Source organism: Carcharodon carcharias, chromosome 7 (genome assembly GCF_017639515.1).
Source record: "Carcharodon carcharias isolate sCarCar2 chromosome 7, sCarCar2.pri, whole genome shotgun sequence".
In the NCBI taxonomy this organism is placed as follows: Eukaryota; Metazoa; Chordata; class Chondrichthyes; order Lamniformes; family Lamnidae; genus Carcharodon; species Carcharodon carcharias.
Window position 1 is genome coordinate 120,446,356 of NC_054473.1, and position 121,896 is coordinate 120,568,251.

Below are 121,896 nucleotides of genomic sequence, written 5' to 3' on the forward strand. Positions count from 1 at the left end.
ACCCTGTCAAGACTCCCCAGGATCTTATATGTTTCAATCAAGAGTCGCCTCTTATCCTTCTAAACTTCAGTGAATACAAGCCTAGCCTGTCCAGCCTTTCCTCATAAGACTACCCGTCCATTCGAAGTTTTAGTCTAGTAAACCCTCTCTAAACTGCTTTCAATGCATTTACATCCTTCCTCAAATAAGGAGGCCAATACTGTACAGAGTACTCAGATGTGGTCTCACCAATGCCCTGTGTTATTGAAGCATAACCTCTCCACTTTTGTATTCAGTTCCCCTTGCAATAAACAATAACATTCTATTAGTTTTCCTAATTACTTGCTGTCCCTGTACCTTTTGTGATTAATGCACTAGGACACCCAGATCCCTCTGAACCTCAGAGCTCTGCATTCTCTCACCATTTAGATAACATGCTTCTTTTTTATTCTTCCTGGCAAAATGGACAAGTTCACATTTTCCCACATTATACTTCATCTTCCAGATCTTTGCTCATTCACTTAACCTATCTATGTCCCTTTTCAGCGTCCTTATGTCCTCTTCACAACTTACTTTTCTACTTATCTTTGTGTCATCAGCAAATTTAGTGACCATACTTTCAGTCCCTTCATCCAAGTCATTTATATACATTGTAAAAAGTTGCGGTGCCAATACTGATCCCTGGGGCACACTGCAGGATACATATCTGCTAGTCAGAACTGCTGTTGTGGTTACAGGACTGCCCTCTAGACTGGAGTAAGAAGGCCCTGCTTCAGAGTGAGAATGCCTCACACAGGGTGAACAACTGTCATGTATTTTAAGAGATTGTCCCTTGTTTTTGACTGTTTTCCCCTGGGCGCTTTTTGTCCCTCCTTTCTATGACATTTTGCTGGAGACTGATCCAGGGAGATTCCAGAGTGAGTTTGCATGATTTTAGCAGGACTGCAAATGAATAATCAGCAGACAGATGATAATGTGATCAAAGAAGATAAGTTATAAATTTTAGTTGATTTTGAAACCCCCTCCCCTGTTATTATGGTCACAAGGCACCCCTTCCCTGCCCGCCCCACTCTCATGGTCACCAGCACGCACCACCACCCTCACCGCCCCGGTCAAAGTGTCCCTTATTTTATTTCAAGGGTTGGTCACCCTGGCCCTACATGAGTTTCAGAATGAGAAAACTCTTGCTGAGAGTTTCAGATCGTGAGGCTCCACATAAGTTTCAGAATAAGAAGGCCCAGTTTCAGAATGAGAAGGTTCCTGCTGGATTTCAGAGTGAGAAGGCCCTGCTATGGGTTTCAGCTGAAGGCCCCTTAAGGCCCTATTATGAGTTTCAGAGTGAAGCTCCCTGCTATAAGGCCCTACTGTAAGTTTTAGAGTGGGAATCTTGCCCTGTATGAGTTTCAGTGGTTCTGCATAAGTTTCAGAGTGGGAGGACCCTTGCTGTGTGTTTCAGAGTGCCAGCCATTTTCCAATTTTTCCCAACACAGCTGAAACTGAATTAGTTAATAGGGGGCAGCAGTCTTTATGAGATCCAACATGTGAACTTCAGTTTTTTTCTACCAATTGCAGTTTGGCTCTAACCCAGAATGAAAAAACAGTAAAAACTGGGAAATAAGAATACTGGTCCAAATGCTGTATACCTTAAAATGGGACACCAGTAAAAACTGGGAAATAAGAGTACTCCTACGATCTGTTTTTTCCTTCTGGGAAGAGCCACGCTACCCTATTTATCTCACCTGCTCCCTGCATGTCCTCAAAGTTTTGGAATCAAAATGATTGCAGTGTTTAAAATGCCAGATCTTCTTACCTCACTTAGTTTTCCTACCTCCTATAAGCTTTTAAAACCTAAAGGTCCTTTAATTTATGTCCTGATTTACCTAATTTTTTACTCTTTTCAGCTCTCCTCGTGGCCTGTACTATGAGCCCTGACCCTCCACCTAGGTTTTACCAGTTTAAAAAAAAGTAATTGGTCATCTGCAGCATTGTTGTACTGTTTGGAATCAACTGTCCTGTTAGGAATATAAGTAGCATAGGGAATGAGTCAATTGATTACCATACTGACGTAGTGCCATGATGAACACACTTGCATTCTCATTCTGAACACCAACATTTGGCCTGATAGAGGACAATCTCTGACAGTCAGACTTGCATTTATATAGTGGCTTTCATGATCACAGATCACCCCAAAGCACGTCACAGCCAATGATTTTGAAGTGTAGTCACTGTTATACTGTAGGAAACGCAGCAGCCAATTTAGGCACAGCAAGCTCCCACAAACAGCCAATACCCACACAATCTGTTTTGGTGATGTTAATGAAGGGATAAATATTGGTTAGGACGGCAGGAATATCTCTCCTGCTATTCTACAAAATAGTGCCACAAGATCTTTCATGTCCATTCAAGGTAAGGTGTACCTCAGTTTCATTTCTCATCTGAAAGATAGTACTCCTGGCAGTACAGCAGTCCCTCAATTTCACACTGGAGTAACAGCCTAGCTTTTCATGCTCAGGCCCTGGAGAGGGTCTTGAACCCACAGCCTTTCAGCTTAGAGATAAGAATGCTACCCAGCTGAGCCATAGCTGACATATTATCACTCAATCAATATCAGCGTACTGGAGATATCCAGTTCATGTGTAAGAGCTGATAAATGCTAAACACAATGAACCGCTTGGAGGGAGGGGCATAAACATTATTCGTAAAAACATTCTCAGTGTGATGATAACACATATATGAGTGGGTGGGTCAAAGGTCTCAAGTGAGGGAACTTCATTGTTTCCATTAGTTGCTAAAGTTCATTGGAGATTAACATCATTACGGTTTTCAATGGTAAACAAGGTAGAAATTTAAAAAACTGAACATTTTATTTGTAATCTGTAAGTAGCAAATCAGCTACATCAATCTGCCAATTAGAGATCTTCCAGTGTTTATCTCCCAATGGGTTCCTTCTGCCTGGCCTGGTAGAGAACAATAACATCTCCTCGTCTGTACATGTGTTTTTTTCTCTATTTCCTCCCCTTCCCCAATCTGCATTATTCAACAGCAAACATACTGCAGATCCCAACTAGTCACGTAATGAAAGGCTGCACTCTAAGTTAGCACATGGCTTGCATTTCTCAAGAACGATCACAATACATATATAGACGGTCAAACTGAGGGAAAATGATGCCCTGGACAGACTTGTATTTTGGCACTCTTTCTTTGAATTGAAGTATGTAGTAGTATTAGCAAATGATTCAGAAATAAAGTTGTAATTTCAAAAGTTTTTTATAATTTACTAAAAGAAATACAAAGAGCAAATTGTACAAAATTCAATTAAATTCAATTTTATTCAAATGGCAAATACAAAAATAAGATTATAAGTGACAATGTAACTAAGCATTCAATTAAACACCAAAGTAATAAATAACAATAACAAATTTAAAAAAACTTTGTTCATCAAGATTCCAAAAATCAGAAGACAACACTGCTGAAAAGTCCAAAATTTCTTGTGACTGATTTATACTTTGACCCACAGCATTCTCAGTAGACAGGATGGCGAGCAAAGATAGTCTATCATTGCCAATGCTTAACCACAAATATGTTTGTATGAGCTTCAAATTTGAGAAGTTCTGTTCGCTGTTCACCATTGATATGGGCAAGGTTAACAGGATTCTGAGTGTTATCCATGTGTTTGGGAAGTTGTCATGAATTTCATTGTCGTAAACGAATTGTAGAACTTTTTGAGGAGTACTACAGTGAGCTGGGAGCAGATAGCCAAGTTCTTCACAGAGGTTGACCCCATTATTGTCAGAACTCTGTGCCAATGCATAATGACGGTCCAGCACGCATCAAATTTTTTTTGTCAGGGTGTCACATCATGTTATATCAAAAGCCTCAAATATTCTCATGTTGATTCATAACTGAAGCTGTTCTTCCATAGCTCTTTCATCATGTCTGAAAGTCAGTTGAAAAATTCAATGTTGAACCTAGATTGTTAACTGTTTCATTTTTGCCGCTGAATTGACCTTTATAATGACAAAATGTGAGATGTGCTTCAACACTAGTTCAATATCAATATTTTCAGCTAATTCCTTAGCTGTGGTCAGAGTTCCTTCGTACCTGACTTCATTGTAGTTTACAATATAGTCACAACGAGCATTTATCAGCTCTGTGGCTGCAACAATATTGACTTTTTCTTGCTTTTCACCTTTTGCTCACCACAATGATGTGCAAAACAGAATATCGTACCACGCCACCATGGAGACAAGAAACTTGAAATTGGTGAGTTGATTTACCAAGATGAACAGGTCATGATGGATAACCCAGCATCTGCTTGCTCCAGTTCAATCAATGTAATGAGAATTTCATGAACTTCAGCTGTTTGGTATCAAACATCTTTAATGCTGTCAATTCTGCACTCAGCATGTTTTGTATACTGACTTCACAGTGACATTGGCATGATCTGTGAGAATCTTCCAATGATGAACAAAGGCAGAGAACAGAATGTAGACTCTTCAAAGAATCCTAAAGAGGGAGATGGATTCCATTGAAGATTGCATCAACTTCCATCATGAGATTGAGCAAGTGGCATCCCTATGGAATGTGAAACACTCAAGTTTAGGTTGATGATTCTGATCTGTCCACCATTGTTTTCCCTGTTCATGTTTTCACATTGTTGTATCCCTAGCCCTGGCAATCTTGGAGATTTACGTCGCATTCCCTCTGAATAGTAATTATATTAGCAGTTAGTCCTTCCCCTGTGGACTCGACCACTGTTTTAAAAACAATAAAGTGTTCATGAATGTTCACTTTCCCATCTGAAGTGTGAAGGATCCTAAAAATGGCAGAAATCTTTTCAGAATGGCTCATATGAACATAAATGTGAACAAGGGGCAGGAATACGCCATTCAGCCTCTTGAGCCTGCTCCGCCATTTAATAAGACCATGGTTGACCTGCATCCCACCTACCCCCGATCACCTATCACCCCATTGCTTATCAATAATCTATCCGCCTCTGCCTTAAAAATATTCAAAGACTCTGCTTCCATCACCTTTTCAGGAAGAGGGCTCCAAAGACTAACGACCCTCTGAGTGAAAAAATTTCGCCTCATCTCTGTTTTAAATGGCCGATCCCTTATTTTTAAACAGTGACCCCTAGTTCTAGATTCTCCCACAAGAGGAAACAGCCTCTCCACATCCACCCTGTCAAGACCCATCAAGATCTTATACATTTCAATCAAGTCACCTCTAACTCTTCTAAATTCCAGCAGATACAACCCTAGTCTGTCCAACCTTTTCTCATAAGACAACCCACCCATTCCAGGTATTAGTCTGGTAAACATTCTCTGACCCGCTTCCAAAGCATTTACATCCTTCCTTAAAAAGGGCGACCACTTCTGTGCACAGTACTCCACATGTGGCCCCACTACCCAGAAGGAGAAAACAGTTCGGACCAGTACTCTTATTTCCCAGTTTTACTGGTTTTCCATTTTAAGGTATACAAGGTCAATTCGGATCAGTATTCTTATTCCCAGTGTTTACAGATTTTCCTTCTGGGTATTTCCCTGTACAACTGAAGCATCCTTACTTCTGAATTCAATTCCCCTCGCAATAAGTGATAACATTATATTAGCTGTTTCAATCAAATCGCCTCTTCCTCTTCTAAACTTCTTACTCTTACAAGTCTAGCCTGTCCAGCCTTTCCTTATAAGACAACCCACCCATTTGAAGTATTGGTCTAGTTAACCTTCTCTAAACTGCTGCCAATGCATTTACATCCTTCCTTAAATAAGAAGGCCAATACTGTACCCAGTATTCCAGATGTGGTCTCACCAATGCCCTGTGTAATTGAAGCATAACCTCTCTACTTTTGTATTTAGTTCCCCTTGCAATAAACAATAACATTCTGTTAGCTTTCCTAATTACTTGCTGTCCCTGTATACTAACCTTTTGCAATTCATGCACTGGGGCACCCAAAACCCTCTGCAATCTCTCACCATTTAGATAATATACTTCTCTTTTATTCTTCCTGGCAAAATGGACAATTTTCCCACATTATACTCCATTTACCAGTTCTTTGCCCACTTGCTTAACCTATATACATCTTTTTGTAGCTTCCATATGTCCCCTTCACAACTTACTTTCCTACCTATCTTTGTGTCATCAGCAAATATAGCAACCATCCCATCCATCCCTTCATCCAAGTCATTTATATAAATCGTAAAAAGTTGAGGTCCCAGTACTGATCCCTGTGACACACCACTCATTACATCTTGCTAACCTGAAAAAGACCCATTTATGCCTACTCTTTGCTTCCTGTTAGCTAGCCAATCTTCTATCCATGCCCGCCTGTTACCCCCTATACCATGAGCTTTTATTTTGTGCAATAACCCTTGATGTGCACTTTATCAAATGCCTTCTGGAAATCTAAGTACTGTACATCCACCAATTCCCCTTTATCCACAGCACGTTACTTTCTCAAAGAACTCCAATAAGTTGGTTAAACATGATTTCCCTTTCAGAAAACCACACCTGGATTTCAGTCCAATGTCGCAGAGTAGTACTTGGCACTCCTCAAGCCTTTTAAGAATGTCTTGGAGCACTTCCTTCACCGATAATTCAATTGTCTCATCCTGCATTGTTTTTTCACTGTAGTAACCTGTTACCTCCCTGGAAAGTATGCTTCACAAGTGTTCCTTCATTACTTTGTTATGCTTTCCTAGTAACTCCAACAAACCCAAGAAGTCCCCATTGTTCGGCATCTCAGGTGCACCTTGGAAAGCCATGTTATTTTTTAGACTGATAAAGAATTAGTGTGGTGAGTCTCTCTAGAACACTCTCCAGAGTTTTGGTCTCTTGTTTACTCACACATTGAAGATCCTTGTTAATACAATTATCCTGTTTCATCCTATGCTCCGCTTCATGGTCAGCAAGAATTGATATGACCACGCAACTTTTCATGACGTACAAGAATTTGAGAAATGTCCTATCATTTGACCCCTCAATGGCTAGGGATGATTTTGGATTCAAGCCATAGAGCTTGCAGAAAAAACAGAAAAACATGTCTTATATGGATTCCTGAAAAAGCAGTCTACTTCAGAACTTTGCTGTTTTCAACCTTTTTGTATAAAAGCGTCATCCAGAGAAAAGCCCATATCTTTTATTTTGCTAGCCCATTCGGCACCAGTAGATCTCGAATTTAAATTGGATCATAAAGTAGAATCATAAATAGCATCAACAAGGCCTATCATGGGATTCATTACAGCTCTATCACGAGTGTCATTTTCACTATCCTGGTCTGGATGAAGAATTTCTGTTTCTTTGCGCATCTTTTGTTCCATCTGTGTTGATTTTGGGAAGTTGAATTGTGGATTATCTATGCATTTTTCATCTGATGTCTCTGCTCGGGCCATTTCATTACCACTGTACAGGTTATTGTTAACAGATTTCAAGTATTTTTCCATCATGTCTGCATCTTCCTTCATTGCGGTCATTAACTGATCATTTGGTTTCATGTTCTGCACCCCAAAACCTTTTTTTGGGAACTCGTGACATTTTGTCTCCTTCCAAGTTACAATAATTTTCTTAAAAATCCAGAGAGAACCCTGACATTACAAGAAGTTTGACACACTAGGTCACACCATGTGATTGGGCAAAAGAAGATCGGACTGTTTGCAACTCATATCTAACCCCGAAATTAACTTCCTACTGCATATCCATGCCATCACCAAGACCCCCTTTTTCCACTGTCCTAACATTGCCTGACTTTATCCCTGCCTCAATTTGTCTCATGCTGATACTCTCATCCATGTCTACATTACCTCTGGATTCAACTATTCCAATGCACTCCTGTCCAGCTTCCCACATTCTACCCTGTATAAAGTTGATGTCATGCAAAGCTCTGCTGCCTGTGTCCTAATCTGCACCAAGTCCCTTTCACCCTTCACCCTGGTACTCACTGACCTACATTGGCTCCTGGTTAAGCTATACCTCAATTTTAAAATTCTCATCTTCATTTTTAAATCTCTCCATGGCCTCTCTACTGCATATCTCTGTAACCTCCTTCAGCCTCACAACTTTCCAAGATATCTGCACTCTTCCAATTTTGGCCTCTTGAGCATCCCTGGTTTTAATCCCTCCACTCTTGTCGAACATGCCTTCAGTAACCTAAACCCTAAGCTGTGGAATTTCCTCACTAAACCTCTCTGTCTCTCTACCTATCTTTCCTCCTTTAAGATGCTCCTTAAAACCCACTTCTCAGCTGCCCTACTATCTCTTTATGTGCTTGGAGATTCATAAAACTCTTGTGGACATTTTATTAATGTTAAGGATGCTATTAAATACAAGTTGTTGCTGTTGTTGTACTGCCTTCAGCGATTCTGACATTCCAGACATGCAATTGACAGAAAATGATTGACAAAATGTAAATACATTTCAAACAAAAAGATTAGTTTCTCAACAGGTTTTTCTCATATTGTATTCACCTCTTTAACTCCATGTACAAATTGCTGTTTTCAGTATCAGCTTCAGCTCAATTGTAATACTCATGCTTTGGAGTCTGTAGGTTCATGTCCCACTCCACTACAATACTGTATGAGTGTTGTGCTGTTGCTTAATGAACTATTAAATTGAGGTGCTCTCAAATGCATGTATAAGATTCCTTGGGGCTATTCTGAAGAAGAGCAGGCTAAGTTTTTCCTAGTGCCTTGGCCAATTCCTCAACTAACGTCACTAAAACAGATCATCTGTTCACAAACATTGTTGTTTGATGGAGCTTTTTTGAGTGAATTGGCTATTGTGGTTCCTGCATTACAACATTGACTTCACTTCAAAAGTAGTTCATTAGCTGTAAAACATCATGGGATGCTCTGCTACCATGATAGACATTATAGAAGTGCATATCTTTTTTCTTGCATTCGGTTAATATGTAATGTTCCCTCAGAAAAAATAAGCCTATTACCTGGCAATGAGGTGGGAATTAGAGGTAGAGGAGGAGCCAGAGGGGTACAGTATTTATCTTTCAAGCTACACATTCATCCACTGTGGCTGTAGCATAAAAGGGTGAACTTTATTTGTGGCTGCTGGTCTGGGGTAGCCAGTGGAAATGTAGATAGCAGCCAGAAACCTTATTTACATTGCCAGGCTGTAACTGCTACTCACATCACCAAGAGAGAGGGAGAGATCTATGTATGTATGGTTAAAAGTTAAATGTTTGGAGGGAGCAGTGCCTAGACATTTAAGTTAACTGCAGATGGGTTGAAGAAGTGTCCCAAGAAGCCTTGATGACCTGTTGGGCAGTTTATAGTCCTTCTTTCAATTTTAAAATTTCAATTTTAAAATTTCAATTAGGTTTTAAAATTCTCATCCTTGTTTTTAACTCTGTCAATGGCCCCATCTGTCTCTATCTCTATGGCTTCCTCCAGCCCTGACAGCCCTCTGAGATCTCTGTACTTCTCCAATTCTGGCATCATGCACATCCCCAATTTTTATCTCTCCACCAATGGTGCCTATGTCTTCAGCTGTCTAGGCCCTAAGCTCTAGACTTCTCTCCCTAAACCTCCCCGTCTCTCTATCTCCACTCCTTTAAGATGCTCCTGAAGACCTACTTCTTTGACCAAGCCTGACCTAAGTTTTTTAATATATTCACTAATGGGATGTCGACGTCGGTGGCTAGGCCAGGATTTATTGTCCCTTCCCTAATTGCCCTTGAGAAGGTGGTGGTGAGCTATCATCTTCAACCGCTACAGCCCATGCGTTGTAGGAACACCCACAGTGCTGTTAGGGAGGGAGCTGCAGGATTTTGACCCAGCGACAGTGAAGGAAGGGTGATACAGTTCCAAGTCAGGATGGTGTGTGACCTGCAGGGGAACTTGCAGGTGGTGGTGTTCCTATGCATCTGCTGCTCTTGCCCTTCTAGGTGGTAGAGGTCGCAGGTGTGGAAGGTGCTGTTGAAGGAGCATTGGCAAGTTGCTGCAGTGCACTTAGTAGATAAGTACACACTACTGCCATTATGTGTTGGTGGTGGAGGAAGTCAATGTTGAAGGTGGTGGATGGGGTGCCAATCAAGCGGGCTGTTTTGTCCTGGATGTGTTAAGCTCCTTGGGTGTTGTTGGAACTGAACTCATCCAGACAAGTGGACAGTATTCCACCACACTCCTGACTTGTGCTTTGTAGATGGTGGACAGGCTTTGGGGAGTCAGGAGATGAGTTACTTTCTGTGGAATTCCCAGCCTCTGACCTGCTCTTGTTGCCATAGTATTTATATGGCTAGTCCAGTTCAGTTTCTGGTCAATGGTAACCCCCAGGATTTTGATAGTGGAGGTTTCAGCGATGGTAATGCCACTGAATGTCAAGGGCGATGGTTACATCTCTCTTGTTGGAGATGGTCATTGCCTGGCACTTGTGTGACGCAAACGTTACTTGCCACTTATCAGCCCAAGCCTGAATATTGTCCAGGTCTTACAGCAGATGAATGTGGATTGCTTCAGTATCTAAGGAGTCATAAATCGTGCTGAACATTGTGAATTCATTGACGAACATCCCCATTTCTGACCCTATGATGGAAGGAAGGTCATTGATGAAACAGCTGAAGATGGTTGGGCCTAGGACACTATCCTGAGGAACTCTTGCAACGATGTCCCGGGGCTGAGATGATTGACCTCCAACAACCGCAACCATCTTCCTTTGTGCTAGGTGTGAATCCAACCAATGGAGAGCTTTCCTCCTGATTCCCATTAACTTCAGTTTTGCGGGGGCTTCTTGGTGCCACACTTTGTTAAATGCTGCCTCGATGTCAAGGGCAGTCACTCTCACCTCATTTCTTGAGTTCAGCTCTTTTGTCCATGTTTGGGCCAAGGCTGTAATGTGGCCAAGGCTGTAATGTGGCCAAGAGCTGAGTAGCTCTGGCGGAACCCAAACTGAGTATCAGTGAGCAAGTTATTGCTGAGTAAGTGTCACTTGATAGCACTGTCAACGCCACATTCCATCATTTTGTTGATGGTCAAGAGCAGACTGATGGGGTGGTAGCTGGCCAGGTTGGATTTGTCCTGCTTTTTACATTCCTGTGAAGTGCCTTGGGATGTTTTACTATGTTAAAGGAGACATATGTTTGCAACTTGTTGATGTTTAACTGGAGTTACATCCCACAAAGCATGAAACCCAAGAGGTGTGAGGCTGCTTTCTCACATAGCTTCTCTCTAGACTGGTTGGCCCCACCTCTGATTTATATAGCTGTGAAGGCGAAATTATGCGTATCAGTGGTGCTAAACTACAATTTAAAGCAGCCATAACTACCGTACTCTGTGACCGCACGATGCTGCGATCTGAGTTCCTAGAGCATCATTTCCAATTTAATCTTTTATAGATTAAAAATGCTGAATCCTTTCTTCTTATTTAAAAATCATTGCATGGCTATTCCTGGGGATAGTGGCTAGTTTCAGTGATGCTGCGAATACAGCTGTGGTATTAAGAATTAGGGATAATCTGGACCCTAGGGATATTTTGTGCTGAGCTGCACTTGCTGACAGCTCAGCACGTTATGCTGTGTGATGGTGGAACTGTTCAGTGAGGTCTCAAAGTTAAGACTGACAGCACTTGAAAACCAAAATGCTGAATGCCCAGTATATGTTTCTTTATTGATGGTTTTAAATCCAACCAAGAAATGTTACTACTAATTAGCAGTTACTGTACAGCTGACACAGTCCTCACAATAAATACTGAACATAATTAAAATAAAACAGAGTTGACAGCCTTTCTTTCTAGCGATTACATTATCAGTGTAGTCTCATGCTGACATTCACTTAAGTATTTAACGCCGTGAATCCCAAGAAGGCTTCTTTTGAGTAAATCTAGTGTGAAATAAACTCTAGGATAATCAAAGACCCCAGTTCTCTGTAAATTCAGAATGCACCCACGCCTTCTGTAAATCTGGAGAGGGGACAGTGTTAAAGAAATACTAACCTACTGTACAAATGTAGAATTCCAATTCACCATAGCAACAGGACCTCAATAGACCCACATGATGTTATGTTTAGACATTTGTACTGTGAATTTTTCTCTGAGGGCTAGATTGCGTCTGTGTCCAGTCATCTTACTTGTGAAATCTTCTAAGTCTTTGAAGAGACCCATGGTATTTGGTTGGAAATATAATGGTCTGAAACTGAATCTTGGCTCACCTCCAATAGCAGATCAACAGGTTGTATATGAACAGTGGCTCAATCCTTCTCTCACATCTACCACCACCAGCACAGTAACAGACAAATAAACTGCTTATGCAATAGACTCAATATACCCCTTGATGATCAATATTGGGTTTGCTAATGATGGAAATCATATTCCCAATTCATTTTTGGATATTCTGCTACTAGCAGCCTCCTATGTCGCAATTCATCTTGTATGCTTTTTTTATTTGTGATTTTGGTCAGCAGTAACAGAAAAATACGATGGATGATTTGTCTAGTTAGCTTTCAATGGGAACTGCTTGTTTATAAAGATAACAGGGTATAAAACTCCATGGTGCCCACTTTCAGCACATGCAAGATGTACATTTTGGGAAATGGTGTGTTCCCAACCTGTAATTTTCATATATTAACTTTAATGGATGGAAACTCTGGGAGTGCACAGTTTCCTACTAGGTAATCCTAGTGTGCACCAGGAGTGGGTGCTGTAGGGTTTCTACCCTTCTGATGTTTGCTTTTTGACCGTGCCGATTGATGTGAGAACACAATGTGGTTATGACTCCAATTGTGTATGTAACAACATAGGCTTTCAGGAACTAGGAATAATGTAGCAGGGCAGAGGAAAGGCCAGTGATTTTACACTGTTGTGGTATCCTTTCATTATGTTCCTTCCTCTTAAGGTTCTGCTCATAGCCCCTAACCATGTGTACTGGAAAGAGAGTACCAACAAAAACAAGTTGCATATATGTAGCATCTTTAACTGGTAAAACATTCCCAGGTGCTTCACGGAAGACAAAATCTGACGCCTTGCTACATATGGAGATATTAGGGCAAATGATGAATGTCTTGGTCAAAGAATTAGGTTTTAAGGAATGACTTAAAGGAGGAAAGAGAGGTGGAAAGTGAGAAAGGTTTAGGGGCGGGATGTGGGATGTTGGAATTCTCAGTGCCAAGGCAGTTCCACCAATATTAGAGGGAAGGAAATTGGGGATATGCAAAAGGCCAGAATTGGAGAAGCACAGAGATCTTAGAGGGGTTGTATGGTTGGAGTGATGAGAGTGGTGATGCCTTGGGGGGCTTTGAAATCAAGGATGAGAATTTTAAAATCTGATTTGAAAGGTGACCAGGTTGATTGCTGGCATTTATCCTGGGGACCACAAGCTGTTAGATCCAGTCTACTCCAGCAGCCAGATCCTGATAATACTGCTAGCATTGAGAGGACAGCCACACAGCAACAGTCTTCACTTAGAAGAAATGTATTTGACTGAAGTAAGTTTTGGAATCAGTGAAAGAGACGAGGATATAAATGTTGCAGTAATGAACCAGGGTAGGAAATTTATTAATGAAACTGTCCCAAACTGTGCAGCTGTCAAAGCGCAGTCTTCACCACACAGCTTGTGTGCCTGCATTTACAAAGGACACAGCAGTAATGAAACAATGCTTCATTCATCATTCAGTACTCATGTATCTTGCTTCGATCAGCTCTGTACTTGCTGCAGATGACCCTGCACATTAAGCAGTGAGGCTCCTTGTATTGGACTCAAAAATGGTGATTTACCATTTCATCAACAGGCAACTATTTCATTTGGCAGCCCTGGCATTGAACATCCTCCATCTCTACCCCATAAACCAGTTAAAGCCCACCTCTGCCTTCATTCCCACCCTTGTTCTATATGAGCATCACACTGCTACTTTATCTGCCTCACTGGAGGATATGTTTTAGTGGTGTCAGTTAAGGTTACTGTGGGAAAAGTTGTGGGATTGGGATTTCCTTTCGATTTTTAAAAATTCATTCATGGGATGTGGTTTCACTGGCTGGGCAAGCATTTATTGCCCATCCCTAGTTGCCCTTGAAAAGGTGGTGGTGAGCTGCCTTCTTGAACCGCTGCAGTCAATGTGCTATAGGCACATCTACAGTGCTGTTAGGAAGGGAGTTCCAGGATTTTGACCCAGCGACAGTGAAGGAATGGCAATATATTTTCAAGTCAGGATGGTGAATGACTTGGAGGTGGTGGTGTTCCCATCTATCTACTGCCCTTTTCCTTCTAGATGGTAGTGGTCATAGGTTTGGAAGATGCTGTCGAAGGAGCCTTTGTGAATTCCTGCAGTGCATCTTGCAACATACTGTTGCTACCCGGCGTCGGTGGTGGAGAGAGTGAATGTTTGTAGATGTGATACCAATCAAGCTAGTTGCTTTGTCCTGCACAAAGTCAAGCTCCTTGAGTGTTGTGGGAGCTGCAATTATCCAGGCAAGTGGGCATATTCCATCATACTCCTGACTTGTGCCTTGCAGATGGTGGACAGGCTTTGGGGAGTCAGGAGGTGAGTTACTCGTCGCATGATTCCTAGTCTCTGACCTGCTCTTGTAGCCATAGTATTTATGTGGCTAGTCCAGTTCAGTTTCTGGTCAATGGTAACCCCCAGGATGTTGATAGTGGGGAACTCAGGGATGGTAATGCCATTGAACATCAAGGAGCCATGGTTGGATTCTCTCTTGTTGGAGATGGTCATTGCCAGACACAGACACTTGTGTGGAGCGAATGTTACTTGCCACTTGTCAGCCCAAGCTTGGATATTGTCCAGGTCTTGCTGCATTTGGACATGGATTGCTTCAGTATCTGAGGAGTCGCAAATGGTGCCAAACATTGTGCAATCATCAGCGAACATGCCCACTCCTGACCTTATGATGGAAGGAAGATCATTGAAGGAAGGTCTTCGATATCACAGGCCTGAAACTTGCGTTCCAGCGTCAGGCACGCGCCCAATCTGAATGCATGTAAAATTGTGCAAAATGACGTCAGGCGTGCAAACAGATGTCATCACATGCATGTGCAATATTGAGAGCAGCAGTTGCATGCGGGAGTCATTAGCAATACCTGACAACAACTAAAGGGCCAATTAAGGCCATTAAAAAGCCTATTGACTGCTATTTTACATTGTCTGTGTGATTTTTTAGCTCATCGCAGAGGCAAAATGGATGGGTGTAAATCACGTTTTAATAATTTCCTCATCCATGGTTGGGAAAAAAGGCCACCGGAGCAGCAGCACTTTCTCTGTCATTGTCAGTTTGTTGCTGTGTGAGTATAGAGTTGTCCCAGAATTTTTTTGCATCTCGTTTCATTGTCAAGCCTGCCTTTCAGCATCTCAGGACCTCATCTTCCTGGAAGGTTCCTTTGAGTATTGCAGCACAGTGTTCCTTCATTTTCAAGGCACTGTCCTTTGCATCCCATCTAATGGGGATTATGTATTCTACTGGTGGAGCCTCCTCTGAAGAGGAAGGGAGGGGCATGAGGGAGAGGAGGACAGGTGAGCACGGGCAGCGTCCCAGGGACAGACTTTTAAGAGGAGAGGCACAGGCTCAGTTGGTGCATGGCCAGCAGAGAGGCCAAGGTGGGAGGGCACGCCAAAGATGCCATTACCCAGCGTCTAGAATGTTCAGGCAATGCTCCAACTACCTCCAGGTGTCTGAGGCCCAGTGCTGCAGGAGGCTCCAACTCTCCAGGGACACAGTGACAGCAATATGTCACATGATAGGTCTGGAAATCACCTCCAACTGCGTTGGCAGACACACCATGTCGGTGGCTTTGAAGGTCGCAGTGGTCCTCAACTTCTATGTGTCCAGTTCTTTTCAGGGCTCATTTGGGGAATCTGTGCGGCATTCCTCAATCAGCTGTACACAGTTGCGTCAAGTCATGACTGATGCTTTCTTTAGATATGTCCGCACGTTCATCCGCTTCCGGACAGGTAAGGCGAGCTAAGCAGAGAGAGTACAGGGCTTCACTGCAATGGCTGGGTTCCCCTGCATCCAGGGTGTAATAAATTGCACTCATTTGGCCATCAAGGTGCCAGCAGGTGAGCTGGGAGCTTTCGTAAACAGGAAAGGGTTCCACTCAATGATCAGATTGTCTGTGACCACAGGACACAGGTCCTCCAGGTTTGTGCCCGTTACCCTGAGAGCTCACACAATGCTTACATCTTGTGGCACTCACAGTATCAAGGCTGTTTGTGGCTCCTACATGAGTGATTGGCTACTCCAGAGTGACAAGGGCTATCGGTTGAAGAAGTGGCTGAAAATTCCCCTTCAAGCCACTCACCACATTGTCTTAGAAATATATCACCATTTTTTCATTGTCGCTGGGTCAAAATCCTGGAACTCCCTCCCTAACAGCACTCTGGGTGTACCTACATCACATGTACTGCACTGGTTTAAGAAGGCAGCTCACCAACATCTTCTCAAGGGCAATTAGGAGTGGACAATAAATACTGGCCTAGCCAGCAATGCTTACATCCCATGAACAAATAAAAAAAAAGATGGAATTACAAGCGCTGAGCAAGTCTCTGGGCTTGAAGCTAATAATGCCACCTGCCACACACAGCACCAGTCAGCAGTGCCAGGCCATCCAGCATTTAACAGGGCCATGTCTGAGCTTTGACCTCAGGGCATGGAGTAATGAAGATTTCAGCGAGCCATCAGGATGGGAATCTGCAAAACTGAATATTGAGTAACTGACACTTGGGGCAGAATTGTCAGTACTCGCTGGCATCGGGTGTGTTCGGTGGCATGAGCAGACAATATGGCAAGAAGGCCAAAAATCAGTGTCACGACATTGTGAAACCAGTTTGCGATCATCCGCTCAGCCCGTTGATGGCGGGCTGCATTTCCAGCCATCAACATCGGGAACCTCATTGCAATTAATTAGCATATTATTATAAGGCTAGCCTGCTGGACTCAGCCCCACTCAAGCAATGCAGCGGCATCAAACTGCCACCAAGCGCTCCAGAGCTTTGCACCCTTTGGGCACAGACTGCAAACTGGTAATTGTTTTAGTGGACTGCAGAACAATTGGATGATGGGGATCGTTGCACCATCTCCTTGCCATGGAGCGGTCACTGGTGGAGGTGCTCACAGGCCTTTGCATGTCATCAACCCGGTTTGGACCAGTTTCATCAATGCTTTAAGCTAACAGTACAGCCTTGCAGCGTGAGTTAGGAGAATGCCTCACCTGAGCTGAGATCATAGCATACAGTCCAATGGGCAAAGCTGCCACCAGTTGGTCAGGTTGTTTTGGGCGGATGAAGATGTGGTTTCAGGCAGCCATGCAGCGCACTAATCTCTGGCCTTCCAGGGGGTGGCCAGCACTCTCCGCAATGCGTTAAGGGGCCTTCAGACTTAACCAAGAGAGATTCTTAGTACACCCGTGCTAACCCACACGTGTCTCACTTTCATCCTGCAGGAGGAATACACCAGGATCATGGAGCTTGATGAACTAGCTGTATTCCTCGTAGCTTGCAGAGAGTGAAGACGATAGAGAAGAGAGCAACGGAGATGCCTGGCTGTGCAGAGGGAGGAGCAGCACCCTCTGGAATAAGAAACAGCTGGGCCTCCAGCACATGCCGCCAAAGAACAGCAGTGAGCTGTCACTGGTCGGCACCTAGCTAAACACAGGGTCTATAGAAGCCGCCTTTCAATTCTGCAGAAGACCAAGAACCAGTGTCACCAAAGACTGCGCATATCTAGAGAACTGATCAGTCATATCTGCCATCTACTGCAGGATTTGGCGCCACGTGGACATGGAGGGCATGTGAAAGTGACAGTGGCACTCAATTTCTATGCCAGTGACTCCTTTCAGGGGTCCACAGGTGACCTCAGTGTGATTTCACAAGCCTCCACCCACAACTGCATCCATGAGGTCATGCATGCCATCTTCGCAAGGGCACACAACTTTGTGCATTTCACCCTGGTCAAGGAGAGCCACGATACAAGAGCAATTGGATTTGCCCAGATCATGGTCTTCCCACAGGTGCAGGGTGCCATTGACTGCACTCACTGCAAGGGATTCCATTCGCTGAATGTGCAGCTGGTGTGCGACCACCACAAACACATACTGCAGGTCTGCGCACGATTTCCAGTGACTGTGATTGACTCCTGCATTCTCAGTCGGTCACAGAACCTTGACGTCTTCCAGGGTCCAGAGAGGCTGCAGAGATGGCTCCTCGGAGACAAGGGAGGCCCGCAAAGGGCGTGGCTGATGACACCCATGTGGCATCCTCAGACTGCAGCAAAGCAAAGATATAACAAGGCTCATGCTGCAACTCGCAACTTGGTGGAGTAAACCACTGGGATGCTGCAAATGAGGTTTTGGTGCCTGGACTAGTCTGATGGAGCCCTGCAATATAGTCCACAGAGGGTATCACACATCGTCGTCACCTGCTGTGCCCTTTACAACCTGGCGCTGCAATGGGGAGAGGAGCTGGCTGAGGATGAGATGCAGGAGCTGGAGGTCTCCTCCAATGAAGAGGATGTCGACAGTGATAAGGGTGAGGAGACATTCAAAGGCAACGATGACGGCAAAGAGGCACTCCCACTGGCCAGATGAGGCAGGCATACTAGGGAGGCTCTCATAGCTGCTAGATTTGTGGAGGATGGTGACGACATGCAGTGAGGAGACACCATAAGATACTCACATTACGCCTATGAATGTTTGACACCAATCTGGCTTATGGCAGCGCATATATCCTCTGTGATAATGCTCCTATCATAGAGATGCAGTGGAGGCCCTAATAGTTGCCCGATTGCAGGAGGACGATGACGACATGCAGTGAGAACACTCCATAGATCTTCATATAGCCTCAGAGAATGTCTGACTCCTGTCTGGCCAAGGGCAGCTCACTTGTGTTCTGTGATCAGGGTCACACCACGGAGTCGCAGTCATGAAACTTTAAAAGCATCTGATCCTTTGTCTGCCTTCAGCACCTGACCCCTTCAGGAGCATTGTGTTACTGGTCACAGATGCTGAAGAAATGGGGGCCAGCCCCACTTTAAAGCTGCTGAGAGCACACAGAGAGAATGGTGCAACGTTGTGACGCCTGCTCACGACATTCTGACAGCAATGACAAGCACTGTCGAGGTGCAGGCATCACTAATGTGTCCAGGGAGTGTGAGGCCGAACCATTACTTTGATCTGAAGGCTGCACAAAGCACAAGGAAGAGACCCTGGACGTTGACACCTGCCTTTATCTTGTGCAGAAAGGTTTCACATCTGAGTGATTCGAACACTGCTCTTCAGTACAAGGAGCCTAAGGCAGGGAGACATTCTTGGTAGTTTATTGACAATAGTGGACATTATGTACAAGTGATTAACACTCATGCTCAGGCTGTGCAACAACATCTTCTTAACCTTCCTAACCCTGCTGCTACATCTCAATGCTCACCGGACATCTGCAGCGGAGGTGGAGGCAGCCGACTGACTTTGATGTCCTTGGCAGGCATCCCCTGGAACGCTGAGACCTGGAGGGCCCTAGCTGGCTTTCGGGGCCCTGCTGTGTGACAGGCACGCTCTTCGGCCTGTGGAGCTGGAGCTGCTGAGGTGACAGGAAGCGGGGATTCAGATGGGCCAGACACTTCCAGAGGCACCTGGATAGGTGGCCCCAGGGGTTACACCTACTAATCATCCTCCTTCTGAGTGCCCAAGGACCTCTGGCTGACTCCTTGAGGAGAAGGGGAAGCTGGAGTGAGATTGGGCTGCCTCACACCCCTCTCAAGTACACACTGTTGGAGGCCAACTATGGCATCAGCGATGGAGTTCAGCCCGCACAGCAGTGAGGAGCGATGTCCTGGACCAGGGTCTCCATGGTGGCCACCATTCTAATGTTGACCTCAGTGCCTTGGTATGCCAGCGCTATCACCTCAGCCTGAAAGTGGATGGACTCCTCCATTGTGCCTTGCAATCTGAGGAATGCAGCAGACATCCCTTTCTGATATTCCTGAACTTGCCTTTGCAGCTCCAGCAACTGTGACATGACCAACTCCAGAGGCTCGTCATTTGACTCAGACTCAGCAAATGTCTGGCCTCTGGCAGTCCTCCAAGTGCTGGACACCTGGGAAGTCCTTGCTGTGGATCAGAAAGTGCAATGTGCTCACCAGATGGTGATCCTGAGGCTACTGTAAAGCTAGGTCCCACTGAGGTGTGTGTGTCTGTGCTGGTGGAGGGTGTGGGTGAGCGCTGTGACGGGACTTCAAAGAGGGTGCCTTCAGATTCCACTTCAGAGGTTTCTTCAGGGCTTGATCGGAGGCTGTGTGTCGTGGGCTCCGTCAGCTGTTTGACAGATGTGCCTGCAAAAGTAAGGAGAGATAATTAGTGCATGGCAGTGGCCTGTAAAAAGGACACATCACTTACAGCATGATTGTCTGATGGATGTTGAACTGCTGGATCCTCAGTTGGTAGAGCACTACTGACCTCACTGTCAGCACAGGAGCAGTCCAGATCCTTGCCAGCCAGCTGAATGGCTGTTTTCAAAGTCCATGAGGACCTTGATTTCAGGCATCTCTCCACCAGCCTGCGACATCTCCCTCTTGTGCACCAGCTTGTCATGCACGAATAGGGATGGAGAGAGCATAAGCAGGATGCCCTACAGGCCACATGATAAGTATACCTGGCATGTGTGGGTGACAAGTTGTCCCTTGGGTGGGATGAGAACAATGAAGATGTGTGTGAAAGAGCGAATGGTGATGTCCCTTGAGCTGGCAGAGAGTGAATGCTCTGTGGATGTGTGATGGGTTTGTGAGCGTGTGAGATGAGAGTGATGAGAAGAGTGACTTCCCTGGTGAAATGAAGGAGATCATTCATCCTCTTGCGGCATTGGGTGGCTGGCCTCTTTTGCAGGGCATTGGCGCTGACCACAGCTGCCATCAAGCGGGACTGGTGATGTTGCTGCCCAAACTGCAGCCAGTGCAGGGATAGAGGACATCACAGTGGGCCTCCACTGTGCCCAAAGGATGCTCAAGGGACGCATCATTGAACCTGAGGGCTGCAGTCTTTTTGCCTTTCGGGCTATGTCTTCTTTGCAGGAGTCTTGGGCTGGAAGCACTGAGAAGTGTGTGCGTGGCTGCACTTTAAATATGGTACCCAGCATGATGAAGCAGCGAGGTGAAGGCGTGGCAGACAAATGAGAGCCCGCCCGCCATGGAAACAACGTGTTTCCCGGGAATGCATAATTAATGCTGTGGGTTTGGGGTGATACAGCATGGAAAAAATGCCATTGCGGCCGGCAGGTGAAACTTTGTATTACCCGCCCACACCTGCACTTAATGCTAATCTGGGATGATTCTACCCTTAGTATAGGACATTGAAGCTGATGAGTTTTTGATAGAAGTTTGCAACACATCTAGTAATAATAAAAAGAAGGCATGTTGCATAATAATGTTGGAAAATAGGGCAGTGCAATAACAATGCAGAACACTGTATTAATACACTAATAATATAGTAGTGCTGCATTGCAATGCAATTGCTAATGATGTAGTGTTTTATATAGTGATATAGTAATTTGGTACACTTTTGATATTTTGATACTCTATTGCATTGAAGTATGATATTGATATAGTAATGCTTTATTATAGTGTGACACACTACTGATAATATACTGGCACAGTAGTGCATTCCAGTACAGTAGTATAATATAGTGGCGATGTATTATAGTGGGTACTTTCTACTCAATGAATGGAGTTTCAACAACACTCAAGAAGCTCAACAACCTAGGACAAAGCAATCCATTTGATTGGTACACCATCCATCATCAGCGTACAGTGGCAGCAGTGTGTGCCATCTACAAGAATTCTGGAGCAACTTGCCAAGGAGCACTGTTATATATAATAGCGCTGTATTACAGTGCTGAACACTAATGATATTATAGCACTGGTGCTGATTACAGTTTGTCAGATTTATAAGAATGGTTCTGGGGATGTGATTCTTCAGTTACATGGATAAGATTGGTGAAATTTGGGCTGTTCAACTTGGAGAAGAGAATGTTTAAAGGAGATTTGATGGAGGTGTTCAAAATCATGAGGGGTCTAGACAGAGTCGATAGGGAGAAACTGTTCCCATTCAGAGAAGGGTTGAGAGCCAAAAGATACTGACTTAAGGTGATTGACAAAAAACCAGACCAGGCACGAAGAAAAAGGTTTTATGCTGTGAATGGTTAGGATCTAAAATGCACTGCCTGAAAGTGTGGTGGTGGCAGATTCAATCATCGCTTTCAGAAGGGAATTGGATAAACGCCCGAAGAGAAAACATTTGCAGGGCTGCATTGAAAACGTGGGGAGTGAGGCTAGCTGAATATCCCTTTCAGAGAGTGGCACAGCATGGCAGGTGAATGGCATTCTTCTATGCTGTAACCATTTTATGGCACTATAGGGTTGTTAGTGGATGAAGTTCTCCTGTCACTGATAGAATATGGATGTCACTGTAAGGACACCCCCAGTTTCCCTAAGAAGATGTTGATGAGCTGTCTTCTTGAACCACTGCCAGCCATCTGATGAATGTACACCCACAGTGCTGTGAGGGAGAGAGTGAATGGAGGAACAACAATATAGTTCCAAGTCAGGGTGGTGTGTGACTTGAGGGAAAATTGCAGGTGCTGGTGTTCCCATGTATCTGCTGCCCTTGCTTTTCTAAGCAATAGAGGTCAGAGGTTTGGAAGGTGATGTCAAAAGAGCCTTGGCAAGTTGCTCCAGTGCAACCTGCAGGTGGTACACACTGCAGCTGATGATGTGGTGCTAATCAAGTGCGTTGCTTTATTATGGGTGCTGTATCTTGAGTTTTGTTAAAATTACACTCATCCAGATGAATGGAAAGTATTCCAATACTTAGATTCTGTCTTTTGTAGACAATTATTGTTCGCCACTTGCATCGCACTTGGTTGCTTATCACTTATGAACCCAAGCCTGAAGGTTGTGCAAGTCATGCTGCATGCGGACATTGACTGCTTCAATATTTGATGATTTACAAGTGGAATTGGACAATGTACAATCATCAGCGACCATCTACACTTCTGACCTTATGATGAAGAATCTAACCATCACTATCACTGAATCCCCCACTGTCAACATCCTGGGGCTTACCATTGACCAGAAACTGAACTGGACTACCCATATAAATACTGTGGCTAGGAATCTTGCGATGAGTAACTCACCTTCTGAACCCCCAAAGCCTGTCCACCATCTACAAGGCACAAGTCAGGAGTGTGATGGAATACTCACCTCTTGCCTGGATGAGTGTAGCTCCCACAGCAGTCAAGAAGCTTGACACCATCCAGGACAAAGCAGCCCACTTGATTGGCATCACATCCACAAACATTCACTCCCTCCACCACCAACACACAGTAGTAGCAGTGTGTACCATCTACAAGATGCACTGCAGGAATTCGCCAAGGCTCCTTAGACAGCACCTTCCAAACCCACAACCAGTACCTAGAAGGACAAGGGTTGCAGATACATGGGAGCACCATCACTTGGAAGTACCCCTCCAAGTGACTCACCATCTTGACTTGGAAATATATCGCCGTTCCTTCACTGTCGCTGGGTCAAAATCCTGGAATTTCCTTCCTAACAGCACTGTGGGTGTACCTGCACAACATGGACTGTAGCGGTTCAAGAAGGCAGCTCACCACCACCTTCACAAGGGCAACTAGTGATGGGCAATAAATGCTTGCTCAGCCAGCAAAACCACATCCAATGAATGAATAAAAAAAAGATCATTGATGAAATGGCTGAAAATGGTTAGGCCTAGCACACTGCTTTGAGGAACTCTTCTAGAGTTGAGATGATTGGCCTTACAACACTCATAACATCTTCTTCTGTATAAAGTACTACTCCAGTCAGTGGAGAGTTTCCCCCGATTTCCACTGACTTCAATTTTGCGAGGGCGCCTTGATGCCACACTTGGTCAAATACTGCCTTGATGTCAAGAACAGTCACTCTCACCTCATCGTGGAATTCAGCTCTTTTGAACATGTTTGTGCCAAGGCTGTAATGAGGTCTGTAGCCAAGTTGTCCTGATCCCAAACTTAGCGTTAGTGAATAAGTTCCATTTGTGAGCACTGGCTCAGATGATTGTTGGTGCCTGATGCTCTTATCTCAAATATGGCAGTGAAAGGCTCAATGTGATTGTAATTTTGACCTGCAGAAAACTGCAGCAGAAGTCAGGAGAATTGCTGCAACACCACTGGCTTTTGGGAAAACAAGGTGCTGATTACCCCTGTTCCCCATCTGACACTGCTATCCATGATCTGAAATTGTTCGATTCTTGTCATGGCATGCAAAAGAGGGAATAGTATTAATAATTTAATATACTTTTAAAAAGCATTATAAGTTCTAAAATATGTTGCCTACATAGAACCCGCTACTGGAGGACTGGATAAATGCAGCTTGTCTTATCTCCAGACCTCTGGAGAATGGGAAAGTGAGCACTCAATGCACCTGTTGTGCATGGAGACAATGGTTAATTGGCATGTTTTAACAAATAGTAACAATTACAGAGCCTACAATGTAAACTCTTGTCAGCACAATGCAAATTCCAGTTCATGCTATCGATAATAATTTTCCTTTTGTTCTTCCTGTAGGTGATTTCCTGCTGCCGTTCTGTGGAAAGATGTATTAAGCTGAACCATTTCCAATGGGCATTGAATGGATCTGCACAGACCAGACCTGTATAGCCTACAATTTTTGAGAAGCAGCCCATTAAGCTTATTAAACGCTGCCCCTTGTATGTCTTTGCTTTCCTTAAAAAGAAAATGATGAAATTGTCTCTGAGATGATTAAATCTAGACTCATTTGAAATAGCTGTCGACTTTCCCAATAGAGTGATGATTCTGGCATGATGTAGGAGTTTGTAAACTGCAACCATCATTCTGTTGCCATGGTTTTGTACACATCTGCTTTTCCAAACTCCTTCCTACAAACTCTTCACTCCCTGGCATGGGCATTTATATTTCCCTGCTATTGGTTGACCGACCGGCTGTTGGTGTCCTTTCTGCCTACCACCTATGAAAAGCACCAAAGGGGAGATGATCCCTGTTACCTGCGGGCACTCTGTCTTACCATCATCATTCCCATCTGCTTGGCATTGCTGATTGCTTCTCTGCCGTTTGCATTGATAGGCTTTGTGATCTGGGCCCCTCTCCAATCTGCCCGGAGACCATATGTTTACTCAAAATTTGAGGAGAAATCCGAAGCCAGCATGGCAACAGGGCCTGGCCATTGGAAAACAGCTGGTGGGAGAAGCTTCTGCTTTGCCACGGCCAATGTCTGCCTGTTGCCCGATTCCTTGGCCCGTTTCACCAACCTCTCCAACACCCAGATTAGATCCTGGGAGGTGGGCAAAAGAATCCGAAACGGGGCCAGCCGACCTCAAATTAAGATTTACATTGACTCCCCGACCAACACATCCATAAGTGCAGCGAGTTGGAGCAGCCTAGCTTGCCCTCAAGGTGGCGAGAATGTCAACCGTGCAATCAGCACAGGCATCAGACGAACTTCATCCATGGACTACAAAGGAGATAACTTCATTGGCAACTGCAGCGAGGAGGGCAAGGACTCCAAGCCTGGAGGGGAGCAGAATGACGGGGACACCAACTCCTGCATTGTTCGCATCGGTGGTGATGAGACAACCCACTTTTCCAGCAAGGAGGTGGACACCTCTGGTGTGCAGGTCACCATAACCGAGCCTGCAGAGCACCTAGGGGAAAACAAAACTGAAGACGAAAAATGCCAGACCCCCAACCATAAACAGAGAGAAGGAGATGGTGTCAGTTTAGATAGCAACACTGCTTCTAGAGAATCTCTGATCAAGTTCAGGATTGCTGATGGTGCAATGGACAGCAGTGGTGCCCCCAACAACAAATTTGTCTACAAGGCCTCAGTCATGAAGAAGGCTTCACTAAAGAAAAAGAGGCACCTGGGTGACACATTTGACCATGAGCTTTCGGCTTTCTTCCCTGCCAACCTGGACTTTCTCTGCCTCCAGGAGGTGTTTGACAAGCGAGCGGCAGAGAAGTTGAAAGCGCAATTAAACCCCTACTTTCAATACATACTATATGATGTGGGGAGGTATGCTTGGCACAGCTGCTGCAGCTTCAAGTTTTTGAACAGTGGGCTATTTTTTGCAAGCCGTTACCCAATTTTAGATGTTGAATTTAAGTGTTATCCTAATGGGAAAGGAGACGATTCGCTGGCAGACAAAGGTGCCCTGTTTGTAAAGGTAGGCCACAATTGTTTGAAATGTTTATTTGTCTTCAAGACAAAAGCAACCATAAAATACAACTAATGCTGAGTAAGACAAGACATGGAGGAATAACTGACAACAATAGTAATTGTATTTATATAGCTCCTTTAACGTTATAAAACATCTCAGGCACTCCACAGGAGCATTATAAAACTAAATTTGACACCCAGCCATATAATGAGATTTTAGTAAAGATTTCCAAAAGTTTGGTCAAAGAGATAGATTTTAAGCTGTATCTTAAAGAAGGATAGAGAGCTATAGAGGTAGACAGAGCTTTAGAGTTAGGAAAAGAATTCCAGAGCTTGGGGCCTAGGCAGCTGAAGACACAGGTACCAATGGTGGAGTGATTAAAATTAAGAATGCTGAAGAGACCAGAATTAGAGGAGCGCAGATATCTCAGAGGGTTGTGGGACTGGAGGAGATTACAGATAAAGTGATTTTTTAAATATATGTATATATTTTAATATTTTGAATGTAAACAAAGCTAGCATTTATGTCCATTCCCAATGTTTATCAGATAATGAAAGCATAGAAATGAACACTTTCACTGGTTATGTAGAATCATAGAATGGTTGCAGCATAGAAGGAAGCCATTTGGCCTTTTTATTCATTCATGAGATATGAGCATCCCTGGCTGGGCCAGCATTTATTGCCCATCCCTAATTGCTCTTGAGAAAGAGGTGGTGAGCTGCCTTCTTGAACCGCTGCAGTCCACATGGTGTAGGTACACTCACAGTGCTGTTAGGGAGTTCCAGGATTTTGACCCAGCGACAGTCAAGGCCTGTTGAGAGCAGTCCAGCAAGTCCCACTCCACCACCCTTTCCCTGTAGCCATGCAGTTTTTTTTTCCCCCCCTCAAGCATTTACCCAATTCCCTTTTGAAAGCCAAAACTGCTCCATCACCCTTTCAGGCAGTGCATTCCAAATCATGACCAATCATTATAAAAAGTTTTTCCTTATGTCACCTTTGCTTCTTGCTATTACAGAGACTTGGTTGAGTTATTGCTATTACAGCGTCTTGGTTGAAGGATGGACAGGATTGGCAGATAAACGTTCCAGGATTTAGATGTTTCAGGCAGGATAGAGAAGATGTAGAAGAGGTGGGGGAGTTGCACTGCTGGTTAAGGGGAATATCACAGCTGTACGACAGGAGGACAGCTCAGTGGGCTCGTGCAGCGAGGCAATATGGGTAGAGCTCTGGAATAGGAAGGATGCAGTCACAATGTTGGGGGTTTACTATAGGCCTCCTAATTGCCGGCGGGAGATTGAGGAACAGTTATGTAGGCAGATTTTGGAAAGATGTAACAGCAATAGCGTTGTTGTGGTGGGTGATTTTAACTTTCTCTATATTGACTGGGAATCACTTAGTGCTAAGGGTTTGGATGATGCAGAATTTGGAAGGTGCATCCAGGAGAGCTTCCTGAGACAATATGTAGATAGTCCAACTAGGGAAGGGGCAATACTGGACCTGGTATTAGGGAATGAACCTGGCTAGGTGGTCGAAGTTTCATTAGGGGAGCATTTCGGGAAAAGTGACCATAATTCAGTAAGTTTCAAGGTACTGGTGGATAAGGATAACAGGAGTCCGCGGGTTAAGATGCTTAATTGGGGGAAGGCTAATTATAACAATATCAGACAGGAACTGAGGAATCTAGACTGGAGGTGGATGTTTGAGGGCAAATGAACAACTGACATGTGGGGGGCTTTCAAATGTCAGTTGATAAGAATTCAGGACCGGCATGTTCCCGCTAGGATGAAGGATAAACATGGCAAGTTTCAGGAACCTTGGATAACGAAGGATATTGTGAGATTAATCAAAAAGAAAAGGGAAGCATTCATAAGGGCTAGAAGGCTGGGAACAGATGAAGCCCCTGGAGAATATAAAGAAAGTAGGAAGAAACTTAAGCAAGGAGTCAGGAGGTCTAAAAGGGGTTATGAAAAGTCACTGGCAACCAGGATTAAGGAAAATTCCAAGGCCTTTTATACATATGCAAAAAGCAAGAGGGTAGTCAGGGAAAGGGTAGGCCCACTCAGGGACAGAGGTGGAAATCTGTGTGTGGAGCCAGAAGAAATGGGAGAGATACTAAATGAGTACTTCTCATCAGTATTCACCAAAGAGAAGGACTTAGCAGTCGATTTGTCTAGGGAAGAGTGTGTAGATAGCTTGGATCATGTTGGGATCAAAAAAGAGGAGGTGTTAGGTGTTTTGAAGAATATTAAGGTGGATAAGTCCCCAGGGCCAGATGGGATCTACCCCAGAGTACTGAGGGAGGCAAGGGAGAAGATTGCTGGGGCTATGTATCCTCACTGGCTACGGGTGAGGTCCCAGTGGACTGGAGAATGGCCAATGTTGTTCCATTGTTTAAGAAGGGTAGCCGGGATAATCCAGGAAATTACAGGCCATTACGTCAGTGGTAGGGAAATTATTGGAGAAAATTATTCGTGACAGGATTTACTACCATTTGGAAGCAAATGGACATATTAGTGAGAGGCAGCATGGTTTTGTGAAGGGGAGGTCGTGTCTCACTAGCTTGATCAAGTTTTTCGGGGAAGTGACAAAGATGATCGACGATGGAAGGGCAGTGGATGTTATCTACATGGATTTCAGTAAGACCTTTGACAAGGTCCCTCATGGCATCCTGGTACAAAAGGTAAAGTCGTACGGGATCAGAGGTGAGCTGGCAAGATGGATACAGAATTGGCTTGGTCATAGAAGACAGAGGGTAGCAGTGGAAGGGTGCTTTTCCGAATGGAGAGCTGTGACTAGTGTAGTTCCGCAGGGATCAGTGCTGGGACCTTTGCTGTTTGTAGTATACATAAATGATTTGGAGGAAAATGTAACCGGGCTAATTAGTAAGTTTGCAGACGACACTAAAGTTGGAGGAGTTGCAGATAGTGAAGAGGATTGTCAAAGGATATAACAGGATATAGATCGGTTGGAGACTTGGGCGGAGAAATGGCAGATGGAGTTTAATCCGGACAAATGCAAGGTAGTGATGCATTTTGGAAGGTCTAATACAGGCAGGAATTATCCAGTAAATGGCAGAACCCTTAAGTGCATCAACAGGCAGAGGGATCTGGGTGTACAGGTCCACAGGTCACTGAAAGTGGCAACACAGGTGGATAAGGTAATCAGGAAGGCATATGGCATGCTTGCCTTCATTGGCAGGGATATTGAGTATAAAAGCTGGGAAGTCATGTTGCAGCTGTATAGAACCTTAGTTAGGCCACACTTGGAATATTGCGTGAAATTCTGGGCGCCACATTACCAGAAGGATATGGAGGCTTTGGAGAGGTGCAGAGGAGATTTACCAAGATGCTGCCTGGTCTGGAGGTTATTAGCTATGAGGAGAGGTTGGAGAAACTAGGATTGTTCTCGCTAGAGCGACGGAGATTGAGGGGCGATTTGATAGAAGTTTACAAAATTATGAGTGGCATGGACAGAGTAGATAGTCAGAAGCTTTTTCCCAGGGTGGAAGAGTCAATTACTAGGGGACATAGACTTAAGGTGAGAGGAGAAAACTATAGAGGAGATGTGCAGGGCAAGTTTTTTACGCAGAGGTAGTGAGTGTCTGGAATTCGCTGCCAGAGGAGCTGGTGGAAGCAGATACAATAGGGGTGTTTAAGAGACAGCTTGACAAATACATGAATAGGATGAGAATAGAGGGATACGGACCCAGGAAGTGCAAAATGTTTTAGTTGACGGGCAATATGATCGGCGCAGGTTTGGGAGGCCAAAGGCCCTGTTACTGTGCTGTACTTTTCTCTGTTCTTTTGCCAATCACCTTAAATCTGTTTCCTCTGGTTTTTAACCCTTCCGCCAATAGGAATCGTATACCCTGTCCAGACTCATAGGGCAAAACTTTTCTTCCCATGGGCAGGCACGCGCCCGACCTGATTGGGAGTAAAATAGTGCGCGATGACGTCAGGCGATTGTCCTAAAGTCATCACGCAGTCGCGCAATATTTCGCTCGGCAGGTGCGCGTGGATGCTGCAGCAGTGTCCGTCATCAATTAAGTGCCACTTAAGGGCCTTAACAGCCCAATTGACTGTGATTTTTCCTTGCTCATGCAATTTTCTGCTTATTGCACGGGAAAAACGGGCAGGTGGGCAGCCAACATTTTCATAAACCTCATCCAAGGGCGGGATGAAAAAGGTCAGCAGCATTGCCAGTGTGGGTATTGAGGAGACCTTCCTTGAACAGAGGCCTGAACAATCACCATCCACCACCACTCTCCTCCGCCTTGCTGAACTTGTTCTCTCACTGAACAATTTCTCCCTAAATTTGTCTCACTTCCTCCAAATAAAAGATGTGACTATGGGTGCCCAGTTATGCCTGTCTCTTTCTGGGGTATGTGGAACATTCCATGTTCCAGCCCGATTCAGGTCCCCTCCCACAACTCTTTTCTCGGTACATTGATGACTGTTTCAGTGCCGCTTCATGCCCTCATCTGGACCTGGAAAAATTTATCAATTTTGCTTCCAATTTCCACCCCTCTATCACCTTCACATGGTCCATCTCCGACACTTCCCTTCCCTTCCTTGACCTCTCTGTCTCCATTTCTGGTGATAGACTGTCCACCAATATTATTTCAAGCCACCAACTCCCACAGCTACCTCGACTACAGCTGCTCACACCCTGCTTCCTGTAAGGACTCCATCCCATTCTCTCAGTTCTTTTGCCTCCGTCGCATCTGTTCTGATGATGCCACTTTCCAAAACGGTGCTTCTGGCACGTCTTCCTTCTTCCTTAACCGAGGATTCCCCCCACTGTGATTGACAGGGCCATCAGCCATGTCCAACCCATCTCCCATGCCTCTGCCCTCACACCTTCCCCTCCCTCCCAGATCCATGACGGGGTCCCCTTGTGCTCACTTTTCACCCCACCAGCTTCCGCATTCAAAGGATCATCCTCCACCATTTCTTGCAACTCCAGCATGATGCCACCACCAAACATATCTTCCCTTCACCCCCCCTGTCAGCATTCCATAGGGACTGTTCCCTCCGGGGAACCCTGGTCTACTCTTCCATCACCCCCAACACCGCATTCCCTTCCCAAGGCACCTTCCCATGCAATTGCAGAAGGTGCCACACCTGCCCCTTTACCTCCTCCCTCCTCACCATCCAAGGGCCCAAACATTCCTTTCAGGTGAAGCAGCACTTCACTTGCACCTCCTTCAATTTGGTCGAGTGCATCCGCTGCTCCCAATGTGGTCTCCTCTACATCAGGGAGACCAAACGCAGACTGGATGACCACTTTGCGGAACACCTCCGGTCTGTCTGCAAGCATGACCCAGGCCTTTCGGTCGCTTGCCACTTCAACACCCCATCCTACTCTCATGTCCACATGTCCATCCTTGGCCTACTGCAGTGTTCTAGTGAAGCCCAACGCAAACTGGAGGAACAGCACCTCATCTTCCAATTAGGTACCTTACAGCCTTCTGGACTTAACATTGAGTTCAACAACTTTAGACCATGAATTCTCTCCTCCATCCTCAACCCCTTTTTTAATCCCTTATCTTCTATATTCATTATTATTTTTTATGCATTTAATTTTATTTTTATTTTTATTCATTTACCTGTGATTTTATCCCATTTTCTATCCTTTTTTTCCCCACCACCGCCTCCTCCCCCTACCCCAGCCCCTACAGGGCCATCTGTCACTTGTTCCATGTTGTTCTTTCACACAATGCTACCCTTGTTCTGCTATAATCACATTTTGCTTTCTGATCTTAATGCCACCATGAGCAACACCTTTAGCCAGTATCACTGTCATTAACACCCCTTTGTCCATTTGTCCATGACATCTTTGTCAATCCCTTCTTTGTCCCCACCTATCGCTGGCCTTCTATCCAGCTTCACCTGCCTCATTCCCACCCCCCTCCCTCCCCCCACTTAAAAAGTATAAATTTCATCACATTTCCCCTTCTCTTCAGCTCTGAAGAAGGGTCATATGGACTCGAAACGTTAACTTTGTTTTTCTCTCTCCACAGATGCTGTCAGACCTGCTAAGTTTTTCCAGCATTTTCTGTTTTTGTTTCAGATTTCCGGCATCCACAGTATTTTGCTTTTATCTGAGTAATGAGGTGTTTTGGAGAAAGTTTGCAGCTCATTGCTTATTGGTACTTGGCAGCTTCATCTCTGTTCGGGGCTTCATTCTTAGCATTCCCAGGCTTCATTTCAGGACTCATTGGTGTTGCCAGGCCCCCTGTATTCAGACCATGTGGACCCTTCCAGTTATCAGACAGCCATCCCTTACCCTGTTAATGCAGATTGTGGTTTCCTCTGGAGGCACCTCCTTTGAGGAGAAAGGGAGGGGCAGAAGGCAAAGGAGGCCACATGTCCCTATGCAGCTTCCAGGGGAGGGACCTGTGGGAGGAGAGATGCAGGCACAAGGGGTGCACGGCCAACAGGTAGTCCAAGGCAGAAGGGGCCACAGAAGACGCCACTATCCTGCTGCCAGGATTTACAGGTGGTGATACAGCTACCTTAATATGTCGTGGTGCAATGACGAAGGAGGCACCGCCTCTCAAGGGAGAGTGTGACCTCCATTTGCCAGATATTTGGGCCTGAGATCAGCTCCAACTGTGTGGGTGGACATCCCATGCCAGTGGATCTGAAGGTCACAGTAGCCCTCAATTTCTATGCCACCAGCTCTTTCCAGGACTCAGTGGAGGATCTATGTGTAGTCTCCCAATCAGCTGCCCATAGTTGCGTCAAGCTGGTGACAGAGGCTCTGTTCAGCTGGATACTGATCTTTATTCTTTATTGTATGGAGGAGGGCAGCTAGGCTGAGCGATCCAGAGGCTTTGCAGTGATTGCCGGGTTTCCCCATGACCAGCACACTGCACACTGCACTGTACAATCAACTGCACACGTGTGGCCATCAAGGTGCTAGCGGGTCAGCCAGGTGCCTTCATCAACAGGAAGGGATTCCACTCCATGAATGTGTGGATAGTGTGTGACCACAGGATGTAGATTCTGCAAGTCTGTGCAGGATACCCTGGCAGCTTCAATGATGCTTACGTTCTGAGACACTCCCAGCTGCTGAGGCTCTTCAGTGATCCAGCCCAACTGGATGGATGGCTGTTGGGTGACAAGGGCTATCCGTTGAAGAGGTGCTCATGACGCCTCTCCACCACCCAAGAACAGAGGCAGAGCAGTGTTACAATACGAGTCATGCCTCCACAAGAGTGATGGTAGAGAGGACCATAGGCCTTCTCAAGGTGCGCTTCCAATACCTGGACTGTTCAGGGGGGGCACTACAATACCCCCCAGAGCAGGTGTCACAGATTGTGTTGCATGCTGCTCCCTCCAGAATCTGGCACTGGCAAGGGGGGGCACCCACTGGAGGAAGAGGATCTTGACGCTGCTCCATAGGCCACAGATGATGAGTCCAGTAGTGAGTCCAAAGATGAGCATGGTGAGGAGAATGCTGAGGGCGTGGAGCCAGATCTCGGTAACCTGCAGGGAGGCACGGACACCAGGGATGCCTTGATCCAATGTTTCTTCAGCTAGGCTACCAAAGATCAGTTTCAAACGCATGCCAGGGCTGCCACCTCCATCCCAGAAGCCTGAAAGGACCCTTTAATTTGAACACAAAGAACACGCAATTCATGTGCAATAAAGTCCAGAGCCACCTACGTCCAGCATTACACACTGTCGTTCCCCGCATCAATGAAATAAAAAGGTGAAGCATACTCAGTCCATGACAACAAAAACGCAATTTTTGTCATTCTGACAGTTCAATAATCTTAACAGAGACATTTCTGGTATTCAACATCAGACCAGTATACATAAAGTAAACAAAAATGAACATAAAATCACCCATAACCTGTCCCTCTTGTGCTCATGATGCCTTTAACTTACATTTGCGAGTGCTACATCTAGGTGCTCCTCCTTCACTGGCACCAGCATTGCATTACAGCCTGCTGACCCTGCTGCCTTGTTGGCCTGGATGACTTTGGCGGTCATCCTCTGGCCAGTGGAGCCTGTGCTGTCCCCGCCTGGGAGGGAGTGGCCAGTGCCACGGCTGCCATCTCCCCAGTCGCTGCAGCCTCATCAGATGCCATGATCACTGGTGAAGGGGTGAAGGAGCTGCTGCCATCATCCAGAGTGCCCTGAGAGGAGCCCATAGAGACGACAGACAGTTTGAGTGCCATTGTGACCCCCTGCACACCACTGATAGACGGGCACCTAGCTGGGATACTGGGTGCATCAACCATCTTCCACACTGACCACCTGAGGCCAGTGCCTGTGTGAGGGCTTGCAAGTCCAAGCACAACCCCAGGAACCCCTCAGTCCCTGGAGCTGCCTGTCCATGAGAGTCGCCACTCTCTTAATGGAGGAGGCAGTGCACTCGACCATGACGGTCAACACAGTGCTCACACTCTGCATATACTCCTCCATCACGGAAACCATGGCATACCCCCTTGGATCTCCGCCAGATCCTCCCATACATCTCACTAGACATCCAGCATCTGGACGACTCTAGAGGCTCACCATCAGTCTTGGACTGAGCATCATCCTGGGCCCCAGCAGTCCGTCGACTGTCGGCGGTCTGGCCACTCTCTGCCTCCGCCTGCACTTCAAGCAAGTGTGAAGTGCCCTCACCAATATGCACCGAGATACTAGCCGCTGCTGTAATGCCCACCGAGGTGCTGGTATCTGCGCTGGTGCCTGCTTCAGAGAACGGGTGTGATGCAGTTGCAAAGGACACCTGGTGGCCCTCCAGTGTCAGGGGTGGCCCTTCAGGATATGGAGATCGAACACCTGCTGGCAAACCTAAAAGGAAGAAGGACATGTCATTAGTTGAAGTCATCATACTGTCACTGTGCATGCCAAGCACCCTGGCGAGACAACAGAGCTCTGCATCATGGCGCCCTAATCTTCCAGTGATCAATGGGGACTCCAGGTTCAAGGCTCACATCAATGAAAAGACTAAACTAGAATAGTTGCTCCAGTCAAAATTCTCACCTCTGTGCACTGCATTTTTACCTTTGTCTGGCACCCTGTCTCTCCATGCCTGGCTACACGTGGGGCATGCTGGCTCTTGAGCCTTGCTCGAGAGGATTATGAGGCTAGCAGGGTCTCCGCCAGTCTGTGACCTTTCTATATTGTTTGGGCTGTCTTCTCCTGAAACAATAGAGGAGCATTGATTAGTCCACTCTCTACATGCAATGCCATTGCAGCCTGGCCAACCCCAGCTGAGGAGCACCTGGCAGTGCACATCCGAGTTGTGGCCCTTGAGTCGCAAGGCCTTCAGTCCGAGCAGCTAGGGCTCATCCCCTTGGCCAGCTCCAGCGAAACTGACAGTTGACATTCAGACTCTAGCACCCCTGAGATCCATGGGGGGACAGCCAGACCTTAACACTGACCCATGTCAACATGGTACTCACCCTTCCTGAGTGAAGCAGGTCATTGAAGCGCTTCCGGCACTGCACCCAGGAGCGCCGCACCACATCACAGCTGCTGACCAGAGCTGTCACCACCTCCCTTACCACCTCCGCCCTCTTGGTGAAGTGCGGTGGCCACCTCCTCCCATCCCTAGGGACAAGGGCATCCCTCCTGGCAGTCACCTCCTCCAGGAGGATGGTGAGGCACTCATCAGAGAAATGGGGGTCTGAGTGCCCACCCGACCTGCCCTCCCGTCTACCGTGCCCAACTGCACTCGGGTCCATAGTGCCGGCTCACAGAACATCTTCCGTGGCAGCCTTTCAGGAGTTGCTTCTGCCACTTTTAAACCGGCCGCGGGGTCTCCATTGGACCTGGCAACCAACAGGCCCCTGCCCGCCGCTTGCCAACAAGTGCAGAGCCGCGTTTCACGCTGGGCGGGCCTTAATTGGCCCTCCAGCATGAAATCACGGTTGGGGCCCGATCGCAGGTGGCGGTCCATTTCCCAGGCCCGCTCACCGCACCTGCCTGATGAAGGGAAAATCTGGCCATGATTTTGAATCAACCTCTCTGCACTCAGGAGAGCAACCCCAGCCTCTTCAAACTATCCATCCCTGGAACCATTTTAATAAATCTTTTCTTCACCCTCTCTAAAGATTTCAATTCTTCCTAAAGTGTGGTGCACAGAATTGGATACAGTACTCAGTTGTGCCCAAATCAGTATTTAATACTTCTTCAGCCATCATCACTTCCATACTTTTGTAATATATGCCTCTATTTATAAAGCCCAGGATCATGTATGCTCTCTTTAACCACTTTCACAACCTGCCTTGACACCTTCAATGATTTGTGCATATATACCCTTCTCTCTCTGTTTCTACACCCTCTTTAGAATTGTACCCTTTTGTTTATATTGCCCGGGGGGTCTTTCTTCCTACCAAAACGTAATATTTTGCCCTTCCCTGTATTAAATTTTGTCTGCCTTGTGTCCGACCATTTCACCAGTCTATGTGAAATTTTGAACTTGTGCCCTGTACATCAATGCAAGCAATGAATATACATCACAAAAAGCAGTGGTCCCGGGGAACTCCATTGTATACCTTTCTCCAGCCTGAAAAACAACCACTCACCACTACTCTATTTTCTGTCCTTTAGCCAATTTCATATCCATGTTGCCACTGCCCCTTTTATTCCATGGGCTTTGACTTTACTGACAAGCTTTTATTTGACAATTTATCAAATGCCTTTTAGAAGTCCATATGCCCTCACCAATCCACTGTTACCCAAAAAACTCAATCAAGTTGGTTAAACACAAGATAAAAGCAAAATACTGCGGATGCTGGAAATCTGAAACAAAAGCAGAAACTGCTGGAAAAACTCAGCAGGTCTAACAGCATCTGTGGAGAGAAAAGAACCAGACTTAACGTTTCGAGTCCTGATGACTCTTCTTAGAGCTAAAGAGAAGTAAAAATGTAATGAAATTTTTATTGTTGGGGGGGGCGGGGTGGAGCAGGTGAAGCTGGATAGAAGGCCAGTGATAGGTGAAGGCAAAGGAGATATTGCCAGAGATGTCATGGACAAAAGGACAAAGGGGTATTAATGAGGGTGGCATTGGCTAAAGGTGGTGTTAATGGTAGCATTAAGATCACAAAGCAAAATCTGATAATGGCAGGACAAGGGTAAACACTCTGGAAAGAAAAACATGAACAAGTGACAGATGGCCCTTGTGGGGGTGGGGTGGGGGAGGGGACGGTGGTGGGATAAAAGGTGGGGATTAAACAATGAATAAAAATGAAAATAAATAAAAATTAAAAATAAGTGGATAAAAAATAAAAATTTTAAAATGACAAAATAAAAATTAAGAAATGAGAATGAATATTGAAAAAAATGGATAAAAAGGGGGTGAGGATGGAGGAGCGAGTTCATGGTCCTGAAGTTGTTGAACTCAATGTTAAGTCCAGAAGTCTGTAAAGTGCCTAATCAGAAGATGAGATGCTGTTCCTCCAGTGTGCTTTGGGCTTCACTGGAACATTGCAGCAGGCCAAGGACGGACGTGTGGGCATGAGAGCAGGTTGGGGTGTTGAAATGGCAAGCTATAGGAAGGCCTAGGTTATGCTTGCGGTCACCCAGTCTGCATTTGGTCTCTCCAATGTGGAGGAGACCGCATTGGGAGCAGCAAATGCACAATTTACCTTTAACAAATCTATTCTCTCCTTACCTAAGATGTAATAGAGCTATTTCAGCAGGAGAAAATGAATTACAAAGAACAAGAAAAACCATTGTAAACACACAGTAAATACCAGACATGGGTAAATTTTTAATTCAACCATCAGCTTCAAAACAACAAAACCCACAGAGCAATGATGCAGAACTTCCTTCCTCAAGTTTAACCATAAGAGCTGAAGAACACCAAGGAGGTGGAGGTGTAAGTGAAAAAACAAAGCTACCATTAACATTGCAAAACTAAGGAAGTATAAAGACAACTGTTTGAATTTCGGTTTTATTTGTTAGATACACTGTGTGGAATTTATGTACAAGTACTGTCCAATGAATCTTTGGAACCCTCCAATTTACAAAGGCATTTAATTACCAAGTATAAAATATATAAGGACAAGCAATGTTCATTTTTGTAATTGTTTGACTAATTTTCATATAGAAAAAGAATATTTTGTTATGTTACAGGAGGTTTGTAGAATTTCCATAACATGCTGGGAGGGGCCTCAGAAGCAAAAAGATTGAGAACCCCTGCTATGAGGTTAATATGGGGTCAGAAATCAGGTCATCAACAACAGCTTGTGTGTCAGAAGTACTAACCAGCACTCAGTATTTTAATCTGTCCTCTATCTCTTGCTTCAAATAGCAAGCCATGATTGGTTGAAGACAGTTTTAAAAAACTTAACCAGTATATTTTTAGTGTGTTTGCTTGAATTTAACAATACCCATAAATGATCTTTCTAAGCAACGCATGCTCAGCACTATTCACAATAATTTCACAGTATGATTAATTTTGGACAAGGAATTTCAATTGGATGCGAAGGAAAACTCACCACCACCTTCTCAAGGGTAATAAGGGATGGGTAATAAATGCTGGCCTAGCCTGTGATGCCCACATCCCTTAACTGAATTTAAAAAAGAGCAAGAAGGAGAGTATTTCAAAAAATATTGTAAAGGATAGTATTCTATAAATATATCAGTAAAATGAAGATAGTTAAATATCAGCCCCCCCCCCCACCCCACCGAGAGGAGAGGATGATGAGTTAGTAGAGGATAGGCAGGATATTTAACAAGTATTTTGCTTCAGTGTTTAAAAAGAGAAGGATATTAAAAAGAAAGACTTGCATTTATTTAGTGCTTTCCAAGACCACCTGACATCTCAAATGGCTTTACAGCCAATGAAATGCTTTTAGTAGTAGTGTTGTAATTTAGGAAATGTGGCAGCCAACTTGCACACAGCAAACTCCCACAAACAGCAATACGATAATGACCAGATAATCTGATTTTGTGATGTTGATTGAAGGATAAATATTGGCCAGGACACAAAGGTTAACTCCCCTGCTTTTCTTCAAAAGAGTGTCATAGGATCTTTTGCATCCACCCAAGCAGGCAGATGGGGCCTCAGTTTAATGTCTCACCTGAAAGATGGCAACTCCGACATTGCAGTGTTCCCTTGGTACTGCGCTGGAGTGTCAGCCTTGGTTTTTGTGCTCAAGCCCTGGATTGGGACTTGAACCCAGAACCCTCTGGTTCAGATGTAAGAGTGCTACCAATTTAGGGAGGAAATAAATCCTCATTTGGTTACATAAGATGAGAGATATTGTAAAAAATAAAAGTATTCAAGAAGTTAGTTAAACTGAAGGGACACAAAGCGCTAGAAGCTGACAGAGATCTGAGGGAAATGATGGAAGAGATAGCTGAGTCCCCTAGGAGTCATATTTCAGGATTCTGTTGAGAGTGGATCTGTGCTGGAGAGTGACCAATATAATATTCATTTCCAAATAAAGCTGGCGCAGGTAATTACAGGTCAGTTAGTTTAACATCAATGGTAGGGTGGATCTTGGAATATGTAATTAAAGATGAAGCTACTAATATTGAGATGAAAAGAAAATTAATAGAAGTGGCCAGCATGGATTTCAGAGAGGAAAATTGTGCTAGATAAATCTGATTGAGTTCTTTGAAGAGGTGACAGATATGAAATGCAGTGAATGTTTGTAAGACAGTTTTTCATAAAGCCTTTAACAAAGGATTGCACAGGAGACTATAAGAGAAGTTTAAGAGGTATGCAGTTAGGGAATGGTAGAAAATTGGATTGTGAACTGATTGGGGGAAGGGAAAATAGGACTTATGAACAGCTTGCCAAGAGTGTTTGGAATTGTAATTTAGTAGCAGTGAAACCGCTTCGGTTCATTGTGTACATTAAAAATTTGGATATAAGGCTGGAAGGAACGATGTTCAAATTTGTGGGCAATACCATCTCTGACTTTAACTGAACCTCAGTTTTAGACAAGTTGAATGCCCAATTTAGACCCCGTCTAATTTTAGGTTCCTGCTGGGCATGCCAGATTAAAATTGAGACTACAGAAAATAGGAAACCGAGTAAATAATTCTGATGACCAAAGACAGCTGCAAGAGGTATTGATAAGGTGGTGGAATGGGCAAAAAAGTGGCAAATGGAGTTCAATGTCAGTAAATGTGAGGTGATACATTTTGGGAGAGCAAAAAAAAAAGCTGTACAAAATGGGGTATTGCTGTGTGATGTGGAAGAGTAGATATGTGTAATATAATGATAAAATTATAATATATCATATTATAATATAACACATACAAGGTATTTGGGGGGTTCAGCTTTACAAAACCTTAAAAGTAGCACCTCATCTCAGGGGACTAAGGCCATATAAAAAGTAAATAGATTATTCAGTATGATTTTAATTTAAGGAACTAAAATCTGAGAAATCCCCAGGGCTGACGTCCCACACCTCAGGGTTCTAAAAGAGATAACTACAGAGATAGTAGATATGCTGGCTATGATTTTCCAAAATTCCTTAGATTCAGGAACGGTCCCATTAGATCGGAAGTTGGCAAATGTTACACTGCTTTTCAAGAAAAGGAGAGAGAAAGCAGTGAACTACAAGCCAGTTAGCCTAACAGCAATAGTTGGAAAAAAGCTGGAATCTATTATTAAGGAAGTCTTAACAATACACTTAGAAAGATGTAGTATGATTGGAACAAGTCAACATGGTTTTACTAAAGGGAAATCCCGTTTGACAAATTTATTAGTTTTTTGAAGGTGCAACTAGTAGGGTAGATAAAGGGGAACTGGTGGATGTAGTATACCTGGATTTCCAAAAGGCTTTCGATAAGATGTCACACAAAAGGTTAATTGGCAAGATAAGGGCTCATGGATTGGGGGTAATAGTTTAGAAAGGTTAGAGGGTTGGTTAATGGACAGAAAGCAGAGAATAGCTATTAATGGGGCTTTTTATGTTGGCCGGCAGTAACTAGTGGAGTGCTACAAGGATCAGTGCTGGGGCCTCAGTTATTTACAATCTATATTAATGACATAGATGAAGAGGCAAGTAATATATGAAAGTTTGCTGATGATACCAAGCTAAGTGGGATGGTAAGCTGTGGGAAGGACACAAAGAGGCTGCAAAGAGATATAGATGGTTTAAGTGAGAGGGAAACAAGATGGCTGTTGGAGTATAATGTAAGGAAGTATGAAGTTATTCACTTTGGTCGTAAAACTAGAAATGTCGAATATTTTTTTAAAAGGTGTGAAACTTTTAAGTGTTAATGTTCAAAGAGACTTGGATGTGCTTATACAATGAATGCAAAAAATTAGCATGCAGGTGCACCAAGCAATTAGGAAGGCAAATAACATGTTGGCCTTTATTGCAAGGGGATTGGAGTACAAGAATAAAGAAGTCTTGCTGCAAGCGTACAAGGATCTGGTGAGACCACATGTGGAATATTGTATGTGGAATATTGTGTGCAGTTTTGACCTCCACAATTAAGAAAGAATATACTTGCGTTGGAGGCGGTACAGTGAATTTTCCCCAAATTGGTCCCTGGGTTTAGGGGGCTGCCTTATGATGAGAGGCTAAGTAAATTGGGTTTATATTCTCTGAAGTTTAGAAGAATGAAAGGCGACTCCATTGAAATGTACATAGGGCAGACAGTGAGAGATTGTTTCTGCTGGTTGGGGAGTCTAAAACCCAGAGGAACAGTCTCAGGATAAGGGGCCAATTATTTAGGACTGAGATGAGGAGAAATTATTCCACTCAAAAGGTTGTGAATCCTGGAATTCTCTACGCCAGAGGGTTGTGGATGCTCCATAATTGAATACATTTAAGGCTGGGATAGACAGATTTTTGGTCTCTCAGGGAATCAAGGGGTATGGGGAGCAGGCAGGAAAATGGAGTTGAAGCCCCAGATCAGCCATGATCATATTGAATGGCAGAGCAGGCTCAACAAGCCGTATGGTCTACTCCTGCTCCTATTTCTTATGTTCTTGTGTTCACACATTGCAAATCGCCTTTTGCTTGGAACAGGTGAGTGCTCCAGCTACCTATCTCAGGACCCTTATCCAAGATGGTGATGGCTGGAATGTCAATGTAAATGTAAGTGACCTGATGCCTTTCTCAAGTCATTGTTTATGCCAGGTGGTGTTAAAGTCAGGCTTTTTATATTTTATTGTAGGAGTTTAGAATATTAAATGGGGATGTAATTGTGGAATAATAAACCCTTTGTAAGACCGTAATTTGGAGAACTGTGTTGGCCTCCACACCATAGAAAGGATGTTAAAGCAATGAGACAGATTCACTGGGATTCGGGAAAAAAAAGAAAAAGGTTGAATTAAGTGATGAGACAGATGGGACAGAGTAGATAGAAGCAGACTATTTCCAATTGTTCAGGTGTCTACAATGAGGGGATAAGTTTAAATGAGTGATGAGTTTAAATGTATGAAATTTAGGTCACAGAGAAGAACTTTTTACACAGGGCTGTAAGGTTGTAGAATGTGCAACCAAAGTTAGTAATTGAAGCAGACATATGTCAGCTTTTAAATAGAAAGAAAAGAACAACTTACATTTATACACCTTTCTGATAGTTTGTTTTACAGCAAATGAAGTACCCTTTTTGAAATGTGGCCACTGTTGTAAGAAGAATAGGTTAGATAAGTAGATAAGTGAAGTAAAGGAATATTGGAACAGGCACCAAGGATTGGGACTACAGCTGCTGTGAAGAATAATAATTTAGGCGAACAGATTCTGTTTTGAAATTTTCAGGTAATTCTGTGAAATTTGGTTACACCTTCTAACACTCAAGCAGCATGGATACAAAGATACAAACTCCCTTTGCAGGCACCACAGGCATCACCACCTGCATTTCAGCAGCCATTCTTGGGAGGGAGTGTGGGGGGAGGGGTACTCAACTGCTATGTTACTTTCCTGAAAGGCTTCATTTCCCTTTCTTGTTGTTTCTTGCACTTTTCGTCGAACCCCTTTGCATATAGTTAACCGTGTGAGCAACTGCAGAGCCCCTTTCCTTGTTTAGCTCTGTATATGTCCAGATACTTCCCCTGTTTAACAGTGTGTGTTTGTGTGTGTAAGGAGCTGCAGGCTGTTTTGCTCTGTGGTCAGGTCCTTCCCCTGTTTAACCATGTGTGTGAAAGGAAAACTGTTGGCCTGTTTCACAGTGTGTACAAATATACGCATACATGCATGTAAGGCATAAAACCACAGACCCATCCTTTTATGTTTGACCCATATACTTTTTTTTGGAAAAATATACTTTATTCATAAAATATCTGAAAGAATGTTACAAAACATTTCTAAATGGCCATCACAAAAAGTGCAATCATATTCAACTTTTACCCATGGATCAGAAGGTGCTTCAATACAATCAGTGAATATTACAGTCATTTCAATATGGTCATTACAGACAGTGCAGTCGTATTGGAGTTATCAACATGCATCATGTTGCACTCCTAGGTGTTTCAATACAATTATAATATGTTTAGTATTCACTATATACATTAATGTGAGTCATACAGCCCGAGGGGTCTGTACAATTCCCAGCCCCTCGGTGCACTATGGCAGAAAAGTCTTAGACAATGACCTTTCCCCATTGCGCCTTTGCGGCAGCTGCCCCAAGCTTTGGTGCATCCCCCAGCACGTAGTCTGGACCTTGGAATGTGCCAGTCTGCAACACTTGGTCAGGGACAACTCTTTGCCCTAGAAGACCAACAAGTTTCGAGCGGACCGAAGAGCGTCTTTCACCAAGTTGATAATTCTCCAGCTGCAGTTGACGTTTGTCTCCGTGTGTGTCCCTGGGAACAACCCTTGAGCACAGACTCCTGTGTCACTGCTCAGGATGAACCTTGACAACAACCACTGCATCTCTCTCCAGACCTTCTTTGCAAAGCTCGGCCTTTTGGCTAAGGTTAGTGCAGTATCTGTTCTTATCAGTTTCTTCTGCATGCGCAGGCTTCAGTGCCTAACATCAGGGACTTGAAGCGACGATGGCTGCAACCAGTCGAGCCCCAAACCAGGGGATATGTAACACCATTATGGTGGTGGTGAAGGACAGCGAAGGAGGAACACCCATGGATCGTGCCTTCTTCATTAAGCAAATCCTTTTGAGTCACGTGGATCTGAAGCTGCGGAGATCCACTGTCTACAGGACTTCCCCAGCGCTGGATATTTCGAAATGACCTTCAAGACTTTTGCTGCCTGCGTCAATTTCCTGAAGGTGTTCAAGGAGAAGAGAGACCGGCCGCAGATGAGGATCCTGACTATGGAATCACTCTTTGCTCTGCTATTGCAACGGGATCATGTGGTGACTGTGCATCTCTACAACCCCCACGTCTCTGTCGCCGATGTGCTCACCTTCCTCGTCAGGTACATTGACAAGGTTGGGAACTGCACCGAGATTAAAGACGCCTTTGGGATTTGGACCAGCAAATGCCAGGTCAAGATCACGCTCAAGACGGATGGCAAGGGAGCAATCCCCCACCCTCCTTCCAGCCTCACTATTGGGGGTAGCTTGTCTATGCTGGGCAGCCCAAACTTTGTCACTCATGCAGCAAGTCCAGTCACGTGGCAGCCAACTGCAGCGCTGTCCTCTGCAAGAATTGCAAGCAGGAAGGGCACCAGACAAAGGACTGCAAACAGACTAAATGCTGCAACCTGTGTGGCGAGGCAGGCCACCTCTACAAGACCTGCCCCAAATGCTGCCTCACTTATGCACAGGCGGCCAAAACCAACAAGGGGGACGCAGATGAAATGTTTAGTGTCATTAGTCACTTGCAACTCTCCAACCACCAAGGCCTCCAGCGAGTACAATGGGACAAAGGAGGACATGGAGAGAGACAAGATAAAGGAAAAGATTGAGGCAGCAGACAGCCAAACAACTGCACTGCCCCCATGAACCTCCCACTCCTCAGCAGAGCGAATCAATGGAGGAGGAACCAGCAGAAAACCAGCGGAGTGGCAGCTGGGGAAGAGGGCCAAAAAGAAGAAGGGGCTAAGAAGGGACCAAGCCACTTCCCAGATGAGTGGCATCCGACACAGGTGACAAGGGCTGCTGCTCGTCGGACAACGAAGGGCAAGGACGGCATCTACAGAAGAAGCGGCAAAGCTCTGGGGAGGTGGAGGCAGAGATACCCAAGCTCCAGAACATTGGAGACAATGAAGAGACCAGCACACTCCGACTTCACCCTCAACTTGAAGAGGCCAGAGCACCCCAGCCCCAGGAATCTAGGAGCAATGAAGCGCTCAGCGCACCCCAGCTCCGGAAAGCCGGGAGCAGCAAAGCCCCGGAGGGGCAGTGGATCGGAGAGACTTCCAACAGAGAAGAATTCAAACCTCGCTCCTTGTACAAACTCCCAGATGCCACCTGAGCGGAACATCTCAAATGGGGTGGTTCAGGACAGTTTGCTCAGCCCATCCGAAGTGAGACAATTTCCGAACACTGTGGGTTTGCAGGAGCAGACCAAAGGTCTGGAACTCTCAAAAGCGACAAAATGCTTTAAAAATGGGGATAAAGATTGTATCCATTATTGTGTGTAGCATTAAATCTGCTATGCAATGTGTTGCAACTTGGGTTACCTTGCCAAGGTCAAAGCTGACCTGCTATTTCTGTAGGAGTGTGCGATACCGCACCTCAGCTCCTACAGGCAATGGTGGTCCCATGGGCCATCGATCTGGTCGGGAGGAAATGACTCATGTTCCTCTGGCCTGGGTATTCTGCTGCGGGGAGGCAACTTCACCGTCTCCGAGGTTAAGGAGGTAGTGGGCGGGCACCTCCTTGTAGCAGAAGTTATGTACAAGAATGCTCCACTCCAGTTAATTAACGTGTATGCCCCAGCTCAAAACGGCGAGCGTCTGGAGGTCTTTCAGCAGCTCCCACTGCTGCTGGCGACCTTCAAGCTGGTCATCCTGCGCGGTGACCTCAACTGCATCATTGATGCGGCTGGACAATCCGGCAGAGCCGACAACAGATTGGATGCCACATCCAGATTCCTGATGGAAACAGTAAAGGATACCAAGCTGCACGACATCTTCAGCAACCCTGCGGACGGAGTGCAGCGTAGATGCACCTGGTCGCGGCCAGACGGGTCCATCCGTTCCAGGATAAACTTCCTGTTTGTGTCCCATGCGTTCACAGTCAGATCCACCGACGTCAAGCCAGTGTTCTTCACTGACCACTGCCTCCTACTGGCTGACTGTCATTTACAGGAAGACCAGAGGGTTGGCAGGGGGACATGGAAGCTGAATGTGCACCTGTTGACCCCAGAGAAAATTGAGGAACTCCAGAGGGATTACAAAGATTGGAGAACCGTGAAACCCCTCTTTGAGTCTCTGACACACTGGTGGGAAGCGATCAAGGAAAACATCAAGAGGTTTTTCATCCTCAAAGGCGTCCAGAAAGTTAGAAAGGAACAGAGGGAAATGTCCCGATTCTAGCAAAGCATGCAGAATCTGCTGTGGCTGCAGTCGATGGGGGTTGATGTCAAGGAGGAACTCCACGAGGTGAAGAGGCGGCTAGCCTTGCTCTTTGCCTTGGAGGCCTCCAAGATCATCTTCCAGTCCAGAGTCCACTCGGCAGAGCAGGATGAGACATCCAAAAGGTACACAGAGAGAGCTCTGTGATCAGCAGCCTGAAGGAAAAAGACGGCTCAGTAAAGTCATCGCAGCTTGACATTTTGAGGATCAGCAAATCCTTTTATGCCGGATTGTATGACGTGAAGCCCACAGACACCGTGGCCTCCCAGTCCTTCCTGTCGTCTATCACAGAGGTCTTAGACAACAGTACACGGGAGAATCTGGACAAACCGTTAATTCCTGATGAACTGACTAAGGCCCTTGAGTCCTTTGAGAAGAGTAAGACTCCTGGAAGTGACGGCTTACTGGCTGAACTGTATTCGGTTCTATGGGACCTGCTAGAAGTGTACGAGAGTATGCTCTTGGCCGGCAGCATGTCAGAATCCATGAAGAAAGGCATCATCACCTTCATCTACAAGCAGAAGGGGGAAAGGGAAGAAATTAGAAATTGGCAACCCATTTCCCTATTGAATGTGGACTATAAGATTCTGTCCAAGGTTATCGCCACTCGGGTCAAGTCTGCTCTGGAGCTGGTGATCCAGCCTGACCAGACCTGCGCTGTACCCAGCAGGAAGATCTCTGACAGCCTTGCGCTACTCAGGGATACAGTTGCTTATGTATAGGATAGGGATGTGGACACCTGCCTCATCAGCCTGGATCAAGAGAAGGCCTTTGACTGAATATCGCACACCTCTATGGTGTATGTGCTCTCCAAAATGGGGTTTGGGGAGGGAATTCGCAACTGGACCCAACTGCTTTACACTAACATCAGTAGCGCAGTTTCAATCAATAGGTGGGAATCAGAAAGCTTTCCAATTAAATCTGGAGTCAGGCAGGGTTGCCCCCTCTCCCCTGTCCTGTTTGTGTGTTGCATAGAACCCTTTGCTGATTCCATTAGAAAGGATCCGGGCATAAGAGGAGTGACGATCCCAGGCAGTGGAGGCACTCAGGTCAAAATTCCCTGTACATGGACGATGTTGCCGTCTTCTGCTCGGATCGGCTGTCGGTGCGCAGACTGATCCACATCTGCGACAAATTCGAACTGGCCTTGGGAGCCAAGGTAAATTGTGGCAAGTGTGAGGCCATGTTCTTTGGGAACTGGGCTGAATGATCCTTTGTCCCCTTCACCGTCAGGTCAGACGGTCTGAAGGTGCGGGGGATATGGTTTAGAGGGACCAGGGCATATGTTAGAAACTGGAAGGAGCGAATGGCTATGGTGGAAAGAAAACTGAGCATGTGAGAGTGACATTCCCTCTCCATTGTGGGTAAGAACCTGGTCATTAGGTGTGAGGCACTCTCAGTGTTGCTGTACATAGCGCAGGTCTGGCCCATTCCTCACCCCTGCACAATGGCGATCACCCGAGCCATCTTTCACTTTATCTGGGGGTCGAAAATGGATCGTGTTCGTAGAGACGCGATGTACAAGTCTTTAGATAAAGGGGGAAAAAAACGTGCCCAACATCGCCCTCATCCTCATGGCCACCTTTGTGTGCGACTGCATCAAGCTGTGCATAGACCCCAGTACGCAAGCACCAAGTGTCACTATATGTTGAGGTTCTACCTGTCCTTGGTGTTGCGAAGAATGGGTCTGTCCATGCTGCTGCGGAACGCTCCAAGTAGTTGGACCGTGCCATACCACCTGTCCCTCGTGGAAAAATCTATGCAGAGAAACACCTTTGACCACAAGTCCATCAGGTAGTGGTCAGCACATAACTAGAGGCCCTGCGGGAAAAGGAGATGGTGGATCCTGTTGGATGGTTCCCCGAGCAGACTGTCAAAGTCATTTGGCAGAATGCCTCATCACCAGAACTTTCCAACAAGCATCAAGATGTAGCTTGGCTGGTGGTGAGAAAGGTCCTCCCCCGTCAGATCCTTCCTACATGCCAGGAGTCTCACCCCCTCTGCACATTGCCCTCGAGGTGGCTGTGGTGGGGAAGAGACCATTGTTCGCCTCCTTATGTTTGATCCATATACTTTCAATGAGGAAGACTCATCGAAGCCCAGGGTTCTTTGTGTCTCACTTATGTGTGTAGAAATAAGCAAGAGGAGGGAAGGAACACATATCAGTTAGATGGGATGGGGCGGGTAGATAACATCTCCCTAATTTCACAGTGAATAGGGGTACTCAGCTGTACTTTTAAGTCTTTCTTTCACAACCAGTGGCAGTATCCAACAAGCTGCAGCCTTCAGCAGGTCTCCACCTCCCTCTCCACATCTTGCACTCTGCAATGTAGTTATTATAAACTCATGGCAAGTATGTTATCTGATTTATGGCGAGGAACTTCATGACTCACTACTTCCCTTGTATATTTTGACTTACGTGAGACTTCATTCCGGTCTGTGTGTCTGTTCTCTCTGTCTGATTCTGCAGCAGACGGGTATTAATGAGGATGGAAATCACCCAAGGGTGACAGAACCAAAATAACAATTAAAATGAAGAAGTCAGTTTATTACATGGGTGTTGAACATGCACATTCTAACCTGATCCCACTCTTAAGTGCTCCTTCTGCTGCGCTTTGCCAACAAAGGCTGCTTGGATTGCAGCTGAACAAGGTGCTTGAAATAGCTGCACCTCTGAACTAACGTCACCCTGTTAGAGCCAAAGGGCCCGGTAACATCAAAAGCAAATTACTGCAGATGCTGGAAATATGATACTCAACAGGCCAAGCAGCATCTGTGGAGAGAGAAAAATGGAGTTAACATTTCAAGTAGATGATCTTTCAGATATGTTCAGAGATGTATTAGATTTTAAGCAAGTACAAAGACAGGGAGAAAAGGGAAATGAACAAGAGGGAAGACCTGTGACAGGGTGGGAGGCAGGAGAGATGACAGTGAAAAAAGGCAGAAGAACTTAATAATTAATCAAGACTTGAAACAAAAGATGGGTCCAGATGAGGTATAGATGGCAACAGCAGAATAACAGAAGGCGAGGGAAGAATGGTAAATCTGGCAAAGCGGAGAAGACTCCTGTGGCTCAGGAATGCCTGAGGAAGGCAGGCACATTTCAGGGTGCAGACTGTGATGGAAGATGGGCAGAGCTCCTGGAGAAATGGCTGAAAAACGTTCATTTCTCTGTGGGTTCCTCTAGTGTCCAGCTGAAAATACAGCAGGACTTGAAGAGAACCCTAACAGATTTTAGACTTTAGTGATAAAAACAAAAAATTGCGGATGCTGGAAATCCAAAATAAAAAATAAAAAATACCCAGAAAAACTCAGCAGGTCTGGCAGCATCAGCGGAGAAGAGTAGAGTTGATGTTTCGAGTCCGCATGACCCTTCAACAGAACTAAGTAAAAATAGGAGAGGGGTGAAATATAAACTGGTTTAAGGGGTGGGGGGAAAAGGGGGAGGGGTGGTGGTTGTTGGGACAAACAAGCAATGATAGGAGGAGATAACCAAAAGATGTCACAGACAAAAGAACAAAGAGATGTTGAAGGTGGTGATATTATCTAAAAGAATGTGCTAATTAAGAATGGATAGCAGGACAAGCAAGGTACAGATAGCTCTAGTGGGGGTGGGGTGAAATAAGACTAAAAGGGCATAAAAGGTATAGATAAATGATCGGTGGAATACATTAAAAATAATGGAAATAGGTGGGAAAAGAAAAATCTATATAAATTATTGGAAAAAACAAAAAGATGGGGAAAGAAACAGAAAGGGGGTGGTGATGGAGGAGGGAGTTTAAGATCTAAAATTCTTGAACTCAATATTCAGTCTGGAAGGCTGTAAAGTGCCTAGTCGGAAGATGAGGTGCTGTTCCTCTAGTTTGCGTTGAGCTTTACTGGAACAATGCAGCAAGCCAAGGACAGACATGTGGGCATGAGAGCAGGGTGGAGTGTTAAAATGGCAAGCGACAGGGAGGTCTGGGTGATGCTTGCGAACAGACCGAAGGTGTTCTGCAAAACGGTCACCCAGTCTGCATTTGGTCTCTCCAATGTAGAGGAAACCGCATTGGGAGCAACGAATGCAGTAGACTAAGTTGAAGGAAATGCAAGTGAAATGCTGCTTCACTTGAAAGGAGTGTTTGGGCCCTTGGACAGTGAGGAGAGTGGAAGTGAAGGGGCAGGTGTTGTATATTTTGCGTTCACATGGGGAGGTGCCATAGGAGGGGGTTGAGGAGTAGGGGGCGATGGAGGAGTGGACCAGGGTGTCATGGAGGGAACGATCCCTACGGAATGCCACCGGGGGGGGGTGAAGGGAAGATGTGTTTGGTGGTGGCATCATGCTGGAGTTGGCGGAAATGGTGGAGGATGATCCTTTGAATGCGGAGGCTGGTGGGGTGATAAGTGAGGACAAGGGGGACCCTATCATGTTTCTGGGAGTGAGGAGAAGGCGTGAGGGCGGATGCGCGGGAGATGAGCCGGAAATGGTTGAGGGCCCTGTCAATTACCTTGGGTGGAAAACCTCGGTTGAGGAAGAAGGAGGACATGTCAGAGGAACTGTTTTTGAAGGTAGCATCATTGGAACAGATGCGACGGAGGTGAAGGAACTGAGAGAATGGGATGGAGTCCTTACAGGAAGCGGGGTGTGAGGAGCTGTAGTCGAGGTAGCTGTGGGAAGTCGGTAGGCTTGTAATGGATATTGGTGGACAGTCTATCACCAGAGATTGAGACAGAGAGATCAAGGAAGGGAAGGGAAGTGTCAGAGATAGACCATGTGAAAATGATGGAGGGGTGAAGATTGGAAGCAAAGTTAATAAATTTTTCCAGGTCCCGACGAGAGCATGAAGCAGCACTGAAGTAATCATCGATGTACTGGAGAAGGAGTTGTGGGAGGGGGCCGGAGTAGGACTGGAACAAGGAATGTTCCACATAACCCATAAAGGGACAGGCATAGCTGGGGCCCATGTGGGTACCCATAGCCACACCTTTTATTTGGAGGAAGTGAGAGGAGTTAAAGGAGAAATTGTTCAGTGTGAGAACAAGTTCAGCCAGACGGAGGAGATAGTGGTGGATGGGGATTTTTCAGGCCTCTGTTTGAGGAAGAAGCTGAGAGCCCTCAGACCATCCCAGTGGGGGATGGAGGTGTAGAGGGACTGGACGTCCATGGTGAAGAGGAGGCGGTTGGGGCCAGGGAACCGGAAATTGTTGATGTGACGTAAGGTGTCAGAGGAATCACGGATGTAGATGGGAAGGAACTGGACAAGGTGAGAGAGAAGGGAGTCAAGATAACAAGAAATGAGTTCCATGGGGCAGGAACAGGCTGACATGATCGGTCTGCCGGAACAGTCCTGTTTGTGGATTTTGGGTAGGAAGTAGAAGCGGGCTGTCCGAGGTTGGGTGACTATCAGGTTAGAAGCTGTGGAAGGAAGATCTCCACAGGAGATGAGGTCAGTGACAGTCCTGGAAACAGTGGCTTGATGTTCAGTGGTGGAGTCATGGTCCAGGGAGAGGTAGGAGGAAGTGTCTGCGAGTTGACGCTCAGCCTCCGCGAGGTAGAGGTCAGTGCACCAGACAACAACAGTTAGACTTCAGTGATTTTATCCAGTCAGTACTACTTGTCAGGAACCTCATTCTGACCTCACCACAGGACTTGGTGACATTTTGGATTTATTTGCTAATGACCTCAATTAGTAAAAATTAATCGGGTTCCAAATCAACTTCGCACTGACGTTAACTGTTGTTCTCAGTGGCTGAGGTGAAGACTGAGAATGAGATATGTTTATGGTATCCTTTACAATCATGGGGCGCCCTTTAGCACCCAGCCTTTTAGCACTACGAATGCTGCTTTGGATCCAAAATAGTTTCCGTGGCGCGTATTTACTTTTGGTGTGAGCTGCACTGGATACCATTTTGGTAAGGGCTTTAGCGCATATGCAATGAAAGTATGTAGAGCAGGCAGATCATGATGTTAATCAGTGCAATACTGATTTGATGCCAGCAAGGCCATTTTGGGATCAACATTCCAGCTAATGCCCTCTCTTAACCTCACATAGCTGAATACACATCCAGCACCAAGAAGGAACCCTACCTGTGCTATTTAAAAGGATCATCAGCTATTTTCAGATTAGTTGCTGATTGATTACTACTGGCTGTTGCTGTAATTGTAGAAATGTTTTTTCTTTCTGGCCAAGCTGCCCATTATTGACTCATTTGACTGCAATACTAGTAAACATAACCCAAATTCCTCATTCATTAAAAGTCCCACACTTTACTTTTTCTCTGTCACTGGCCTTTACAACATCCTCTTGGTCCCGATTCAAAAGCAAAACCCACCACAAAATAAATATTAAAAAACAAATTTACAAATATGGAATACAAAAGTAGACTAATCACCCCTTTACATTCCTTTAATAGCTGCGCCAACACAGTGCTCTCCCAGTGGTTGCAGCATGGCTGGTAGAAATCTGTTGTCTTTCAGCGAGGGAGACTACATAAGGTTGAGTAGGATTGTGCTCCATGGAGTTACCGACACGATCCTGGGGTGGTAGATCAGCAATCCTTGTAATCTATGGAGGGCAGATTGCTGGATTTCTGTGACACCCCACAAGCCCCTGAATACTAGTATCCACAGCTTTGGTGGCAACAGTCTTAGCTTGTGTGGCAGCAAGTAGAATTTGCATGAAAACAGTTTGGGTTGGCAGCAAGTTGACCTTCCATTACATAAGGCTGAGCTTCTACTGCTGTACTCAGATGTTGAGTGGCTTCTTTTTGTTCTAGAATCGAGGTTGAGACATCAGCCATTAGATGATCGGGTCCACAAATGTGCTAATGGGGTTGGCCATCACTTCCATCGTGTAAAGTTTGGTCTCAAATCCTGTGCCAAGTTGGAACCAGACTCTTCTGTGCTCCTTGGCATTGACGCAGGCTTTTTGGAAGGTATGGGGCCTCTGATGCATCAAGCATTTCATTTCACATACCCAATACCCATCTTCTGTAGGCTACCACATCAAATTCCTCATCAGAGGTTTCTGCAACAGAACTCATGTACATTACCATTTGGGAAACTGGCACTTACGCTGCCCTTGTCCCCTTCCCAGGTGCAGCCCACTCTTGCCTGGTGATTCTACCTTTAAATTATCCATTAAAGTACTCAAAGTGTCAGTATCTGAGTTGGTGACTGTGAGTGTGAGAACAAGTGACAGTGTTTCTTCTTCTGCTTTCCACCAATTCTTGGGTATCTGAAAGGAGAAAGTCACAAGGGTATGCTTGTGGTGAGGGGTGGTGGATAAAGCAATAGGTGCATGCTTACACAATCTGAGCTTGTAAGTCAGAAAAAATTGTAGGATGAATGGGAAGTGGGATGTTAGAAAGAAGATATGAGTATCCATCATCTTTGATACTTTTAGCCCTGCTATGGGGCACAGCCTCAGTGATAGCCACTCCAATGTTGGTGGCCACCATCTCGTTTGTTGGGGTAAGGACATGCAGCCGCACCTTTCCTCAGCCCGTCAGATCTTACTGCCTCCGGTTATGCACCACTTTGTTCTGCAAGAGAAAGGGAAGTATGTTAGTGAATGTGGTACAATGTATTTGGGTGATGTGGCTGCCATAGTTGAATATCTGGAAATGTCTGCAAGCTATGGGATGTGGGTGTGAGGCTTGCAGCTGTACTAACTGTGTGAGGTTGAGGTGAAGGTATAAATGTTTGGTATGTTTGTGGTTGATAGAGATTGTTATTAGGCAAGTGATGGGGATGTGTGCTTTGGGCAGTGCCTGAGGCTACTGGTGTAATTAGTGGAATGTGGCATTTAAAGATATATTCCCTGACCCCGACCAGGTTGTTGAACTTTTGCTGTACTGTATCCAGCTCCTCATGGTTTGGTATTGGTATTGACCACCAGAGCTATCTAGTTCCACTACGTTCACAAAGTGGGATACTGCAAGGATCAGTGCTTGGGCCTCAGCTATTTACAGTTTATATCAATGACTTATGTGAAAGGATGAGTACAGTGTATCCAAGTTCCCTGATGATATAAAGCGAGATGGGAAAGTAAACTATGAGAAGGATGCAAGAAAAAGAATTTAGACAGTTTAAGTGATTGGGCAAGAACATGGAAGAGAGAATATGATGTTGAGAAATATGAAGTTATCGCTTTAGTAGGAAAAATAGAAGAACAGAATATTCTTAAATGGTAAGAGGCTGGGAAATGTTAATATTCAGACGGATCTGGGGTAGTACGGGGAGGTGGACTTGGTAGATCACTTTTATTGAATAGTGGATCATACCTGAAGGGACTGATCCCATTTCTTATGATAGAGCCTGATCATTGGTCCTTCTCTTCCTCCAAACCACTTACCTTTGATGGGGACTCAACAACCACATGCTTTTTTCACAGAATCACACAGTGCAGAAGAGGCCCTTCGGCCCATCGAGTATGCACCAACACGTGAGAAATACCTGACCTACCTGCCTAACGCCATTTACCAGCACTTGGCCCATAGCCTTGAATGTTATGAAGTGCCAAGTGCTCATCCAGATACTTTTTAAAAGATGTGAGGCAACCCGCCTCCACCACCCTGCCAGGCAGCGCATTCCAGACCGTCACCACCTCTGGGTAAAAAAGATTTTTCTCACATCCCCCCTAAACCTCTTGCCCCTGACCTTGAACTTATGTCCCCTTGTGACTGACACTTCAACTAAGGGGAACAGCTGTTCCCTATCCACCCTGACCATGCCCCCCATAATCTTGTACACTGCGATCAGGTCGCCCCTCAGTCTTCTGTGCTGCAACAAAAACAACCCAAGTCTATCCAACCTCTCTTCATAACTTAAATGTTTCATCCCAGGCAACATCCTGGTGAATCTCCTCTGCACCCCCTCCAGTGCAATCACATCCTTCCAATAATGTGGTGACCAGAACTGCACACAGTACTCCAGCTGTGGTCTCACCAAGGTTCTATACAACTCCAACATGACCTCCCTACTTTTGTAATCCATGCCTTGATTGATTAAAGGCAAGTATCCCATATGCCGTTTTCACCACCCCTCTAACATGCCCCTCTGCCTTCAGAGATCAATGGACACACATGCCAAGGTCCCTTTGTTCCTCAGAACTTCCTAGTGTCATGCCGTTCATTGAATACTTACTTGTCAAATTACTCCTTCCAAAGTGTATCATCTCAGGCTTTTCAGGGTTAAATTCCATCTGCCACTTATCTGCCCATTTGACCATCCCATCTATATCTTCCTGTAGCCCAAGACACTCAACCTCACTGTTAACCACCCGGCCAATCTTTGTGTCATCTGCAAACTTACTAATCCTACCCCCACATAGTCATCTATGTCGTTTATATAAATGACAAATAATAGGGGACCGAGCACAGATCCCTGTGGCACCCCACTAGACACTGGCTTCCAGTCACTAAAGCATCCTTCTGTCATCATCCTCTGTCTCCTACAACTAAGCCAATTTTGAATCCACCTTATCAAATTACCCTGTATCCCATGTGCCTTTGCCTTCTTTATAAGTTTCCCATGTGGGACCTTGTCAAAGGCTTTGCTGAAATCCATATAAACTGCATCAACTGCACTACCCTCATCTACACACCTGGACACCTCCTTAATTAATTCAATCAAATTTGTTAGGCATGACCTCCCTCTGACAAAGCCATGCTGACAATCCCTGATCAAACCTTGCCTCTCCAAGTGAAGATAGATTCTCTCCTTCCGAATTTTTTCCAATAGTTTCCCTACCACAGATGTGAGACTCTCTGTCCTGTAGTTCCCTGCTTATCTCTACAACCCTTCTTAAATAGTGGAACCACATTAGCTGTTCTCCAGTCCTCTGGCACCTCTCCCATGGCCAGAGAGGAATTAAAAATTTGGGTCAGAACCCCTGTGATATCCTCCCTTGCCTCCCTCAGCAGTCTGGGACACAAATCAGCATGCCTTAAATGCAATACATCATTCTAAAATGCTTATTGGACAACACTGGGGCTACTAATGGAGCTGCAGGATAGGAAATAGGCAGGATGTCAAATGCTGATGGTTTCCAGAGACACATTCGACAGGCCCTGCTGTGACCCTGCATGCATGTATTTTTATATAAACTCCTGCAGGAGCTTCAGACAGGAGTAACCAGGAAGAGTTTATGTTGTTGTTTTAATCAGTGGCACAATCCCCATTCAGGAACATTTGCCATATGATTTTTGGATAAGTGAGCACACAGCAAGGCCCCACAAAAAAACGAGATACTCTGATTTAAGCAAAATACTGCAGATGCTGGAAATCTGAAACAAAAACAGAAAATGCTGGAAAAACTCAGTAGGTTTAACAGCTTCTGTGGAGAGAAAGACAGAGTTAACATTTTGAGTCCATATGACAAGAGTCGAAACGTTAACTCCGTTTTTCTCTCCACGGATGTTGTTAGACCTGATGAGTTTTACCAGCATTTTTTGTTTTTGTTTCAGATTTCCAGCATCGGCAGTATTTAGCTTTTATATTGAACCCACAACCTTCTGACTCAGAGGCAACAATGCTACCAACTGAGCCAGAGCTGACAGCTTGTTTCAGTTTTGCCTGCGATCTCTTTTCTCTCCATTAGTTAAAATTATATTTGGTTCTTTTGAAAGGCTTTAAGGATTAAAGAATTTCACCTTCATCACAATTTTCCAGATTCTCCAGTTGGCCACCATTGGTGTTTGTGAACAATGGTGTAATTGAGCCAACCATGAAGAGTTGCATGTAATTAACACATTACACTCCAGAGGGGATTTGTTCTGTTGTTAGCGACTGAGGGTCAAACCTCACCAGGGCCTGAAATTACAATCTTTCCTGTCATTGCACAATTTTCAACCACAGCACGTTGAGCCTTCTTACTAGTGTGAATGAACCCAACCAAAGCTGAGGTCTTATCTGGAATTGGAAAAATGGCTCTCATAAAAATAACTCAAAAGTCCTTGTCTCTCTGCTCTGTTCTGCTGGTCCCTGTTACCAGATGTCTGGACTTTAAGAGTATGATCACTGGTAAACTGACCTCTGCGCAGATGAAGGATTTACTGAATAATCATATCTGCATGAATGCTTTAAGCTGCTTTGCTGCCGTTATACATAATGAAACAGAAAGCCCTTTTATCTTGGCTTCTGAGTTCAGGATGGAGCTACAAATGTCAGAAACTGAATACAGATCTGCAAAGCAGTCATTTTTCCAGCTGCCTCCCACTCAGTTGGAAGTCCCAATAATTCAATATTTTGGTGCTTTACGCCCAATGAATTAAATGGCTTTCTCAAAGAAGTAGCAAGCAATTGGGCTGAAGATGCTGATGCTATCGGTCAGCCCAGCTCCTTGTGTTGCTTCCAAATCTCTGCTTCACCTTGTGATTGTCAGAGTAGACTTTTGAAACAGAGCTTGGGGCAGAATTTTAACCGTGATATGCCAGTCCCAACAGTGAAACTAGAAGTGAGTACCACATCGGCTGCTTTGCTTTTTGCCAGTTCCCACACAAGTTCAATTAAAGTTTAAAGTGCAGATGATATGCATGGGCAAAACGTGCAATTACTTGGTGGGGAAGCTTTTCAGCGCCGTTAGCAGACAATGCACAAGGCACGGATGAGCTATAAAAGAGCTTCTTGGACAAACAGGGAGGCTCTGCATCACAGCCACAGCTTTCTGCCCAATTCCATTACTATTATTTTTTTTTAATTCATTTATGTGTTGTGGCTTAAGCTAGGCCAGCATTTATCACACATCCCTAATTGCCCTGGAGAAAGTGGTAGTGAACTGCCTTCTTAAACCACTGCAGTCCACGTGGTGTAGGTGCATCCACAGTGCTGTTAGGGAGGGAGTTCCAGGATTTTGACCCAGCAACAGTGAAGGAACGGCGATATTTCCAAGTCAGGATGATGAGTGGCTTGGAGGCGAACTTCCAGGTAGTGGTGTTCCCATGTGTCTGCTATCTTCTTGATGGTAGTGGTTGTGGGTTTGGAAAGTGCTGTCTAAGGAGCCTTGGTGAATTCCTGCAGTGCATCTTGTAGTTGGTACACACTACTGCCACTATGCGTCGGTGGTGGAGAAACTGAACGTTTGTGGGTTCCCACCTGCTGATCAACAGTGTTACTTTGTCCTGGATGGTGTCATGCTTCTTGAGTGTTGTTGGAGCTGCACTCATCCAGGCAAGTGGAGGGTATTCTATCACACTCCTGACTTGTACTTTGTAGATGGTGGACAGGCTTTAGGGACTCAAGAGGTGAGTTACTCGCCGCAAGATTCCTAGCCTCTGACCTGCTCTTGTAGCCACAGTATTTAAAAAGCTAGTCCAATTCAGTTTCTGGTCAATGGTAACCCCAGGATGCTGATAATGGGGGATGCAGTGATGGTAATTCCATTGAATGTCAAAGGACAGTGGTTAGATTCTGTCTTGTTTGAGTTGGTCATTGTCTGGCACTTGTGTGGTGTGATTGTTACTTGCCACTTGTCAGCCCAAGCATAGATATTGTCCAGGTCTTGCTGCATTTGGACATGCACTGCTTCAGTATCTGAGGAGTCACAAATGGTGTTGAGCATTGTGCAATCATCAGCAAACGTCCCGACTTCTGACCTTATGATAGAAGGAAGGTCATTGATGAAGAGTAAAGATGGTTGGCCTAGGGCAATACCTTGAGGAACTCCTGCAGTGATGTCTTGGAACTGAGATGATTGACCTCCAACAACCACAACCCTCTTCTTTGCGCCAGTTATAACTTCAACCAGTGGAGAGTTTTCCCCCTGATTCCCATTGACTCCAATTTTGCTGCTAACTTGATGCCACACTCGGTCAAATGCTGCCTTGATATCAAGGGCAGTCAATCTCACCTCACCTGTGGAGTCCACCTGTTTTGCCCATGCTTGAACCAAGACTATAATGAGGTCAGGAGCTGAGTGGCCCTGGCAGAACCCAAACTGAGCATTAGTGAGCAGGTTATTGCTAAGCAAGTGCCGCTTCATAGCACTAATGATGACCTTTCTATCATTTTACTGATGATGGAGCGTAGACTGATGGGGCAGTAATTGGCCGGGTTGGATTTGACCTGCTTTTTGTGTACAGGACATACCTGGGCAATTTTCCATATTGCAGGATAGATGCCAGTGTTGTAGCTGTACTGGAACATCTTGGCTAGGGGCACGGCAATTTCTGGAGTTCAAGTTCTATTGCCGGAATATTGTCAGGGCCCATAGCCTTTGCAGTATCTAGTGCCTTCAGCCATTTCTTGATGCCGCGTGGAGTGAATCGCATTGGCTGAAAGGTGACATCTGTGATGCTGGGGTCCTCTGGAAGAGGCCGAGATGGATGACCCACTCGGCACTTTTGGCTGAAGATTGTTGTGAATGTTTCAGTCTTATCTTTTGCACAGACCTGGGCTCCCCCATCATTGGGAATGAGGATATTTGTGGAGCCTCCTCCCCCAGTGAGTTGTTTAATTGTCTACCACCATTCATAACTGTATGTGGCAGGACTGCAGAGCTTAGATCTGATCCATTAGTTGTGGAATTACGTAGCTCTGTCTATCACTTGTTGCTTATGTTATTTGGCATGCAAGTAGTCCTGTGTTGTAGCTTCACTAGGTTGACACCTTATTTTTAGATATGCCTGGTGCTGCTCCTGGCATGCCTTGCTGCATTCTTCATTGTACCAGTGATGATTCCCTGGCTTGGTGGTAATGGTAGAGTGGGGGATATGCCAAGCCATGAGGTTACAGATTGTGGTTGAGTAGAATTCTGCTGCTGCTATGACCCCCAGCGCCTCATGGATGCGCAGTCGTGTGTTGCTAGATCTGTTCAAAATCTATCCCATTTAGCACAGTGGTAGTGCCACACAACACGATGGAGGGTTGGTTGAACAAGGGACTTGGTCTCTACAAGGACTGTGCAGTGGTCACTCCTACCAATACTGTCATGGACAGATGCATCTGCAGCAGGCAGTTGGTGAGGATGAGATCAAGTATTTATTCCCTCTTGTTGGTTCCCTCACCAGCTGCCACAGACCCAGTATAGCAGCTATGTCCTTTAGGACTCGGCCAACTAGGTCTGTACTGGTGCTTCCGAGCCACTCTTGGTAATGGATATTGAAGTCCCCACCCAGAGTACATTCTGTGCCCTTGCCATTCTCAGTGCTTCCTCCAAGTGGTTTACAACATGGAAGAGTGCTGATTCATCAGCTGAGGGGGAATGGTACATGGTAATCAGCAGAGGTTTCCTTGCCCATGTTTGACCTGATGCCATGAGATTTCATGTGGACTAGAGTCAATGTTGAGGACTCCCAGGGCAACTCCCTCCTGAATGTTTACCACTGAACTGTCACCTCTGATGGTGGCGTCTGGGACATTATCTGTAAGGTATGATTCCATTGGTACGAATGTGTCAGGCTGTTGCTTGACTAGTCTGTGAGACATCTCTCCAAATTTTGGCACAAGCCCCCAAACGTTAGTAAGGAGGACTTTGCAGGGTCGACAGAGCTGATTTTGCCATTGTCGTTTCTGGTGCCTAGGTCAATGCTGGGTGGTCCATCTAGTTTCATTCCTTTTAGATATTTTAGTGGTTTGATACAACTGAGTGCCTTGCTAGGCCATTTCAGAGGGCTTTTTAAGATTCAATCACATGTCTATGGTCTGGAGTCACATATAGGCCAGACTAGGTAAGAGCGGTAGGTTTCCTTTCATGAAGAGCCTTAGTGAACCAAATGGGTTTTTCCAACAATCAACAATAGTTCCATAATCATCATTAGACTTTTAATTCCAAGTTTTTTATTGAATTCAAATTCCATCATCTTTCATGGTAGGATTCAAACCAGTCACAAGACCACAACATTACCCCCTCCCCATATCACAAGGCTCATTGAGATCACAAAGATATTTTTCAAATGTAAATTCCACATGTAAATATTTCATATAACATTGGTTCACTTTATCCATTTAAGCATCATCATTATTTGTTGAAATTAGCTTAGTCAGAAAGCTAAGTGTACTGGCGTGCTAGATGGTTGGCATGTATTGATGATTACAGGGGAATTGGGAACATTTTTTATTGTGGAAAAAACAATGTTTTGTTTTTCGCATTCACTCTTTATTGAATGTTCATGTTAGAGTCCAGTGTTTTACTTGTCACTCTGTGGGTCTCAACTATAAGTCCATAAGATCATAAGATGTAGGAGCCGAAGTAGGCCATTTGGCCCATCGAGTCTGCTCTGGCTGATCTGATAATCCTCAACTCCACTTTCCTGCCTTTTCCCCATATCCCTTGATTTCCCGAGAACTGGCCCCCTTTTCTTTGCCCTGCAAAGGAGATTGTCCAAGATCACTCTCAAATGGGATAGTTGAAATTTTGTAGGTGAACTCAAAGCCCTGTAAGGACTGTGCCAGCCAACACCTTGAGATGGACACAAATGTGGACAGTACACTGTTCTTTAGACCCCTCATTTTCTTACCTTAGCTGACCATCTCCACCAACAGCCCCCCATTCCCCAACATACCCAGGAAACCAGACCCTTCCCACTTCACTCCTCTATGCACCAACCCCACCTTCTGTCTTTGGATCCTTCTTCTCTCCTTTATGCTCATGACGCCACTCCACACACTGCCTCACTCCTGACTCGCTCATACCAGTCCCAAGCCTTCATGAAGCTGCCTTTCTCCTACACCCCTCCCTTGTGCCACCGAATTCAGCAAAGAAAACTCATGATCTTATACACAACTGCACAAAGTCAATTGTTGCACACCACCTTTAAACAAACATGAACCGGGTGTCACAAGATTCTTGTGCACTGCTGACTTAATCTTGAAGGTAGAATTTAATTACAAAAATTTTTAATATAATGAATATTCATGGTGCAAATATATTACAATTAGGTACCCACCACAGGACAGCATGATGCCCCACCCGGTACAAACACACCACTGATTTAATCTCTAAATTTGAACCCAACGTCAGGAAAGCAGAGTTTCAGCTCCTGCCTAATTAAATTACCCTGCCTGCCACATTTCCCGCTTTTGCAGGCTCCATAAAACCCCCCACCTTGGTAACTGAAACAATTAACATCTTCAGCCCTTCCCCTGATTCCTATCTAGCCCACTCAGTGGGAAAAGGATGGGTTTTCATTTTACACCTCGACCAGCAGATCTCTGACCAACCCCATCCTTCTCCTGCTGAGAGGCTTTGGTTAAAATTGGGCCTCCTATCTTTCAATGTAGACTCAGGTATGCACTGTCTAGCCAAAAACAGACACTTAAACAGAACTTGAAAGTAAGGGACATAAGAAGAAAGGAACCAAGAAATAAAGATCATGAGAATGAAAGTGAGAATGGGAAATCATGAGAAAATCAAAATCGCAAAAGCACACTGGCGAGAATGTGAATAAAATTGAACAGGCTAGGGCTCTTTTCTCTAGAAATGAGAAGGCTGAGAGGTGATGTGATAGAGATTTTTAAAAATAGTTTGATAGTTTGACTGTTAAACATAGAGAAGATGATTCCATTTGTGGGGGAGACCAAAACTAGCAGTCATTAATATAGGATAGTGATCAATAAATCTATTAGGGATTTCAGGAGAAACTTCTTTAGCCAGAGAGAGGTGAGAATGTGGTACTCATCACCACCTGGAGTGGTTGAGGTGAATAGTACAGATATATTTAAGGGCAAGCTAGACAAGTACATGAGGGTGAAAGGAATAGAAGAATATGTTGATACGGTGAAATGAAAAGGGGCAGGAGATGACTCATGTGGAACATAAACAAATGAGAAAGAAACCATTAGAAATAGAAAAAACAGAAGGAACTACAGAAAGAGAACATGGGAACAAGAGTGGGAACAAAATACAGAATTGTGGTAAGAATGAAGACAAGGAAGAAAATCTGAGGACAAGAGAAAAAGCGAGCCTATAAACTCAGGGGGAAGGAATGGGAATGTGAGAGAATCTATAGTGAAAGTTTTGGTCCATCATGCAGAGCATCACCGATTTAATGTGTAAAGACTGGGAGTGAGCCTCAATTTGAGCAAGGTCCTATGTACAGAGCCGGTACAAAATAATGAATCTTGAACTAGCTGAAAAAAAGCGTTATGCTCATTAGGCTGCCATTTCCCCCTCCTCAGAGCACATGCAGTAAAAGCCAGCGATTGAGAAAACGCCATCAGTCACTGAGAGAAGCAGGTGCAGGTTAACACTCATGTGACTCAAAGCTACAATCCTGGAAAGTATCCATCACACTGCCAGTGGAGCTGGCTTCCAGTTCAACACTGAATGCCCATCACAGGCGGATTAATTAGAAGTGCCAGGAGCAATACATTGTTATGTTAAAATGTTAAAAGAAGATAAAATGGTCTAGCCTGAAGAACCCCACCATCGAGAGCTGAAGTCCTAGTGTTTTGCTCAGATCTTCCAGCAGTCTCTCACACAAAGTGTGACCAGCTACATTATCACTATCAAAGACCCAGAGGGATGTCAGCATATTTAAATAGATAATTACATGAATATAAAATGATGCTAAAGAGCACCAAAACCCACTGATAATTTATAAAGTACATAGTGTTTAATTATGCTAGTGGATCCCCTTTGGAGATGCTCATGATAAGTCAGGGAAATTCTCTATTATAACAATATTATCAGAGCCATGGTGACTAAATAATTCCATTTCTGTTTTTATTAATTGGTGCTCTAATAGTTTTAACCAGTGCTTTGAAGATCAAATTCTGCAACCATTTAATCCATGAAAACTATAGATGAGTGGCGCTGATTATGGATGTACACCCCTACCTATTTATTTGACTTTATTTGTTAATTATTTTGAAGATCAGCAAAGATAGGAAGATTTGTAGGCAACATACAGGGGGTATCCAGGTTTTAGCGGGAAGGGGACAGGGTGGTAGGCACTTTGAGCTGTTTAAGGAAGGAGATGGGGTAAGGTAGTGTTTGTGTCAGGTATATAGCAGTAGCAAACAAATAAATCGCTTAGTAGCACTGGGGAATGAGTGTGGAGTTCAACTGACTTGATTCTTCTTGGGGTCTGCCAAAACTGAAGTATGATTGTTATGTGAGTGGGGGGGTCGGGGGGTTGTTGCATGGATCTGGATACTTTAAAGACAGGAAGAGGCAACAGGGTCGGTCATCACTGGTGACCAAGAGCCATAGGAGGTGGCAGCATTTGGAATGAGTGCTGAAGCGTGGAACACTAAAGAGGTCCAAGGGTGTCAGCACCTCGAGGAGCTCAGAGTATGGTAGAACTGGGGCCACAGCAGCTTGTTTGCACTGCAGGAATTCTGGCAACTTAGAGAAAATAGGTCCTAGGTTTTGTCATACGATATTGGGTTCTGACAGTGCTATTGGTTGAGGGGGTTGGGAGGGATTAAAACAGTAGGTAAAAAGATGTAATCACCAAGAAATTGAGGGGATGTCTAAGACATATCACCAGGGTCTAATTTTAATCTAATTAATTGAAAACCAATGGGTTCTTCAGGTTCTGGTACAAAACTCAACTGAAAACTGAAAATGGCACTAAATCAGTGATACTTTAACATTTTCTAATCAATCATGTTCACTTTATGCCTGTTAATTCAGTGTATAAGCCTACCTTTGGGCAGAATCTTGCAGAGGCAGCTGAGTTCTCAGCTGCCGGCTAGAGAATCAGCAAGAGTCCAGCATCACCTCTTTTACAGAAAGTCACATCTTGTGCCAAAAAGGCACTTGACAGATCATGATCAAGGACCCCAGAGGGCAGGGGAGAAAAGGGGCAGAAGCCCCATTCAGTGGCCTACAGCTCCTCTATACTCAGCAGTGTCAGCTTGTAGGGGGTGGCTGCTGCCAATTCTACATCCATCTAAGGTGTAAGATTGTGGAGAGATCCAGGCACTGGCGAGTGATGGTGGAAAGGGGATCATGGGGTCCAGATCAAGGGAGAAGGAGTGGATGAGGGTCAGCAACAAGGGCAAGGGGATGGCTCTCAGCACATCTCCCCCACTGCAACCACCACTGTTCTGTTGCCAGGTCCTCGATCAGGTACTGAATGCCTTTAAATGAGGCTCCCCCTTCCACCAACCCCAGGAGCCCGCAAGTAAATTTGCCAGTGTTTGCTTGTCATGCTCCTCACATGGCATATCTCCCATCTGCCATGCAGTGGCAGGTTGAGGCCCTTAAGTGAGCATTACTTTCCTTAATCAGAGGTGGAGGTGGGGTCCCCACCTGCCACTTTCCTGCCTGATTAATTACCCTCTCCAGCCACCAAGCCCACCATGGGGGAGGGGACAAGATTCCACCCCTTGTGCACTCCAAAATTACATTTGGGTCTGGCCTAGTGATGAGGGTGTGAATCGCACCTAAATTGAATATTGACAATAGGTTTCTGTACTCAACAAAAGTTCAGAGACACAAAGAGACACTCGTTGTGGAGCAACCAGAGAAGCTGGGATTGTTCTACTTTGAGCAGAGAAGATTATGCAGAGATTCCAATAGAGGTGTTCCAAATTATGAGGGGTTTTGATAAAGAAACAAAGGAAAAACTGGTTTCACTGGCAAGATTTGAAATATTTGTCAAAAGAACCACTTGCATTTATAAAGCACTTTCAACATGGTGAGAGGTCCCAAGGTGCATCACAGGAATGTTATCAAACAAAATTTGATACCAAGCCACATAAAGAGACATTAGGACAAGTGACCAAAAGCCTGATCAAAGAGCCTCGTAAAGGAGAAGCAATTGGAAGAGAGACAGGAAGGTTTGGGGGAATTCCAGAGCTTAAGGGCTGGGTGGTTGAAAACATGGCTGCCAATGGTGGAGCAATTAAAATCAGGAATGCCCAAGAGGCCAGAAATGGAAAAGCGTAGAGATCTCGAAGAATTGTGGGGCTAGAGGAGGTGTAGAGATAGGAAGCAGCTAGAGCACGGAGGGATTTGAAAATAAGGATAATAATCTTAATATCAATGCATTAATGTCTAGGGGTCAATGTAGATCATCAAGCACAGGGGTGAATGGGATTTGGTGGAATTTAGGATATGGGCAACAGAGTTTTGGATGAGTTCAATTTTATAGAGTATGCAAGGTAGGATGCAGGCCAGGAAAGCAGTGGGATAGTCAAGCATTCATGCAAGTAAACATTCACGATAGCTAGCTGATGCATGGCAAGCCTTAAGTTCCCAGCCTCCAGTTTATGACTTCTTTACAAATAAATAAACTTATTATATGCTCACAATCAACATTGGAGGCAAATTAGTTCCTGATTTGGGGTTTTAAAGGAGTCACTCAACAGCCTTATTTCTGTTCAGTTCTGATTAAAGTATCATAATGCCCAGGTGCTTACTCAACTGATTTGTAATAAAAACTATACAAGCCATCAACATAAAACAATCCTTCATAGAACAATAAATGTATAATAAAGAGTGGAATCATCCCAGATTTGCACTAAATATGATAGCAGGCAGGAGAAACAATGTTTTACCCGCTGCCACAATGGCGGCTTCTCATGCCGTATTGTCCCAATCCCACTGCATTAATTATGCATTCCTGGGATTTTCGATGCCGGGCGGGCTCTCATTCACCTGCCACGTCATCATCTCGCTGCTACATCATGTCAGGCGCCATATTTAAAGTACACCCTCTCAGTGCTTCCAGCCCACAACTGCTGCGTGGAAGACGTGGCCCCAAAAGGCGAAAGAACTGCAGCCCCCAGGTTTAATGACGTATCCCTTGAGCACCTTTTGGATGCAGTGGAGGCCCACCGTGATGTTGTCTACCCCCACCCTGGCTGCAGGGGGGACAAGCAACATCACCAATCTGGCTTGGGAGGCATTGGCTTTTGGTGGTCAGCGCCAACTCCCTGCAAAAGAAGACAGCCACCCAGTGCCGCAAGAGGATGAATGATCTCCTCTGTTCTGCCAGGGTAAGTCACACTTCTTATCACTGTCAACTCTCACACTCACAAACCCATCACACATCCACAGGGACCTCACTCACTGCCAGTTCAAGGAACATAACCATTCACTCTTTCACACACACCTTCATTGTCCACATCCCATCCATGGGACCACTCACCACCCACACATGCCAGACATACTTACCATCTGACTTGGCAGGCATCCTGCTTACAGTCTCTCCATCTCTATTCATGCAGGACAAGCTGGCACACAACAAGAGGGAGAGGTTGCAGACTGGTGGAGGAATACCTTATATCAAGGTCCTCACAGACTTTGAAATCAGAGCCACCCAGCTGGCCAGCGAGGACCTGCACCATTCCTGTGCTGACGATGGGGTTTTCGGTGTTCTACCAAGTGAGGATCCAGCAGTGCAACATCCATCAGATAACCATGCTGTAAGTGATGTGTCCTGTTTCACAGGCCCCTGTCATACACTAATTATCTCTCCTTGCTTTCGCACGCACATCTGGGAAACAGCCAACGGAGTCCACAATCCAGGGCTTCCAATTAAGCCCCGAAGAACCTCTGAAGAGGAATCTGAAGGCACCTTTCTTGAAGACCCATCGCAGCACTCACCCACACCCTGCACCAGTGCAGAGACACACACCTCGGTGGGACATAGCTTTAGAGTAGCCTCAGGATCACAATCTGGTGAGCAGATTGCACTTTCTGATCACAGCAGGAGGCAGCAGGGACTTCCCAGATGTCTGGCACTCGAAGGACTGCTGGAGGCCAGAAATTTGCTGAGTCCAAGTCAGATGACGAGACTCTGGACTCAGTCATGTCTCAGTTGCTGGAGCTGCAAAGGCAAGCTCAGGAAAATCAGGAAGGGACATCTGCTGCACTCCTCAGATTGCATGGCAGGATGGAGGAGTCCGTCTGCATTCAGGCTGAGGTGATAGCACCGGCATGCCAATGCACCAAGGGCAACACTAATAGCATGGTGGCCACCATGGAGACCTTGGTCCAGGACTGCGTGGACTGAACTCCATTGCTGACTCACTAGTTGGCCTCCAACAGTGCATATGCGAAAGGGGTGCGGGGCAGCTTAATCTCACTCCAGTTTCCCCTTTTCTTCAAGGAGTCAGCCAGGGTCCCTTGGCCAGCCATAGTGAGGAGGATCAGCAGGCACACCCCCTGGGGCCATTCACCCAGGTGACTCCAGGACTCCCTTCTGAATCCACTCTTCCTAGACGCAAGCAGCTCCAGCTCCACAAGTCAAGGAAGGTGCCACTGCCACACAGCAGGACCCCGACAGCAGGCCAGGGTTCTCTAGATCTTGGTCCTCCAGAGGACGCAGCCAAGGTCATCACAGACAGGATGCAGCAGTCAGCAGGCTGCCTCCACCTCTGCAGATGTCCAGGGAGCACCAAGACAGCAAGGTTAGGAAGATTAAGAAGAATTAGTTGCACAGCCTTGGGCATACATAGGTGTTAATCAATTGTACATAATGTTCACTATCGTAAATAAACTCCCAATAATGTCTCCCTGCCTATGGCTCTTTGTTCTGATGAGCAGTGTTCGTGTCACTCAGATGTGAAACCTCTGCAGAAGATAAAGGCAGGTGTCTCAGTCCAGGGCCTCTTTCCTGTGTTTTGTGCAACCTTCAAACCAAAGTGATGGTCCAGCCTCACACTCCCTGGACACATTAGTGATGCCTACACCTCGATGGGTGCTTGTCATTGCTGCCCGAATGTCGTGGGCAGGTGTTACAGAGTTCTGTCATTCTCTGTGTGCTCTCAGCACCTTGGGCTGGCCCCCATCTTGTCAGCATCTGTGACTAATAACACTGTGCTCCTGAAAGGCTCAGGTGCTGAAGATGGACAAAGGATCAGATGCTTTTAAAGTTTCATGGCTGCATCTCCATGATATGACCCTGGTTACAGAGCACAATCCAGCTGCCCTCGGCAGGACAGGAGTCAGACATTCTCTAAGGCTATGTGGAGACCTATGGAGTGTCCTCACTACATGTCGTCATCATCCTTGTGCAGTCAAGCGACTGTAAGGGCCTCCACTGCATCTCCATGACAGAAGCATTATCACAGAGGGTATGTGCGCTGCTATAAGCCATACTGGAGTCAAACGTTCATAGATGCAATGTGAGGATCTTATGGTGCCTCCTCACTACATGTCTTCATCATCCTCCACAAATCTAGTAGCTATGAGAGCCTCCTGTGTGCCTGCCTCATCTGGCCAGTGTGAGGGTCTCATCTCTGTCATCGTCATCTTCGAGGACCTCCTCACCCTCATCCCCATCGGCATCCCCCTCATCGGAGGAGACCCCCAGCTCCTGCATCTCCTCCTCAGCCAGCTCCTCTCCCTGTTGCAGTACCAGGTTGAAGGGCATAGCTGGTGACAACGATGCCTGACACCCTCTGTGGGCTATATTGCAGGGCTCTACCAGACCGGTCCAAGCACTTGAACATAATTTTCAGCATCCCGATGGTTTGCTCCACCAAGTTGCAAGTTGCAGCATGAGTCTCGTTATACCTTCACTCTGCTGCAGTCTGAGGCTGCCGCACGGGTGTCATAGCCATGTCTTATGTGGGTAGCCCTGGTCCTTGAGGAGCTGTCCCTGCAGCCTTTCTGGACCCTGGAAGGTAGCAGAGATCTGTGACCCACTGAGAATGTAGGAGTCATGGACACTCCCTAAAAACCGTGCGCAGACCTGCAGAATGTCTTTGTGGTGGTAGCACACCAGCTGCACATTCAGCAAATGGAAGCCCTTGCGCTTGAGATAGTGGACCGCTTGTTGGGACAGAGATCTGAGCACTACTTGAGTGCAGTTTATGGCACCCTGCACCTGTGGGAAACCCGAGATCTGAGCAAATCCCAGTGCTCTTGCATCCTCGCTTTCCTGGTCCCGGGCGAAATGCACAAAGTTGTGTGCTCTCATGAAGATGGCATCAGTGACCTCATGGACACATTTGTGGGTGGAGGCTTGTGATACCCCACAGAGTTCACTAATGGAACCCTGAAAGGAGCCATTGGCATAAAAATTGAACGTCGCAGTCACTTTCATGGTCACGGGCAGTGGATGCCCTCCATGTTCCTGTGGCACCAAATCATGCAGCAGCTGGCATATGTGACTGACCAGTTCCCTAGACATGCACAGTCTTCGAAGACACTGATTCTCCGTCATCTGCAGAAATGAAAGGCGGCATCTATGGACCCTGGGTCCAGTTAGGCGCCAACTAGCGACGGCTCGCTGTGGCTCTTCAGCAGCGTGTGTGGGAACCCCAGCCACCCTTTCTTCCTGAGGCTGCTGCTCCTCCCTTTGCGCAGCCAGGTGCCTCCGTCAGTCTATTCTCCATCATCTTCGCTGTCAGTAAGCCATGAGGCATACAGCTTGTTCCTCAGGCTTCATGCTCCTGATGTATTCCTCCTGCCAGATGAAAGAGGGAAATGTGTGTGGGTTAGCTTGGGTGTTCTAAGAACTTCGCTTGTTTAAGTCTGAAGGCCCCTTAATGCATCCCAGAGAGTGTTGGCCACCACTTGGATGGCCAGAGATTAGCGTGCTGCATGGCTGCCTGAAACCTCACTCTCCTCCGCCCCACTCCACCTGACTGATTGGCTGCAGCTTTGTCCATTAGACTGCATGCTGTGCTCTGGCACAGGCATTCTCCTAACCTGCACTCCAAGGCTGCACTGTTAGCTTGAACCATGGGTGAGGCTGGTCCAAACCAGGATGATGACTTTGCAAGGGCCTGTGAATGCCTCTACAGTGATTGCTCTGTGGCCAGCTTTAGCAAGGAGATTGTACAATGTGCCCAGTCATCCAACTGTTCTGCAGTCCACTAAAACACTCATTAATTTGCAATCTGTGCTTGAGAGGTGAAAAGCTCTGGACCACTTAGTGGCACTTTCATGCCCCTGCATTGCTTAAGCGGGCAGATAAGCTAGAGACCCGACTCCACGCATGTCAATGTGGCCGCATCTGAACTGTCTCAGCTGCAGAGGAATGGTCATTTTATACAAGGTTTCCTTAATAAGCTGCTGCTTCCCTCCCCCCACCCCACATGTTCTTGTGCGCTATCTTCAACCACAGGGCAGCCCTTGCCCCCCACACCCCCCCTCACTTCAACTGCAGGACAGCCCATGCCCCCACCCCAAGTCGCCTCAACTGCAGGGCAGCCCTTCCCCCCCACTGCACCCCCAAGTTGCTTCAACCGCAAGGCAGTCTTGCGCCCCCCGACCAACACAAGTCCCTTCAACCTTGAAATCCAACAGGCGACCCTTGCAAACGTTGCGTAACATTACTGTGCACTCACCTCCAAGTTCCCCTCAAAGTACAGCCCACCAAGTGCACACCTTATATATGCTGTTGTGAAACGTGGGTGGACGATCCAGCGTGGGGAGATGATTCCAGCCTTATAATGACATGCAGATGTATTACAATGAGGTTCCCAACGTCCGACGGTGGGAAACATGGCCCGCCATTGATGGGCTGAGCAGACAATTGCAAACTAGTTTCACGATGTTGTGAAACCAATTTTTGGCCTTCTCTCCATATTGTCCACTCGCTGCCGAACACACCCGACACCAGCGGGCGCTGAAAATTCCACCCAAGTGTTATTTTAGAATGATTCTCTATAAAGTATTTTGTCACTGGTGTGTAATTGGTGAGGAACTTGGAGTAGTATGGGAAGGATACAATTGTCATGGTCCATGTGGATTCCAGTGACATAGGCAAAGCCAAGAAAGAAGTTTTGCTTAGGGATTATGAGCACTTAGGGACTAAATTAAAAAACAGAACCACAAAGGTAATAATCTCTAGATAACTACCTGAGCCACGAGCAAATTGACATAGAGTATATAAGATCACAGTTGAATGTGTGGCTCAAAGATTGGCGTGGGAGAAATGGGTTTTGATTCATGGGGCACTGGCACCAGTACTAGGCAAAGAAGGAGCTGTACTGTCGGGACAACCTTCACCTGAACTGCACTGGGACCAGTGTCCTGGCAAACAGTATAACTGGGGCTAAAAAGAGGACTTTAAATTAGTAATAGAGGAGAGGATTCACATGAGGGGAGATTTGGAAAGTTAAAAAGAAAGGACAAGGCCATAGTGCAGGGTAATGATAATCAGAGTGTGACAGGAAGGGACAGAGTACATAAACATAAAAGTGCACCAGCAAAAAAGGTCAGAGTAGAGAAAAATGGAGAAAAAAAACAGAATTAAAGGCTCTTTAGCTGAATGCACATAGCATTCATGATAAGATGGATGAACTGATGGCACAAATGGAAACAAATGACTGTGAGATAATAGCCATTACAAGATGACCAATGCTTGGAACTGAATATTCAAGGGTATTTGACATTTTGGAAGGGCAAGAAGAAAGAAAAAGGAGGTGGGGTAATTCTGTTAATAAAGGGTGAGGTCAGTACGGTAGTGAAAAATAAGCTTGGCTCGGAAGATCAAGATGCAGAATCAGTTTGGGTGGAAATAAGAAATAGCAAAGGAAATAAATCTATGGTGGGAGTACTTTATAGGTCCCATAACAGTATTGACACCATAGGATAGAGTATGAATCAAGAAATAATGAGGGCTTATAAGAAAGGCACTGCAATAATTATGGATGGTTTTAATTTCCATATTGTTTGAATGAATCAAATTGGAAAACGTGGCCTGGAGGATGAGTTCATAGTGTGTGTTCAGGACAGTTTCTTAGAACAAAACATTCTAGAACCAACCAGGGAACAGGTTATTTTCAACCTGGTAATGTGTAATGAGATAAGATAAATTAGTAACCTCAGAGTGAAGGATCCTCTAAGTAAGAGTGATCATAAAATGATAGACTTTCACATTCAGTTTGAGGGTGAGAAATTTGGGTCTGATGCCAGTATCTTAAACTTAAAAACAAGGCAATTATAAGAGTATGAAGACAGAGTTGGCTAAAGTGAACTGGGAAAGTGTGCTAAAAGGTAAGATAATAGAGAAGCGGTAGTAGAAATTTGAAGAGATATCTTATAACTCTCAACAAAGATATATTCCATTGAGAAAGAAAGACTCTAAGAGAAGGATGCAAAAAGGGAAGGCAGTGGCGTAGTGGTATTGTAAGCAGACTAGAAATCCAGGACCAGGGTAATGCTCTGGGGACCTGGGGTTGAATCCCACCACTGCAGATGGTGGATTTGAATTCAATAAAAATCTGCAATTGAAAATCTAAAAGTTAAAGGTCTGGTTCATTAATGTCCTTTAAGGAAGGAAATCTGCCATCCTTACCTAGAATGGCATACATATGACTCCGCATTCACAAAGGTGCACAATGCTGCAAAGATTAGTGGTGGGCCAGAAGTTTAGGAACAGTTTAGAAACCAGCAAAGGATAACTAAGAAAAAAAAGGGAGAAATTAGAATGTGAGAGGATGCTAGCAAGAAATATAAAAACAGACACTAAGAGCTTCTATAAGTATATAGAATGGAAGTAATTAGCTAAAGTAAGCGTTCATCCCTTAGAGGATGAGACTGGAGAATTAATAATGGGAAACAAGGAAATGGCAGAGACTTTGAACAAGTACTTTGTATCCATCTTCACAGTAGAAGACACAAAAAGCACCAAGAGCAGTAGAAAATCAAGAGGCAAAATGAAAGGAGGAACTTAAAATAATCACTCTCATTAGGGAAAAAATATTGGAAAAACTAATGGGATTACAGGCTTAAAAGTCCCCTGGATCTGATGGTCTGAATCCTAGGGTCTTAAAAGAAGTGGCTGCAGAGATGCAGGATGCATTCTGATGAAGAGTCATATGGACTTGAAACGTTAACTGTATCCCTCTCCGCAGATGCAGTCAGACCTGCTGAGTTTTTCCAGTTATTTTTGTTTTTGTGCAGGCTGCATTGTTTGTTTGTAATCTTCCAAAATTCCCTAGATTCTGGAAAGTTCTGGCAGATTGGGACATGGGGCAGAATTTTCTGCCTGTCGGGCGGGCAGGCTCGACCCAATCTCCGGCAGGCGGGGAGCCGATCCCTGCCGGAGAAGCGGGCCCTGCCGCCATTTTATGTGGGCGGGCCAATTAAGGTGTGCCCAGCATGACGTCCGGCAGGAAGCACTATATGCTTCCTGTGCAGGTGCGAGGATTACCCAAGAGCGAGAGTGCGCTCTTTCACGCATGCACACGAAAGGTCGTACATCTCCCTGAGGCTAAATGCTGCCTCAGGGAGATCGCTTCCACATTGAAAAGCATTAAAAATAGAAAAAAAAAATCCCTAACATGTCCCCCTCATGTGACGATGTCACATGAGAAGGGACATGTTCATAATTTACATAATAACTTTATTAAAATCTTTGAAACCCTGCATGAAACCTCATCCCACCGCTGGAAGAGGTTTCATGTTTTCTCTATTTGCCGCCAGGGCTCCTGGCCAACCCGCCAACCTTAAAGTTGGACGGGCAGGTCCTTTAATTGTTTAAATGATCCTGTCAATGACCTCAATTGGCCATTGACAGGTCGGCGAACCCGCAGCTGATTTTGCTGCGGGCCCGCCTTCCTGAAAATTTAAATGGGGCGGGTTGACATTGGGGGTTCCGCCTGACGTCATCCCGCTTCATTTTACGCATCAGCGTGCGGGCCCCACCCCCTGCTCACCGATGGCAAAATTCTGCCCATGTAATTGGGAAATGAAACACTTATATTCAAAAAAGGAGGAAGATAGAAAGCAGGAAATTATAGGTTAGTTAGCCTAACACCTGTCATTGAAAAAATACCACAATCCATTATTAAGGAAGTCATAGCAGGATATTTAGAAAATCATAATACAATCAGGCAGTGTCAATATGGTTCTATAAAAGGGAAATCATGTTTGACAAATTTATTAGGATGTGGAAGCAGGGTGGATAAAGGGGAACCAATAGATATAGTGCATTTGGATTCCCAAAAGGAATTCGATAAGGTGCCACATAAAAGGTTACTACAAAAGATATGCGCCCGTGGTATTGGTAGTAATGTATTAACATGGATAGGGGATTGACTAACAAACAGAGAGTTGAGATAAATGGGTCACTTTCAGGTTTGTAAACTGTAACTAGTGGAGCACCACAAGGACGAATGCCGGGGACCCAATTAATTACGACTGTACAGGGCATTGGTGCGATCGATCATGGAGTACTTTGTACAGTTTTGGTCTCCTTACTTAAGGAAGGATATCCTTGCATTGAAAGCTGTTCGCAGAGGTTCACTAGGCTGATTCCTGGGATGAAGGGGTTGCTTTATTAGGAAAGGTTGAGCAGGTTGGACCTATACTCATTGGAGTTTAGAAGAATGAGATGTGATCCTATTGAAACATATATTCTGAGGGGGCTTGACAGGATAGATGCTGAGAGTATGTTTCCCCTCGTGGGGAAATCTAGAGTTAGGAGGCAGAGTTTTAAAATATGGGGTTTCTGGTTTAAGATGGAGATAAGGAGGAATTTCTTCTCTCAAATTGTTATTCTTTGGAATTCTCTTCACCAGAGAGAATTAGAGGATAGGTCATTGAATATATTCAAGGCTGAGTTGGACAGATTTTTAATCTACAAGAGAGCCAAGCATTGTGGGGCGGGTCAGCAGATCAACCATTATCTTATTTAATGGTAGAGGTGGCATGAAGGGCCAAATGGCCTACTCCTGCTTCTATTTCATATGATCTTATAAATTTCATTTTCATCATACAATAATACCTAAGGTGCTGCACTTCTATATTGGGTATCACCTAAATTCCATTGGTATCGCTCATGCCCGAGTCACAAAATTGTGAGTTAAAACCCTTTCAAGGACTTCAGCAAACAATTTAACAACTCAAATCTGCGATCTCCACCACCTAGAAGAACAAGGAAAACAGGAACAGGGAACGCCACCACTTCTGCCCCCATGCCCCACCCCCCCAATCCCCAATTCACACGTCATCCCAACGTTCTTTAATTCTTACTCGGTCAAAATCCTGGAGCTCCTTTCCACTGTAGAACCACTTTCACTATGTGCACTGCAGCAGTTCAGCAAGGTGGCTCACCCACACCTTCTCAAGGACAACTAGGAATGAGCAATAAATACTGTACTTGCCAGCAATGCCCACAGCCTATGAATGAATAAATTAAAAAATCCAGGCTGAATGCATCAGTGCAGTAAGGAGAAAGTATAGTACTGTTGCAGTGACATCCTTTAACTAAGACGTTAAGCCAAGTCTTCAGTCCTCCTGTTCCAGTGCTTCATGTGGACCTTACAAATCCCATGCAATTGTTCAACAAAGAGCAGTGATTAGTCCTGGCCAGCACTCCTTCCTTAAACAGCAGTAAGAATACTAATTAACAACAGGCTGTGTGTGAAACCCTGCTTCAAAGTAATTTTCTGTATAAATGGAGGTCCTAATCTACAACCTCACAGAATGCTGCTGCACACACTTTCCGTTATACTTTGTGTTGCAAGGCATGTTACTTGCATATGCATCTAAACATGTGCATTATATATTATATATCATTTATAATGGAGTTCTCTCTTCCATTAGTGCACATATCGTATAATAATGCACTACGTATTTCTAGGGTATAGAACTCCATTATATATGTTATATAATACACTGTGTATTGTATATATTTGTACTACAATTTACATGGGGCTTCTTCTGTTCTCCCATTATAACTTCATCAGGAAAACATCAGAAATGTTTGAGAAAGGACCATTTAACCACTTCTTTTCTGCTCATCAGCTACTGAAGTTACAGCAGGAGATCAGGAGAACTCCCACAGAAATTTTGAACCATGTATTACTGTGGTATAACACTCCAATATATACTGTACTGTGGTATAATGCTCCAGTATATATGAGATATAACATTAGGCGATACAACTCTCCTGTTTATTTATTTATATGATATATTACATACTGTGTTACTGGGGCATAGATTCACATGACAGGGCAGAATAAGTCTCGGTTTAACATCTCATCTGAAAGATGGCAGCTCTAACAGTGCAGTGCTCCCTCAGTATTACACTCAAGTATCAGCTAGGATTTTGTGTTCAAGACTCTGAACTGGTACTTGACCCCACAATCTCTGAGAGTCTTCTGACTCGGAGGTGAGCGTCCTATCACTCTCTTAGGCAGTCCCTTGGGATTGAGGATAACATGTTTTCATTTTGGTCCACTGGATTCTGAGAAGATGACTTCTGATAAGTGTAATGTGTGATCTGCAGATTCTACCACATAAGGGTAGTTGAGTTGTTCGGAGTATTGTGTGCTCTCTCCAACGTCTCAACTTTGCGTCTGTGTGTTCCTAATGAAGCCTCTCAAATGAATATTTTCCATTTTGATCGGTCAGAAGCCAGGGACTCCCATGAGTCAGCGTGGAGGTTTGACCTCTTTGGGAATGCTTTGAGAACATCCCCAAAGCGTTTCCACTATCCTCCTAGGAGTCTCCTGCCATGATGGAGTTCCAAGTAGAGCAGTTGCTTTGGGAGTCTGGTGTCAGACGTACAATTGACAAGTGCTGCCCAGTAGAGCTGGTTTTGAATGAATAGCGCCTTGATACTGGACATGTTGGCTTGAGAGAGGACATGGCTGTTGGACTGTCTTTCTTGCGATCAGATTTGGAGGAACTTGCGAAGGCATGCCCATGTGGCACTTCTCTAGTGCTTTGATGTGTGTATCCACAGGGAAGAGAGCTACATGGGGAACATGTTTTTGGGAGTGGTAACCCTGCAGCTTAACAGCATACAGAGAGGAAAGGAATAACTGCCAGACCATCAAGGAGGACCAGGCAAGTAGCCCAGGATTCCCCTGCTCTCTAATCAGTATTTAGTTCTGAATGATTGGTGAAGGCAATGGTTCTTCTGCGGAGTGCAGCCGGAGCCAAGTCCAAATCCATGGGTGGTTCAGCCAAGCACAGTGACAGGAGGAAATCTGAAAAGCAATAGTCATAACGGATTCAATAATTAGGGAAACAGTGGTGCTTCTGCAACCACAAATGTGACTCGAGGATGTTATGTTTAAGACAGAGGACATTGGTCTATGGAATTCTCTTCCCCAGAGAGCAGTGGAGGCAGGGTCACGGAATATTTTTAAGGCTGAGTTAGATAGGGGCTAGACAGGAAAGTGGAATTTAGGCTACAATCAGATCAGCCATGATCTTATTGAATGGCAAAGCAGGCTCGAGAGACTGACTGGTCTACTGTTGCTCCTAATTCATATGTTCATATCATCAAGCCAAGGCTGACATTCTACTTTCCCATTCTACGGCTTTCACATTTTTTTCTTAGGATGTCTTTTCTCACTGCTTTGATCTTAGTCTTTCTGTAATTTTCTTAAATTTGCTATCACCTCCCTCTCTTGTATTTCTTCACTGTCTCTACGTACTAGCATACTCTATCCAGCAATCACCTTTTTAAAAAAAACTTACCGTATCAAAGAGAAGGTCACAGCAGTAAGTTTTTTTGGGGTTGGAAAGTGGGAAACAATCACTGAGATGTACAGCCTACTTACCTAGTGTCAGTCCAAAAAGACATTCTGCCTGTCACACAATTGAGCAACATCATTTATGAATTTCAGTGCCATTGCGATGCCATGTATGTAGGCCTTACTTCCCAGTAATTGGCTGATCAAATCAAACAGCATGTTTGGAATAGGTGGAGTACAGACCATACTCAGCCAGCCTACACTTGCAAAGCTCCAAAACAAAATGTCTCCCGTTAGATATGATTCCCCAATAGGGCAGCACTTGCTGAACAACCCTGAGTGTGCCAATAGCTACACTAAGAACCAATTTAAGATCAAGCTCGTAATGTGGCTCATTTATGCTTGCTAGAAACAACATACATTAATATGCAGGGACTCATTCTCCGCAAACAAAAGGAATATGTTCAAGCCTTGTGCTTTTTTTGAATTACCTGGGAGCTTTGGAAGCATATAGTTCCCCATTGCTATCTGCATGGCAATGCTTTACCCAATCAGAGTCGACTTGCAAATCAATCAGCACCCCTATAGTATAAATTGTGATGATAGTTTGAAATTTGGCATTCTTGCAGTGGTCCTGATATGTGCAAGACAAAAAGCTTCAGCAATGTGTCTCTCTTTTCAGCAAGATTATAGGAACGTTGCTTCAACAAAGTGAGGTAGTTTTGAGAGGATGAAAACCAAGGGACTAAAATTCCAGGAGTTGGGGAGAGCATGGAGCATATCTGATTTGTCACTCATAGTCAATTGAATATTTGATGGATTCTTCCGTCACTTCAAAGGATGAGTGTTTAGCAAAAAAAGATTTGTTTACAGTCTAAATTGATGTCACCTCATTGTGACTTCAGGCCAAGTCTCAATTTGCATAACTGATTGCAAATACTGCAAATAAGATGTCAGTGTTTGAGGGAATGATGGAGGCATTGGCTTTGTGCTGCGTTCGCTTGCCTGAAGGCACTTGACTCTGGCCTCCTCAAATGTCGAAATCGCTTGATGACAGAGATTTCTCCATTTGGGTCTGTCCAAGGTTGTTTTTTTCCCATGGATTGGGATCCAGCTTGCAAGCACTGAGGTTGGTTTTCAGATTATCTTTATATCTAAGTTTGGAATGTCCTGTGGCACAGGTTCCTGTGCTCAGTGGAAATCCCCCATGCAAACCACGTGATTGACCTGGCAAAGGTGAGTTCTGATGAGTATGTTCTCAATGCCAGGTTAGAGCACTTTGCAAGGACCTTGTGTTGGGGATTTTGTCCTGTCACCTGATATTGCAAATAGATCTCAGACTGCAAAATTGGGATATTTCAAGTTGCTTTGTGATGCTGGTAGGTTGTCCAAGTCTCACGCCCATAAAGCAGTGATATAAGAACCTCTGCCTGGTAGATTTTAATCTTTTTCTGAGTCAAACTTCGTGCTCTTTCCAAAGCCTGTGAGTAAATCTGCCAAATACTGACCCTGCTTTTGTCAGATGATAGTTGAACTGGTCATCCAATGAAGTGTTATTGGAGAAGATACTCGTAAGATAGCAAAATTCCAGTCATGAACAGAGGGGTGTGTTTTTGATAGTGACTGTGTAGTCTTGGAGTATGTGTCAGGGATACAAGATCTCTGTCTTCTTCAGAATTATTGTCCAAAGGCCAAAATGTTCTGAGGCTAGGGAAAACAATCAACAAGCAGCTGAATGTCCTCTGGAGTATATGATGTGAAGGAGCAGTTGTGTGCGAACAAGAGTTCACTCAGTAGCTGATCAGTAACCTTTTTGCAATCCTTGAGTCTTTGAAAGTCGAAGAGGTTGCTGCCTGTTTTGCATTGAATGTGTCATCCTGTGTCAAGATCTTTTAGTGCGTACTGGGGCATGGATGAGAAGCATATGGCAAACAGAGCTGGAACCAATATACTGCCTTGCTTGGTGCTGTTGGTGACTGGAAAGGCATCCGGTGATGTACCACTTTGTATCATGCTAGCCATCATGCTATCGTGAAATGAGAGAATGACGCTGATCATCGTTTCAGGGCAGCCATATTTGTACAGAACCTTCCACAGGCCTTCCTGGTTTACTGTGTCAAAAACCTTGGTCAGGTCAACGAATACTACGTAGAAGTCCTTATTTTGTTTGCAGGACTTTTCTTGAAATTGGTGTGCTCCAAAAATCATGTCTACTGTACCCCATCTTACAGAGAAGGCACACTGTGATTCTGAGTACAATCTGATTAAGAATAACCCTTGCAAGAATTTTTCCTGCTGTTGAAAGAAGTGATATTCCATAATGATTTTCACAGGTGAACTTGCGCCCTTTCCATTTGTAGAGATGAGCTGTGGAGGCATCCTTGTAGTCTTGGGGTACAGTGCCTTAGTTCCAGATTAGGCATAAGAGCCTAGTCAGTTTACTAACCATGTGAGGCCCTTCATACTTGAATATTTCAGGTGGGATGCCATCAACTCCTGGAGTCTTGCCCATTGTTAAGACACAACAGTTGGTAAAGGCTGAGTTGTTTAAATTCCAGAGGGAATCTTGAACAACCGTGATAACCTATATTCTCAATTGGTATGTTTGAGATACAGCTCTGAATTCAAGAATGAGATCACCGAACCTCAAGAGGTTTTTTATATAAAACTAAATTAAATATTTATTAATTTAACAACAAATTAAACACATACACATGTCTATAGATTACTACCATAATAACTTCTAAATAAATCCCCAAATTAACCATTTCCAGGTAAATCTTCACCAAGACAACAATAACCCATAAGGCAGAAAAATTACGCTTGCCATGCAGTTGCACACCCGACACAACCGAGCATGAAATAAAGCATGTTGATGTTGGCCAAGTGTCATTCTGGTTCTTTCTCATTCTCGCAATAGCTGGGTCAGCGGGCACGCACAAGAGCTGGAAGCGCACCCGCCGACAATTAAAGGGTCTATTAAGGCCATTAAGTTAATAATTTTCACTGCCCATTCGACCTAACAGTTGATGGGCAGGCAAAAAGGCCAAGTGGCCTTTGCATTTTTAAGGAAACCTCATCCACGGGTGGGATGAGGTTTCCTAAAGCAAATAAAAATAAAATTTAAATTTAACACTTGAATTAAAAACATGTCCCTGCTCATGTGATACAGTCACATGGGGGGGGGGGGGGGGTCATATTTTACGACATTTTTATTTTCTTAATTTTTTTTAACCAGTGCTTCATTTCCCTAAGGCAGCTCCATGCCTCAGGCCAGATTCAATTCAACATGACCAGGAACACGTGAGACCATTTTGACCTTATTGGGATAAGGTAGGCAATTCCCGGGAGAGTCATTTTCAAAGGCAAGCAGGTCATCCCACCAGAACTTTTGCAACTTGATATTCTTCAACAACATCATCACTCACATATGGGCATAGGTCAGAACAGAAGACTCATAAGGGTCTATTGGCTGGGTATGAACAGTGACATTGAAGTTGTTATTAGGAAGTGTGCGCATGTCAAGAGCATATGCCAAATCAGCACATTGATTCTACGTGAAGTTTCTACCCATCCTTGGTCCAAAATTATATGATAAAAATGCAGGTACAGAATTGCCAAATTTACAGTTGGGGCAACAAGTTTGCATCTAGGATCCCACAGAAGGTTTGTAGCAAACAGCCAAAGCAACAAGAATTTGTTAAAAATCAAAGTCCTATGAAGTAATTGCACACAAAGGCACAATATTGAGGCATAACCAAGAACAAATCAGATCTACTTCAGCTCCTCAACCAGTGGACAAGATCCCAAATGCAATCAGGAGCAACATCCAAGAATAACAATCCCACAGTTCACTGTGAGCGATTGAAGAAACCTCCAGACAAAGTTACCATTACAAAATCTGGGCATACCAGCAGATCACCTCTGTGCTATAGACTCATAGGTTCCTCTGTTCTGTATACTTACGTAATGACAACTAAACATGAACATGTGTTGTGAATAGTTATCTTTGGAAATCTTTAATAGAAATCTTTGGAAAGGGGGAAAGTTTATTCAAAAAACAGAGGAATGTTGTAATTTGCCTTTAAGGGATAGGAGCATGACATCACTGGAAAGAAGTGTGGCATGAGATCCAGTTTAGTTTCACTGTTGCTTTCAGCAGTGTGCACACATACACACATACAGTTCTGCAGGTCTGATGTCTTCAAGCTTTATACCTCTGTATAAATGTTCCTATGTGCCCAGTCTCAATAAATATACCCACAACATGTTTGCGCAATCCCTTAGGAGCGATTGATGCCTTTATATCATTATAAAAACACGACAGTACAAAACAAAACAATGACCTTGCTGAACAATCTGTACATTGAGTATATTTAACTGGGTCTGGTTTGTGCAGAGCCCCTCCCACTCTCTTAGCCAAGGCAGCTAATACTACTCCGGTCCAACTTGTGCCACAAGCAGCTGAAAGGACACAGGTTTGATTTTGGATCTGTCCTTCCAGATGAGCTGCTGAAGATCATTATCTACCATTGACATTGCCATCCAGTCCGTTGGCACCATTTGTGATTTTCTGCACTGTCAGCCGATATATATGTTGCTAGTTAACCCATAGCTGAGATCAGAGTTACCTTCTCCTAGGTGGACTGCCAATTAAGCCTGATGAGCCCAACCAAGCCAGAACTGTCTGGTTTTGAGGTGTTAAGCACCTGCCTTCACACCTCTCCCCACAATTCTAAACAGGGTTCAGCAAATTAAACCAGGCAGTAAGAGTTTGATCCGGAGAACCTATTTGAGACACTGACCGCATAGGACTCTTTGTGGATGAAAAGCATCTCGACTCTTTTCACCATCCCAATCTTTCCTAATCCTTTGACCCCTAAATTAAAAATTTTAACTGGTATCTAGCAGTTGATTTCTCATTTTGGTCAATCATTAGTTTTTGCCCTGTGGATGTGTGACACTTTCAAGTGTGACACCTTTGAAATATATGACACACATACCAGTATCAAAACGTCACATAAACACAAATACAAAAAAGCACTATGGACCTGCAAGCTTACATACACCAGACACATAATTACATATGTGTGCATCCAGCCACACACCTGAGCAGTCACACTTACATATAAAAGATGAAAGGTGGGCAAGTGACCATTTCCTCATCTTAAGATTCTCTCTTCGTGGCCCTATACTGCACAACAGGCAGATACTAGCCTGATCCATACCTGCTTCTTCACAATGGGCTGCAATTAATCTCTGATTGGCAGCATTCTCTGAAATAAAAAAGAAAAGGTCACGACACAGACTCATCTGGCAAGAATCAATCTGACATTTGGAGTTTTGTGCTTCTGTGCGCCTCATTACATTTGGTGATGGAAATGACGCATTCAATTTAATGAGAAAATGGAATTAGTTGCTAGGGACCGGAATTCTGAGCTGGAATATTGGGTTTTCTGAATCCATGCCGCTCACATAAAGCACAAATTATAATTTCAACATTTAATAGTCAAGCAAAAGTTTTGAAATATCTGAATTATGTCAGACCTTCACAACATTCAATGGTAATGTGAAATTATCCCTACCTTTTTATGAAAAGTGTAATTCCGAACTATAATACAATAATTAATTGTTACAGTGCTGAATCATTAACAAAACAGAAAGGATTTGCACTTATATAGTGCCTTATGACATAAGAACATACAAATTAGGAGCAGGAGTAGGCCATTCAACCCCTTGAGCCTGCTCTGTCATTCAGTAAGATCATGGCTAACCTGATTGTAACATCAACTCCACATTCCTGCCTACCCCTGATAACCTTTCACCCCCTCATCTTTGACATCCCAAAGGTGGCTAAAGGATGTGGGTGTGGAGATAGCAAAAGGGTTTGCCATAATCTTCCAATCTTCCCTAGATATATGGGGAGGTGCTGGAGGTTTGAAAAGTAGCAAAAGGGACCCCCTTATTCAAGAAAGTGTGTATGAGCATTCCTAGTAACTACAACCCGGTCAGATTAACATCAGTGGTGAGTAAGGTTTTGGAAGCACTAATCAGAGAAAAAGTCAACGTGTCACTTGGAGAGGTTTGAGTTAATTAAGCAAAACAACAAAGGTTTGTAACAGACAAACCTTGATTGACTAATCTAATTGATTTTTAATGGATCCTTTATGGATTTTAAGAATGTATTTAGCAAAGTACCACATAAAAGGCTGGTTACCAAAATTGAGGTTTATGGAATATGAGGATTAGTGTCAGCTTGGATAAAAAATTGGTTCAATGACAGAAAAGAGAGAGGCATGTTAAGTAGTTGATTTTCAGACTAGAGAATGGTAGAATGTGATGTTCCCCAAGGTTCAGTTGTAGGACCACTGTTTTCTTGGATGTATATCAATGACTTGAATATTGAAATACAGAGGAAGATTTCAAAATTTGCCGATGACACCAAACTTGGAGGTGTAGCAGACAGTGGGATGATGCCAACTGATTGCAATAGGACATAGGCTATTTGCAGACAAGTGCCAGATGGAATTTAATACAGAGAAGTTTGAGGTAATGCATTTTAGGAGAAGGGATACAGAGAGGCATTGTAGACTTAATAGCACAATTCTAAAGAATGTCCAGGAACCAAGGAGCTTTTTAAGATTCACTTACGAGATGTGGGCATCGCTGACTAGGCCAGCATTTATTGGCCTTCCCAAAGTGCCCTTGAGAAGGTGATGGTGAGCTGCCTTCTTGAACCACTGCAGTCTCTGTGGTGTAGGTACATCCATAGTGCTGTTAGGGAGGGAGTTCCAGGACTTTAACCAAGCGACAGTGAAGGAACAGCGATATATTTCCAAGTAAGGATGGTGAGTGGCTTGGAGGGGAACTTCCAGATGGTGGTGTTCCCATGTTTCTGCTGCCGTTGTCCTTCTAGCAAGTAACTATCTAGTTAAACAATAAACACTTTGCTGAATGATACAGTTATACAGTGATTAATACCCTTATCCTGCTCAAAAAGAGCAACTCTACACACTTATACAGTAATAAACATATACCCTGCTGAATAAACAGTTATACAGCAAGTTACCTTTACTCTGCTAAGAGAAACAGGGCCCAATTAGCCTGTAGCTTTTCAGTGTATACACTCTGGCAGGAAATGATCATGGTCTCATGTGGTATAATTTCCCAGCACTGACAAGAAACTTGAGAAAATGCTTACGTTTGGCCTTGTGAGGATATGTGTCCTTGTATGCATGAAATATGCAGATGTGGTGGCGGGGGTGGGGTGGGGGTGTTGTTGGTGGGTGGGGGGGATATGCAGGCCTGAAGCAAAATACAAGCTGTATTAAATTTTAAGCAAAAATAAAGCGACTCAAATATTCAGGCGTTGTGGCTCCAGATGATTGGCATCCTGTTCTACTGATGACAAACTCTAGCCTATTACCAAGGTAAGGGAACTCAGCAATACTACTAGCTGCTGCAGTGCTAAGCGTTGCTTTTTTTTAGCCCTTATAACTACATAAGTATTCAGTGTGAAAATTGAAAGTAAGCATCAAATTTGGCCATCATGTCTGACTAGCATAATTTGTCCTCATGGGTAATGAACCATTAGCTCCTACACGGCTCAGGACAAAGTATTTCTAGATATTAAATGATTACCCTCTCTCCTCACACCATATCTGTTACTGTTTCCTATAGACTTCATGCTACATGTGAAGTGATAGAGAATGTTTTGTTTGACAATGTTAACTGGGAGTCAATGTTTTCTTTAGGTCTAAGTCACAGAATGACGCTAAGCAATGTTACATCTACTATAGGATCCAGAATGAGTTGAGACAGTTGTGGCCCAATTACCTTAGACCCCAGCCTTTTCAAGTATAATGTGCTACCAGAAATAAGTAATGTTGAACTATACTGCCATAGTCTGGAGCTACCAAGACATCTCATACCTTCTTGGAACTAATGTCTGCCATGTGCATATACTTAATAGAATTTTCTGCAGTTTTTATTAAAGCATTCATGGGGTGTGGGCTTCACTGGCTGGGCCAGCATTTATTGCCCATCCCTAGTTGCCTTTGAGAAGGTGGTGGTGAGTTGAGTGAGTGTTAGACATCTAGTTTAGTACTGTACTAGATATTGTTATGGATTTAGACTAGTGAGAGAACTCCACTTCCTTTCAAATAGCCCTATAATTTCAATAATTCTGATCCCATTTGGAGAACCCCTTATCCTCAAGAGTTTAGTCCTGCACTTCCCATTCAGAGAACTTGGTTAATGGTAAGGCAATTGACTTCAAATTAGCCAACAATGTCTTCAGCTAGAGGTGACATTTCATAAGGATAATTTTTTAATTCATTCACAGGATGTGGGCTTCACTGGCTGGATCAGCGTTTATTGCCTATTCCTATTTGCCCTTGGGAAGGTGTTGGTGAGCTGCCTTCTTGAACTGCTGCAGTCCATGGGTGTAGGTACACCCATAGTGCTGTTAGGAAGGGAGTTCCAGGATTTTGACCCAGCGATATGTTTTCAAGTCAGGATGGTGAGGTACTTGGAGGGGAATCTCCAGGTGGTGGTGTTCCCATCTATCTGCTACCCTTGTCCTTCAAGATGGTAGTGGTCATGGGTTTGTAAGTTGCTGTCGAAGGAGCCTTGGTGGATTCCTGCAGTATATCTTGTATATGGTACACACTGCTGCTACTGTGCATCAGTGGTGGAGGGAGTGAATGTTATGGATGTGGTGCCAATCAAGCAGGCTTGCTTTTTCCTGGATGGTGTCCAGCTTCTTCAATGCTGTGGGAGCTGCACACATCCAGGCAAGTGGGGAATATTCCATCACAATCCTGAGGTGAGCCTTGTAGATGGTGGACAGGCTTTGGGATGTCAGAAGGTGAGTTACTCGTCACACGATTCCTAGCTTCTGACCTGCTCTTGTAGCCACAGTATTTATATGTCCAGGTCAGTTTCTGGTCAATGGTAACCCCCAGGATGTTGATAGTGGGATTTCAGTGATGGTAATGCCATTGAACATCAGGGGCGATACTTGGATTCTCTCATGTTGGAGTTGGCATGAATGTTACTTGCCACTTGTCAGCCTAAGCCTGGATATTGTCCAGGTCTTGTTGCATTTGGACATGGACTGCTTCAGTATCTGAGGAGTCACAAATGGTGCTGAACATTGTGCAATCATCAGTGAACATCCCGACTTCTGACCTTATGATGGAAGGAAAGTCATTGATGAAGCAGCTGAAGATGGCTGGGCCTAGGACATTACTCTGAGGAACTCCTGCAGTGATGTCCTGGAGCTAAGATGACTGATCTCCAACAACCACAACCATCTTCCTTTGTGGTAGGTATGACTCCAACCAGAGGAAAGTTTTCCCCCTGATTCCCATTAACTCCAGTTTTGCTAGGACTCCTTGATGCCACACTTGGTCAAAAGCTGCCTTGATGTCAAGGGCAGTCACTCTCACCTCACCTCGGGAGTTCAGCTCTTTTGTCCATGTTTGAACTAAGGCTGCACTGATTTCAGGAGCTGAATAGCCCTGGTGGAACCCAAACTGGGCATCACTGAGCAGTTTATTGCTTAGCAAGTGTCACTTGATAGCATTGTTGATGACTCCTTCCATTACTTTACTGATGATCAATAGTAGACTGATGGAGTGGTAATTGGCAGGGTTGGATTTGTCTTGCTTTTTGTGTACAGGATATACCTGGGCAATTTTCCACATCATCAGGTAGATGCCAGTGTTGTAAGCTGTACTGAAACAGCTTGGCTAGGGGCGCAGCAAGTTCTGGAGCACAAGTGTTCAGTATTATTGCCGGAATATTGTCAGGGTCCATAGCCTTTGCAGTATCCAGTGTCTTCAGCCGTTTCTTGATATCATGTGGAGTGAATCAAATTGGCTGAAGGCTGGAATCTGTGATGCTGGGGACCTCCAGAGGAGGCGGAGATGGATCATCCACTCGGCACTTCTGACTGAAGATTGTTGCGACTGCCTTATGTTTTGCATTGCTGTGCTGGGCTCCTCCATCATTGAGGATGGGGATATTTGTAGAGTCTCCTCTTCCTCCAGTGAGTTGTTTAATTGTCCACCATCATGCACAACTGGATGTGGCAGGACTGCAGAGCTTGGTTGTGGAATCGCTTAGCTCTGTCTATCACTTGCTGCTTATGCTGTTTGGCATGCAAATAGTCCTGTGTTGTAGCTTCACCAGGTTGACACCTCATTTTTAGATATGCCTGGTGCTGCTCCTAGCATGCCCCCCTGCACTCTTCATTGAACCAGGGTTGATCCCCTGGCTTGATGGTAATGGTAGATTGGAGGAATGTGCTGGGCCATGAGATTACAGATTGTGTTCGAGTATAATTCTGCTGCTGCTGGCCCACAGTGCCTCATGGATGCCCAGTCATGAGTTGCTAGATCCGTTCAAAATCTATCCCATTTAGCATGTTGGTAGTGCCACACAACACGATGGATGGTATCCTCAATGTGAAGGCGGGACTTCTCCACAATGACTGTGCAGTGGTCACTCCTACCGGTACAGTCATGGACAGATGCATCTGCAGCAAGCAGGTTGGTGAGGATGAGATCAAGTATGTTGGTTCCCTCACCACCTGCCACAGACCCAGTCTAGCAGCTATGTCATTTAGGACTCGGTTAGTAGTGGTGCTACCAAGCCACACTTGGTGAAGAACATTGTTCTGTGCCCTTGCCACCTTCAGTGCTTCCTTCAAGTGAAGTTCAACAAGGAGGATCTCTGATTCATTAGCTGAGTGGGGGGAAGCAGTAATGGTCATCATCAGGAGGTTTCCTTGCCCATGTTTGTCCTGATGCCATGAGACTTCGTGGGGTCCAGAGTCGTTATTGAGGACTCCCAGGCCAATTCCCTCCTGACTGTATACCACTGTGCCATCACCTCTGCTGGCCCACTGACAGTGCAGACCCAGGGATGGAGGGATAGTGATGGTGGAGTCTGGGACATTTCTGTCAGACATGATTCTATGAGGATGACTATGTCAGACTGTTGTTTGACTAGCCTGTGAGACAGCTCTCCCAATGTTGGCACTAGCCCCCAGATATTAGTAAGGAGGACTTTGCAGGGTCGACAAGGCTGCGTTGTCATTTCTGGTGCCTAGGTCAATGCTGGGTGGTCTGTCCAGTTTCATTCCTTTTTTGTGATGGTTTGTTACAACTGACCCATTTCAGAATCAACCACATTGCTGTGGGTCTGGAGTCACATGTAGGTCAGCCTAAAGGGCATTAGTGAGCCAGATGGCTTCATGGTCATCATTAGACCTTTAATTCAAGATTTTTATTGAATTCAAATTCCACCATTGGCAGGATTCAAACCCAGGCCCCCAGCACATTACCCTGGGTCTTTAGATTACTAGTCTAGCAACAATACCACTACGCCATCAACTTCCCCTAATGAGTTTGAGACAAATGGATTGAGCTTCTCATGGTGGTACAGTCTCTGAAGAAAAGGCCTGTAGAGCTACCCATCACATCCAAAAACTTCTAGTTCCCTTGCAATTTCTAGGGACAGCATTATTTTCTTTTTTGGAAGAGATCTGATCCCACCCTACATTTCCCCATCCTGGCTGATGGGAGTCTATTAGCTGGCTTGAAGTCCATATTGCACGAGGTAGGAAATGTTAATAAGATTGTCTCATCACCTATTTTTATGCAGTGAGGTACGTTCAGAGACACAAACTGGTGCTTGCAATACCAACAATTTGTTCCTCATACATCAGATTCTGACGGCCATCTCTTTCAGTGGACTTTTCATGAATGGAGAGAGAACTATTCCAAGTGAGACCCTTCTAACTATCCTTTCATTGTTCCCTACTAGGTACAAGTTGGAACCACACCTCAGGACCAAAGAATTGTAGGATATGTTTCCTGCACTCATTTGCAAGCTCTGGCAGGTAAGCACACATCAGTTAAATTAGCTCTCCTGGTTTTGCTCAGTTCTGTTGAAGGGTCATGAGGACTCGAAACGTCAATTCTTTTCTTCTCCGCCGATGCTGCCAGACCTACTGAGTTTTTCCAGGTAATTCTGTTTTTGTTTTGGATTTCCAGCATCCGCAGTTTATTGTTTTTATCTCTGAGTTAAATTCAGTCATTCATTTGCCAGTTCTAGACTTTGCTTCATTTCAGCACCTCGCCTCTTTTCCTTCGGTTTATTTGTTCTTCCTCAGAGTAGAAGAGTCAACCAGCAGGTTTCTCCAGAAACTTCTCCTATATTAGCAAACTCTCCCCAACCCTCCCAAAGTCCATCCACTCCCAATTCCCCCAATCACCCCCACTACCTCTACCCTTCCCAACTCCCCCCACCCTCACCACCTCCTCATGCCACCCCAATCCTCCCAGCCATCCCAACACTCCCTGCTCTCCCCACTCCCCCCAGCTAACCCCATAACACCCCACCCTGCCTCTTTCAATTGCCCATGCCCATCCAACCACCCCCACTCTCCTCAAACATCCTCACTCTCACCAACTCTCCTGTGCTCGGCATCTTTTAAGTGAACTTCTCCTGCCCTCCCTGTCTCCCTTTTTCAATACCCCTCATTCCTGACAATAACTCCTACTTTTGCTAACCTCCCTGCCTTCTCCAACTCCCCTGACCATGCCATCACTGCACCCTTGTGAACCCACCCAATCCCCTCTCTCTCCGTCTCCTCTTACCAACAATCCCACCAACTTCCTTTGTCCTGGCCAAACCCACATTCTGTCCTTGTCAACTGTCCCAGCAACTCCTACCCTCACCAACACCCCTCCCCACCTACCCTTTGTCAACTCCCCAACTCCCGTCACCAACTCCCTACTTCTCTCACCAACTACCCAACTCCCTTTTCTATCCAACCTATTATGTACAAAAGATTTGACAGAGCATGGAGTGATTTACTTGCAGGCAAGGGGTATCTTTTACTGGATTAAGTTTTTGAAGAAGCTACTTAATGGTGTTTTTATCTCCAATCTCAATTTAGCTGATTGATTTGCTGCTCAGCTGTGGGATGCCTGGAAGCCCATCTTAAAACTTGGGTATTTTCTTTTCAGTAAATGCACAAATCAGGCTTGTCCATGAACTTTATTTCTTCCCTCTTGAATTCTGGATTAAATCCATGCTCTGGAGCTTTCCATTTTTTGGGTATTTAAAATTTGTTTTCAGTTTATATTATTGGAAGGACTCTCCAAATGGATGAAACATGCAAGTGCTCCTACCCAACTCATTCCTCCTTCATGGTCGACGAAAGGTAAAGAATTGGCATTGTCCGGTAAATGTGTAAATGTGGCGAGAACAAAATAAAGGTGTCAGGAGGGAGTGCAACTGCCTGTGAGTTAGGCACTCCCAGTAGTGTTAGTTAAAATGCTCCACAGTGCACCTCTCTGCTAAAGATGTCATGTGGCTACATATTCATTTCCCGCTACATCAGCTACTATATTTAATTAAGAAAATGCTATAGTATTGTTAACATCTGCCTCTCATTCAGGAGACGCTGCCATTCGCTGTGAACAGTTGGACCACCTGCTAGACTGGTTGGCTGATTTCCGAAAATCTACCTCTTCATTAAGTCCCACCAATCCAGAGGATCTGCTGGCATTTGATGTCTTGTTAGGAGATCTCAACTTTGACAACTGCTCCTCAGGTGGGTCCCTGCTTCAACACTGTCTGAGGGAGCATTCATGGTGGCTTTGGGCATTAATATTCCAATGGCATCTTGTCAATGATGTCACTGATTTGTCTGGTGAGCTAAAGCACATCTATAGTTAAAAATAGTCAGCGCTACAGCTGCCCCTATGCTACTTACTAGATCAAATGCAGAAGCCAGGTACCATTCAATTATCATTCAAAAAATTTACTGGGTCCAGGCACACACACTGTGCCTTGTTTGCTCTCAAGCCTCTTTCCTCTCAAGGCTTTCTCCCCTTTACCATCTTCCCTGCTACCCGTTTTTCTAAGTGCCTTCCAAAAATCCATCCTAAACACACACCAAAAGCCTCCCAGCTTCCTCCAAGAATAACTCTTAAATTCCTTCCAAAAGCCACTCCTAAACTCCCTCCAAAATTACTCCTAAATTCCATCCAAAAATCTTGCCTAAACTCCCTTCAAAAATCTCTACTACACCCATTGCAAAATCATTCCTATTCTACCTAAATATTCACTCCTAAATTTCCCCCAGAAATCTCTACTGCACCCATTCCAAAATCATTCCTAAACTACCGAAAAATTCACTCCTAAATTCCCTCCAAACTACTCCTAAACTCCCTCCAAAAGTCATCCCTAAATGCCTTCCAGAAATCTCTCCTATCTCATCACTCCTAAATTCCCTCCAAATACAATCCTAATTTCTTCCCCAATATCATTCCCACACCCTCTTTACATGCCTAGCACTGATCAACTGTAGTTGACCCAGTCTGTAACACTGTGTACTGCCCAGCACTGACCAGTGTAGCATATTGACAAGCAACCAAGATTTATTCTGTCTAAATTGAGGATCATTAATCCTTTTGATGGTGCTGCCTCCATACTGCGCTTCCAACAGTGCAGCACTGCCTCATTACTGACTCTCTGACACTGCAGTGCCCCATCAGTACTGCCCCTCTGACATTTCCGTGCTCCCTCGATACTGGCCCTCTGAAAGTGCAGTGCTCCCTCAGTATCCATCTGACAGTGCAGCACGCCCTCCATACTGACCCGGTAACAGTACGGCACTCCCTCAGTACTCCAATAGTGCAGCACTCCCTCAGTACTGCCTCTCCAACAGTGCAGCACTCCCTCAGTACTGCCTTCTGACAGTGCTACGGTCTCTCAGTACTGCCCCTCCAACACTGCAGCACTCCCTCAGTAATGCCCCTCTGACCATGTAGTTCTCTTTCTGTACTGCCCGTCCACAGTGCAGCAGTGCTCCTTCAGCACCAACCCTCCAAAGGTGCAGCACTCCCTTAGCACTCCCCATCCAACAGTGCAGCACTCCGTCAATGCTGCCCCTCAGACGGTGCAGCATTTTCTCAGTGCTGCTCCTCCAACATTGCAGAACTCCCTCAGTACTGCCCCTCTGACCATGCAGCAATCCCTCAGTACTGCCCATCCGTATGCAACGGTCCCTCAGCACCAACCCTGCAACAGTGCAGCACTTCATCCGTGCTGCCCCTTCAATTGTACATCACTCCCTCAGTACTGCTCCTTCGACAATGCAGCGCTGCCTGAGTAATAGCCATCCAACAGTGCAGTGGTCCCTCAGCACTGACCCTCCAGCAGTGCAGCACTTTCTCATTGCTGGAATGTTGTTTAACCCATGACCTTGTGGCACAGGCAAAAGTGCTAACGCTGAACCGTGGCTGATACCCTCAGCTTCCAGGATTGGGTGGTTAGTAGCTTACCTGCAATATAGCTGAGCTATTTACCCCTGAACCTGACATGAACTGGACAGATTTTAAACTGCAGCCTTTAAAGGAAGATTTCAATTCAGAGTATCTTCAAGTGACAGGTTACAGAGACATGCATGTGTTCAAAGAATGAATATGAACAGTTTGAGGATAGTGTTGTGAAGGATGAGTGTGAGCAGTTTGGGGATAGTGTTGGGAGGATGAGTGTGAATAATTTGAGGTTGTGCTGGGAGGATGAGTCTGAGCAGTTTGAGCTTAGTGAATTAGAAGGTCTTGGTTTGAGTCTCACTCAAGGTCTGAGCGTATATTCCCCACTGCAGTACTGAGGGAGAGCTGCATTGTCAAATGAGATATTAAAGTTCCACCCATCTGTTGGGTTATGCATTGAAGGTCTCACTATGCTGTTCACATTGATGTCTTCATCCAGATTCTTTGCTCAAGTAATAACGCTATGACAGTTTACTGGTCATTTATGTTTCTGTTTGTGGGATCTTGCTGTGTGTAAAATGATTGTTCCATTTGTCTATGTAACAACAGTCACAGATCTTAATAGAAAGAAATTAATTGAAACAAAATGCTTTGGAATGTTTTTGAGAAATGCGAGCCATAAATGAATGTCTTGCTTCCAGTTAGGGTTGTCAACTCTGGCAGGATATATTCCAGGAGATGTTGGCGGAAGTGACATCACAAAAAGCGGGCAGCCTGGCATGAGCGGGTTCTAAGGGGATGCAAGAGAGAAAAACACATTGAGGCTTTACCAAACCCACTGCAAAAGCCCATTTCATAGCACCTAAAATTTCCTGTATAAATTCTCACCAAAACACACAATAGTTCAATTTTTTAAAACATCAGCTAGGATTAAGATCAGTGCTCCTTTTACCTCAAGTCATGATGTTCACGAGCACAGTACCCATGCGTGACCCGCATCAGTACCAGTTTCCGTTTTATGTCATCATGCTGCCAGGTACGCAATGAGATCACCGCTTTAAAATGAATGAGCTTCTGTGTACAAATTATTGTGCATATTAATTTATTTGCTTAAATTATATTTTAAAATCTTCCGATTGCTTTCAATGGCCGCCAGGAGATTGATGCTGATTCTGGTAGACTTCCAGCCATTCCAGGAGGGTTGACAACCCTACTCCCAGTGTAGGGGCCGTGTCATGTTACTTGTGCTCCCTCTCCTGGCAAGACTATTCATGGTGACTCCACAGCGACCGCCAGACTCCTTGCTCTGTTTGACCCATGCCACCGGTGGCTGGGAGAGTCTCGAAGAAGGGGATTAATTAGAATCAATAATGAGATAGGGCTGTTTGGGAATGGGGAGGAGAGGATACTAGCTATCCACTATATGACAACCACTGCAGCCTGCAGACTGAGCAGGGAAAGGTCCAGGAGCCACAACAATCTGCTGTAATACTAAGTGAGCATCACAGTTAAATGTACAAGTTAGCTTTGAACTGTGTTAACATAGTATTCATCCACTGGAGGATGCTAATGGTGGGAGAAACAACAATGGAAATCTCAATGACTGTCAAAGAGAGATGATAGGATTCTCTCCTATTGGAAATTGTCATTGCCTGGCACTTGTATAGTGCAAATGTTGCTTGCCATTTATCAACCTAAGCCTGAACATTGTCCAGGTCTTGCTGCATGCAGGCACAGGCTGCTTCAATATCTGAGGAGTTACAAATGGAACTGAATACTGTGCAATCATCAGTGAACCTCCACACTTCTGACCTTATAGCAGAGGGAAGGTCATTGATGAAGATGGTAAAGGTGGTTAGACGTATGGCATTGAGGAACCCCTGCAGTGATGTCCTGTGGTCGAATGATTGGCCTCCAACAACCACAACCATCTTCCTTTGTGCCTTTTTTGACTTCAACCAGTGGGGAATTTCCCCTCTAATTTCCATTGACTTCAGTTTTTCTTGGGCTTCTTGATGCCACTTGATACCAAGTGCTGTCAGCACCCTGGCATCAGATCATCACCAGATTCCCAGCCATTTGGTTCCAAGCAGCTTGAAGTATTTTAACTGTTCTTTGCTGCCATCTAGAGGAGAGTTTCTGAACGTGTTTGGTTAGAATAATTTCCCCAACTGCAGCCTCCTCACCTATGCACCAGCTCTGACATCCCCACCCCACACCCCACCATGCCCCTGCTGCACCTAAGGCACTTGGTGGGGACATAGTCTTCACTGGGTGGGGCACATTCTGATGTCTCACCAAGTAGATGTTCTTTATGTCCAACTTGCCCTGTGTGTAATTGACAGGACCAGAGCCTAGCCTGATCCAATTCAAAGACAATGGCCATTTTGCAGTAGGGCTAAGGAGAGGGAGATGGTAATGATGGGATCAGGATAGGGCGAGGGTAGTGATGGAATCAGGATGAGGAAAGAGTAGGAAACAGATTAGGATTGGGAAAGAGTAGGGATGGGAACTGGATAGGGATAGTGTTGGAATGGAATCAGGATTGTGAGAGACTATGGGTGGATTCAGGATTGGGGCAGGACAGCTTTAGGATTATGATAGGGATATGGCAGAGTTCAAATAAGGGCTGAAATTTGCTTATCAGTTTACTAAAATTCATTGGGCATTAAAATAAAGCAGATTACTAATGTTAGGGACATTATTAGCATTAGCAATATTACTAAGATTAGGTTTACCTTGAATATTCTCTGTGTCAGTGTCATTTGTCTCTCCCAAAGCATCCCTCACGATTAGGAGGTGACTTTAGCTTCCAATATTGAGCCATATGGTAGTATGTCCCAGGGAGGGTAATAATGAGACTTCTTTATTAAAAAGAATTGAATATTGTAATCATGGCATGTAACCTCAAAGGTACTTCTACAATTTTCTGAAAAAGGAATGATTAACTAGGTCATGGTGTGAATTTTACCATCAGTGAGAGAACATACAGAGTAACAGATATAACAGATTTTGATTTTAACTTCTACTTCAGCTCCTCTCTGATTTCAATAAGCTAATGAATTGCTCTAGTTTCCTTACGGCCTTAGTAACACTTCTGCTTTTCTTTCTGGCCAGCCCCTAAGCTGAAATCTGACTTTTCTACTCCTGATTTCCAACCCAGAGGCCTCACCTATTGCTCACAGGAGTTCTTCCCAGTTAATGGCCAGCATTGGTCTTGTTGCTTGTTACCTGTTCTCCAGTTGACACAAAAGTTCAATTAACAACCTCTTGGCCAATAAAGCTACCAATTAAAACGGTCACCAAATGATGTCCCAATGCTGCTCCTTGGTGTGGTTTATCAGATGTCTCTGTCCATATCGGAACAGAGGCGGAAGGGTTTTAAAAAGAGCTGGACCCATTTCCGGAATTCCCACCCCTATTTCTGTTCCTGACAATTTTTGCAAGCAATGGATAAGGGTGTGGGTAGCGAGGCCGCACACAGCACTCCTGACCTTGCCAGCTCCATTGTAAAACAATTCCCTCTCTTACCTTCTCATAAAATTGTCAATCAAACACAGCCAGCAAAAGTCCAATTGAAGAAACCTTTAATCCCATACAAATAGATGAAAAACCGCTTCAGAGAAAGATCAAGCCATTACAAGGTAATAAAACTGTCAATCAAACAAAGATAGCAGGCCCCATTGCCTTTCAGGCCTCAGTCCATTAAGCATTCTTGGAGCTCAGCCAAGCATTCAAAATGAGGCCACCTGGCAACTATATCAACAGAAACATGCTGAACAGATGGCCAGATATTGTTTTGCCAGATGACCTCATTATGGATGCTTTGCTGAGCAACTAACACATTGAGACCTGCCATGGTGTGGGGTGGGGTGGTGGGGGGGGTTGCGGTCTGCAGTGAGGGGAGGTGACTTGGGACTGCTATTTTGAAAAGGTAAGAAGGGAATCTTTTTCTTCGCAGAATATTGTATGGCTGATTTTTTAAAAAATTTCTTGTTCATTTCAAAGACTTGCCAGTGTTATATGGCTCAGGAGCACTATAAGGGATACTGGGTAAGTGGGAGTGCAGTTTGCATGCTGAGCATGGACATATCATGGGAGATATGGGGGCACATGGGTAGCATTAAGGGGGCATGGGGTGTGTGGGGGTGAGGATTGGAGGGTCTAACAGCCATGAATACAGTTGGGCCAATGTCCTCGTAAACGAGGTCAATTTTCTAACCCGCCAATCTTGCCAACCTGCTGCCATTGATGCCTCAGGCCTGCAGTGGACCTGTCTCTACCCCATGCCGTCCTCCCAGACATGAAAATCGGGTGGGTGGGCTCCTCCAGGTCGAGGTAGGTTCACAGGGTCAGGAAAGTTCCCAATTCCCATTTACTGTCTCCTTGACAAAAATCTGGTCCCAAGTCACAGGTTTGTAATGGCACAATAAAGCAAGTCAATTAACACTCCTTCTGGAAGATGGATCCCCTTTAGGCATTATTCTAATATAAACTGGTTGTGACCTTGACCCCACAACTGTTTTATTTTTCAGAAGACAAGCTGGAACAGCAACATTCATTGTTCACCCATTACAAGGATCCCTGCCGCCTGGGCCCTGGAGAGGAACAGCCTTGGGTCATCGGTGAGTGAATCTCCCACAGCAACGTATAGTGCGTCCTATCCCTACAGTGAAGGTGAGGGACATGAGACTCAGTGAGGGTGAGGGACACGGGGCTCTGTGAGGGTGAGGGACATGGGGCTCAGTGAGGACGATGGCGAGGGACATGGGTCTTAGTGAAGGTGAGGGACACAGAGCTCAGTGAGGGTGAGGGACATGAGGCTCAGTGAGGGTGAAGGACATAAGGCTTTGTGAGGGTGAGTGTGTGACACAGGCTCATTGAGGTTGGGGGATATGGGATTCAGTGCAGGTGAGTGTGACGGACACGGGGCTCAGTGAGGGTGAGTGTGAAGTACATGGGACTTAGTGAGGGTAAGGACATGGGGTTCAGTGAGGGTGAGGGTGAGTTACATGGGATTCAGTGAGAGTGAGGGACACGGCTCAGTGAGGGTGAGGGACACAGGGCTCAGTGAGAATGAGGGACATGGAGTTCAGTGAGGGTGAGGGACATGGGGGTCAGTGAGGGTGAGGGACACATTGCTCAGTGAAGTGAGGGACATGGGGTTCAGTGAGGGTGAGGGTGAGTTACATGGGATTCAGTGAGGGTAAGGGACATGGGGGTCAGTGAGGGTGAGGGACACAGGGCTCAGTGAGGGTGAGGGACACGAGGTTTAGTGAGGGTTAGGGCTATGGGGCTAAGTAAGGGTGAAGGACATGGGCCTCAGTGAGAGTAAGGATATGAGGTTCGGTTAGGGTGAGGGTGAGGGACATGGTGCTCAGTGAGGGTGAAGGTGAGGGATTATGGGTGTTGAGCACAAGATGAGATTCTGGGCAAGGTCAGTGGTCCATGTCTCAGAGATATTGGGCTCACAGTAATGGCGATCGTGAGGAATTCCAGTCCTGCACCGATGGTGGTAAGGGTCATAGGATTATGGTAGGTTCAGGGCGGTGGGAACAGTGAAGTGGTGGGGTGGAGACACCTGCATCAGAATGAGGGGCAAATGTGCCTGCCGCACTGTGGAAAGTCATGAATAGACACACTTTTAATTTGTGTCTGGTGCTCACAAATCTGACCCTATAGGGTGTGCACAGAAGTTGTGGGCTATTTTAATCTGTGCATAAGGGACAACTGCTCAAAGCCATTCCAATCGAAAGGCAGCTTGCTCTCTTCCTGACTGAGGGAAGTGTCATGCCCAGTGCAGGCAATGTCACATTATGAACTTTCTGTCAATACTTTTTTAAAAATGGACGCAAACAAACTGTTAAGGTTGCTACTACAAATCATGTAACTTTTAGCATTTGGACTACAGACAGTATCAAGTCATCATGAATACCTAATTAAGTATGGACATGAGTGAGGGTACCTCATAGCCATTGGGCAGGATTTTCCACTCAGTGCACCAAGTGCAGTGGCAGGCGTGAAAATCGGTGTTTTACCAGCCAGTTGCAACGGCGAGTTTTCGTACCGTATCGTTCTCTTCCTGCCTCATTAAATATGCACGCACAGGAAAAACGTTGGATCACTGGCAGGCAGCCTCTGATTTGTCTGCCTTGCCTTGAGCTCACCACTTCCTCACTCCGGACGCCATATTTAAAGTGCAGCCGTGCACAGCATCCTCTATGTCTGCAGCCCACGACTGCTCCACTGAAGATATGGCCCTGAAAGCCAAGAAGATGGCAGTCCGCAAATTCAGTGACATCTCACTGGAACACCGTTTGGATGCAATCAAGGCCCACCACAATGACCTCTACCCCCTCTCTGGCTGCAGGAGGTCTAGCAAACTCACCATCTTGGGAGGTGGTGGCAGTGATGGTCAGTGCCAATGCTGCACAAAAGAGGTCAGGCACCCAGTGCAGAAAGAGGATGAATGATCTCATCTGTGCCACCAGAGTAAGTCAACCATCTCATCACACTCAACTCACACACTCACAAGCCTATCACACATTTAGTGGCACTCAGAGGACTGCTGAAGACCAGAATTCTGCTGAGTCTGAGTCAGATGGTGAGCCTTTGGTCTTGGTCCTAAATCAGTTGGTGGAGTGGCTGCAACAATCACAGGAATGTCAGGAAGGGGTGTCAGCTGCATTCCTCAGATTACAACAGACAATGGAGGAGTCCGTCCGCATTCAGTCTGAGGTGATAGTGCCGGCATGCCAACGCACCAAGGTCAACACAGAAAGGATGGCAGCCATCACGGAAACCTTAGGCCAGGACATTGTTCCTGCACTGGTGCAGGAGCTGCACTCGGTCGCTGTAGCCATTGGTGGTATCCATCAGTGGCATTGCAAGGGAGGTCAGGGCACTTCACTCCAGCTGCCCCTTCTCCTCAAGGAGTCAGCCAGGGGCCCTCAGGTACCCATAGGGTGGAGGACCAGCAGATGGACATCCCAGGGCCATCCAGCCAGGTGACTCCACGAGTGTCCAGCCAATCCCAATCCCTCTTCCTGTGACCCCATCATCTTTAGCCCACAGGCTGCGGAGGGTCCACCTGCTCCACAGCAGGACACCCAAAGCATGCCGGGGCCTCCAGGTATTGGCCCTCCAGAGGACACCCACCAAAGTCAGCACAGACAACAGGGCTTGGAAGTTAGCAGGCTGCCTCCACCCTCCGCTGTGGATGTCGAGGATGCACCCAGATGTAGTGGTAGGAATTAAGAAAGTTAGAAAAATTTATAAGCATAATGGTGACACTGGTGTTCACAACATGTATATAATGTTCACATATGTAAATAGAATTGTGCCCATTTCACATCTCCTCTTGTGTATGCCTCCTTTTTATGATGAGCTGTGTTGCTGTCAATCAGGTGTGATACCATAGTGCCTCCCCCAACTTATTGCAAATATCGCTATCATGAGCCTCTCATCTATGTAGCGTGCTTCCATATCACCAGATTGTGTCCCTTCCTCAGATCATTCTCGACATCAGTGATGCCTCGAACTTAATGTTAAGCGTGCTTGTGCAACGAACCTCATTCACATGCTTTGCAGGGTCATGTCATATTTATTCTTGGCTGTGTAAGATTGAGGCAGAGGTGTTCTCCTATCTCGTCCTGAAAGGTGAAGGTGTTGTGTAACAGAAGAGATGTGTTTACGCATGGAGAAGGGTCATATATCGTGCAACTCTTTGTGCTGTCTGTCAGGGTTTTCATGCTATGAGCCCATACTCAGAACTCGTGTGCACTCCTGTTTGCCAACTGTGTTTCTGAGTGTACATCTGCTACGCTGACCAATAAGCGAGAGCAACAAGCCACCTCAAGGTTCTGAAGCTCTGCCACAGTATTGCCCTAGTGCTTGAACCTTGATACAACAATGAACCTTAAGTGTTTCTCACCCTGTAATTGTCTGGATTGCGGCCACAAGGCTCTCGTCAAAACGTTGGGATGCAGCGCTGTGCACCCCATCACCCAAGCACTCACCAAGACTTGTGAAGCTGATTTCAAATGGTGATTTTTGGCAGTCATCAAAGCCTTTGAACATGCTCTGGAAGTGCACATCATAGTTTTATACAATGTTGAGGGGCACAATGGTACAGGAGTGAGGATGTACCGAAGCTGAAGTCTGCTGTTTATTAGCAATGACTTGTTACCTTGAGGGTCTCATGGTTTCTGAGTATTTTAGAGTTCGCAAGGGTCAGGGCTGGCCATAAGGACACAATGTGTATCTTAAAGAGGAGGCATTTTAAATGTCTGGCATGCAAGTGGTTAAACACTATGATCTTCAGGTGATCCACATGCATAGTAAGGTGAGGATAAAAGCGGGCCAGCATTCCTAACTGAAAGTCTCGGATGTGAATGTGACAGAGAAGAAGGTGACACAGAGGACTGAGTTGTCTTTGATTAGATGCACACCCGCGGCATGTCTTCGGCTGCCTTGGCTCATGTGTCACCTATCAATTTCACCTTCAAGGTTACACAGAATGCATTGTCCCATGTTAGAGATGGATCTCCTTCAGGATCTTTGTCAGACTGAAGACATAGAACCTTGAACCCACTGAGGATAGTGGAACAGCTCCTGGCTCTTGTAGACTGCCCTTACGACTGGGAGACTGGACAGATGCTTGAAGAGGTAGCACCTTCTGATGTTTGATGCAGGGACTCCATTCTCCAGTTAGTACCTCAACTCAACAAAGATACATGCTCCTGAGGTTTCATTATCCTTCAAAGGATCAGGACAATGTAAGCCTGAAGTGTAACTATTCACTCTCATATTGAAGTGCATGGTTGAAATGAGAAGAATAGCAACGCTGGTGTTAATGTTGTCCCATGATGGAGAGCACTTGTTCAAGAGGATACTCACTACAGCTTGTCATCCTCCTCATGGAATCCGGAGACTAGGAGGGCCTCACGCGCACGCCTGCCTCATCTGGCCAGTACAATGGGCTCTTCCCCTGCAGCCTCAGCTTCCTCGAACTCAATGCCCTCATCCCCTTTGACATCCTTCTCATCGGAGGAGATGTACAGTTTCTCCATGTCAGCATCTGGCAAGTCCTCCCCACTTTGCAGCACCAGGTTGTGCAGCCCGCGACAAGCCACGATGATCTCTGAGACCCTCTGGAGTGCTGGAACACTCTGCCGGATCTGTCCAGGCATCGGAATTGCATCTTTAAGATGTCTGTGTTCTGCTCCATTAATGCTCAGATAGCAGCATGAGCATTATTGTACCTGCTCTCTGCATGATTCTGTGGCAGCCGCACAGGCATCATCAGCCACATCCTTTGTAGGCACCTTGTCACCAAGGAATCAACCATGGCTCCTGTGTGGTCCTTTGAAGATGTTGGGGTTCTGTCATCTACTCAAGATGTAGAAATTGTGGACACTTCCTGGGTATCTGACACAAACCTGCACAAGTTTCTTATGGTCGCAGACCAGCTTTACATTGAGTGAGTGGAAGCCTTTCCTGTTTATGTGTTGGAGTGCTTGTTGTCAAGGAGCTTTTATGGACACATGATTGCAGTCGATGTCACCCTGCACCTGTGGGAATCTGGAAATTGCTGCAAAGTTCACTGCTCTGGCATCCTGGCTTGCTTGATCTCTGTCAAAGTTGATGTAATTGGCAAAAAGGGCGTTTTTCACCTCATGTATGCATTTGTGAGTGAACGCTTGAGGGATCCCACAGAGGGCCCCAGTAGAGGCCTGGAAGGAGCCACTTGCATAGAAGTTCAGTGCGGCAGTTACTTTCACAGCCAGTAGCAACGGATGTCCTCCCAGTCCCCGTGGTGCCAATTCTTGGAGAATGTGAAAAATTTGAGTCACCAGATCCCTGGGCATGCAGAGGCATTGGCGACATTTTCTCTCGCTCATCTGCATATAAGACATGTGAGTTCAGTACACTCTCGGTCTTGTGAGATGCCAAGCACAACATCTCTATGAGCCTCGTCCTCTGCATCCAGAGGCTGCCCTGCTCCCCTTTGGTCTTGAGGGTTTAGCTCCCCGCTTTGGTGAGCGTGGCACCTCCATTGCAATTTTCTCCTTCTTCTCTCTTGCCTGTATGCGATTATGCAGGCAGCAATAAATCCAGGCTCTGTCTTCCTGATGGTTTCCTCTCTGCAACATCAATGAGAAACAGAAATGAGTCAGCCTGCAAAGTCCTATTTCCGTCAATGATTCATCAGTGAATGTGGGTTCAAGGGCTTTATTCCAGTGTCGGAAATTAATCACCCCAAAAATCCAGGCCAGTATAGGATTGGTGTGCTTACATGACCGACTGCTATGAGATTGCTTTGGCCAGATGCTTGGATGTACTGCTTTTAGCCCAAGCTCTTGGATCTTCACTCACTGCACTCTAATAACACACTCTTTGGAATACACAAGGGAAAATGTTTAGTCAGGAACTGAGATTATTTGAGGGAGGCCTGAGGCTTCTCTTCTGTGAAGCTGCTAGCGCCACAATTGTAACAGGCATCTAAATCTTGTCCAGTCGTTCAATTGCTCTGGAGTGCATTTCTGCTCTGGGGAATCTCCACACTGTGAACAAGAGGTTAATACAAGGAGATCGATTAATGCCACTTTGCAGGATTAATCTAGCATGAAAGCACAAAGCTTCACTTTGCTGATCCACTGCACTGTCATTGAAAGGCTCCTGTCTCAGTTGTACATCTTTCCTCATTTGGGAATACACAGTTCATTTGGGTGCCTCTTTAATCAAACCCCCCCCCACCGACCACCAGTGCATGCACCTGCCATCCAATCGGCCCTCAGAGCCCTCACTGAGTTTCTCCTCATTTTAATTTTGTACTGCGTCATTGCAGCAAGTTAGAAGATGGTGGTGCTGAGGTCTCACTACTAGACTAGCTTGAACCCTCCCCTATGTGAGTGTGGAAATCCCACCCATCACCCTGCAAGAGCTTAATGTTCAGGTTTCCCTCCCTCCAAGAACCTCTCAATCCTCTCCCTGTATTCCTTGATCCCATCGTGATTGTGGTGGATGTCCCTGTGTTACCCCCAGAACATGGAGAGGTAGATGTGCCAATGCCCCATGTGGACCTCACCCTTCTCCATCTTGAGGACAGTTGCACAGTCTGACATATCCCTCCACCTTGCACCCTTCTGACAGCCTCGAATGTCCCCACAATACCTTTTCCCTATTTAAAGGCTGCAGATGGCTCCCCGGCTGAGTGTGCCATCTGCGGCCCAGTATGATGCCAGAAACCCCCCGGACCAATGCATGTGATGTTACGACAACACCATGCGCACAACATCCTGGGCACGAACGAGACTGCACTGACATGCCCTCCCCCTACCTGGACTCGCACAAAGAGAATCTTTGCAAGCTCAACATTGAAGCGCTTCTTTACTCAGCGATCCTCCCATTGTGGCCCAAAGTCACTTATGTCATTCTGTAACCATCCTGGTGTAAGATTCTGGGATTCAGGCCCACATATACCTAAGACAGGCAGTTGACTTTTTTAAGATAGTTTATTAAGAAGCGACAGTTCGGATATGATGCATTAACTAATTAGACAGAAAAAGCATATGACCTGTAACAGTTGAGAGTGGTTTACTGAACCCAGAGGACAGACGGATGGTTGGCATAGAGTGTGTTGATCTCAGTAACTTGAGATAAAATGACATTCCCGACATGCTGCAGTGGGAAACACGGCTTGCCATTGATGGCCGAAGCAGACGATCCCAGACTGCTTTTACAACGGTGGTAAACTGATTTTTCCAGTCTCTCGATATTTTCCACTCCCGCCCACCATGATGCCAGCCACAGGCAGAGCTGGAAAATCCTGCCCATTGTGAAATTCACACAGCTCATTAATGGGCCAACACCTAAAGACTGGATTTTCCATACTGCCCCTCTTGGCGTTTCATACTGGACAAAAGGGAAGATCAAAATTCAATGACCATTGTAAACTTCCCGTTGTATTACAATGGCCTCCCCCATCCAAAGCAGATTCAGTGACTATTTTGTGGGATGTCATGCCGCATCAAAGATTTGTGAGCTGATGATCGACCTGTTGAGTCACATGGGCTTGCTAACAAGCCTAACTGACCTTTAATTATTTGTTTAAATATGGCACCCGCCTACCTAGCTTATGATCAGCTTGGGAGTTGGCTAGCCACTCAACAGGTTTTCCATGCCCTCCTCCCCACCCTGCTGAAAACACCCCTGGGGGTGTGGGTGTAAAATCTAGCCCATGAAGACCCATGGCAGAAATTAGCATCCGTGAGTAGGCATCACCCTCAAATTGAGGGGCAGCTGACAATGTCAATGACTCATCCAGGCAAGTGGAGAGTATTCCATCACACTCCTGACCGGTGCCTTGTAGATGATGGACAGGCTTTGGGAGTCAAGAAGTGAATTACTCACCAAGAAATTCCTAGCCTCCAACCTGCTCTTGTAGCCACACTATGTTTCTTTCAGTCTGTCAGAGTCCATCATGTTTCAGAATGTTTAATCCCTTGTCACTGTTCTCTCTGAGAGATGCCTTGTGTTTATTCTGTTTGCTGTGAAGCCTTTAATACATAAAATGTGTCTGTGTGACAGGTACTTTAATGGACCCAGAGGGACTATATGATGAAGACACCATCACACCAGATAATCTGCAGAAGTAAGTGTCGTGCCTTCTTTCTGTCTCACAAGGTTTTCTGTTATGGAGATCACTTTTTCTCAATACAGGGAAGGGCTGAATGCAGTCTTTGAAATCAAGCTTCATATCATCAATGTCTGTTTTACACTGCTGACCACATTGATCATGACACTATATCATTTGCTGCACTGCCCACACAGTCACCATTGTATCAGTTCCTTAACTGACCAAAATGAGTGATTACTGTATCAGTCCTTATACTGACCACACTAAGAGTGACCACTGTATCAGTTTCTACATCAACCACACTAACAGTGGCCACTGTATCATTTCCTGTATGGACCACTCTGACAGTGGCCATTGTATCAGTTCCTATACTGCCCACAGTGAAGGACCACTGTATGAGTTCCAGTGCTGGCCACACTGACACTTACCACTCGATTAGTTCCTGTACTGCCCACAGTTAAGAGAAATGTCAACGCAATAGAATGATGCAGCAATTTGCGTCAAGTCAAGCAGAGTGGGACAGGAAAGGACAGAGGGTGGGATTGTCTGGCCCCACCCACCGCCAGGATCATCTAGTCCCACCAAAAGTCAATGGACTTTTGGCTGAGCTGCTGAATTTCCTGGGGCAGGTCCCACCACGACAGGGCCAGAAAATCCCGGCCAGAGAGTTTAATTATAATAGTGCATCAGCGAATAAGGTTCATGCAAAGAATAGTCGTGAAAAAATTAAAAAGGCTCATTATCCGAATGCACAAAGCATTCATAATAAGAAAGGTGAACTAACAGCACAAATAGAGATAAACGGTTTATATTTAATCACCATTACAGAGACATGGGCCTGAATTTTGCCAGTTGGGCTGATGGCCTGACATTGGCAGGAAATGCATGTTGCCGGCATGCACAGGCGGATGGTGGTACATTCCTCTGAATTTTACAGCTGCAGGCCCTATTAAGGATGGCAGCCAGTCCCCAAGAGCTGCCAGCCCAATCAGAGGGCAGGTAGCTCAATAGCCTCAGCAATGCCACCAGGAGCAGTGGTCACTGCTGGGGCAAGCAGAGATTCTACAGCCTACGGAAGGTAGGCAAAAATATTTTTAAGAAAAATTCTGAGGTCAAGTGCCGGAGGGAAACCACTCCAGGGATATCGTTGAGGCCGTGGGAGCTCCCTTCCCTGTTCGTGGCCCTTTCTTTGCTGTAAAAAACCATCTCCCCTGGGTGCTGCTGGGAAGCCACCTTCAATTAGTTTGCGACCTCCTCATGCAGCAAGGAGTCGATCCACAAACCACCAACTTTCTTGTTAAATGGCCTAATTGAATTTTTATCTATGGAAATTAACTTCCTACCTCCTTGGAGTGACAGCTTTTTCAATACCAGTTCTGCCATCAGTAAAATTCATCAATGGAGTGACATGGTCGGGGTTGATTGGCTAAATACATTTCCTGTAGAACTAAAAGATATGGCAGCAAAGGGCGACCAAAAAGTTGATAAAAAAGAGAAAAAAAAATGTATATGGTAGTAAACTAGCCAGGAATATAAAAACAGATTGTAAGAGTTTTTGCAAGGATCTAAAAGGTGAGGGATGAGGAACTTCAGCTGAAGTTGGGACTGTTTTCCTTAGAGAAGAGAAGGTTTAGAAGAGATTTGATAGAGCTATTGAAAATCATAAGGGATTTGGACAGAGCAGATAGTGAGAAACTCATGAAAGGATTGAGAATGAGAAGGCACAGAGTTAAAGTAATTGGCAAAAGAAGCAAAGGCAACATGAGGAAAAGCTTTTTCATGCAGAGAGTGGTTTTGGTCTAGAATGTACTGCCTGAGAGTGTGATGGAGGCAGGTTCAATCAAGGCATTGAAAAGGGAATTAGCCTGTTATCTGAAAAGGAAGAATGTGCAGGGTTACAGGGAGAAGATGGGACAATGGCACTAGGTGGATTGCTCATTCGGAGAGCCAGTCAGACTTGCTGGGATAAATAGCTTCCTTCTGTGCTATAACATTTCTGTGATTCTATGAGTAACCAAAGTAAACATTGGTCCCTTAGAGGCAGGCACAGAAGAAATTATCATGGGGAATAAAGAAATGGCAGAGACATTGAACAAATATTTTGTCTGTCTTCACAGTACAAGACACAAATTACATTCCAGAAATAGAAGGTAACCAAAGGGCTAATAAGAATATGGAACTTAAGGTAATTAATATCAGTATAGAAAATGTATTTGATAAACTTAAAGGAATAAAGCTGGCAAATCCCAGGACCTGATGGCTAAATTCTAGAGTTCTCACAGACATAGCTAGAGAGAAAGTGGATGTGCAGGTTATGACTTTCCAAAATTCCCTAGATTCTAGAATGGTGCCAGTGGATTTGAAGTTAGAAAATGCAACATCACTCTTCAAGAAAGGAGGGAGAGAGAAAACAGGGAACTACAGGCCAGTTAGCCTGATAACAGTTGTCAGGAAAATGTTGGAATCAATTGTTAAGGAAGTATTAACAATGTAGTTTTTGAATGTTTAAGGGTGTAACTAGTAGAGTAAATAAAGGGGAACCAGTAGATATCGTATAAATAGTCGTTTGGTCATACAGAATTTGAGTATTGCTGAAAAAAGAGACATGCCTAAGCTTTTTGTCTTGCACTCAATCAGGGCACTTGCAAGAGTACCAATATATAGGGGAAAACAATTTATACTGTATGTGAAGAGAGTACTGATTGGTTGGTAAGTGGCGTTGCCATGGAGAATGCACCGCTGATGGTGACTGAAAGTTAACTGCCAAGCATTGTTTGAAATTTAAACCAGGCAGCTTGACCCTGATTGGTCAAGACATTGCTCTGAGGAATAAGTCAGTGAATAGCTATCATGTATTTTGTTTAGCTGAAACAGGTGCCGTGTATGTACGTGTTCTTTCTGTCTGCAAAGAACAGGGCCCTGTGTATTAATATATGTAGCTTCCATTACACACAAATACGCCACATTGCGAGTTCGACTGACAATCTTAAATTGATTGTCAGTGTAATTCTTAGTACATTGAGGATTATTTAGCAAATGTTGTCCAATCTCGGAATCAAGTTTAATATTGGACACTGTTTTGAGTTTTGCGAGCAGGGGCTGGTTGGGTATGGTCTGTAACCTGCCCATTGCGAGCAACAGCTCAGACATGCTGTTTAATACGATTTGCCATTCTTTGGGACGTACAATCTACATACCTAGCATCACGCTGACACTGAAATTCATATACCACATTACCCATTTGTGATAGGCAGAATGTCTTTTTGGCTTGACGGTAGCACCCTGTTAGTGGCAAAAACCACTCATATTGCTGCTGAATAGTAGCAGTGTGAAACAGCTAGCTTCATCTGTTGCTAAAAGTTTTGAGATACATTGCCCATCCAGGGTAATCTGAGGTAGAATGGGGACTTTTCAGAGCCGAAAATTATGGCCTTAGGCCCATTCATGAGACGGCATGATATATAGCACAAATGATCTGATCAGGGTAGCCATTATCCTGCAGGATGCCTTTGATGCACCCTACTTCAGCAAGAAAGCCTGCATGGTGAGCAAATGGCTTGTGCCCTATTTACAAGGTTGCAGATAATTCTTATAGCATGTGGAACTTTTTTTTATTCAATCATGGGATGTGGGCTTCACTGGCTGGGCCAGCAATTATTGCCCATCCCTAGTTGCCCTTGAGAAGGTGGTGGTGTGCTGCCTTCTTGAACCACTGCAGTCCATGTGGAGTAGGTACACCCACAGTGCTGTTAGGAAGTGAAGGAATGGCGATATATTTCCAAGTCAGGATGGAAATGGCTTGGGGGGGAACTTCCAGGTGGTGATGTTCCCATCTGTCTGCTGCCCTTGTCCTTCTAATGACAGTGGTCGTAGCTTTGGAAGGTGTTGTCTAAGGAGCCTTGGTGAATTCCTGCAGTGCATCTTATAGATGGTGCACACTGCTGCTACTGTGCATCGGTGGTGGAGGGAGTGAATGTTTGTAGATGTGGTGCCAATCAAGCTGACTGCTTTGTCCTGAATGGTGTCAAACATCTTGAGTGTTGTTGGAGTTGCATTCATCCAGGCAAATGGGGAGTATTCCATCACACTCCTGACTTGTGCCTTGTAGATGGTGGACAGGCTTTGGGGAGGCAGGAGGTGAGTTACTTGGCGCACTACTCCTAGCCTCTGACCTGCTCTTGTAGCCACAGTATTTATATGGAATGTCCGGTTCAGTTTCTGGTCAATGGTAACCCCAGGATGTTGATAATGGGGGATTCAGTGATGGTAATGCCATTGATAGTCAAGGGGCGATGGTTGGATTCTCTCTTGTTGGAAAGCTCATTGTCTGGCACTTGTGTGGCGTGAATGTTACTTGCCACTTGTCAGTCCAAACCTGAATATTGTTCAGGTCTTGCTGCATTTGGACATGGACTGCTTCAGTATCTGAGGAGTCGTGAATGGTGCTGAACATTGTGCAATCATCAGCGAACATCCCCACTTCTGACCTTATGATGGAAGGAAGGTCTTGATGAAGCAGATGAAGATGGTTGGGCCGATGGCACTACCCTGAGGAACTCCTGCAGTGATGTCCTGGAGCCGAGATGACTGACTTCGAACACCCACAACCATCTTCCTTTGTGCTAGGTATGACTCCAACCAGTGGAGAGTTTCCCCCCAATTCTCATTGACTCGAGTTTCGCTAGGGCTCCTTGATGCCACACTCTATCAAATGCGGTGCTGTAAGAATCCCAAAGCATATATTGACCAGTCAAGGTAGGCATGCGTTAGACCATGGTTGAGAATCCCCTGGCAGATTTCTCAGCTAGTACATCAAGGAAGGGGAGTTTATTTGATGGCTCCGTTTCATAGGTAAATTTGAGCGCAGGATGGAGCCCATTAAGACATGTAAGGAAATTGTTACATGCAATTGTGGATTTAAATACAGCAAATGTATCATCCACTTATCAGAAATATGCAAGGGGTAGGAGGTTTAGGTGTCATTCCATCGAAGACACGTTTCTCATGGAACCCAACAAAGATGTTTGTGAGAGCAGGGCCTAGAGGGGAGCCCAAGGCAACACCATCTATTTGGGCATACATGGTGTCATTTAAACTCAACTGCACGAGTTGCCGAGTTCATAGGTTCAATGAATGCTAAATCACACAATCGTGGTGGGTCTAGATCGCCATGATGTAGTGCTGCAGCACAAATATCTGCGTCTTTCTTAAGTGGAATATTGATGAATAGACTAGCAATGTCAAATGAGCACATGGACACAGCATTGCTATCAATATGCAAGTCCTATATGGCCTTCACAAACGTGAAGGAGTCTTTCACTGTGTATGTGGAAAACTTGGTCAAAACTGGTTGTAACAATTCGCCCACCCAATTAACGATGCCACTAAATAAGTAACAATTCTCTTTGACTATGTACTCTCCAGAAAACAAGGAGTTTGTTCTTGTGCATGGTTTCAATTTTGGGGTGCCTTCATCCCAAATCAAAGGGAAGAGGTATTTGCTAAGTTTGAACTCCTCCATCCCAACTATCCCGCCATAAACCAGTGTCCATTGAAGTTGCTGAATCCTTGAAAGCACGCCTAGTTGATCTACACGCATATTGTGGAATTCCAAAAGACCTGTCAGACTTTCCCATGCAATATGAATGTCTTACAGCTTTGAGAGCCCTAAAGACCAACCCAGACATACACATCAGTAACCCTAACAAAAGGATGAGGATAGTCATCCTTAACAAGCGTGACTTTATCAACAAAATGCACGCCATTCTTAATGACAAGTCCAAATTCGCAACCATTGGACCAGCCGCTAAACATGAACGGACAGCCTTGCTCGAAAGTAAGCTAACAAAAATGCTTCAACAATAGCTCTGAAGAAGAGTCTTATGGACTCGAAACGTTAACTCTGTCTTTCTCTCCACAGATGCTGTCAGACCTGCTGAGTTTTTCCAGCATTTTTTGTTTTTGTTTCAGATTTCCAGCACCCGCAGTATTTTGCCTTTAACAAAAATACTTGCTGGACTTGTGTAAGAGCATTGAGCCACTGCATGATATATATGACAGGGGTTGTCCTCATGGTTTGCTACCCATGGTTGGCTTCCCAAAACACACAAAAGTGATGTCCTTCTACGCCCCGTCTTAACTATGACCAGTTCTGTACAACATGAATTGACCAAATGGTTGGGTGAGTTGTAACAACCAGTTTTGACCAAGCTTTCCACATACATGGTGAAGGATTTCTTCACATTTGCGAAGACCATACAGGACCATACATATTGATAGCAATGCTGTTTCAATGTGCTCATTTGACATTGCTAGTCTATTTACCAATGTTCCACTTAAGGAAACCATAGATATTTGCGTTGCAGCACTATATCATGGCAATCTAGACCCACCACCATTGCATAAATCAGTATTCATTGAACTTATGAATTCTGCAACTTGCGCAGTTGAGTCCAGTTTTAATTACACCATGTACGCCCAAATAGATGGTGTTGCCATGGCTCGAAGCCCAGCTCTCACAAACAACTTTGTTCAGTTCCATGGCCTGAATTTTTTGCTTATCGGGCGCGCGCAAGCGATCGGCAGGCCGGGAGCAGATGGGAAACGGGCCCCCGACCGCAATCGGCCGCCAACCGTGATTTTACGCTGGCTAGCCAATTAATGCACACTGTGAAAGACTCAGCACTGCTAGTGGGGGCAGGCGCCAATGTCACCGAGGGTGCTGCTGAATGCTTCCAGTGAGCTTTCTGAAGACAGACAGCTGCCCCAGGGAGCTGCAGACCTCCACAGAATAAACAAAACAACAAAAATGCTGCAAAATATGTCCATGCAGCACAATCAAGCACCTGAAAGCAAACCTCATTTAAAAAAAGTCCCCAGATATCTCTTTTTATTTTATTTCCCCACGGATATTTCATCTCGCCCTAGATCAATGTTTGAGCAAAAATGTAAAGGCAGCCTGGCCAACCGGCCCATCCGCCAACTGTAAAAGTGGACGGGCCATGAAAAATCACTTTCAAGTTCCTCCTTAATGGGCTTAATTGTCGAGCGAGATATTGCATGAGAGTGCGATGACGTCAGAAAGCTTGCCCGATGTCAGCTCGTGCTATTTCGCAGCTGGACAGCTCGGGTGCATGCCTGACCACAGGACATAAAATTCTGGCCTATGAGAAACTTGTCTTTGATGGAATGACACCTAATCTCCCACCCCACGCATATTTCCAATATGTGGATGACACGTTTACTATATTTAAATACGCAGCTGCGTGTAATAATTTCCTTATATGTCTTAATGAGCTCCAACCTGGACTCAAATTGACCTATGAAATGGAGCAGTCAAATGAACTCCTCTTCCTTGACATACTAGTTGAGAAATCTGCCAGGGGATTCTCTACCGCGGTCTACCGGAAGCCTACCTTCACTGGTCAATATATGGGTTGAGATTCTTATAGTTCCACACACTATAAGATTGGTCTTATCGACAACCTTGTAAATAGAGCTGGAGCCATTTACTCACCATGCAGGCTTGTTGCTGAATTAGGCACATCAAAGGCACCCTGCAGGATAATGGCTACACTGATCAAATCGTTTCACAAGGTATATCACACAAACTCATGAATGGGCCTAAGGCCGTCACTGTAAGCCTTGAAAAGTGCCCAGTCTACCTTAGATTATCCTGGGAAGGGCAAGGTATCTAGGTATCTCAAAAATTTGAGCACCAGGTGAAGCTAGCTGTTTCACGCTGCTACTATGCGTGAAACATGAATGGTATTTGCCACTAACAGGAAGCTGCCATCAAGCCAAAAAGACATTCATACATCACACAAATGAGTAATGTAGTATGTGAATTTCAGTGCCAACGTGATACTACATATGTAGACTGTACGTCCCAAAGACTGGCAGATCATATCAAACAGCATGTCTGAGCCGCTGTTCGCAACGGGCAGGGTACAGACTGTACCCAACGTGCTTGTAAAGTTCAAAACAATGTCCAAAATTAGATGCGATTCCACGATTGGACAACATTTGCTAAATAATCCTCAATGTGCTAAAATTATGCTGACAACTAATTTAAGGTTATCAGTTGGGCTCGTAATGTGGCGCATTTGCGTGTACTGGAAGCTACATATATTAATACACAGGGCCCTGTTCTACGCAGACGGAAAGAACATGCACATACAATGAAACAATACTTAGCAGTTAACTGTCAGTCACCATCAGTGGTGCATGCTGCATGGCAATGCTTCTCACCGACCAATCAGCACTCTCTTCACATACAGTATAAATTGTTGTGTTCCCCTTATATTGGTATTCTTACGAGTGTCCTGATGAGGGCAAAACTAAAAGCTTAGCCACATCCCTTTTTTCAGCAATATTCAAGATATAGCATACTTGGATTTTCAAAAGGCTTTTAATAAGGTGCCATATAAAAGGTTGAATTCTGCAAAGGCAGCAGAGGTCCTGCTGACGGGGCCAAAAGCAGAGGGTTGGCACCACTTTGACAGGCCACAGGGCCCGGTTTACATTTTGCTGGTGGCAGCTGGCCCAGTCAGAGGGCCAACAGCCCCGACAACACCCACTAGCGGTGACCATTGTTGGGGCCGCACCAGGAAGTTGAGGGCGCATCGATCGCTGTCTGCCCTTATAGTCACTTAAGTGGGTTCTGGTGGCACCAAGGCCAGACAGGCCCTGGTGTGAGGGCAGAGGGAGGGGTTGTCACTGAGGGAAGTTGCCACTGAGATAGCCATTTCCACTGGGAAGGCCCCTCCATGGGCCATGGAGTGCCCAAAAAAAACCCCACCCCCGAGTCCACTGGTAAGCTGCCAGAGTTTACCTGACAGTCTGTCCACATGGGGTCTTGCCGAGTGGCTCGTTGGGGGTCAGGAGTAATATATTAGCATGGATGGGAGATTGGTTCATGGACAGGAAGCAGACAATAGGGATAAATGGGACATTGTCAAGTTGGCAAACTGTAATTAATTGAGTGCTGCAAGGATCATTGCTGGAGCCTAAGATTAATGACTTAGATGAAGAGACTGAGAGCAAAGTATCTAAGTTTGCTGACAATACAAAGTTAGGTGGGAATGTAAGCCGTGAGGAGGAAACAGGGACTGCAAAGAGATATAGACAGGTTAAATGAGTGGCCAGATGATTATAATGTGGACAAGTGTGAGGTTATTCACTTTTGTAGTAATAGAAAAGCAAAATACTTTTTAAAAGATGTGAAACTTAAAGTTGATGTTCCGAGAGGCTTGGGTGTACTCATTCCTGGAACACAGGGAGTTAGCATGCAGGTACAGTAAGCAATTAGCAGAATAAATGGTATGCTGGCCTTTATTGCAAGGGGACTGGAGTACAAGAATAAGCAAGTGTTGCTGTAATTATACAGGGCTTTGGTGAGACCACATCTGAAGAACTGTGTGCAGTTTTGTTCTCTATATCTAAGGAAGGATATATCCGTTTTGGAGGCAGTATAATAAAGGATCACTAGATTGGCTCCTGGGATGAGAGGGTTATCCTATGAGGAGTATCATTTCCAGTACTGGCCACACTTATAGTGACCACCTTATCAATTCCTTTTTGACCAGAGTAAGTGACTACTTTATCGGTTCCTGTACTGACTATAATAAGTCACCAGTGTATCAGTTCCTGTACTAGCCATACTTACAATTACCACTGGTTTGGTTCTCTACTGACCACAGTGAGTGACTACTGAATTGCTTCCTGTATTGAGTACTGTGTTGTGATCACTGTATCGATTCCTGTAATGGCCATATTGTGACCGTGACCACCTGTGGTAAATTTTGGTCCTGCATTAACTAGATAGTCCCTCAAGTAAATGGGCTTCAAATCCCCTGACCATGAGTATATCTTTACTGCTCAATATCTAGTTAAACAATTGCATGATCCAGGGATTGTAACAAATGCTCCTGTCTGTACCCCCAATAATCCAAATGTCCCCATATGTGTTTCTCCTCTCTTGCAGAAGGCAGTAAGATAAACAGTAGTCCAAAAAGGCCAACTGCAGTCCAACAAATGGGTTTATTTTACGAGCTACACAACTGCACAGAAAATATTTTCAGTGAGCGTTACTTATTTCCGTATTTCTACATGACATCAAAATTAATATGTAAGCTCTGCCTTTAATTCACTTTACTACTCAGTACTGTTGAATTGGTTGGCACTAATTTAAGGAGAGAGTTCTCTGCCTCATTAACATTTTCAGTGTCATACTTAACTGCATGCTGCTTTATTCCAGTCACAGAAAAATCCAAGATGACCTCCTCCCTCAGTTTTCTATTTGAGGATTGATTTACTGAGTTGTCAATCAGATTACTACCTTGAATTAGAAACCTTTCCCCTGTTAGACTCAGTCTCCTTCGCTGTTCAATGAATGGAAACAATCCAACATTACAGAAAATTCTCTGGAATGCGCTAATGGTCCCCATTATTTCAAGCTGTTATGGGATGCACATTTGTTAGTTCCTTTTCCTGTTCTCCCAGATACAGAACAACTTGCCTATTGATGAAAGTTGATCTCCTGGGACGCAAAATTAACTTCTTTACATCATTGTAATATAAATTAATCCAAAATCCTTTGTTGGCAAATTGGCAAAAATATGACTGCCAGTACCAGTGGATCAAGACCTGCCATTGAACTGACTGACAGCGGTCATTGTATCAGTTTCCTTATTGACCATAGTTGTGTCTAGCTCTGATTGGCAGGATCCCAGGGGCTATTAGCAGAGGTTGGAGACTTGACTCACTAACACTTGAGATTGGAAAAATAAATCTCTTGACCCAGGCTCCTCCTGCCTGTCCAATTGTGATAAGTTCCACAGCAGCATCAGAATTAGAGAAGACGCAACTGCAAAAGAGATCAGACTGAACCATAACCTTTCACCTTCTTCACAGGGTGCTGGAAAGCGAAGAGGGGCGCAGGGAGTACCTGATCTTCTCCAATGGCAGGAACCACCCATCTTCTCAGAAGGGGAGAAAGGTACCGCTGAAGAGCTGTGGGCGGAGGATCGACTACGCACTCTACTCTGAGGAAGGCCTCAACCCTGACTGGAAAGTGGTATGGCTCATGCAGCCCTCCCCCACCTGACAACTACACAAAAAGTCCTTTAGGAATTGCAGTGAATGTCATCAAATCCAGCAGCCTGTGGGGAAAGGGCAGGGGAATGAGACTAATTTGGATTTTTTTCAAAGCACTGGCTTTGGGTCAAATGGCCTCTTTCTGTGCTGTATCAGTCCATGATCCTGCAGGAGAGAGGGGTGAAGAATCCCCATAGGAAACATGATGAAGAGGTGGTGTGGGGGACATAGAGAAATCTAGACATGGGAACAGCTGCAAGTATTGAAAATAGTGAAATCCTTCTGGCACCAAGGGAAAGATGAGGACCCTAAAGAAAGCTGATGGAATTCCAAAACCTAGGGTGGACCTAAACTTGTTAATATAGTCAGCAGTTAGTCATCAGAAGTATGGAACTCTTCAAATCATTGAGTTGTGAAATGTTCAACAAGAGAGAGTTAGCTCCCCAGTTAGATTGTACATAAAGAGAATAAGTGAATGCACAAAGTAATAGCTAAGGGCAGAGATAGTTTCACACATCTAGGCTCCACAATCCCAAACAATATGTCACTTGTTGCTGAAATCAACAAACGCATCACAAAAGCTGCAGCTGTTATATCCAAGCTGAGTAAGAATGTGTGAACAACAGCAACCTGACTGAGAACACCAAACTTCGAGTCTATCAAGTCTGTGCCCTCAGTGCACCCCTCTGCAATAGTGAGACCTGGACTACATACGTCAGGTAGGAGAAAAAGCTGAAGTTTCCATCTTTGCTGCCCCAAGGGTTCCATCTTCGTTGTCTCAAGGGTATCCTTGGCATCTCTTAGTGGGACAAGGTCACCAACTCAGAGGTCCTAGAACATGTTAATTCCGTCAGCATACACCCACTTCTAAGCCAGCGATGTCAGCACTGGCCCAGCCACATTCATTGGATGGCTAAAAACAAATTGTGCTGAAAAAACAGCAGGTCTGGCAACTACTGTGGAGAGAGAAACAGACAATATGTGTCTTCTTAGGAAGAAAGGCAGAAATGTGATGGGTCTTATGCTATTGAAAAAGGGAGAGGGTCAGGTGGAGCAAAAAGGGAATGTCAGGGATAGGTTAGAAGGTGGGGGCGATTAAATTACAAAGATGTCATGGAACAAAAGGCAAAGGGCAGAATAAAGTTGAAAGAAGTACAAGCAAATCACTGCGTCACCTGAGAGGTATCGTTGGGGCCTTGGACAGTGAGGAGGGAAGAGGTAAAGGGGCAGGTGTTACACCTCCTATGATTGCATGGGAAGGGGATGAAGTGTTTGGGGAAGTGATAAATGAGTAGACCAGGGTGTTGCGGAGGGAACAGTCCCTTCAGATTGCTGACAAGGGAGGGGAAGATATGTTTGGTTGTGGTATCATTATACCCCTCCCAGAATCATGATAGGGTTCCCCTTGTCCTTACTTTCCATCCCACCAGCCTCCGTATTCAAAGGATTATCCTCTGCCATTTCCACCAACTTCAGCAGCGATTTACTTATACTTCCTTCAACTTAGTCTATTGTATTCACTGCTCACAATGCAGTCTCCTCTACATTTGGGGGATCAAATGGAGACTGGGTGACCGCTTTGCAGAATACATTCATTCAGTCTGCAAGTATGACCCCAGCCTTCAAGTCACTTGCCATTTCAATTCACCACCTTACCCTCATGCTCACATTTCTGTCCTTGGTCTGCTGCAATGTTCCATTGAAGCCCAATGCAACTTTGAGGAACAGCTTCTCATCTTCTGATTAGGCACTTTACAGCCTTCTGGACTCAACATTGAGTTCAACAACTTCAGATCATGAACTCTGTCCTCTATTTTATATTTTTTCTCTAGTGCCAGTCTTTGGCAGGGATTTTCCGACTCTGTCATGGTGGGATCTGCTGCGGGAGACTCAGCAGCCCAGCCAAAAGTCCATTGACTTTCGGCAGGACCAGACAATCCCGGCAGTGAGCAGGGCCAGAAAATCCAATCCTGTATCTTGTTCTCATGTTTTGCTTTCAGACAGCGCTGACCTTTATTCTGCTATTAACACCTACTCTGAACCAATGCTTTGTTCTTTTACTACTACCATTTCCATTCTCTTTACCTTTAGTTCCATAACATCTTTGTAATTTAATCTCCCCCGCCGTCTAACCTATTCCTGTCATTCCTTTTTTGGTTTACCTGACCCTCCCCCTTTTTCAACAGCATAAAACTCATCACATTTCTGCCTCTCTTTAGCTCCGAAGAGAAGTCATTTTGGACTCGAAACGTTAACTCTATTTCTCTCTCCAGATGCTGCCAGACCTGCTGAGTGTTTCCCGCACTTTTTGTTTTTATTTCAGATCTCCAGTATTTTGCTTTTAATTCATTGGATGGATGATGGTCAAATACCCAAAGACCCTCTGTAAGGTGAACTGGCTACTGGGTCATGTTGTGCTGGACACTCTTACCTCTGCTACAAGGATACTTGCAAGTGAGATATGAAGATGGCAGAAATCGAACCATACAACTGGGAGACAGCCACTGATGGTCCTGATCTCTGGAGGCTGACTGTTCAGAGGGGCGTTGGAAGGGGCAAGGAGAAATAGAAAGCTCAGTCAGCTAAGAGGGGACAGAGAAAACAGAGGCCAGTGAGTCCTGCACCTTCTCAGCCCACTGTCATTATCTGCAGCAAATACAGCAGAGACTGTCCTGCCAGACTGGGGCGCCTGAGCCACACCAGGCAATGTTTAACACAGAATTGATTACCAAGGCACAAACAATCGGCTCACAAGAGCCGCCAGTGGGCAGAGATTGGGACTTCTTATTGCTTTCTTTCCAGGAACTACTTAGTCTATTTTTTATAAATATGTATCTTAGACTCTCACAGCAGAGGAGGCCTTTCAGCCCTTTGTGCTTGTGTCTGCTATTTGAAAGATTTATCCAATTAGTCTCACTGGCCTGTTCTTTTCCCATACCCCTGTAATATATTTTCCTTTTCATGTACATAACCAATTCACTTTCGAAAGTTACCAAGAAATTTATTTCCGTCATCCTTTCACACATTGCACTCCAGATAATAACATGCCAGATAAAAACATTTCTCTTCATTCATTCTCCTCTTATACATTCACTAGTTCACTTATTTTTCAATATTTTACTCGTTACTTAAAAGTCTGATGTTTTGATAGTTTTCAAGAATAGATCCAGTAGTTGAAACAATTTGTACAATGGTTTTCTGTTTGTTATTAGAAACTTTACTGAGCTATCACTGAGGCCCCAAGGCAAGTGTTGGAAAGTTCTAAAATATATAAACTGAAGACATAAAAATGTAACTGGGCATCAAGTAGTGAAGTACTTGATGAGTGAAGTGGCAACAAATGATAAATAGGTAAAATCTATAGGGGGTGTAGCATGTTGATTGACGTATCACCAACACCTGTCGTCTGTTTATGTGCAGGAAGTGGAAGAGTTCAGCTTTGTCACCCAACTGGCTGGCCTGACTGATCACCTGGCCGTAGCCATGCGTCTCTCAGTATCAACTGGAGAGGAGGACCCTTGACTTCAGGAGACAATGAAAACCATTCGGGAAAGTGTTATCTGTGTGGGAACAAGGGTGGCTTGTTTTACAGGAGCACAGATGGGGATGACACCCAACCAGACCTAGGCTCGAGGCCTCCCACTTGCTTTGTCTATAGAAATTATTTAGAAGGTGTCATGGGCAATGATCAAAGATGGTTATTTCCATGTTCTCCAGAAGGCTGAGGCCTTGCTGTGGACTCCCAGAACAATGGAGAGTGAAAACAACATAGATATTCCTCACTGCCTTGGACTAGTGCCATTCTTGAGGTGTTCTCTCTTTTTCTAAATGCCTAGCACAACTTAGTTTGTGACCAGTCTGTGAATGTGTTTGACGTTCCCTATTTTTGCATAATCCTTTGTATAACTATCAAGGAATCTTGTCACTTTTTTTGCCTTTCAGTGAGCATGGTTACGTGGCAATGACACATTGTGTTAGTGTGTCCCATTCCTGACAGTT

At 45.0% G+C, this 121,896-nt stretch overlaps 1 protein-coding gene across 2 annotated transcripts; it reads left to right on the plus strand.

The window, feature by feature from the left end:
* The first annotated feature begins 24,829 nt into the window (after positions 1-24,829).
* On the plus strand, positions 24,830-121,419 carry smpd3 (sphingomyelin phosphodiesterase 3). Of its 2 annotated transcripts, XM_041192520.1 has the most exons (8): positions 24,830-25,552; positions 25,607-26,170; positions 90,694-90,769; positions 92,336-92,491; positions 98,696-98,785; positions 106,752-106,815; positions 117,715-117,877; positions 121,318-121,419. In XM_041192520.1, the coding sequence occupies exons 1-8, from the start codon at positions 24,830-24,832 to the stop codon at positions 121,417-121,419; spliced, it is 1,938 nt and encodes a 645-aa protein (XP_041048454.1). The 2 variants fall into 2 exon arrangements, with proteins under 2 accessions (XP_041048454.1, XP_041048452.1); XM_041192518.1 differs by having other exon boundaries at positions 24,830-26,170.
* The last annotated feature ends 477 nt before the right edge of the window (positions 121,420-121,896 follow it).

Coding starts and splice junctions, on each gene's coding strand:
- smpd3 (XM_041192518.1), top strand. CDS start 24,830: ATGGTTTTGTACACATCTGCTTTTCCAAACTCCTTCCTACAAACTCTT. Junction 106,816..117,714: donor ACACCAGATAATCTGCAGAA/GTAAGTGTCGTG, acceptor CCTTCTTCACAG/GGTGCTGGAAAGCGAAGAGG. Junction 117,878..121,317: donor TCAACCCTGACTGGAAAGTG/GTATGGCTCATG, acceptor GTTTATGTGCAG/GAAGTGGAAGAGTTCAGCTT.